Source organism: Physeter macrocephalus, chromosome 4 (assembly GCF_002837175.3).
Source record: "Physeter macrocephalus isolate SW-GA chromosome 4, ASM283717v5, whole genome shotgun sequence".
NCBI lineage: Eukaryota > Metazoa > Chordata > Mammalia > Artiodactyla > Physeteridae > Physeter > Physeter macrocephalus.
Genome location: NC_041217.1, coordinates 142834000 through 142965137, shown reverse-complemented (window position 1 = coordinate 142965137; position 131138 = coordinate 142834000). Strand labels below are relative to the sequence as shown.

General features: G+C 41.7%; 1 protein-coding gene across 5 annotated transcripts; it reads right to left on the bottom strand.

Annotated features, from left to right (window-relative positions):
• Positions 1-24375: 24375 nt before the first annotated feature.
• ELAVL4 (ELAV like RNA binding protein 4) lies at positions 24376-110919 on the bottom strand. 5 transcript variants are annotated; one of them, XM_007105393.2, is made up of 7 exons: positions 107990-108263; positions 73754-73994; positions 49429-49532; positions 33854-34007; positions 31696-31921; positions 30001-30039; positions 24376-26740 (listed from the first exon to the last, which is right to left on the bottom strand). In XM_007105393.2, exons 1-7 carry the CDS (start codon positions 107996-107998, stop codon positions 26413-26415), a joined length of 1101 nt encoding a protein of 366 aa, XP_007105455.1. In that variant the 5' UTR covers positions 107999-108263; the 3' UTR covers positions 24376-26412. The 5 variants fall into 5 exon arrangements, with proteins under 5 accessions (XP_007105455.1, XP_007105454.2, XP_028343913.1 ...); XM_007105392.2 differs by lacking the exon at positions 107990-108263 and adding an exon at positions 110803-110919 and having other exon boundaries at positions 26413-26740; XM_028488112.1 differs by lacking the exon at positions 107990-108263 and adding an exon at positions 29016-29018 and having other exon boundaries at positions 26413-26740; positions 73754-73997.
• Positions 110920-131138: the final 20219 nt, after the last annotated feature.

Here is a 131138-nt window from a genome sequence, read left to right as displayed (position 1 = left end):
TAGCAGTTGCCTTATGTATTGAGGTGCTCTTATGTTGGGTGCATATATATTTATAATTGTTATATCTTCTTCTTGGATTGATCACTTGATCATTTTGTAGTGTCCTTCCTTGTCTCTTGTAACATTCTTTATTTTAAAGTCTATTTTATCTGATATGAGTATTACTACTCCAGCTCTCTTTTGATTTCCCTTTGCATGGAATATCTTTTTCCATCCTCTCACTTTCAGTCTGTGTGTGTCGCTAGGTCTGAAGTGGGTCTCTTCTAGACAGCATATATATGGGTCTTGTTTTTGTATCCATTCAACAAGCTTGTGTCTTTTGGTTGGAGCATTTAATCCACTCACGTTTAAGGTAATTATCGATATGTATGTTCCTATTACCATTTTCTTAATTGTTTTGGGTTTGTTTATGTAGGTCCTTTTCTTCTCTTGTTTTTCCCACTTAGAGAAGTTCCTTTAGCATTTTTGTAGAGCTGGTTTGGTGGTGCTGTATTCTCTTAGCTTTTGCCTGTAATTCAGGCAATTTTGCCTGTAAAGCTTTTGCCTGACTGTAAAGCTTTTGATTTCTCCATCGAATCTGAATGAAATCCTTGCTGGGTAGAGTAATCTTGGTTGTAGGTTCTTCCCTTTCATCTCTTTACGTATATCATGCCACTCCCTTCTCGCTTGTAGAGTTCTGCTGAGAAATCAGCTGTTAACCTTATAGGAGTTCCCTTGTATGTTATTTGTTGTTTTTCCCTTGCTGGTTTCAGTAATTTTTCTCTGTCTTTAATTTTTGCCACTTTGATTACTATGTGTCTCAATGTGTTTCTCCTTGGTTTATCCTGTATGGGATTCTCTGCTCTTCCTGGACTTGGGTGGCTATTTCCTTTCCCATGTTAGGGAAGTTTTTGACTATAATCTCTTCAAATATTTTCTCGGGTCCTTTCTCTTTCTCTTCTCCTTCTGGGACCCCTATAATGTGAATGTTGTTGCATTTAATGTTGTCCCAGAGGTCTCTTAGGCTGTCTTCATTTCTTTTCATCCTTTTTTCTTTATTCTGTTCCTCAGCAGTGAATTCCACCATTCTGTCTTCCAGGTCACTTATCCATTCTTCTGCCTCAATTATTCTGCTATTGATTCCTTCTAGTGTATTTTTCATTTCAGTTATTGTATTGTTCATCTCTGTTTGTTTGTTCTTTAATTCTTCTAGATCTTTGTTAAACATTTCTTGCATCTTCTCGATCTTTGCCTCCATTCTTTTTCCAAGGTCCTGGATCATCTTCACTATCGTTATTCTGAATTCTTTTTCTGGAAGTTTGCCTATCTCCATTTCATGCAGTTGTTTTTCTGGGGTTTTATCTTGTTCCTTCATCTGGTACATAGCTCTCTGCCTTTTCATCTTATCTATCTTTCTGTGAATGTGCTTTTATTCCACAGGCTGCAGGATTGTAGTTCTTCTTGCTTCTCCTGTCTGCCCTCTTGTGCAAGCTTTCTGATGGGAAGGACCAGTAGTGGGTAGAGCTGGGTGTTGCTCTGGTGGGCAGAGCTCAATAAAACTTTAATTTGCTTTTATGCTTATGGGTGGGGCTGAGTTCCCTCCCTGTTGGTTGTTTGGCCTGATGTGACCCAGCACTGGTGCCTACCCGGCTCTTTGGTGGGACTAATGGGGGACTCTGGGAGGGCGCACACCAAGGAGTACTTCCCAGAACTTCTGCTGCCAGTGTCTTTGTACCCACAGTGAGCCACAGCCACCCCCTGCCTCTGCAGGAGACTCTCCAACACTAGCAGGTAGGTCTGGTTCAGTCTCCTATGGGGTCACTGCTCCTTCCCCCTGGGTCCGATGTGCAGACTACTTTGTGTGTGCCCTCCAAGAGTGGAGTCTCTGTTTCCCTCAGTCCTGTCGAAGTCCTGCAATCAAATCCCTCTAGACTTCAAAGTGTGATTCTCTAGGAATTCCTCCTCCTGTTGCTGGACCCTCAGGTTGGGCAGCCTGACGTGGGGCTCAGAACCTTCACACCAGTGGGTGGACTTCTGTAGTATAAGTGTTCTCCAGTTTGTGAGTCACCCACCCAGCAGTTACGGGATTTGATTTTATTGTGATTGCACCCCTCCTACTGTCTCATTGTGGCTTCTCCTTTGTCTTTGGATGTGGGGTATCTTTTTTGGTGAGTTCCAGTGTCTTCCTGTTGATGACTGCTCACCAGTTAGTTGTGATCCCGGTGTTCTTGCAAAAGAGAGTGAGCGCACGTCCTTCTACTCCGCCACCTTGAACCAATCCTCAACTTCCAACTTCTTGTATCATTATTTGGGGAAGGCAGAAGGGAGCTCAAAGCCTTTCTTTAAATAATAGACTCACCACCCACACAGCAAGATGCTTATCTGTAGACGAGGCATGAAGAAAGTCAGATTTTTTGCAGGATCAGCAGATCTCTGTCTGTACTTACAAATTTTGGCATCAACTTCAAGGGGTTCATGGACTTCAAGGCTCAGGCATGGACCTCAAGTTCAGAGCTTTTGGCATAGAGCTTTATTTTTTATTCATTTATTTTTTAAATTTATTTTTTATATTTGGTTGCGTTGGGTCTTCGTTGCTGCGCGCGGGCTTTCTGTAGCTGTAGTGAGCAGGGGCTGCTCTTCGTTTTGGTGCACAGGCTTCTCATTGTGGTGGCTTTTCTTGTTGTAGAACACAGGCTCTAGGCACATGGGCTTCAATACTTGTGGCATGTGGCTCAGTAGTTGTGCCTTGTGGGCTCTAGAGCGCAGGGTCAGTAGTTGTGGCCCATGGGCTTAGTTGCTCCATGGCATGTGAGATCTTTCCAGACCAGGGCTCGAACATGTGTCCCCTGAATTGGCAGGCGGATTCTTAACCACTGCACCACCAGGGAAGTCCCTGGTATAGAGCTTTAAAATGTACAAAGTCTTTATCATGCAGTAGCCTATCTTAACCTTCAAAACTATCCTTTGAAATGGGTATCATTGATATTATTTCTACTTTATAGGTGAGAAAATTGAGACTCAGGCAGGCAAAGTGACTTTTAGTCCAAAGATCTGGCCTCTTGTCCAAAGACTTTCCCTAAAGACTTCCCTACTCCACTGCCCTGATGGCCACATTGAAGGTTTGAATTAATCCTTCATGTACTTGTCAATGGAATAGGAGGCTGTGTGATCTTAGACTAGTTATCTAACCTCTCTGAAACTCAAAAGCTGTGTTTGCAAAATAAAGATAATGACACCTACTGAGTAGTGTCCTTGTAGGATTAAATGAGCCATTGGATGTGAAATTGCCTGGCAGGGTGCCTAGGATATTGCAGAGACTCCCTAAGGGTTAGCTTTTCTTCATCTCTGCTGGCATTCCTGGGAAATCAAATAGAGAAAAGCCTTCCTCTGCACCTCCTGACCTCCAAAGGACTTCAAAGACTTGGAGTCTTGGGCAAAACTGCTTAAAATATGCAAATACGTTTCCTTGTCTTTGAAATCTCTGGCTCCTCAATGCCACTTGTTGAACACTGAGTGGAGAGCAGAGAAGCAGACACCAGGGGTCTGTTCATTCACAAATTTTGTGTGACTTTGGGCAGGTGCCTTCAATTCAAGAAATACTGATGGAAGCACAAATGCTTCATCTGGGCTTTGCAGGCCCTTCATGAGCCTCTGCTTGACCCTCCAAAGGCTGCCCATTTCACTTAGAGTAAAAGCTCAAGTCTTACAGGGGCCTATGGAGCCTACATCAGTCAGGGTCCAGCTGGGAAAACAACCCACACCAGGTAATTTAGTAGAGATTATTTAATACAGGGAGTTAGTTACAAGGGCATTAGAAGAGCTAAAAGGGCAACAAAGGGAAGGTGAGGCAATCCTGAGATTTGCAATTGCAGGGGAATGCAACTTCCCCTAGGGATGCAGGAATAAAGGGAGCCCAAGGGCTGGAGCTGTCCCACTGGAGCCAGAACCAAGGTGGGCCTGTCTGGTGGGAGCTGGAGCCATGGGAAGCTGTGGCCCCTACTAGATATACCACTTGAAACAGAGAAGAGTGGGAGATATACTTGGCTTTTCTTCCATCTCTCTAACCTCCTGAGAGTGCCTCCCACTGGCCAAACCTAGCCAGAAGCCAGAGAGCAAGGGAGAAGTACAGAGAAGGATGAATATGAGAGGAAACCAGCCATTGATGGCACACATGCTCAGGATATGGTACACCCCTCTCCAGCCCCCTATTATCTCTTTGAACTCATTTCCAAAATCTTACAATTCACTCCCTGTGTTCTAGCCACATGGGCCTCCTCAGTGTTCTTTGGACACACCGGACCTTTACATTTGCTGTTCCTTCTGTCTGTATTTTGTCCACTAGATATCCACATGGCTCCCTTCCTTTTTCTATCACTTTCTAAGTGAGGGTTTTTCTGACTATTCTACTCAAGTTTCTACCCCCCTCCCCACTGGCCCTCCTATCTCCTTCCTGCTTTATTCTTCTCTCTAGTTTTTATGAACATTTAACAGTCTTTGCAATTTACGTTTGTATGTATATATTTTTAGTGTCCTTCTCTCCTTTCTAGAATGTAAGGTCCATGAGGGCAGAGATTTTTGTCTGCTTTGTTTACTGCTATATTTCCAGTGCCCAGAACAGAAAGGTGCCTGGAAAATACTCAATAAATATTTGTTAAGTAAACTAATGGATAACTCAAGATCCAAACTCCCCCTTTATTTTTATCCATTTGTTCCTTCAGTGAACTCTAGGATACGTGTGGGATACGGGTTGGAGTGGGGCATGTAAAGAGGCAGTCTGAACAATTAGGATGCCCTTCTGATTGCTGGGCCTTTGTTTCCCCATCCATAAGGCAAAGGGGCTGAGCAGGAGACCTCAAGAGACCCTTCCAGCCTCACCATTCTACAAATCTAAGAGTATTTCCCTGGCAGAAATACTTAGAAGATAAAATTAATCCTCTCCTTAATCAGCAGTTCCCATCTCTGCACGTGACTTGTCAGGGGAACTTTTCTCCGATGCTAACACGATGCGAGAACTTGTCACATCTTCCATCTCTGGGAACATCCTCACCTGAAATTGAAAGGTAAATATTTCAGTTGTGAGTCTCTCTGTCATGACTCAAATAATTTTAAAATTGCTTAGATGTCTTTGCCTAACAATGTTCAGATTGTTCTAATGCAGGGGAAAACGGTAGTTTTAGACACAGTAATATTGATAGCAGCTAGTAATTTCCATGTATTTCTCACGGTTATTGGCGCTGTGAGGATTACCAGGGAGAATTTTTTACTTATTAGAAAGACATTCTATGTCGAGGGCGTAGCATGGTGCCTGGCAATAGAAGATGCTCACTAGGTGATGACTTTTGCAATCATTATTTTCATTGAGTTGGGTTAGCAAATAACCATGCTTATTTCCAGGATGCTATTTAATGTCTGCAGGGATCTCATCTCCAAGGGATTTTATCCCCAGTAGACCCCTTTAGAAACCAGGACAGGCCCACTGCAAGAGTAGCAGAAACTTTGTAGGGCAGAAAAGAATTAAAGGATTGAAAAGTATTGAGAAGAGTTTACGACTAGGGTGTCAGTGGAAAGACAGCCCAGGGTTGGCGCAATCCTTCTCTCATTCATTCAGCAGGTAGTCTCTGGTGCCTTCATGAAAATCAAACTCTGTCCCTGCCCTCAAGCAGCTACCGATCTAGTCAGAGGGACAAGATAATGTGCTGTAAATACCAGTTAATGGGCCTCAATGCAGTGCTAGGAGAAGGTACAGGGCATTTCTTTGAGTCTTTAGAACATCAAAGAAAGATGTTTAACACTATACATTGAGGGAATTCCCTGGCAGTCCAGTGGTTAAGACTTGTTGCTTTCAATGCTGTGAGCCCAGTTTCGATCCCTGGTTGGGGAACTAGGATCCCACAAGCTGTGTGGTGTGGCCAGAAAAAAACCCCAAAACCAACTATACATTGAATCAAGCACAAGTTTTGTTTTGCCACTTTCACTCACCAGTGCCAGAAAAAAGGAAAAAGGAACTAATATAGTAAGCAATTATCACCATTTAAATAACTGTATTGTTTATTTATGTGGTCATTTTAATCATCTGTTTCCTTCTTGAAGCTAGATAATTTTATCTGTTTTGTTAACTGCTTTATCTCCAGCCTCTAGAATCATGTTGAGTGCATAGCAAATCTCCAATAAATATTTGTTGGCTGATGGACTAGACCAGCCCCACTGCACAGAAGAAATAAAACTGGCCCCTGGTCAGGAGAGAAGCTGGAAGAGCCCTAAGCTCCACATAATCAATTGGGTACATAGTGATGGGGGTGACAGTTGGGAGGGTGGGACAAGGTTGCAGAGATTGGAGGTGTAGCCAGATCCTGGAAGGCTTGAATGCCAGACCAAGCATCTTGACCTGTGTTCTGAGGCCCTAGAGAGAGACACTGAAGGATTTTTTGCTGGAGTGAGGTCTTCTCAGTCTCCTGTTCCAAGACCTCTTTCTTTGCTAGTTCCTTTTTTTTGTGTTGCTTCTTTTATTTGACTAGGCGAGTCTTACTTGGGAGTTCTCTAACAAAAGTCTTTCAGCGAGTGTAAGGGACCTAGTTATCTGTTCCTCCCTTTCCCAAATTCAAGCCCACATTCTTCCTGTAGTTAAACCCAAACTCCAGCTAAATTAGGCAAACATTTTTAAATGGCAACTCAAGAAGAATGTTTTAGTAATTGTGTGATGAAGATGTCAGATCTTTGTCATCTTATTGCAGCCTGAAGGACAGCTGGTAGGGAAGTTACTTTGAGAGATTTTAATAATGAGTCCAATTCTTGCTGTGTATAAGAATGATGACAGCTGGATGCCAGTTTCAGAGGATGGGTCAAGCTTTGGATTTGTGTATCTGTGCTACTTGTCATGTATCAGCATATTTTTTTTATATTAACAAAACAGTTTATATTGACAAATATTTCTTAACCATCTACCAGGTTCCAGACACTGCCCTAGATGCTGGCACCAGGGATTCAGTGTTCACAAGAAGCCATGTCCTTACCATCAAGGATCTTTTAGTCTAGCAGGGAAGATTTAACACATGGTCATAAGATCAGCATAACAAAAATAGCTTTCTTATCTACTATGTGTGATTGACATACATTTTCTCATTTAACTCTCACAGCAACTCATTAAGGTTAACACTTTTATCTCTGTTCTATTAGACAAGGAAACCAACCATTGCAAAGTCAGTAAGTGACCCAGTCAGGATTTGAACTTAGGTCTGACCCCAAACCCAGGCTCTTTCCACAGTGCCTGTGTCTTACCTTAGAGGAGAGTTTGTTTATGTATGTGGGATGGGGCTGGGAGAAGGGCAGCTATGCAGCATGTCAGGGATTCTTAGAAAAGATGAAGGAAGAGATGGAAACTGGCTAGGACAGGGAATGGGAAATTGAAAGGGATAGAAGTGTTGGTCTGCTATGGAGGTGGGCAAATCACCAAGTTCCAGGGGTCCTTCCATATGGCTAAGTTCTACCATGGCAAACTTCCTGACCCCTCTCACTAGTTACACCTCACATTTCTGATTCTCTGCTTCTGATCTACCACTTCTATTCCCTTTGATCCCTGGGAGAGGCCCCAGTGACAGTTCTGCTTCTGTCACCAGTGCCACATCTCCCACATACCTCATAGTGGGCAGGTTTAGCTGCAGGTTTCAGCTGTTCCTTCCAGTGATAGGAGAGAAAGTGCCACTTGCAAATGGAAATGCTTTTCCTACCCAGTGTTTGCAGGTGTAATTCTGCTGTTGGAATTGCCTGGCCCTTGTTGGCCCAGAGTTTCTTCTTAGGCACTCCCTCCTCCTCCATTCATTCAGCAAGCATTTACTGAGGCCAGTTTTGTGGCAGGCCTTTGCTGGGCTCTGTGGACACACAAGTGTATTAGACTTTGTTGCTCCCTCCAGGAGTTAACATTGCAGTGAGGAGAAAGAATGACTCTAAGGCATACGTGGTGGGTGCGGTGGAGGCCTCTTCCAGGGCCTAGAGTGAGGGAGGACCAGACCCTGAGCAGGTTCACTGCTGATGCGAGTGGAAATGTGGGTAGAGAGGGCCAGTGAGGAAGGCGCATCCCAGGCAGGGAAACCGTATGTACAAAGGCATAGAATTCCTGGGGTATCATAACACTTTGAGGACTTTGGGGTTCCAGAGTGAAAGGGGCCAAGACAGGAGATGAATCTGGAGAGATAAACAGGCGTGAGGTCATGGAGGGCCTCAAATACCAAGTGCGGTCATTGCTGGGGTCACCAAAATCTCTACGTGATTCCTCTTCTTCCAGAGCACAGAGCTTGCCTGCATTCCCAGTCTCTCCTGCAGTTAGAGTGGCTCCACAGAAACCTGCAACATGTGATCCTCTTTTTCTTCCCCTGTCTGCTGATTAGATGCAGAGGAGTCCAGGGCCACAAGATGGAAGGAGCTTGGGTCTACATATTTCCACTTAAAGGAAAGCTTCCTATCCATCGGGAACACCCATTAGGACTTTGTGTGAATGAGAAATAAACTTCCCTGTGTTAAGCTACTGGGTGGGTGAGGTTATCTGTTAACAAATAGCTAGCAGATACCTTTACTCAGTGATCCTCAAACTTCAGCATACACCCAAATCACTAGCAGAGCTTGTCAAACACAGATTAATGGGCCCCACCCCAAATTTCCAATCAAATAGATCCTGAGATGGGGCCTGAAAACTTGTATTTTTTATACAATTTATCAGGTGATGCTGATGCTGCTTGTATGGAGGCCACACTTTAAGAATCACTGCCTTAACTCTTATACCAGGTGTAAGGATTTCACCCCAATGAGAGAGGAATAACCTGAGGTCTCCTGAGCGTAAAGGCACAGCTGCATAGGAAGGGATCTTGGTTAGATGATGATGATAAGAAAACAATGACGATGATGACCAGGGTCAACATTCATTAGGCACTCACTGTGTGCTCGCACGTGTTCGAAGTCATGAAATCCTCCCGACAATATGATAAAGTAAGTATTCTTAAATTTCCACCTTTGAGGGGCAAAGGCTTCTGTTGCAAAAGTGCCTTAGCTGTCCCCTCCCTCAGGCTCTGTAAGAGGAGGAGGAAGCAAATATCCTGGGAGAAGTAATGAGATTTAGCAGAAAGAGTACATAAAATTTGGAGTCAGACTGGTCTAGAATCCCAACTTCTCCACGGACAACCTGTAGATCCTGGGAGAGTCACATGACTCCTCTGCATTTCGGATTCCTCACCTGTAAAGTGAGAAAAATTCCTCACCTCTATGTACTTCAAAGGGGTGTAAGAAGATGATAGAGAATGTATTAAATCTCCTGTCTCCTGGTTTGTACTGAGTAAAAGGCATCATTGTTATTAAGTCTGCTCTGAGTTCCCAGACCTCATGCCTGGGCTTGGCCTGGCATGTTAGTGTGTGCAAGTCTATTCCTTTTCCCTGAACTGCCTCAGTTTCCTTTGGACACCTGTGGGCAACTGTATGAAGATGGAGGGGAGGAGCTGTAGCTACATTTAGCCACCACGCTGTCCAACCGGTGTTGAGCTAGAACTCCAGCCTGGCTCTCTTAGGTCGCCAGTGCACATAGGTCTGGACAGCCTGATTCAGATGTCCTAATCCTTTTATAATTCTTCTTGGGGCTGTCCTGACTTCAAGGCAGTTTAATTAGGTTTATATTTAACTCACCCTGAGCGCAGCGATGGGGCCCAACGAGTCTTTGCAGAGGGAGAAGGTTGGGGGTGAGGGTTAATGGCCAAGCCAGAGCTTGGGGTAGGCAAAGCAAGCCCCAACTTTGTGGCCTTAACAGGACAGAACTTCAGGCTCCAGGTACTTTCCTGTCAGTAGGTCACTTCTCAACCTGCCTTCTCAAATGCCAGGAACATAGCTGGAATCTTGGCTGGAAATCCCCAGGCATTGCTAGAAAATGCCTTTTAACTTGCAGGACAAGTTAGAACAGTCCTTGCAGAACAGTCCTAGCAGAACAGTCCTTGCTCATTTAAACTATACTTAACCTCTTTAAATGCAATCCATTTCTAGCTTTCCCTTTTGCTTGGTCTCTGTCTTTAACAATCTGGTTAAAATGTCCTACAAGCTCTGGCAATGACACCTCTGAAGATCCCTGGCTAATCTCACTTGGACCTGAAAACAATGCTACAGAGTAAGCAGGTCAGAAATGGTTATCCTGAGGGAGAGATACTTGGTAGAGGTCGCATAGTGTAAGCCTGGCAGAACAGGGATCCAAATCCTCAGGTCTTAATATTACTCCATACTCTTTATTTAGAAAGTTGACAAGACATATGAAGTCAGTGACCTTAGAATAAAATCCACAGTCCTTACTCAGGTCTGCAGAAGCCTGTATGATCTGGCCAGCTCTCCAATGTCTTCTGGCACCTCTGTCCCTTCCCTTCCTGTTCTTCTGCCCCTCTGGCCATCTGTTATTTCCTAGAACCTATTCAGCTCTTACTACCTCCAGGACATCGCACTGATGTTCTTTGCCTGTCTCTTTCACAGTGACTCCTTCTCATCCTTCAGGTCTCATTTCAAAGTCCTTTGCTCAGGGAAAAGACTTTTACCCTGCCTAGGTAGAGACCCTCTGCTATTTCTTCCATAGTATTTTCCTTCCCAGCCCTTATCACAATCTGTAATTATTTATATTATTATTATTATTATTTTTTAGATGTTCGGGGTAGGAGTTTATTAATTTATTTATTTTTATTTTTGCTGTGTTGGGTCTTCGTTTCTGTGCAAGGGCTTTCTCTAGTTGTGGCAAGTGGGGGCCACTCTTCATCGTGGCGCGCGGGCCTCTCACCATCGCGGCCTCTCTTGTTGCAGAGCACAGGCTCCAGACGTGCAGGCTCAGTAGTTGTGGCTCATGGGCCCAGCTGCTCCGCAGCATGTGGGATCCTCCTAGACCAGGGCTCGAACCCATGTCCCCTGGATTAGCAGGCAGATTCTCAACCACTGCGCCACCAGGGAAGCCCTATTTTAATTATTGAATGAACAGATGGCTTAATGACTTGATACCCAAGTCATTCAATTCAATTAATTTAATTATTCACTTATTAGGCAAACATTTATTGAGCACCTACTAAGGGCTGCTCTTTCAGGAGTTGAGGTTACAATAGCGAACAAAGATACAAGTCTCTGCACGATGGGGAAAATGTCTAGGGAAGGGAAGGAAAACAAATGGAGTTAAGGGTCACTCCAAGGGTTTTGGCTTGAAAGACTAGAAGGATGGTGCTGCCATTTGCTAAAACGGGGAAGAGAGTAGGTTGAGTGGATGAGAAGGTAAAAGGAATGGTTTTTTTGGCTATGTTAATTTTAAGATGCCCTTTAGACAGTAAGGTGGAGATGTCAACTTGGCAATAGTATATATGTCTCCAGAGTCAAGGGGAGAGATATGGGCTGGAAATATATTTGGGAATCTTCTGAACATTAATTTATTAAAAGCCATGACCCTGGATGAGTGATTCTGAGAAGTGAATGTAGTTAGAGAAAAGATCCAAGAGCCTCCAATATTTAGAGTTCAAAGACATGAGGAAGAAATTGATTGATGGCCAGAAAGGTAGGAATAGGAAGCAGAGTCTTCACTTGAGAATGCAGATGAGGGAGAAGGTATTGGAGGTTTGAAAGAAAGAGGAGAAAGCAGGAAGACATCATCTAGGAGCGAGAGAGTGCGAATGAACTAGAGTACAGTGAAATGAGGGAGGGCCCAAAAAAAGAATGTTTGCAAGGATGGGATTATATGTTTGATCATGGATTTAAACTGAATAGGAAGGGAATTGGGGGAATGGGGGGTGGGAGGGGGACGGACGGTAAAAAGTGAATTGAAGGTCCCAGTGGGCTGAAGGGTTATTTTGAATCAGGGTACTAAAGGGAGTGGGATAGGAAGTAGGCATTGACAAGAGGATGCTTGAAATTGAAATTCAGGTCTTAAGGCCTAAGGTATGAGCAGGAAGGGAGTAAAGAGGGGGAAGGAGAAGCAGAGGTTGAGGAATTCAGAAGCTAGGATATGGAAAGGATCATCTATGTATATATTGAAATCATCAAGAATTATGACAGGTTAGTTTTGGAGAGTCTTAGTGTGGTTTTGGGGAATATTTATGGGAGATATGGTGTGTGCCTGGCACACAGTGGGTTCTCAATCAATGCAATTTGATTAATTCTTTGCTTAATATTTATTCAGGGCGCTGGGGCTTCTCCCTCAGGTGCTTCCAAGGGAGGGCCCCGTGGAGGGTTGTGACACTGCATTTCAGGTTGGGGTGGGGGTCGGGAGAGAAGGTTGGGGCACGATCCTGGCCTCAAGGGAATGTATGGGTCCCTGCTGCGAGGCTGCCCCATAATCTAGGGTGCAGGCCCTTCTGCGGGCTTCAGGCTGGACTCCCACCAGAGCCGCACGCCTTCAGCTCCGCGGCGGCAGCAGCAGATGGTGAGAAGTGGGTGGGCTGGGGGTATCTGCAGCTGATCCCACAGTCGCTGGATTAATGAGGCCTCGTGCCCGCCTTCTTTTCTGCAGCGTGCCAGCCGACAGTAGCTTCCTTTGCTGGGGTGGGTTTGTTTGTGGGAAATTTTTTGGCAGTGAAAGCTCAGCACCTGATTGAAAACTTCCTCTCCCCCTCATTTTTGCCCCCTCCCCCAGCTCCTAGACTTGTTCTAATGTATTCTGGGGCCTCCAGCCTGCCCCCGGGGCTCTTCCTGGTATCAGACTGGTGAAGCTAAGATCAGGTAGTCCTGCGTCTGCATCTACAAATGGGGAAACTGAGGCCTAGAGAATTTAAATATTCATTCTGTCACAGGAGGCTCAGGATTCTGCACATATTCTAGGCCCTTCGGGTGTCTAGCTGCATCTCCAGGTTAGCATAGACTCCACAAGTAAGAACTTGGATTGTTCATATTTGAAGTTCAGATGTATATAAGCATATCTGATGGATATTGAGGTTGTGGGGAAAGGAGGGATTGGAAGACAGATCACAAATGAGGACAAGGGGGCCCCGAGAGCAAACATCACTATAGGTGTGGAGGGAGGCTGGCACAGAGGACCAGGTTAGTAAAGTGGCTTGAACATAAGGAGCACTAGTTGTGGGCATAGTGTAAAGCTCTTCTTAGCCCACTTTGGTCTGGCCAAAAAACTATTTCAGTGAGACACTCGGGGTCCAGCAAAGTGGGATAAGAGAAATAAAAGGTGCACCCCTAATGATAAGCAAGAGTGAGAGAGCAGGTGAGAAAGAGAGATAGCTCTGTGTATCTGGAGCTGAGCAAAGATGCTGAGTTAGTGGGGTGGCAGGGATTGAGCCCACACGGAGCATGAGAGGTCAAAGATAGGTCAGTGCCACTGAATGGGTAGCCCAAGAGGAGCCCTGGCTGCACGGCAGACTGATGCAGGCAGCAATACAGCAATGACAATCTGAAGGTGAGCTGGGATGGAACTCATAGCACTGGAGACAGTAGGGGCAGTGGACATCTGGGGTGAACCTGAAGTCCAATATAGGCTTCTTCAAAGTGGTCAAACTGAGAGACACAGGCAACGGCCGAGTGGGACAGAGTAATAAGCAAACTTAAACCACTGAGACAAAGTTTTCTAATCTTTGTCACATAGTGGTATCTGTACAAAAATATTTATTTGTCCCAGTAGAGTAGAGGGACAGACTGTTTGGGGCCAGAGATGAATGGGTTGGGGGTTGTAAGAGCCCAGGGCTTGGGTTGTAAAAGCCCAATCCCCTGGCTGCTCAGAGGGTTGAGGAAATAAACTGAACACATCAATAAGAATGTGTTCACTGGTTGGTAAGCTCTGCAGTAAGGAATGTATTTTTCTCAAGTAAGACGAGGTCTTGGGGAGATAATCCAGGGTTGCTGTAGCAGCTTAGGGATACCACTGAGGACCTAGGCACTTCATGTGCTTCTAATCTGTTGTTCATAGTTTTTGACTATTGTCTTCATGGTTGCAACAAGACACTTGCAGCTCCAGACATCACATGAGCATTCCAAGTGGGAGGAAGGAAGAGGGGAAGGAGGGAAATGGCAAAGGGAAAACACTGTGTCATCTTTTAAAGAGCTTTCCTGAAAGCCTCACCAAGGACTTGTTACATCTCATTGGCCAGAGCTGTGTGATATGGCCACCTCTAACTGTAAGGAAAACTGAGAGGTGTTTTGCAGCTAAGCATTTTGTTGCCCCAATAAAATCAGAGTTCTGTTAGAAAGGAAGAAGAAATGTGGGTAGGCCTGTGACAAATGCTGCATGTATTCAGGGAACAGTACATAGTTTTGCATAGTTGGGCCACAAACTGTGAGGCAGGAAGAGGAGAAGGATGTGGCTAGTTGAGCCATCAGAGCCTAGGTGATGCAAGGCCTTGGAAGTCATTCTCAGGCTTCTGGACCATATCACCTTGGTGATGGGACTCCACTGATGGGGTGTAGGCAGGGAAGTGATTTGGTCAGATTAGTGTTTTTGGCAGATCATTCTGGCTGAGGGGATGAAAGGAGTGCAGATGTTGAGGAGGGGAGGTCTCCTATGAGGTTAGTACCAGAATCCATGTACATACATAGAAGGTCTCCAGTTAATCTCTGAATGAGATGATAAGACTTAAACTAAGATATCAGCCATGAGGAGGGGGAGGAGGGGAAGAATCTGAGAAATTTTCAGGGGTAAAAAATGACAGGGTTTGGTAAATGATTGTATAGTTAGGGGAAGGGGGTTGGAGTTTAGAAATACCCCTGGATTTCTCCCATTTATTGGGATGAGGAATACAAGAGGAAAAAGTCGGTCTGGAGTATATAGTTGACACTTGAACAACATGGTTTTGAACTGCATGGGTCCACTTACACACGAATTTTTTTCAATAGTGAATACCACAGTACTATACAATCCATGGTTGGTTGAATCCAGGATGCAGAGGGCTGACTATAAGATATATTCAGATTTTCAACTGCCAGGAGAGTTGGTGCCCCTAATCCCCAAGTTGTTCAAGGGTCAACTATATAATTTGTTCAAAATCTCACAGGACGTTGGTGGCAGAGCTAGGAACTGAGTCTAGCTCTCCTGGGCCAGTGTTCTTTCCATTATTCTATTCTCCAACCTCTATCCTCTGGAGCCAGGAAAAACAGTGCACTGATGTCATTGGATCCACTGATTCTTCTCCCCCTTCTCTACTCACCAAGCCATGAGAGCCCAGAGATGAAGTTAATATGATGGTGGCACCTTGCTCCTGGAGGGCCCAGTTTGGTGAGGATGTGCTAAGGGGGTGGGCAGATGGGGCCACCATAAACCCCAGCCCTGCTCTCACTGATGCTGGGGGTCAGGGAGGGCCTGAACTGAGCATTAGCTTCTCCCCACAACTATTCTTTCTCTAATCCCTGCTTCATGGTTGGCTTGTATGTTAATTTCCCATTGTTGCTATAGCAAATTACCGCAAACTTTGTGGCTTAAAACAACACAAATTTATTCTCTTATAGTTCTAGAAGTCTGAAGTCTAAGATCAAGGTGAGGGACTTCCCTGGTGGTCCAGTGGTTAAGAATCCACCTTCCAACACAGGGGACGTGGGTTCGATCCCTGGTCGGGGAACTAAGATCCCATGTGCCAAGGGACAACTAAGCCCGTGCTGCAACTACTGAGCCCATGTGCCCTGGAGCCCGAGCAACAACTAGAGAAGCCCATGCGCTGCAACAAAGAGCCTGCATGCCTCAACGAAAGATCCTGCATGCGGCAACTAAGACCCGGTGCGGCCAGAAATAAATAAATTTAAAAATAAATAAATATTAAAATAAAATAAGATCAGGGTGAGGACAGGGCTGTGTTCTTTATGGAGTCTTTATGGGAGAATCCATTTCCTTACCTTTTTCAGCTTTTGGAGGCCACTTGTGCTCCTTGGCTTGTGGGCCCTTCTTTACATCACCAGCACATTTTGCTTCCATCATCACATCTCCTACTACTGACTGATCCTCCTGCCTCCCTCTTATAAGGACTCTGTGATCACATTAAGCTCATCTAGATAATCCAGATATAATAATCCAGAATAATCTCTCCATCTCAACAGAATCACATTTGCCAAGTACTTTTGACCATGTAAGGTAACATACCCTTGAGGTCCAGGGATTGGGACGTGAACATCTTTGGAAGGGCCATTATTCAGCCTACCACAGCTGAGCTCCTTCATTCTTTTTGTGCTCAGCCTTGTGCCTGACAAATAGAGCACAATCCTTGCCCTCGATGAACTCATGGTTTAGGGGCAAAGGCAGAGAAGTCAATAGCAAATTACTGTGCAGGGTGAGAGAGGGAAGAACAGAAACTTTGGGAAGCCAGAGGAGTGGTACATAACCTGGTGTGGGCGGTCGGTGCGGGAGGAGGGAGCTCCAGAAGGGACAGTATCCATGCTGAATTTTGAGGAATGTGTAAGAATTAACTGGATGAATAATAATGATAATAATAATTATTATTATTTTACTATCATCATTATTATTATCATCAAATAATTGATATCAAATTATTATTTGATATTAAAATTATTATCAATTTATTATTATCATTATCATTAATAATGATAATAATAAAAGCAAACATTTATTAGTTACTGCTATCTGCCAGGTTATGTTTTAAGCACTTAGCACATATGAATGCATTTGATCCTCTCAATACCATGTAAGGTGGGTACTTTATCATCCCTGTTTTATAGATGAGTAAACTGAGGCTTTGAGAAGATGATCCATCGGCTGGAATTTAGGTCCTTCCCACTACTCATTTTTTTAAAAAAAAATTTATTTATTTATTTTGGCTGTCTTAGTTGTGTCATGTGGGATCTTCGCTGAGGTATCTTAGCTGCGGCATGCAAATGGGATCTAGTTCCGTGACCAGGGATCGAGCCTGGGCCCCCTCCATTGGGAACACGGAGTCTTACTCACTGGATCACCAGGGAAGTCCCCCTTCCCACTACTCTTAAGGTAAATATCAATGTCTTTCCACGGCTCATGAGGCCCTTGGTGATCAGGTCCCTTCTACCACTCCCATCCCAGCCCCATCCCCACCTCCAATGCTGAGTCACTGGGGACTCCTTTCAGCTGAGCCTCGTTCCTCTCCACCTCTGGGCCTTTGCCCAGGTTATTACCCTTTGCCTAGGATGGGACATACTCACCTTATCCTTCAGATCTCAGCTGAAATGCCACAGTATCAGGGCATTCCTGTCCTCAGCGGGGCAGGTGTCCTTGTTACTCACTGTCAGAGTAGCCTGCACTTAACCTTAACAGCACTTACCCCCTACTGTACACAAACATCTCTTTTGTCCCCTCATTGTATTCTCAGTGCTATATAGTAGGTGGTCAATGAATATTTGCTGAATCAATAAAAAATATAGGGGAAGATGAGTCTAGGAGTAAGCAGGAGCAAGACTGTCAGAGAGCACCCAGTCCAACACTTTCCTTAAATCTTTGGGAAATTGAGGCCCAGAGAGGTGCAGTGACTTGCCCAATGTCACACAGTAAGTCAGAGGAAGAGCTGAAGATACTGACCTCTGGTTCTGGGTTACTTCCATGGTTCCCAGTGTGATGCACCTGACCTTGCCCCAATGCCTGCCTGTCCAAGTATGATTCATCCTTCAAGATATAGCTGATTCCTAGACATCTCTAGGATGCCTTGCTTTTTACACCTCAATTTCATCGCACCCTGCCAAAGTTAGAATTGACTGCTCTTTTCTCTGTGCTCCCCAAACACCCTCTGGCTTTGATCTCGCCCTGCGATGCTCAGCTTACATTTTTTTTTGTGGGGGGGCTGCGTTGGGTCTTTGTTGCTGCACGCGGTCTCTCTCCAGCTGTGGCGAGCAGGGGCCACTCTTCATCGCTGTGTGCAGGATTCTCATTGAGGTGGACCCTCTTGTTGCAGAGCACAGGCTCCAGGCGCCCTGGCTTCAGGAGTTGTGTCTCGCGGGCTCTGGAGCGCAGGCTCAGTAGTTGTGGTTCATGGGCTTAGTTGCTCCGTGGCATGTGGGATCCTCCTGGACCAGGGCTCGAACCTGTGTCCCCTGCATTGGCAGGTGGATTCTTAACCACTGCACCACCAGGGAAGCCCTCAGCTTACATTTGAGCTCTTCCAAGGCAAGCACTGTGTCTGATTCCTCTGTACAGATGTGATGCGTGAAGCGTGCTGTGATACAGGAAAGCAGAGAGAGGTGGGATTGTCCAGGAATCCCTAACCCAGCCTGAGGGTCAGGGAAGGTTCTCGGGAGGCAGTGAATCATGAGCTGAACAAGCCGGATTAGCCACGTGGGTGGTACATGTGTGCTTGTGTGTGCTTTGAGTGAAATGGGGCCTGGTGGTGGAGGGCCGGGCATTCTAAGGAGAGGAATCTTAATATCTGTGAGTTGGGATAATGAGATATTCACATGGTGGGTGGGTTGGGGGGCAACCCAAAGCCCCTTTTCTCCGAAGGATTCAAATAAGGAGGTTGGACTGACTTCCAAGGACTTTCCATAGCTAACAAAGCAGGCAAGGCCAAGACCAATTGTGTGACAAGCTGGGGAGCGCTGCCCTTTACGGATAGTCTGATTGGATCATCTTGGGTGAGACAGAGCTTATGACTCTTGTGCCTACAGTCAAGAGGAGTAGGGCTTGGGGATAACAGTCTTTTCCCAGATATTTGCTTATGAATGGAAATGCCTCATTCTCTGCTCCAAAGCCTTCTGGCATCCTGCTTTTCTAAAGAAGTCCCCTGCCTCAGCCTGAGAATTCAACTCTTTTTCTCCTATTCTGCTGCCATCCGCCCACCACTGCCTACCTAATCTCCTCAGCACCTGCCTTCATCCCTTCACCAACCCCAGGAAGGCCTGTCTTAGCTCCACCTTGCCCAACCACTCCCCACTGTACTGCACAGGCTGCTCAAGCTGCCTGCCCTGCCCAAGCCATTCTTTACCAGCGGGCCATGTTGTATAGCACATGACCCCAGCCCTGGCTTCAGCTATTTGGACGAGGTTGGGCTGTGAGAAGGTGAATTAATGGTACCAGCAACTTGTAAACACCAACCAACCAGGGCTAATCCGGTCCCTCTCTCTGGAATTTGAACTGTTTATTCAGGGAGAAGTGGACGTCTGGTAAAGAGAAATCATTGAAGAGCCACAGGGAGTAAGGAAGTGAAATGGCTGAGTCACTGTAGCGGCCGGGCTCCAGAGGACGGACCAATTTGTTCTCTGTTTGCTGAGGAGCAATCAGAGCCTCTGCTGGTGTGAGGCTGGAGTTATTGTATTTCAAAAGCAGCTGAAGTGCCATGAGACCAATTGAGATTTCCAAGAGCTTATTCCCACATGCATCCCTACTATTTGGTCCCTCCTTTACTTGAGGGTTTCTCTGTTCTTTACATCCAGGGGCATCCACCAACCTGGCCAGTCGGCCCTGTCCAAGGTCTTTTCCTCTGGGAATCTTCTGGCTACAGTTTAATTCCTACTATTCTTCACTGAGTGCCAGAGACTTGATGTATTTTATCTCTAATCCTTCCTTCTCTGATCAGGAATCTCAGAGACATTAAACAATTTGCCAGGGAATTCAAACCCAGAATTTTCTTTCACCAGAACTCTCCTCTTACCTCCAGGCCATATTCTCTTCCCTTTCTGGGACCCAGAATACTCCTTTCACTCCCCACAGATTTTATAAAATTTGCTGTAATTCTCCTTTCAGCACAGAAACTATCTGGCATGGCTAAATAATGGTTTCATATGTCTTGTCTTTGTAACAGAATCCCAAACTTCCATTCCTGTTTCTTGTTTGTTTGTTTTCTGTCATAGCCTACTGCACAGTGTCATGTACGAAATAGGTGGAAGAAAAAAAAAAAGCTGAATATGTTTACTCATCGTGTGCCCCTAGCTCAGTGCCTGGCATGTGGCAGATGTTCAGGGTAAGGAGTCTAGTGTAGACAAGGCTTAGGTGGGTTTCTCCCTGCCCCCCACCACCCTGCCATACCTCACAGGTAGGTGGGTGTTCAGCTGATGGTGGTGGTCACATTAAAAGGCCGTCAGTGTGCTTTAGTGGAAAGACACTGGATTGGAGCCAGATGGCATGGGTGTAAATTCTAGTTCTGCACAACCTTGGGCAAGATACTTAACGTCTCTGAGTCTGTTTTGTCAGATGTAAAATGGGGATTATGTTATGTGCCTCCCAGGATTGTTTTGAGGATTTGGGGGCAACATAGGTAGTGAAGAAGCTCCCACCACAGTAATACTGGTTCACACAATGCTTTAATTTGTAGGGAGACTCATAGGGCCAGCTCCAAGGGCAGCTAAGGTGGCTTGTAAACATTCTTACCTTCTGATCCTATCCTTGACTCTTTTCTACCTCAATGACTTGGTGGTTTAAATAGATCTGTCAACAAATAATCTTGTTTTTTGGCACTGCTGAGCAAACAGTGTTTAAAAACTATTACTTTTAGTTTTTCTTTGTCAATTGCTTGTAAACCAATATTATTGGATCTGTTCTTCCATTAAAGATTTGGGGAGAAGGTTAGCCCCAGGCACAGGGCATTAATGTTATTTCCCTTGTTCATTACATAACAGGACTCATCTCCACCTTTAATTGAAATGAAGCTCTAATTATGACAGAATTGGATTGTAGCCAGGGTGGTGTAACCGGGGGCTTTGGGGCCAGATAGGCCTGGGTTTGAATTCTGTCTTCACCACCTACTCACTTGCACAAGATATCAAATCTCTCTGAATCTCTTTGGGCTCAGTGTTAACGGGTGATGTTACCCTTCACTGGGTTGGCAGAAAGACAAAATGCTAAATGTATAGTGTCTGGCATATTGGAAAGATAATAAATGCTAGTGCTCTTTCTAGAAACCATTTCTTAAACCTCGAGGACTTTGCTGGAAACTCTTTAAAATAATTACATGGCATCTTGGAGTGGCATGTGAGTCCACTTTGTATTTGAACTACTAGTAGATCAAGCTGGACTTGCATAGGGAAGCTTTTTGGTAATTAACCCGGGGTTGGGTGATTTTAAGCCAGTTTTCATTCTGCTGCAGAAACAAAAAAGGATGAGACTGGAGAAATGCTATTCCTTTAATTGAAGGAACACTTTTATGTTCTCAGGTCTATTTTAATCTTAAGTGCCGATTATGCATCATTCTCTCCTGTTAACAGACACTTCTGTAAGTGATCTGCACAGAGAGAAATATGATTCTAACATAAATACTGTACCATGAGAAATTATCTTATTACCTAATATGCCAAAAAGTTAATAAGATAAAGGAACAGTACGAGCCATTTTTGGACAATATTAAAACTTGATTTCAGCTCATGGAAATAAAATGTAATTTCCTTTTATTATTCTCTTTTTCAGGTAGAACAAAGGCAGTGAAGGGTGTAAGGATATTATACAGCTGTGTTCTGTGAACTCTTGTTAATTTAAGGCTGTGGAATGGATCCAGGAAGGATGGCCTCAAATTAAGATTTTAATGGCTCTTCCATTTAGAAATCACACTCTTGCTTTTAATGCTGTCTTGGTAGATCTGATTTTTGACATTGCAGGTGAATGTAGAAAACCCCATTTCCTATTCAACTGTACAAACGTTTGCCTCTGTGTGTTTGCATGTGTATGTCTGTTAGGGAACAAATGCATAGTGCCTACGGAACGTCAGGACAAAACAATTTCAGGAACTGGGAGTTTCCTGAATCATCTATGGTAAAGGGCAATTAAATGCCGAATTTTGACAAGGATAAAGTAGCCAGACCCAAATACTGACTGAGTAGGGGCCCCAAGAGACTTTGTGAGTGTCAAATGTACTTTTAAATGTTATTCTTTGGAGTTTAAATGTTTTATTCAATGAATAATGATTAATCTTGATGAAAGAAATTTAAACAGGACTCAAGTTGATAAAAACTGCTGGCTGCAACCATCATTTGGTCAGTGCTTGGTCTTTGGTAGTGGATGTAAGTAGTTTTGATGCTGGTGGTGATGATGTGGGGTGGTTATAGACACTAGCACATGTTTTTGGCCCTCTTCTCTTCCTATCACTTTGACAGAAATAACAGTAAGTAAATGCCTTCAGCCTTCTCTGGCATGCAATTCTTCATCCAAGCAAAACATAATGTACCTAGGACCTGAAAGAAATTTAATAATCTCTGCATTCTTGTGATTTGTTAGACCTTTCCTACAAACACCTATAGAAACTATACAGTGTTTGCCTGGAGATTTGAGGTAACAGGCTTACACTTGCAGCAAGACAGATTTTTTATTAGATGTTAGGCAGACAAGTTGTGCTGATGATGGGAAGTGTTGCCAAGAGAGCGTATGTAGAATGTCCTTCTTTGGATGTTTTAAAGATCTATTGAAACACCTACAGCTGATTGTGAAACTTTCAGGATAGATCTGTTGGAGGCTGGGGAATGAACTACATGAACTGGTAAGATTCCATCAACTTCCAATATTCCAAAATAAGTATCCATTTGTTTAAAGTGCACTAAAATGACCCCTTTAAGGAGCAGGGGCGGTGATGATTGGTAATCACTATCATAGGCTTGGCAGCAACATTTTTAGACCCTATGTACACATTTGCGAAACTCTGTTATTCCTGGGGGTAGTGATTAGTTTGAATGCCCATTTCTCTTCAGAAAAGGAACATAGCAGCTTGTCTTTAAGACAAAACTAAAAGGAGAATCTTTAAGTATGCGAAGTTCAGGCTGACTTAAGAGTTTTAATATTTAGCTTGGTTAATTAAATCCTATTCTTTGCCCTGAATTTAATTATCCCAAGCATTGAGGTAATTTAATATAATAATAAAAAAGGAGCTAATGAGAAATGGAAGAGACTCTGACTATTCCTTCATCTGGATCGGTGGGGGCATTTCTTCTTCAAGTGTCAGTTTGTGGATGGTGATGTGATGTTTTATGGGGTATTATGAATTTTCAATTAGTGAGAAGATGAAAAAGACAAGACAGTAGATCATCAATGAATGATCATATCAGGAAATCACTGTAAAGCTCATCTGTAAAGTCCAGGGCATATTTTAATATGACTTCATGATACCTTAGGCAGTCTTTTCCCCCTAGGCTGAGCTTAAATCACGTTCTTATACGCAGTATGAAAAAGTCCTTGTTTAAGGTTTCTATTCAAAGGTAAGAAAGTCAGATACTTGACACTTCTAAGCAAAAATGAGTTTAAATAAAGAGGTGACCTTTCTTTTCACTTCCAGTACAAAATAGTCTGTTTCCTTACTATTGCGCAAGCTTTGTCATCTCAATGCTGAGGTGCTGTGCAGTTGTATCAGACTTGGATTCAAATCCCAGCTGGAAATTGGCTAGCTGTTTCAAGTTCATCTCACTGAGCCTCAGTCTTGTCATCTGTGAAATGAGGATAGTGCTATCTCCTTCTTCCAGATGGCTGCAAGACCAAGAGAGAGAACGTAGAGGGCACCACACAGCCTGTCTGACGCATAATAGAAGTTCTGCAAATAGTGACTCCCTTTCTTCTGCACAAGTCACAAGTATGCTTATAAATGAATAACAGACACTAGTGGATCATAATGCCAAACACAATGCCAAATGTGTCGGCTCATTATCAACCAGGACAGGCTCCTCACACTTTAAAGTACCAGTGATTCACCTGGGGAGCTGGTTAAATATAGATTTGCATTCAGCCAGAGATTCTGCATTTTAACAAGCTCCCAGATGACACTTAAACTGCTGGTTGGAGACCATACCTTTAGTAGTGTGGAACTAGGGCAATGACTTTTGAATACTGAGTTGACTTTGAAAGACTGGGCTAAGTTGCAAAACAGAAATTTACTCTACCTTTTTTGTTTGTTTGTTTAATGGTAAAAATATTGGGGAAATCTGAAGATGCTACAGAAAAAAAAAGTGTGAGTGAACACATTTAAAAATCTGGGAAGCTCAAATCCATTCTACACACTTTCATTTATTGTCTGGACAAAGTACAAATAATTCAAACACAACAAGATTATGAAAAAAAAACATTTACAATACTTTCCCTCAGAAATCATCTAAACTAGCAAGATTAACATGAAGTCATTCATTATAACTAAAGTATACAACTGCCTGGTCCTAAGATTTTTTTTCCTTTTTTTTCCCCCCAAGAGTGAACACTTTATAGAGAAGAGATTTTGGCATGCCTTTCCCACTAATGCTTAGCAAATGCATCAAACTTTGCCAGCAAACTGAGTTCATTCATAGCAGGTGATGTAAAAAGGTTTCCCTGAATGTTGAACGAGTGTTCTCTGAACTGAAATCTGATGTTTTTTTCTCAAAACCGAAAAGAGGAAAAAAAACAGAAAAAAAATTTAAAGGAGGAGTCTATGATGCAGCCGTGGTTTTCATTACCTCTCTACCACTACGGCTACTACTACAAAGTTTGCCTCTTTAGTGTGAAAACAACAGTTCTGTCTACATGCATTTAGTGGGTTCAGCATGAGAAAAAACGCACAAAATAAGCACAAGTTATAAATAACCATAACGTTTTATTACCATTAAGACTAAACTGGTATTGAAAAGATTGTATATAACAAGACAAGAAAAGCAATAGCAAATTTAACTATCAACTAGATTATGCATAGCGAGTAACTGTTTCTATTACCCAGGGAAGAGCATGAACCCTTGTATTTTTTTGTTTTGTTTTTGTTTTAAATATATAACCGTACAAAGCACAAATATACTAAAATGATCAGTGCACTGGACGTGGGAGAATGCTCCCTCAGTCATTTTGTTCCCTTAGCTCTGTTTTGTTTTCCCCAATCTGAATTACATTAAAATAAAGACCCAGTTGTTTTTATTTTTCTACTGTGCAGTAAGAAAAAATATTCACAACAAACATGACAATATATCAAACAATAGTTCTACACAAGTTACCTTGATACCTCTTTAACTGTCACTTAAATATCATAAGAAAACATTTTAAGACATATACAAACAAAACTAGCCAAGTGTTACAACTTATAATAAATTAACCCAAAGAAAAAATAACTTTATATATATATATTTATATTGTATATACACATACACACACAACAGAATGACACAATAATATGCTTCTTCCCATAGTTTAAGTAAACAAATAAGTAGTCTAGCCAATCTAGCTATATTTGATCTCGGCCATAGGCATCATCACATCTGCGATTAAATAAATAAGTGTTTCAAGCAACATAAACAGTGTTTCAAATGTACCAACACAGCCCAATTCTATCAGCATGGGCTACAAAGTGAATTTGAAAATTCCTTAATGAATTTAAAGCAAATGTAGTTTTTGTTTTCCTCTCTTAAACACATTACATTTAACTATGATACTAAGATATGTAAATAATTTCGTAGCACCTACTGCTCAAACTAAGGAAGTTTTAGATCAAAAGGAAAAATTAATCTTTTTAATTTTTGTTCTGCTGACATCCCATACTGATGACTTAAAGAAAAACTGTCTTTCAACTCATCTCCTTGCTTTTGGGTTTTGACTGTGGGGAACTGTGGTACCCTGGGTAGAATGAACACTCCTTTCCCCTAGTAATTAACTTTTTTATTATTATTACATGCTATGAAAAGATATGAAGATCATCTGTTTATAGCCCATCCTTCAAAAAACAGTCTACGAATCCAGTTTAAAACACACATCTTGATCTCTAAAAAGTTACCAGTGCAGTATGAACGCGACAAAGTTGTCAATTTCCCCTAAATTAGCCAGTCAAAATATTTTTTTCTCAAATCCAGATTCTCTTGTAAAAATTCTTTATATTTTATAAAAATAGATTTTTCTTGAAACCCATTTTCAGCAAAGAGACCACCTCTTTGGCAACGTTAATGTTATTAAATTGTTAATGTCATCAGGTATCCCCCTCGCCCCCATCCCCTAACAGAAGACTGTTTTAGTTCACATGATATAAAAGAAAAAAGGAAAAATAAAAAAATTTGCAAAAGTTTCTTTAATTTTTGCAATTTTTATTATTCCTCTTTAATTTGTGTGGGTTTTTTTTTTAACCAATCTGATTGGATCAACATTTTGACAAAAAAGAAAACTCTTTTTTTTCTTTCTTTGAATCCCATTACTTTGTAAAAATTGTTTTATTTTTATTATTTTTTTTTGTTTTTTGTTTTTCTTCTTCAAATGAGCGAATGGTCATCTTAAAAAGATCCACCTTCAAGGAAGGTAGTAAAGTTAGCTGGCTGGGTAAAAATCCCTGCACGTCGCTATCTATGTATATTATAGTCAACAACGACAGCTATGAAAGAACATTCAATGCATCAAAGGTATTTTTTTGTGTTTTTTTTCTTTTTTTCTAAGCATTATAAAATCCTTTCCTGGTACACCTCAGGATAATCCAATGTTTTAATACTTAGGCAACACTGGCTTATAAAGTCCATGGTTGAATATAAGCCTTGAAAAGTTTGTTTCTCTCTCTTTTGTGTGTGTGCGTGTGTATGTGTGTGTGCGCGCGTGTGTTTTGTTCGTATATATTTATATATATATTTTAATAAGTAAGGATGGGAAATTCAGGACTTGTGGGCTTTGTTGGTTTTAAAGGAAACTTGCAACACTCGGTCTCCCAGGCGGTACCCGTTGAGGCTGGCAATGGCCATGGCTGCCTCATCATAGTTGGTCATGGTGACGAAGCCGAATCCCTTGCACTTGTTGGTGTTGAAGTCACGGATGACTTTGACGTTGTTCACTGCACCAAAGGGGCCGAAGAGCTGCCAGAGGACACTCTCGTCGGAATCAGGGGACAGGTTGTAGACAAAGATGCACCAGCCTGTTCCTGTGTGACCGGGGATGTTCATTCCCACAAGGCTCGTCATCCCGTCAATGGTGATTGGGGAGAACCTGGGGGGACAAGCAGAAGCGGGGACTGGTCCAGACATCAGTCTGACCGTGGATAACACACAGATGCACAGACACAGACACAGGGCAGAGGCCTGAGTGAGTGTTTGCAGGAGAGTCTTCAGGGTTTGAAAACCAAAATACAAAAACTAATGTCTGTGGCATTTCTTCTAATGGGAACAGTTAGACTGGCTAAGGCACGCATATGCCGAAAGAAAGGCCTAGGTCAACTACTAAAAACCACGAAGAACTCCCAGAGCAAGTCTCTGTCATACTATCAAGTATATGTTCATAGGGTATGCCACTCTGACCCTCACCCTCCCTCCCCACAATAGATGGTGAGCTCTTCAGAGAAGGGGGCCCCACTTCATTCATCGTTTTGCTCTACTTATTTATTCAGTGGAGCCCATATGGGAATCTCACAGACATGACACGTAGAAAACAATAACTGCTTATTGGTTGAATAGGTGAATAACACTGGTGGATGTCGATGCTCAGGACATTTCATTTATTTTTTAAGGCAGTTTAGGAGATGGCCCTAGAAGTGCTCAAGTCTACCATCTTTGCAGTCCCTTGACTTAACGGTTGTCAAAGATCTCTCAGTATTATCAGGCATGGAGATACATGAGATCTCTAGATATTATGGGGCATGGAGATACACCCATTGTTATTCATCCAATGGGTGGCTTATGTTTCAGTTAGCATTTATTTAAAAGAGTTCTGAAAAAAACCCTGAGCAATAATAATAAAGATGTATCACTCCTTGATTCTATGTTATCTGGAATTCATTTCTAAGCATCACAGGAGTGAGATTTCAAGTGGTTTGTGCACATATAGATCTTGAATCACTGTACATCAGAAAAGCAGAAAACTGTTATTTGTCCTATTACAAAACTACTTTTGTATTAGGCTTCAAAATCTTCTTAGTTTTCACGTAATCTTGAAAAGAAAAACAATCCTTTAGATTCTATTCACCGTCTGATAAAATATGTATGTGATTCATGATGGATGCATCAGATGAAACAATTAGGTTACCAGTGCCTACAGCAGAAAAAATATTTATTAACATTTTACTTTATACCAAACTCATACAGGTACTTTGACTCTATACACTGACTAGTATCTTGCTTTTCATTTGGTTAGTGTTTTTTGTTTTTTTTTTTTTTTGAAGTGGGGGATAGGAGGAGAGGAAGCAAAAACCGGGGAAGTGAATGGATAAAGTGTCATTTAGGAATGTTTTATTTATTTATTTATTTATTTATTGCGGTACGCGGGCCTCTCACTGTTGTGGCCTCTCCCGTTGTGGAGCACAGGCTCCGGACGCACAGGCTCAGCGGCCATGGCTCACGGGCCCAGCCGCTCCGCGGCATGTGGGATCTTCCTGGACCGGGGCACGAACCCGTGTCCCCTGCATCGGCAGGCGGACTCTCAACCACGGCGCCACCAGGGAAGCCAGGAATGTTTTAAAAATACACATATATTATTAGAGATTCAAAAGTCCTATGAAAGATTGTGTATCTATCTAACTAAAATTTAGATAATCAAATGGCCGCTGAAGATATGCTAAACATAACGACTCAACAGATATTATTTTTGGTATTGTTCACTACATCAGTCTTCCCTCTTACTTAAAAACAAATAACAGGACGAAACCAAAAACATCATGGTACAGATTCTTAGAAGGGCAAACCCATGTCTAATTGTTATTTGCATTATTTCTGAACATTGTCTTCTCATCCTTCTCTCCTCCAACTGAGTCAACTGACCTCTTTCGGTTTATAGGTAGAGAACGGCTAAATATTGTAAGGCCAAAGTCAGGGCCAGCAAAGAGGTTTCAAGTAGAGCCTCAACTCTAGATGGTAATGTTACCTGGAGCACTTTGGTAGGAAGGACTCTGGATCCAAATCTGGGTTTAACAGGAAAAGAGAATGCTCTTATCAACTTGTGAAGTTTCCTTTGGGTGGGGAACTGGAGGAGATGGCAGTGTGCATGCTGCATTGCAGTTGTCTTCCCTGACCTCATCTATGTATAAGCATCACTCTCTTCACAATATTTGGTGCAACCTCACAAAAGTTCAAGAGGAGCAAAGGTATGGGACAGAGCTGGGAAAAAGTGTAAAATGCGTGGGAACAGGCAAGCAATATGCTAGACACGTGGAGATAATTCACAGTTACCCTCCTGGGGGCTGGGATTGAGATTCAAGAGGCTGGCACCCTGACAGTGAAGTCTGCAGTCAAGTTACTTTCTCCACTGCGTGCCAGTTTCCAGAGCAGGGTACCTACTCTTTCACCACAGCAAGTGGTGAAAGGCCTGCCTCATACAGCGAGTGTGACTTGGGACTATTCAAGACCACATCTCTTTCCCTTGACTGCAGGAAGGGGAATTAAAGTGTGCAGCTCTACAGAGCAGGATGATAAAGATGCTATCTCCCTAGCAGCTCAGTGGGGCTTATCAAAAGTACACGTGGGAATCTCATGGACACAGTGACATAAAGCACCCAACCTCCCGAGATTCAGTTTTCAGACTAGGTCTGGAACACCCTCGTGACTACATTCAGAAAGTCCCCCAAACCTTAACACCACAAAAAGGTTTTAAATAAAAGAAACAGCAAGTTTAAAACATACATACATATATATAACCAAGGGAGGATTGCTAATAACTGCTAAAACCTGTAACAAAAGAAACCCCTGGTTGAGGTGCACACAGATACACTTCATTCTCAGGCTGGGCCCTGAAATGCACTTTGAGCTGGGGGCGGGAGTCATAAGGTCATCCGCGCACCTATTCATGCTTTGGCCAGGGCTGGTAGTCCGAAATCTAATTTTTCCACTGACAATCTTAAGATGATTAGCAAAATGTTCTAATTTTGATTTGCTGGAATCTGCCCTCTTAACTGAATCTTGGCATTGCTAATGTAAAACAGTTGCTTTGCAAGTTTTCAAAATCATCTGGCAAAGAGTCACAGCCTTCCCTCTTAGGGGAGCCGCTCAGAGGACCAGATTATCAAAGGCTTGGTAGCTGTGGCACCTGAACCATAGGAGAAGCCCACCTGCAAATAAAAGAAAAAGTGAAACACACAAACACACTTTGTGTGCCCTAAAAGAAACAAAACCAACTGAGGTCTGAAAGTAAAAGAGAATTTGACATGCTGGTGGAAGAAAAAGGAAGAATTAAAAAAAAAGTAAAGTTAGTGAATTAAAAAAAAATTCTAGCCCCAGTCTGTGCCAACACGGACATCTGGCAATCTGTGGAGTTTTAATTACCTCTTTACGCCATAGGCCATATTAAGCAAATTGTCCAGCCTGCAAAGAGAAGGAGGGTCTCTGGGTTAATGCCTCACAGATGGCAAGATCGCTCAATGGAACTATTAATAAGAATGCTCCATTTTCAAAGAAGAAAAGCTCAAAAACTTTCCCCAGTGCTTAGGAGTCTATCCGCTGGTAGTTTCCCCTTTTCCTGCCTCCAACTAAAGTAATTCATGTTCAGGTCAATGCTAGAGTTTAAAGCAAGTGTCTAATGAACCTTCCTTTCTTTCAAGGTCTCAATTAATCCCACTCCCCCCACCTCTCAGAACATTTGTAAGGATTTTATTTTACGTTGTGCTGTGAAAATTTTTAAAAAGGGGTGGCATCTTAAGTTGTTCACCTTTTACTGTAATGAAATTTATGAATAAACGTCTCTGCTCCAGATTAACAATATAAGCACACACTTCATGCATATCAGAATGGATCTTTTCTCTTAGCCTGGCTACTTTAACTAAATCTTCTTACCACACAATTTTTTTTTTTGATGGGGGGAGGAGGTTTGAGGGTTCAGATTTTTTAAAAATTAGCTAACTATTTACAACCTGAAAGCACCTCCCAGCAAACTGCCATTTTGTTATAATCTCCTTCACCTTCAGTATCTTACTTGGGGATAAGCTATTCACATCATGGGGCAGGAGTAACCATAGTTTCCACCATTAGAAGCCTGCTGGAAAGGTTTTTTACATAAATACTGCATGTACTCTCACACAAAATAAAAATTAGATGACTTGGACTCTTCATGGAATCATTAACCATTTCATGTTTAGGGGGCATGGGAGTACACTCCAGAGGCTGATTTTTTCTCCTCATTGTGGCTAGATGGAAGGGCCTACTATCTTCCCATGTGATGTTTGAAAAAGAGAAAGACCCTTTCATTACAGGGAAGTTGGGACATGGGTGGAATAAAATAATTATTTAGAATTATTATGGGTAGGTCAAGAATATTCTTATCTCTTGCATAACAGAGGTCAGACTGCCTACATGGTCGAGTTTGGACTGCCTACATGGAGAGAAATCTGCCTTTCAGAAATGTCCCAGGAGAAGGGGAAGGCCCCGTTGCACCTGGAGCTTCCTGGGGGTTGGGTACCCAGAGGAAACACTAATAAGGCTTGGACAAAGTCTTCCTCCTTGTCTTCCCGGAGTCTGCTGACAGTGTCAGAGTAAAGGTAACACAGAAGAGAGGATCCCCTCCACCCCCACCAACCCAACAGAGTTACCGGCAGAAGAAGGAGGAGGGCAGACCAAACCGTTCCCTCTGGCAAGGATGTGCCTCCTGGGCTACTCTTTTCTTTGACTGTATTAAAAGCCACGGCCTTCGCTTTAAGTCTAAACTGCTGAATGTGGTCACTTATCTGTGATTAACTCTTGTTGAAACTGAACCTTCTTATTTGGTTAAATGCAGAAATTTTGTTTCAATCAAAGAATCTGAAGATTAATCACGGTCACAGCAGTAGTTTGAAAGGGGGCTTAGAAAAGCATCTGGTCCGATCATCACATTTTACAGCGGTGGAAACTGAGATTTGGGGGCAATTTCCCACAGTGATTCCTAGAGGCAGAGGTTCTCACCCCGCCCCATGCTTCAGGGCCGTGGGCTTCCCTGGCTCTTGTCCAGCACTCGTGTAGCAGGGCTCTTTCCCCTGTGGGCACACCTACCTGAACCTCTGAGCCTGGTGGTGAAGTGGGCCGGGGTAGCGCCGGTTGGGGGACTGGTAGAGCTGGGAGAGCAGGGCCTGGCTGGACTTCTGGCTGGGGTTGTTGGCAAACTTCACAGTAATTGGTTCCGTAGCACCACTGGGCTTCTGGCCATTCAGCCCTTTGATTGCTTCTTCTGCCTCAATCCTCTTATCAAACCGGATAAATCCCACCCCTCTGGACACTCCTGGGGAAAGAGAAAGAGCCTTGATAAAGAGTGACCAAACCAAACTGGTAAACATCTCCAGGAAGAGATGCGCTGGGTCCCATGGATTTCCTTGGGGAGTCAGCCCACCCGCGGGGCCAGGGCTGAGCCTGGCTTCCGGAATCTTTCGCACCCATCAAAATGCACCTGCCTGCATTTCTGCCATCATGGCCCTCGACTGTGACTCCTACCCACAGAACACAGGCATCTTTCTCATCTGTCCCTTCCAGCCCCCCACCACCACCCTGCTCAGTCCTCAGGTCTCCTTTTAGTTGCTGTAACTGATCACCCACTGTCCAGTTTCTAGTCCTCCAAGGTGTCCACCACACCTGGCAACTAAATAATCTATTTGAAAAGCAAACTCTGACCATATTATACCGTTTAAAAACATCTTTTATACTTTTCCTGTACCTTTCCAATTTTTTTACCTTGTGCATGGTACCTATTCCTCATTGCTCCCCACTCCAAACACAGAAAAACAAATGAACAAACCCCACAAAAAACCCTTCCATAGCTCCATGCTGCGTACAGATGAATTCCAGACTTCTTGGCGTGGCATTTAATGCCCTTGATGATCTGGCCCCAACCCCCTGTTGAACCTCATGTCAGCCATGCTGAACTGCCAGATATTCCTTGAACAGGTTATGTTCTTCCTCAACTCCATGCCTTAGGGTATGTCCTATCCACCTATTCTAGGATACATCGTATCCACCTAGCATGCTCTGTCCCTCCTTCTTGCCAGATAACTGCAAGTCGTCCTCCAAAACTCTGTTCAAACATCACCTCCTTGATGGAAACTTCCTTCCCAACAGTGCCCACCAGGCACAGCACGCCTTCTCCTGAGCTCTCGTTGGGCAACGGACAGCCCTAGCAGGTACTCATCACGCTGGAGTCTTGTACGGGCAGGACTGTGCCACCTTCATCCCTGGTCGCTGGTGTCCCTCTGCGCAGCGTCTGGGGCAGAGCTGCCTTCAGTGAGGGTTTGTTGCAATAGTCAAATGATAAACACATGCTAAATGGCTCCCAGGGGGTGTTTTAAATTAGAGTAGGTGAAAACCCTCTGTCATCAAAAATGCAGCCTGGGGCTAACTGGGGGGAGGGATAAATTGGAAGATTGGGATTGACACATACACACTACCGCATGTAATACAGATAACTAATAAGGACCTACTGTATAGCACAGGGAACTCTACTCCATACTCTGTAATGGCCTAGATGGGAAGAGAATCTAAAAAAGGGTGGATACATGTATGTGTATAACAGATTCACTTTGCTGTACACCTGAAACTAACACAACATTGTAAATCAATTATACTCCAATTAAAAAAAAAAAAATGCAACCTGGGTGCCTTTCTTCCTGACAGGTGGTGGCGGCGGTTGCTTTTCTTTATGATGGCCAAAGTATCACAGCACCAGATCCTGGGTTATCCCTGCACTGCTGCTAACTAACTGGACAGAAGTCACATGCCCCACTTTGGACCTCTGTTTCCTCATGTGTGAAATGAGGCAGTTTGAGGCTGCCTCTAACTTTACAATGCTATCATTGGAGCCAGAGCTATACATGTAGGCTCTTTTCACATACAAAAGTAATGTTATTTGGTTGAGGGTTGAAAGAGACTTTGAAGGTCATTCAGCCCCACTCCCAGCCTGATGGCTGAATCCTCTTTACAACTCTGCCAAGTAGTTTAGCTGCTGCTGGAACAATTCCCACGATGGAGATCTCCTACTTCCCAAGATGGCCCATTTTAAATTTCGGCGGGTGATTGATAAAAGTCTTTCTCTTAGGTCAAAATTCTGTTTACTCATGACCCATGTCCTTTTCCCCAAGTAACCACTACCTCTCTGCTCCTGTGGGTCACCAGGCACTGGCTGGTGACGCTGAGACACAAAATAACGGCAAAAAAAATACTTAACCTGTGACTTGATCCACCAGGATTCGTGAGGTGATGATACGGCCATATTGTGAGAAAAGCTGTTCCAGTTCCTTCTGGGTCATGGTTTTGGGAAGGCCGCTAACGTAGAGGTTAGCATCCCTGATTGAGGCAGAGCTTGGACGGGCATATGAGACCTAGGAAAAGGCAAGAGGTGCTAAATCCATTACAGGCAACACCCTCTGAGTAGAGACTGAGTCGACAACTGACACGACAGCCCCGCGTCTATCATTCTTACTCAACAGTGTCAGTTCCAATCACTCTGTAGTTCAGATTTTTAGCTACTTTTGTAATAGTAATGAGAACCAGGAGAACAGCAATAGAGGAACAAAAGGAGAGTTGGTGATAACTTAAAACAAATGCACAGATAAGGGTCTCTAAGTGCAGAACAAAATAGCTACTGTATGGCAGCTGTTAAATGCAGAACTACCCACGCATGGAGTTCCGAAGATGTACCTCCTGGATGTGGGTGTATAGATGATTTACTGTATCCAACACATAATAATCTTTGAAAAAAAACAAAAAATAAACCCCATGAAATTCTGCTCTGCAGATTTCTTTCCTTGCCAACCCCACCCCACCCCCATCCCCTTCTTGAACACATAAAAGCGATCAGGTTCTCTGCAAGATTTTTTTATGTCCCATCCTTTGCGTTGTTCCAATCTGTTTCCACAAGGTCTGCTCTCGCTGAATGACAAAGTGCTGGTGAAATGGGGCTGAATGAACATCTGCTTGCGAAACTGGATATGTGACCTTGTCATAACATCTGCAAGTACCAGTTGCCTTCTAACTTTGAGACAGAGCAGATGAAACCACGATAAAAAAAAAATGAGGGCACGATGGAAAGGAGGGAGGGAGAGGGCAGTGGAGAGAGAAGTGAGCCTCACCAATGGTTATAATAAGTTCGACTTTGTAAATTTGTCCTCCCGGATCTCTCAACTGCTTTTTTTTTTTTCCCCAAAAAGCTAACACAGAAGTGTAAACAGATCTGAAATTCCATCTGCAAGAAGCCAAATCTGTAGCAGTACACATAAGCAAAGCAAACCCCAGCAGTCATTAATTTTAGACTTTCATTTACTTATTTATTTATTTTTTAAGAAAACAACATCAGACATTTGAAATATAATTTACAGCTAGTCTAACAAAAGCACTTTCCTGCTAAAGCTATTTCTGGGGCGGTTATGGCTCAGAATAGATGATGAAAACAGTCATTTCAGAGCACATCTGACAATGTTGGACAGGCAGGGACCTATATGCCTTATTAGCATTTTTTAGTTTTATTTAATTTGTATAACCAATTCACAGGACCTGCGAAGACTATAGGGGTGAGTGAGTGAGTATGTGTGTGTATGTGTGCTCTGCATACACAAAAGCATGTTTGCAAAAGGAATTATACATGTTAAACTGGACTTTTGGCATTAGGAACTAAACCTCCAGCAGGGAAGGAGACCTTGCATCTGAGAATGGGTCTAGCAGCGGATCACGCAAAGAGGCGTGAAGGATGAGCAGACCCCCTCACCCATGGCACTCTCTCCCTTTCCATGCAGAGATGCCAGGTCCCTTTCTGGGTTCCACACCTAAAAATAGATGTTGACTCAACAGATAAAATGATGTGAGTGACTAATCTGCCTTGCTGGCCTCCTCCTGCCAATGGAGCAAGGCAGCCAGTCTGGGCATTTACCTCTTCTAGAAACTCATGGGTGGCCTCTGTAGGCTCCTTCCCAGCACACGGATGACATGCACAGAGGCCATTTCATGGAGGGTCCCTGTGTGTGTATCTGGGGGTGGGGACTGAAGGACCAAGAATCCCATGTGACTGCCAGGACAGGGCATCCTCTACACAAGGTTCTCCTACTCCTGTCCTTTCAGGTTTTAACTTAGCAGAACTATTTTTTAGGCATGAGGAGGGAGCGGTAGGAAGAGGGAAATAAAAACATCACAGTGATATGTCTATGGTAATGAGGGTCACCCTTGTCTCACCCCCGCCAATTATTGACAAATTAATTATCTGAATGATCTTCATGCTCTCCCAAAACATACCTTCCCACCTCTACGCTTTTGTTCATAGGGAACATTTTTCCACCTACTTCCTCAGGTCCTAATCCTACTCTTTTTAAGGCCCAGATCAAATGCCACCTTCTCTAGACAGCTTTTCCTAATCTTACCTCCTCCTAAAAATCCCCCTCGAAGTGCTCTCCATGAACTGCACCCATGGTACTTAAGCCATCTGACCTTGATTTTCCATCTCTCTATCTAGTCTGCTGATCTCCTTGAGGTCATGGGTTGTGTATGTGTGTCTTATTCATCTCTGTGGTTCTAGCTCCCAACACAGAGCCTGATACTCGCAGGGTGCTTAACACCCACTGAAAGAGTGAATGAACACCCACGGATCATAATGAATGACTTGGGCATTAATGGCTCTTTGGGTTAATTGCAGCTTGGATTCCTCCACTTAAGGGGATTGCTGAGAGTTAAGCATTCTGTGTTTTCCTACTAAGTCAAAGCTGTGTTTTCCTACTAAGCTAAGAGCTAAGATACATGTTTCCCATTCTCCAGTATCTGGGGTTGGAAGGGCTAAATCTTGTCCGAGAACTAGATTTAGAGGCCTCTCTTAGCAAGCATTTCCTGAGGATCTACTATGAGCCAGGCATAGTGCTGTATGCTGGGGATACACAACAAGCAAGAACAGGCATGGTCTCTTGCCCTAAAGGACTTCCAAGTCCAACAGGGGCAACAGACAACACACAGCAGGTACTCAATAAATAAGTTGAACGGAAGAATGGTGCATATATGGACCAATTATCATAATGCCACAAGATGTGTGCCATTCCAGGGCTGTATATGTGGGGCTGGAACATAGAGAAGGGGAGACTAGTCTCCCTTTTAATTAAGGGTTAAAAGGGCCAGGAAGGAGACAGAGCTGAGGTGAGACTGGTGGTGAGGCAGGTCGTATCACAGGGTGTGGTGGGGTCAGGGAGCCATGGCCTGATGATAGCCCTCCTCTGTTGTGAGGACCAAAGAGATGATGAAGGTCAAGGGCTTAGCGCAGTGCCTGCCTGGCACCCAATAAATGCACAATGGGTAGTAATGACCTTGATCCCCTTATTTTTGGGCAGCTAGAGCTGGAGTACAGGGGAGAGCCGGCTGGGGACAGATCTGCTAGGGAAAAGGAGCTGGCACTGGAAAGTCAATGACAGAACCAAAACCATTTCCCCAAAAGAGGATTCTGACAGAGACAGAATCTCAGAGAGGGAGGATTACTGTGACAGACCCCAGTCACTGAGCAGTGACACATCCCTAGGGTGAACAGCACCTCAATCATTCACCAAGCCTAAATCCCGCTTAGTTCTTCTCCTCTATTTGGAAACTTAGGTCTATTGTTCTCTTAGTTCCCTGTCTAGGAAACCTGCAGAAGTGGGAGTGGGTGAAAAACAACAGGAAAAGGATCTTCCCACATTCAACATCCAAATGCTTGCCCCAGTATCGAAACTTTTCAAGTTTCTTCATACATTTATTAAACCCTAACTGAGTGACTACAGGTGTCGGGCCCTTTGTTAGGCTGAAACATTTCTAAAAAAAATCGCTGACTTTTAGCCCCTCCAGAGAGTCTGCCATTGCTGGCTTATTAACCCCACTAGAGCCCGAGGCTTCCAACGCTGGAAGAAGTGCCCTAAAGAACCCTGTGCCTCAGACCATCAGGATCCTGCTCACTTCTTTCATCCAGCACCTCTGAAAACAAGACTGGTATTTCTACGCCCGCACCAATCTTGCTCTGGAGCTCAGGAGCTGGAGTGGGGAGATGACCCCTCTCTCTCTGGGTAAGGGTGGCCCAAAGGCAGGTGACTGTACAAATGATCTTGATGGAAGATTTGCAGTCACTCCAAACTCCTTATCCCTCCCCATCCCTGCAGGCTCACAGTAACCCCTACTCTCTGCAAGACTGACAGTACAGCACAGAGCTTGTGAGACATGGGCTGGCTCCAGTACTCAATAGCTTTGTGACCTTGGGCAAGTAATTTGATCTCGATAAGTCTGTTTCTTTACTGGTAAAAAGGGGAACAATTCTCCTTTGATGGGTTATTGTAAAGAATTAAGACGACAGAATGTGTCTAGCACATACCTAGAATTTAGTATCAACTTGGTAAATATTATTATGTGATGACTCAGATAGGCTTTTGTGGGTCAGTCTGGGACTAGCCCCCATTGGGACACACCTTCCAATTTTACCACACAAGCAAACATCTGAAACACTACCAGTAAGCGCCTATAAAGCACTGTCCTCCTCCATCAGACTGGTGGGGGTCTGGATCATCCTTTACCACTTCGCAGCCATGAATTTCCTTTAGCACATTCCTACAGATTCCACTGCCTCACATCCACAAAGCACTTTCCACTTTCCAAAATGACTTTACAAGGCTGCTCTCTGCGGTAAGGCAGCCATTGTCATTCATCACAGATGGGGCAGCAGGACCAGGGCTGGGGCTGCGCCTTGCGACACAGCACTCACAGGTTCCTTCACCTGCTCACAGCCAGGGCTTGGCAGGGTGGGAGGAACAGCACGGCCTGGGGAAAAGCTTTCCTGAGTCATCGGGCAACACCTTGGTCCTTGTCTGACCCGCCATGGTACAGAAAAAGAGAGTAGTTGGAAAGCATGATAAAGACACGGTCTTGGGTGCTATGAGGAGGGTAAGATGAGAGGAAAGGGGCTTCTTTAGGAAAACACTGGTATTAGAAGATGAGAGTTCATTCATTCCTCCCTTTCTTGAACACTTACTGTGTGCCAGCCCCCGTGCTGGGAGAGTTTTTGCTTTAAGGGTTCCACTGTCTGGTGAGGGAAGTAATCAAACAAGCGGAGAGTGTAATAGAGAGGGCTGTTCCTGACGGGGGGAGACTCATTTCCCACGCCTGGCGTTTCCTCCCATGCAGAGGATATGCCCCCCGGAGTAACAGTCCAGGCCTCTTTGTACCCCTGCAGCCCCTCTTCTCTGGGGAAGTGGAGCAGTGGCTCTGAATAGGCTTCAACAAGGGAAACGAGCACGTGTGCCTCAGACTCTGCCTGCCTCCTCCCTTCTGGGAGCCAGATGCCAGCCGGAAGCCCACTTTCTACTCCAGGCTCTAAGTTCTATGGGAGCCGCCTATGCCCTCCTGTGGGGAGGCCTATGGGGTCCAGAGCACCTGTGACACAGTATGTCAATCTGTCAAAGTGTGGGGTTCCACGTTAGGAAGCCCATTGTGTCCACGGAATCCATTTGGGCCTTAATCATTAATAAAGAACTTAGGATTCCATAAGTTGTTCTCTTTTTGTCTTATCTCTCAATTGGTTTAAAACTTGGATGTACTAGACAGGGGTGTCATTTGTTGGGCCCTTTTGAATTACAAAGATCTCTACCATTAACCGGATGTTTTCATGAGCTAGGCATTCTGTTCACAAAACTGCTAACCTCCACAACCATAATTCATGGTAAGTGGAAATAAGGGTGACAGGTGACGCTGGTGATCTCAGCAGAAAGCATTATCCTTGAAATCTGTTTCACAGAAACTTGATGTTGGAAGCGACCTCAAAAGTTCAGGGCAGGATGTAAGACAGCTGGCCAACCACCTTACACACTTCCAAAGACAGGAATCTCACTACCTTACGAGGCATCCTACACCATCACTGGCCATCACTGATTATTGGAAAGTTCTTCCTTCTGCTGAGTTCAAACCTGTCTCCCCTGTAGCTTCCAACCTTCTCCTATTTCTATTCTGCCTCCACACACTAGGAGCATCCTTCCTGTCCTCAACACCCCCTATCTTGTGGGTCTCACTGATAGGTGATAGAGCATCAGGCAACTATATTTTGAGACAGGTCACTCCAAGGAGTTTCTCATTTATGTTACTTTAACTGAAATGGAGCATCTATTCTGGAGTGGAGACAGGGGTTAAGAGCAAGAGTTTTGGGGTTAAAGAGATGTAGATTTAAATCCTAATCACTTACTAGCTATAAATGGTAAGCCTTGAGGTAAGTCACTTACACTTTCTGAGCTTTATCACTTGAATAACCTAGTTTAGACGCTTTCTAATAGAGCTATTAGAGCGTTAAACAAGCTAATGCATATACGATTCTTACGCACTATGCCTGGCACACAGTAAATGCTCAATAAATAGTGGCTTGGATACAACTGTTGTGTACTTAGGCCTTATGCCAGACACTGGGGGTACAAAGATGAATACAACAGTCCCTGACATGTAGGACTATTAGTCTAGCAGAGGAGACACACTCCTTTCAGAAGATCAGGCTGCAGATTTTCCCCTGTCTGTTGTAACACCATATACTCTCTGAGTGAGCAGAAACTCCCTAGAGCAAACAGATCCCTGGGGACAGACATTCCAAAGAGACCAGGAGGATGGCAGCAGAGAACAGACTCTGGTGCTTCCAGGGCCTTCTAGGAGCACACCCTCCCTGGGACTTCTGATCCCACCACCAGGAGCTGGGAAAGAAGAAAGAAGCCAGCTGGCTCCTAGAAACAAGAGTTTTGATTGTGAGGATCAGCTTACCCCTGTGCCTGTGGCTGCAGCCCTGCCCACAGGAAGGACAGGTGTCTGCTTATGTGGCCCCACTCCTCATACTTCACCCACCCACCACCTGATATATGATCTATGATTGTTATGATATTCTTTTATCATGGGCAACCTGATGGTAATGTTTCTAATGAGTTCTGATTGTGCTCCTTCTTGCTGCTCAAAACCTTCAGTGTTCCTCCAGCACCTTGTGATGGAAGCTCAAATCCCTTACCTGAGATCCAAGGCCCTCTGGGATCTGGCCCAGCCTCTCATCTCCTGCTAACCCCTCTAAGCACCCTATGCCTCAATTCAAACAAAATGTCTCTGGTTCTTACTATCTGTTCATCCTCATGGCAAAATGAACTCCTGCCCATCCTTCCAGGCCCAGCCTGAATGCCACCTCCTCCATGAAGCCCAGGCACAAATGACTGCTCTCTCCTCGGACTCTACAGATGATACACATTTCAGTGGCGGCAGCTATCACACCCTGCCTCCCATCACAGCCATCTGTGCTAACACCTCATCTGCCCAAATAGTCTGAGCATTCTAGTGGTCTCTGCAGACCCTCTGTGGCATCTAGTCTCAAAGCCTTACGTAGGGCAGGAGCGCAATAACATTCTCTGAATTGAAACAACATGTGTAATATACTGTATGTAATGCATTTTAGCTCCTTTCCCAGGCACTGACTCTGATGTGGAGAAGGAGCTAGAGGGAACCACAGATTTGAAGCGTATCCAAGAATATCATGAGAGTACTTCTGGCACAGAGTAGGCTGGATAAATAATTCTTTTAAAAAATGGTGTGGTGATAGAATTCATGTGCCTTAAAACTTCTTTTAAAAAGTCCATCTAATTATCAAGGGGGATTATTGGTATGAGGACCTTGCTGTCTGTCTAGTGACCCCCAGAAGGGAGAGATGTGCTAAAGGTTTTATGGCCTGGTTAGTGGAAGAGCTGGTCTCAGACTCAGGGTTTAAGGCACCGAGTCTCTTCACTAAACTTCAACTCCTGAATCTTGGTATACTGGTAAGACTGCTGTGGCCACTTGGAAGCTCCACGGTACTTTCCACTATACAAAGTAAGACTTAGATTCGTTCTTTATGTATCTCTGAAACATGTAGATGGGAAAAAGTCTTTCCCTCTCCCCATGTAATTTTTACCTTAGGGGTAGCCCTATTCACTATCATCTTCATGCTGGGGAGCATTACTCAAGCAATCCACTATAAGCCAGAACTACCTATAAGTGAGATATTATTAGTTCCATGTTCCAGACGACAAACTCTGGCTCAGTGAGGTCAAGTACTTGTCCAAGGTCACACAGCTGAACTAAGACAAAGCTGGATATGACTAAGTCCTGGGATCTTTCCACTATGCCAGGCTATCGTGGACAGTGAAATAGAAGCCGTGTACTTGGCACAAACTGCTACTTTCCCTGGAAAGTTACCAAGCTGGAGAGATCACGCTATAATATTTTATTAGTTAGACTTAATGTTGGAAGGAACCATTCTGCAGATGAGGAAATAAGTCCAGAGAAATCAACTAAGTTGTCCAAGGTCATCCTAGTAGTTTCTAACGGAGCTGGACCGGACTCTCCATCTGAACTCAGAGCTCTTTTGAATGGACAGCAAGGGGGAAGGGGAGAGGGATGTGGCTCTATGACCTTTGACAGACCAGCTGATCTGCTCTGGGGCTTCATGGTAACCATGGAGAAGTGATCCTTTATTCCCCAAGGCCGCTGATGTTCTAGGCCAGCATTGTCCAACATAACTTTCTGGGATCAAGAAAACGTTCTAGATCTGTACTGTCCAACATGGTAGCCACCAGCTACAGGTGGCTATTGAGTACTTCAAACATGCCTAGTGTGACAGAGGAACTGAACTTTTCATTTAATTTTAATTATTTTAAACTTAGATGTAAATAGCCATATATGGCTAGTGGCTACTAGACAGAACAGCTCGAGGCCCGGGAACAACACAAAGTTATAGCATCTCAGAGCTAGAAGGAACCTTTAGAATCATTTAGTCAGACTCCAGTCTGGTATAGGAATCCCTCTAAGTCACCCCTAATGACTCCATTTGCATGTGTCTGACAATCAGGGACTCACTACCACCCAAGGCAAATGACAGACACATAGATTCTCTTTCCAGATTCTTGACATATAGGATTGAGCTTCAGAGTCACTTTTTTTTTTTTTCTCTAGAGAATGGAAAAGCAACCATTGTGGAGTGAATATGTGAGTGCAGCACCATTTGGCCATCTTCCTCATTTGCCTCTGGACAACCGTTAGAGCATCAGGTCTTTTCAAAACGTGGAGCTGAGAAATGGAGACAAGACACCAGAGATGGGTTGACCAGAGTGGACAAGAAAGGACCACTGTTTCCTGGGATCTGGAGTCCACAATTCTCCTAAGACACCTGGGGTGTGCCGAATTTTTTTTTAAGCAGCTCACATCACACTGTGGGATCTTTTACACTTGTAGACAGCTAAAGCCCCCAAGCCTCATTCCACACACTTCTGAAAACTTAAGTGTCCTCGTAACCTGCGCCTGCCCAATTTTCTTTTGTAACCCAGACACAGGACACTGTGGATGACCTTTAAAATACTGGGAACATAAAAGCCTCACTGGGCGGAGAGTAAGGGAACTGTATTTCCATCTCTCAAACTCCTACACCTGTATCTGAAATTAATCACTCAACGGAAGTTAACAGGGCACTAGGAAGCAAAGCAGCCAAACAGAATGTGTCACAGGAGAGAAAGTGCCTGGTACAACTGGGGTAGACGGGTCTCCCGTTTCCACTGGTGTTGCCATCCCCTCTCTTCACTCCTCGGGGATTCAGTGATCCAGTCGCCCCTGCTGACCTTGGCAGGGAAGCACTCCCACACCGGCTCTGACTACAGCCGTAATGGGGGAGGAGAGAAAATGCCTTTTTATTATTAACGAGACCGAGGGAGGTAGTCTATCATTTCTGGGTGGGGTGATATCTGCCAGCAGAAAATGATCTGCTAACTCTCCGGGAAGCATTAAGAGCAGTGATAGGAGAAATAATTGCTTATGCCAAGAGCAAAGAAAAGATGCCTCAGCGGAATGGAGGCCTTTAGCAAGGCAGGTGGATTGCGGGCGGGCGGGGGGAGGGGGTTAAGGCTCCCTGATGACCCCTGGCAAGAGAAAGAAGCAGGAGGGGCAAACTGGAAACTGCAAAACTCAAGTGTGGAAAGATCCCCTGGAGGCCCCGTTAGTGCTATTAGAAGAATAACGGGAAAATGGAGAAATGGCTAAGCAACATCAGAGCAAGAGGCTGAAATAAAGGAGCTGCTCTCCTTCCCGGAGAAGCGAGGTTTTTTTCCCCTTCTGAAAAGCCTTCACTCACACACCTTCCCCTCCTCTAGCTCTGCTCCCTCTGGAACCAGGCTGTTGCCTCGCGATAAAGCTTCTCTTTTACTCTCTCACCTCCTCTCCTGACTGAGTGCCAACCCTCCTGGGTTCAGTCAGAGTGGCAGGAGCAGCTTTTTTGTCCCCTCATCCCGACCTAATCCTGAAATCACTCACACCTCCGGTTTGTACAAGAGCTGTGCTCTGGGAATGCTTTCTTTAAATTCATATTTTTATAATTGGAGTAATAGCTTAATGCAATGATTAGGAAACGAAAAGCCACAACATCATTTGTAAATGTAACGCAATGAGAAAAGGAAGGAAAAATATAAAAACGTTAATAGCATGGAGCTGGGAATGGCTGACATTGCCTTCATTACATGATCATGAATTTTCCGAAGTATTTATAAATAAGCCCGTTTTGCTTTTAAAATGAGTCAAAAAGCTCCTAATAGAGCTGAGGCAAACCAAAGCCTAAGGCTGACAAAAACTTAACACAGCAGCCTGCAAGCCTCTGATTTCGTTCGTCAAACAACCTAAGTGACGCACCAGTGCCAGATGAACCTCCTTGGGGCTTTACTTTGACCAGACCCCTCTCCTGCTCAAACTGTGCACAGCTCCCTACTCCGGCTCCTCTACCCCAATCAAGCGGGAACGCCTGCAGCCCCGTGGCAGTCCCCATCTCACTGCCTTAGAGGCGCTCCTTCGCATGTTTGTGGCTCCCATGAGAGACGAGTTTCCAGAGGCAGAGCAGTGAACGCTTCTCTGATTCTGCTTCTCAAACTCAGGTTAAAACCCAAACAGGTGTCCCGCTACACTGAAAGGTTTAGGATTCTACATCCTCAAATTCCATTTTGGATCACTTTTTACTGAAGGCTCTCAGTGTAACTTGTATGTCAATCCAAACTTTTGGTAAACATATCCCTCTTTTGAAGCTACTACAGAACCATCTACTTTTCTTTGTTCCCAATTAATGCAACACAGAGCTGGACTACTGCAACTGCATTCAACAGAGTGCTTCTTAGAAAGAGGCTGGAATTCAGAAGTTGCTCTTGTAAATGCCCTGCAGAGGTTCAGGACTGGGACGGGCATCCACTGTGGGGTCCAGGAGTACTGGGAATCATCTTCCAGAATCCACAGCCATTTTGCTCAGTGCTTCTCAGCATCTAAAGTGATCTCTGTTGGAGACAAATGGGGGGTGGGGTGGGGGGCTGGAAGCTAAACAGCACTTCCAAGGCCCTAAACAGGGCAAATAAAACTCCACTGGGTTTATGGTCGAAATGCTGAGAAAAGACCCAAGCTTGGGTCTTTGGCAGGCTAGTCAGTGTAAGCCCATGGTCCATCCCCCACGCCTCTCTGACCCACATGGATGGAAGAATCTCCAGGGCACGGCCATCCCTAGGTCACCGAAGTCCTAGGACCTAGCTCAGGGCCTGGAAAGCAGGGGTCTGAGAAGATACGATCTGAAGTCTGTCTCCTGATTGATGGCAGAAGCCCCGAACCACAAGTCTGTTTACTGAAGAACCTGGAGGAGCCATGCAATTCATCTGTTTGCTTTTTATATATCTTCCCTCACCAGGGAGTATAACCCATGTGTGCACAGAACCAAATACACACCCACACACTCACAGAATGCATGTGCTGCTGAGCAAGCAGGCAGTGAGACATTCCAACACTGACGACCTATTGCCAGAGTTATTTTTAAAACATATTTTTCTTACTCCAAATCTCACTTACTAACTGTGTGATCCTGGATAAGTCTCTTAACCTCTTTGGGCCTCAGTTTCCTCAATTGTATAAAGGAGAGAATCACTATTTTAAGAATCAGAGCTGATGTGTGTAAAGCATCTAGCCCTAGGGAAGCTTCAAGGGTTAAATGTTATTAAGCATGCGTAGGGGTTAGAATACTGTTGGACACAGAGTAAATACTCAATATAAGGTATCATTACTATCATTATTATTATTATTTCCTTTCAAGCTCATGCTCACATATTAAGTAGCTCCTCTTCTGGAAGAATCTTTCACGGCACCTTTGGATGCTAACTCAGCTCAACTGCTGGTCACTTGTGTGCCTTCGGACAAGTCACTTCATCTCTGAGCCTAATCTCCAAGAGGCGTGGGAACCTGGCCACTTTCTCCCACTAAACAAGTTATAATCCAAAGAACAATTCCTCTGCAGTCATGTGTTTGCAAACATGTACTAGATGGTTCCAAGGAGATCTCTGTAATGCATGCTTCCAATGAGGATACTTGGTTTTTTTCCCCAGATAGGCAAATTATCTGCAGTCATCCACACTACTTAGAGGGGCTTATTTAAAGAAGCATTCTCTTTCTCTGCTTTGATGCTGTGTCTATGCTAAGACTGTATTCTCCTTGAGGACAGGGGCCTGGTCTTGCCCTCCACGTGCCCTCAGTATTCACACACAGTCACATTACATCCCTCTTAATAAGGGGGAAACTAACATTTGTTAACAGGGAACCATCATTTGTGGGCAACTTCTACTAGCAGCCTAGTAATGAATCATTCCCTTTCAAAATGCAAAACAGTGTTTGTGTATTTAAATTTGAGTTCAGAGGCTGCAAACTGCTTCTCCTCCGTAAGTCATCTCTTAAGTTTTGTTTGGCTTGCCTACATAATGCTCTAAAAATTTTTGAGTTGGTTTTTAACCTCTAAAAATTGGGAGATTTGGCATAAAATATCTAGCTTTTGGTTTCTACTGAATAAGTGGAAGATCTGACAATGATCTGGGTTTAAATAATCCGTAGTAGCCGAAGAACAGCTGCCCTTTTTAGCGTTCTCCAGCTCACCACAGTCTCCACTACCCCCTCAGGGCTTCCTAGAACTATCCCTGAATCTAGCTGTTCATCATTATTAACATTCAAAGCTTAGGAATTAACTCTTGGTTCGCCTGCATCTATGTTGTACATTACATTTGAAGTCGTGTGTTTTGCAGGAAGCAAAAGGAGGGACAGACTTGACCGAAGTTTGCAAACATGTACTACATGATTCTGAGGAGATCTCTATGATGCATGCTTCCAAAGAAGATACTTGTTTTTTCCAGATAGGCAAGTTATCTTATTCCTTCATGGGAATAAGAGCAAAGAGATAAATCTCACGTCACTTATCAAAGCAAACTGAAGTAGAAGAAGTAAATAGTGGCCTGAAAGGCAGAAGAGTAATTTTAAAAAATTAATAAATGATGAGACTATTAACAGCACACAAAAAGGGTTTGCTTTTTTCCTTTCCTTTAATACGATTTTTACCTGAAACACTGTGTCCCTTTAGGAAAGGGAAGAAAAGTTAATAAAGGAACCTATCACTCAAACTTAATTTTTAGTACGGCAAATAAATGCTTTAATGAAAGGGCTGAAATCCCCAGGTTTGCACATTAAATTTTCATTCATCGTAGAGAATGGAAATTATTGATTCAGCCGTGGCATGCATTTTGAATCCTACAGTGCCTCCGAAGCCCACGTTGCTGCTGGGTGCAAATGTGTTGGCAGCATTTTGATGCAGGGTGAGGACAGGGTGGGTGAGGGAGTGGGGAAAGGGATATAGAGATGGGAAGGAGGCTGACTGGTTCTTCACAGAAAGAAAATAATCAAGGTTCCTTGTTTCTAAGATCCACCGAGACAAAGCACTTCTTCTGATGGCATCATGGGCCAGGGGGGTTGCATTCTGAGATCAGAAAAGCCAGGTCCACTCAGCCTTTTGGGAATCTCCAATGGCTTCATGGAATACTTTATTTTAAAAAAGCAGAATGGATGGCTAAGAATTTGACGCTAAGCTCTTGGGGAGGTTTGGGTTTTAAGAAAACTGTAGAGGAAAGAAAAGCATCTTTCTCAGTTTAAGATTAGGGAAGAGCATTAAGGGAAGAGCAAATGTCTGACATTCTAATGCTGAACTGGATAACACAGAAAAATCAATCAAACCCACAAATACACCTCTCAACCTGGTGTGGCCTCATCAAAGAATCAGGGGACAAGAGCATCCCATCTCAAAGCATTGAAAATAGGTATGTTTTTCCTTTGAAAGAAATTAATGCTCCTGTCTCTCAGAGGACTACCCCATAATTAAACAACTCTCGATCACTTCTCCTTCAGAGAACTCACAGGGACTGATTCTAAGCTGAGACTGAGGCAACCTGTGTCAAGCCCATTCTGGGGTCTTTGTGAAGCCCAGACTGTACGAGATCAGGAAAGTGATCATCTTTAGAAAATAAGCTAAACTAAACTGCAAAAGCAGAGTGGCTTAAAAGAAAGGAAAGAAGGAAGCAAGGAAGGAAGGAAGGAAAGAAAGGAGGAGGGAGGGAGTGGAGGAAGAAAGAAAGAGAGAGAGAAAGAAAGAAAGAAAGGAAGAAAGAAGAAAGAAATAAAAGAGAGAGAGAGAGAAAGAGAAAGAAAGATAACCACATAATATATTCCCAAAAGAGAAGGTTTCTGTTTTGTTTTGTTTTTGTTTTGATTACCTCCCAGCTAAGATTTTCTTACACCAGTAGCCTCCTGTCAGACTGGATGTTGGAAAAGTAGCTCTGTTGAACCAAAAAGTTCTGGTTTTGTGTTTTCAAATGCTGAGAGCTGGTGCCATCTATAGATTTCCATTCTGGGAGAGGTTTCTCTTTTGTCCTACTTTGCGTCAGACCTGCTGTTGTGAGGATAAGAGCGCCCAGGAGACACCTCCCCATGGTTTAATAGGCTATGAAGGATGGGACTCATTAATCGGCTGGCAGCTGCCCCCAGACAGGATGCTGCCTGGAGGTGGGGGAAGAAGGGAGAGGGAGGCTGAGGAAGAGGCAGGCTCCATCCAGGAGACCACCGCTGGCTGTCAGGGGGCAGGGGCCGAAAGCAAACAGCACCACCTCCTCAAGGATCCTCACAAGGTGAAGTCTGAACAGAGAGAGTGACTATCCAGCCACAGAAATGTCCATTTGGAGGAGCAGGCTCTGGGGGACTGTTTTTCTTTTTTGACTTGAAACAACCACTCCTGAGATATTATCTACCAGTCTGATTATTTTTGGATTGCTAGAATGTTTACTTTTTCATTCCTCCCCAGATGTTATAGTACCTGTCCCTATTACACCAGTGCATTTCTTTTAAACTGATTTTTCCTTTCCAAGTCTTGTTTAGGAGGGTCCTCTTCACCTTTAGGTAAAACCAAGATGCTTGGCCTTGCACGTGAGGCCCCTGCCCACCACCTATCCTCATCTTTTCATCATCTCCCTGCTCAACCTTAGGCCATAGTGTGTTCTATATGTTGTTCCCCAGTCACAATGTTTATATACATTTTCACAGCTTTGCATGTGTTGTTCCCTCTGCCTGGAACAGCTTCTTCCCTTGGCTCTGCTCTGACCATCTTTGCAGGCTTGCGCTCACAGGCATTCTTGATGGAAGTAGTCATCTCTGGCATCTTACCTGCTCTCTGGATTGGAGGTCCCACAACTTGTGGTCCCCTCCCTCTACTCAACCCTCACCTCTTTCTTCTGTAATGATCTGTGTCCCTCACTTAGTACAGTGGATGGTAAGTGTCCTTTGAATAATAAATAAAGAACGCCACTGCCAGCTCCCTCATAGCCTGAATTTATTAGATCAAAGGAATGAAATTTAACCAGTGCCTCCCAAATAAGGAGCTAACACATAACCTCTTACCTTTATGGTTTTGGTCTGGAGTCTGAGTCCATTTAAAGTGTTGATGGCTTTCTCTGCATCCTTTGGATCAATATAGTTAACGAATCCATACCCTAAACTCTGTCCTGCGGAAACATTTTTTAAAAAAGAGAGAGAGAGAGAGCTCATTATCTTTATAGAGATAATACTTCCCATTGCAGTACGTCAGAGTCCTTTAGTACATGGTTCCTTTTATACCAGGGTTTACTCCCAGGTTGAGAAGTTTCTAGTTCTTCCATCTCTCACTCTGGTCAGGCTTTAAACTCACAGGAGCTGCCCCAGCTGGGAATGGGTCAGTGCCCCTGCACGTCCACACCATATACACACAAGTGTCCACTTAATTGGGAAGAGGCAGGGCAGGGTAGTGGAAAAAGAGCAGGTGTGGTTTGTTAGAAGAGATCTGAACTGGAGTCCTGGGGCTTTTCCTATCAGCTGTGTGACTCTGAAGAGAATTCACTTAATCTCCTGTTTTCCCCCCGACGTTTCTTCTCTGCAGATAACAGCACTTGCCACAGACAGGTTTGAGAGGGTTAACGAGATATTGAGCTTGGAATGCCTACCTAGAACATAGTAGCTGCTCAACAAAAGACAGCTCTGCTATGCTCAGTCCTGTAAAATTGGGACAAGTGCTGGATGCAGTAGCTGTGTCTGCTGCCTCAGTCATGCCAGCCATGCCTACACTCAGAGGACTGTAGCAAGATCTGAGCAGCAAAGACTGGAGACATTTATAGTGAAGGCATGGCCAGAATTTAAAGCAGTTGCAACAAATCATTCATTGCCCTCATCATTCTCCCAGCCTAAGAACAATAAAAAGCGGGGGGGTCTTCTACTGGAAAGAACTGGGGAGCTCCTAACACAAAGGAGAGAGTGCAAATACACTCTGCAAAGAGGATTTAACTACTTTAGGTGAAGATGGCATCAACTTGTCTGAAAAGAGAGGTAGCAAGTGACAGGGCTCCCCCCCTAAGTGAAATAAAAATAATGTGCTTGCGATCGTGCCACTGATTATAAATAGTCCATCAGCTCTGCCATGTGTCATCAGCCAAAAATATCATTAGGAAACTTTACATTTTCTGACATACTCTTTAAGAAATACAGAGCTTAGGGTGGCTGCAAAACCAGCTTGAACTTCCCAGGCAATGTTATTGATTTGTGGGCGGCAGCAGAGCCGAAGGGGAGGAAAATGACAGGACGTCACATGTCAGGAAAGACTGATTACATAAAGCTCTCTTTGGAGTACACTCAGACCAGGGCTGGGAGACAATACAGCAAAAAGTCTGCCATGTCCTGGTGACAGGAGCCCACTTCAGCAGCCAAAAAATCTTTCCAACAGCTTCTGTTTTGCTGGTAAATGTCTGTGTTTGTGTTGGTCGTAGGAGGGAACCTGGGAAAACAAGTTGGGTTCCGGATCAGAAAATGGGTGACTTTATTATCCTTTATAGGGTGGAAGTAAAGAGAATCATGAGGAAACTCAATTGCGTTTTTGTCCCCAAGATGGAAAACCCCAAATGACAATACATTAGGATATTCCTTCTGTTTTGGAATAACAGGGTTAGAACAGGAAAGACGGGGCAAACTTCACCAGATATGCCCTTCACCAGCCAGAATTAGTAACTGAAGAAGGGGGAGAAAATGTTGAGCACGCTGTAGCTACCGGGGCCCTTCTCTTTCTATTTCACTGTGTTATGTGTGGTGTGTGAGAGGTGTGTGTGTATGAGTGGCGAGTGCATGTGTGCACACGCACGCACACACGCGCACACACACAGGAGAGTAACAGTTAGAGAAAGAGGTGTGTGTGAATACAAGACCCTGCTACATGTTCTCAGAAAATTTTTTGCAAATCCAAAAATACATGAGACTAATTCATTGGTTTAAAAATATCATTCATCCTAAATTCAGCTTCACCTCATCAAGCCTAGCTAAATTCACCTAATTAAATCTATTTTCATCATGCAAATTTATCAGTCCTATTTACCTTGTATATAAGAGAAGCCTTAAAAATTGCTGTAAAATAGTCTTACAGTTATTTCTTTTAAACAGTCATGCACCAAATTGAGGGGCTTTAGAGGGCACTTTTAAAGTAATAATCTCAATGACAAACCTTATGTATGAGTTCTAGGAAACAGGTCAGAGTCAATCTATCCAACTAAATTTAATTTGTATAAAATTAAAATGAAACATGAAAAATACAGACAAAACACTCACCACTTAACTGCACTTAACCACTTAACAATGACTCATTGTACCGATGGAATACATGTGGAAGAATTTATCATGCCTACCAGTGGTGCATGTTCCCTGATATACTATCTTTCTTTCCAATTATTCATATAGTTATGGAAATCTTAAATATATATAGTGGCTATGATTTTTATATTCTATATTTTATCTTTATTTTAGAACTTTGCTTCAGGAGGAAGGAAAACACACTCAGATTCTAGGAAGGTTCTGAAGGTCAAGTGAAGGAAAGACTCCTGCCCAGCAAGATACGCCATATCTACCCACCTGCCTGTGTAGTCCCAAACCCACCATAACCTTAGTACCTGACTGCAATTAGCACAACCGTGTTATGCTCACCTGCTCTAGGTTTAGAGAGAGACTACATTTAATGTCAAGACTGAGGGTGCTTTGGGGAAAACTAAAAACTAGATGAACACCGTTTCAGAAAGGAAAGGGATAAAAGATCAGAGGTTTTCCTTGATATAAAATAATGAACTGCAAACTCTAAAACAGGACACTGCATTGAACAGGAGGAGGAGAGAGGTAGAAAGGCTTCCCTGTGAATTGAAAGATATGAGATAAACTGGCAGCACAATAAAACTACCTGTGGTTAGCCTAGTTCATGAACAGGCTTCTTTACGTGCTTCTTTGCCATCATAGAAGGAATACAGCTAAGTCTCATAAAAAATACTCAGTGGAGCTAAGCATATTCTTTTAAAACACTCTTGAGAGGATTAAATCCCTAGGTAGAAAATATAAAAACCCAAGCCTCATTTCTTTCAGAAACTGTTTTAGTAGTGAGGGAGAGTAAAATGAGGAAGAATTTTATGTTTTAATTTTGGTGGCCATATACTGGTGATGGGTTTTGGATTTGCATTTCTGTATTTAAATTGTACACAGAACATAGAAAAATACAAATGAAACATATTCACAAGGAATACCAACACTATTTCTACAAGGACCAAGAGAGCCACCATGCTGGGAAGGCCCAGGGGACCCAGTCTGGAGCCTAGAACCAAGTGTGTCTATCTGCATCCCAGAAATAGATAAGGTTTTTTTTTCTTTCTTCTTCTCAAATAGCTTCATTGCCTCCCTTTATCAGCAGCAGCAAGATTTGACCATGCAGGTATGGCAACAGTAATTTCAGAACAGAAAATTAAAACAAACTTTATTTTGCCCCCAGTTTATGAGCTTATTTTGATAGCAAGCCAAGCATACAAATTAAATCATTGAAGTTATGTTTACTGAATCATCAATAAAGAAAAAACAAAATCATTAAAGACAAGATAAAATATTATAAAATGAAGACTACCTCCAATATTTAGAAACTATAGTGAGTGCCTGCTCCTTGATGCCCAGGTGATCTACAACCCTTACCTGTGACCAGTCCTTAGCAGTCCTGACCAGCAGGCTTGGGTAAGAGGCCCAGTGACCATGAATGGGCAAGAAAGGCATTCTTGGCAGTTTGGGATAGAAACTTAAAATTAGAATGTAGTTTCCAAGGGAAAACTGTTATACATAATGGCTACATTTTTAAGGCGCTTCAGTGTATTTTGGATTAAACAGATTCTTGTTTTTAACAAGCTTTTCTTAAATCTGCACCTGAATATTTCTATTTTTTAAACTGCACACATGTGCATATACACACACAAAGACACGACGTGTCCTCGTACTACAATGTGGCAATATTTCTCTTCTGTTATAATAATTTCTATACCTAACTTCTCCCCTTAGAAAACAAACACCTCTCCCTACAAGAACTAGTTTATAAAGTCTGCGTACTTGAACATGGTAGGTACTCAACAAATATTTGATAAGGGAACAGATGGATACATACACTTGTACTGATTCTCCACTGCTGGAAGCACATGACTAGGATGTGTTTATGTTTGGAGGGAGAAGAGGAGGAGAGGGGCACCTGGGGAATTCATTTTGTATTTGTGAAAAAGGGAGAACAGGACAACAAGCTGACATCAGGGACTGGAAAACACAAACAAAAAATGTCCTGGGGGGTTCCCCTCCAGCACAGATCAGGTGAAAAATAAAAACCATCCTGGCTCACGTTTCCAAAGAAATCCTGAGTTTCCAAAGTGCCTTTCCACCCATTATGTCGCATTTGAGTCTCCCAACAACCCTGTGGGAGAGAGAGTCATCATTTATAGATGTGGAAACTGAAGCTCTGAGAGAACAGCGATTTGCTCTACTATCCGTGAATAGCTGAAACTGAGTCTAGATCAGGGGTTGACAAACTGTTTTATGTTTAGGGTGAGATAGTAAATAGTTTAGGATTGGTGGGTCCTCCAGTCTGTCATGATGACACTGCCATTGTAGCGTGAAGGCAGCCATGTACAATATGTAAACTAATGAGCGTGGCTGAGTGCCAATAAAACTTTATTCAGAAAAAAAGAGGCAATGGGCTCAATTTGGCCTTTGGGCCATAGTTTGCTCACCCCTCGGTATAGATCTTTTGACTCCAAATCTAGTCCCCTTTGCCATAACCACAGTTACTCCACTGGAACTAAAGTGTTGTTGACAACTATGCTGAGGCCCTGAAATATCTCTGAAGTTGTTTGGAACCACCTGAGCAAAAAGTAAATTACCTTCAATAGTTTGTGTTAAGCACTTCTATTGTATTCAAATGCTAGGAAATGTCACCATCATAGCTGATTATAACCCCTCATTTCCCAGTCATTCTGGATAGAAGTTGTTTTCCCTTGCCTTTGGGGTCCTGGGGGTTATGACAGCAGGACCCTAAATATGACATCCTTATGGCTGATGGCAGCAGCAGAGAAGCTGTCCCCTCACAGGGCTGACCAGAAGGAGCCTCAGCATTTCTGCACTGCCAACCTGCACACACTGCTCTTTCTTTCTTCAAAATCCATCATTCTCCAGAAACCGAACAGCTACTCCCCTCATCTGCAAAGCCCCCAAGGGGGCAGCCAGATGGGTACCTGCTGTTGATGAAACCTTCTGAGTTGAGTAAGGAATTTTTGTGGATGTTAGAACCCCTAGCTCAGGCTGAAATTCTGTTCTCAAAGCACATGATAAAATCCCCAGTCACCTCAAGATCACCTGCAGGGCAGTAATCCACATGCTGGGTTAACCTCAGCCAACTTCAAATCCTAGGACTCCCTCCCTGCCAGTCCTGAGATGACATTCTCTGTTGTCCACTGCCTTGAAATCTACTTCAACACACCCTAAAGAGGGTCAGAGAGCTCTGAGGCTGTTACTGCATGTACACATGTATGTGTGGCCCCAAACTGTACTTGCTGTATATCCTTGGTTAATTCATTTAAGCTTCACCAGCCTGCCTGTTCCCTTATCTGGAAAAACAGGGATAATCCCTTATCTTCACAATCAAAGGATCACCGTGAGGATTAACTATATTAACATGTGGATGAACAGAAGCTACAATTCATTCAGTGCCTACTTTGTGCCAGGCACTCTGCTAAGTGGCTTACTAATATTACCTAATTTAATCCTGTGCGGAAATGGGTACCATTAGGCCCATTGTAAAGATAAGGAAAGTGAGGCTAAGAAATGTTAAATAACCTGCCCCCGAGTCAACCAGGAAGTAGGCCTCCAGGCTAGGATTTGAATGAACTCAGGTCTGTGTGACTTCCCAGTTCATGCCTTTTCTCCACAGGGTTTGGTCTCTCTGCAAGGGCACAGCAGTGTCTGGTATCAGGCAAGAACTCAAGGGGATGCACACCCCTTGTGTTGGGAACTCTTCCCCTTCTTCACAGTGACTGGGATGCTTTGAGATTCTAGAGCATCCATGGCTCTGTTCCTTCCCAGCCCACCTCTGTGGGTGTTTACACTTGCTGGACAGTCTGAGTCTTGGATTTTCGCCTGCAAACTCAGTGTTAGTAGAGCCAACTAATCAGAGGATTTATTTTCTTTTGGTAGTTCACACAATTCCCTCAAATTAAGTATGGTTTAAAGTCTTGCTACTCTAAGTGTGATCCCCGTACCAGCATCACTGGCATCACTGGGGACTTGTAAGAAATGCATCTTCAGCTTATTGCTCTGTGACCGTGGCTAAGTTAACTGAACCACTCCACACCCTGATTTCTGAGAAAACTACACATCTAACTCATAGTCACAGGGAAGGGAAGCTCTGACAGGAAAGCTCTCAGGATTTCTTAATATATGCTATTTCTTTTCATCCGCAGATTTTGCATTCTTACTTTGCCCCTCTTTGCTAGAGTAATCTCATCTGCAAAATGGACTTAATATTACTTTTTTCATGGTGTTATTAGGAGTATTGAAAGTGATAATGCATGTAAAGTGTCTGGTATATAACAGAGGCTCAATAGATGCTGGTTTCTTTTCTTTCATCTCCCATGTCCCAGTAGATACTGCCTTACACCGTTGTGTCTGAGGATGCTATCTTCTGAATGAGGCCCAACCTCCTCAAAGGTAGAGAATGTTTCTGATGCTTTTCTTTCACATTGGAATACATAGCATGCAATAGGCATACTAATTTCACAAATAACTGACACCTACTATATTCTAGATACTATGAGCGTGCCTCCAATGACCAAGAAATTGTTCCTGCCTTCAGGTAACTTGTCTCACTCCCTCACCCCCCCCAATCAGAATATCAATTCACTGATGGCGGAAACCAAGTATTTTTTGTTCTCTGCTATGTTCCCAGAGGATGGTGGCAAGAGGTATGGAACCAGATCCCATGAGACACATCTGAAAGACCTGTGGGCTTTAACCTTGAAGGAGAGAAGATTCTAGGGGTGCTCAAAGCCCCTTCCAATACTTGAAAGGCTGCATGGGAAGTCAGGGGTAGGCTTGCTATGTGGTGTCCCAAGGGAGAGAATGAGAATCAGGCAATAGAAGAAAGTGAGGGAGTAGATTTTTGCCTTGATAAGAGGAAGAACTTTCTACTAATGATTTTATAAGGATACAGGCTGCCTTGTGAGATGGTAAGGGCCCCCTGACTAGAACTATGCAAACAGAGGCCAGATCTACATTTTATCAGGAGATGTTGCAGCAGTTAACAAGATCAATTCATAAGATGCCTTCTAATGCTAAGATACAAACGTTCTAAATTATATTTATTTGAGACCCCCATGCTCACAGTTTATCCTGATTTCTAACTGAGAAAATAAAAATAATAGAGAATATTTATTAAGCACCTACTGTGGGCTAAGCACTTTACATATATTATTATTTAAATCTTTACAACCTCTGAAGCAGGCATTTCCATCCCTGTTTTACAGAAGGGGAAACTGAGGCTTCAAAAGGAGAAATAGCATACCCAGGGTTATTTGGCTAGAGAATAGTAGCCAGACCCATCTGACTTCAGAGCCTGTTCACTTTCTGCTGTGCCCTGGTTTCTTGAATAGTTGCTGATTTGTGTGTTAAACACCTGCCCTGACACAGCACAGTGTGCCTGAGACTTTGAGAGAGCCTGGGTTTTCTAGTACTATCTCCAAGTCTTCATTCTTTCCATTTAATTTCAATATATACCCCAAAGTATCCCATTCCCATCTTCCACATTTGTTGTGTCTGTCAAACTGGATCTGGTAGGTCATAGAATGACAGTCTTGGAAAGGACTTAACTATCAATCATCTTTCAGTCTCTTCTACAGATTTGGCAACTGAGGACCAAGGAAGAAGCAAGCAGTTCATGGTCTAGTAAGAAAATAGGAACCAACCAATAGGAATCAACAACTATAGTAGAGTGTGGCTAAGTGTTGTGACAGTGAGAAGGAGAGAGGGTTTTCTGGAGGATGTAACTGAGCTGAGACTAATTTGAAAAGATTGATAGGAGATAGCCAGGCCATAGACAGAGAAGGGCATTCCAGGAGGAGCGGACAGCTTAAGCATCTATCCCTTGAGGAGAGAAGACTGCTATTCAGTTTATAGCTATCACTTCCAGGAGGCCAGTGCTGCTGATGTCAACCTGAACTGTCAATATTGATTCTAAGTTGAGTGCTCAGATGTATACATGAGATCTCCCCATACCTCTGGCACAGATTCAGGAATCATTTAGACATCTGAAATTTTGAGTGCCTCTGCTGTCTGCCAACAACAAACACTATTAAAAAAAAACAGGACCCAGCCTTCTTATTCTGAATTCCCAAAGTATTTAAAATTACATTGAATCAGTACTTGGTTATTTCCAGAGGCTACATTCTGGCTTCCTAAGCAGATGAAATTTCCCAGTTGAGAGCTCATCATGCGGCATCAAGATGATAACAAGCAAAGCACTTGGTCCATAGTGGGCATTCAATATAAACTTGTCGAACTAAATGTATTTCTCAGTGAACCCTAAGTTCCTTAGGGCAGGGACAGGGTCTTATTAATCTTGGTACAACTAATGTCTGGCACATAGTAGGCTTTCAGTAAATCTATGTTGAATGAAGGAGTAACAAAATAGTTATCAATTTTTGAGTGCTTACTATGTATACTGAGTGCTTTATTTCTTTTTTCCAGCTTTACTGAGGTATAATTGACAAAGAAGCTTGTAAGATCATACACACTACCATATTTAAAACAGATAACCAACAAGAACCTACTGTATAGCACAGGGAACTCAGCTCAATATTCTACAATAACCTAAATGGGAAAAGAATTTGAAAAAGAATGGATACTTGTATGCGAATAACTGAGTCACTTTGCTGTACACTCGTAACTGTGAATCAACTATACTCCAATATAAAATAAAAATTAAAAAAATAAAATAAAGTGTACATCATGATTTTTATATATATATATATATATATAAACACCTTGTGAAACGATTCCTCCCATCTGGTTAATTAACACATATTTTTTTTTTTTTTTGCAGTGAGAACATTTAAATTCTACCTGACTGCTTAATTTGTATCATCTCATCTGCTCCCTAAAACAATCTTACAAGTTAGGCATGGTCACTGCCATTTACCATTGAGAAGACATGTCCAGAGGCCTCAGATCCCGAGACACAAGTCCCTCTGACTCTAAAGCTCATAGAGGCTTTCAACAGAGTTTCTTGATTTCAGAGACGATATCAACCAAACTGTTCAAGTAGATGTAAAACAATACCTCTGTTACTGGGGTGAGGTACATGGAAATTCAGAGTATACATGATGATTTCCAGGAGTCCCGAAAGCAGGAAGGACCAGTTACAAAGCTACACTATTTCATAAAGAAAGCCAACCGACCAGTTCTCAAAGGATTGTTTTTAAAAAAACTTACTCTTTTGGTTTGTTCTGTAAAGTAAGTTGCTCCAAGTGACAGATCTTCAAACATACACTTCAATAATAAGCCTCAATAAATGAAAAAACTGAACTAATCTGAACCTTATTTTTCTTCTGCCTATTCAAGAAAGAAAGGCGATTCATAGGATAAAAAGCTAGTATCAAGTACTTAGACTTAGTTAAAAATAACCAAAAGGAAAAAATATTCTAGGTAATGTACCAGGGAAAATAGAAGTCTCAGTGACAACTAGCTTACCTTCAGCATTTATCACACAAAAAGAAATGTTCAGACTGATGACCCTGGGGCAATAAGAGATTCTTAATAGAAGCAACATTAAATTAAATTATGTTCAGAATACTCTTAGAGACAGGAAAGAATAGTCACATATTTAAATATTTTTAACAAGGGTCAAAACAAAAAGAGGAGGAATTTGGCAAACTCCCAGCTAGCCAGAGAAATGAACTAGAATTCTTAACTCTTGGTTGACTTACTCTCACATGAAACAGAGTTTTCCATGTCAGACAGACAAGACCTTCCCCCTAGAACGGATGTGAACCAACAGGTGATTCCAGAACTGCAGCTGATGTCAGAGAAGGGTTTAGCAACAAAGGAAGAAGAGGCAGAAAAAGTTATCAGGTTAATACTAATTATATACACTGTAATCAGCCTTTGGGCAAAATGAGATTGTCTATGGGTGAAATGTCTGTGGGTGAAAGGAATTGCTGTATTTAGGCACAAAGAAAATTACTTCCAAAACTCCCATCAGACACTATTCTTATAAAGGGCAGGTGGAGGCTCCTGATATCATATTGGGATTTAAATTAATTAAGATAAGTTATGTGAGAGAGCTTGGCACAAGGGAGATGTTTCAAAAATATTAACTGAATATAAATCTATTAAAATTGCCTTTATTCGAAGTAAAAGAAAATTCATGGCTCTCAGCGAAGGAGGTGAGATAAATAACTGGTCTGTGCAAAGCTAAGTCAGGATGTCAAATATGAGTTGCAGAAGAATTTTGTCTGAAAACCTTTGCCAGTGTCTTTTCTGAACTAAGGGCATGGGGTTCTCTGGCCTTGGACTTAACCACTAACAGCTGTGTGGAACTCCCCGACCCTACCATCAAGGAGTTCAATGATAGTGAAAGTACCATCAGGAAGCTCATGACTGTGGTCTGAAGGCTCAGTTTGGCTCCAACAAATGTTGAAAAGGAAAGAAATTCCCCAGATGCATGAAAAAGAAAAGAAATAAGAAGCAAAAGTATATTTTCCCTTTTGTTCACCATTCAGCATACAGTTAAGAAATAAGACAAAATAAAGAAATCAAAACCCAAGAACAAAAGAACTCACACAGAAATGGGTCTGTGGAGTAAGAATGGAGGAGGGAAGCCATATTCTTTTGTTATTTTTTTTTTTAAAGCTACGGGCTTCTGGGGGAATGGCTGCACCAAGCAGGTGTGACCAGCTTCATTACACTGAGTCAAATACCTGGGAGAGGTGAAAATGAAGGAGTGCCTGAGATCTGTGTGAGAATCACCAAACGTAAACACCTTCTAATGGCTCAGCTCTTTCAGGTGATGGAAAATGAAACATCACTCTGACGGTCAAGAGACCAAACGAACCCATAAATTAAATAATTCCAAGAACATACCCAGTACTCAATAATTTTCAACAAAAATGCCTAGTATGTGATGGGACTTTGCTGGTGCTAGAGAGATGGACCCATATGGCATCACCTTCTGTCCCTTTTGGGAGTCGGTAACACTTTCCTGGGACACCAAGGCCTCCACTTGCCCATCCACATGCAGTAGATGACCCCACCTCTTTCTTAACAAAAGAAAGGAGGTCATCAGGTAGTAACTGGCTCTAACTGTCTTCTTCCCTTCTACCTGGAAAACTTATCCCTAATGGAGCTCCATTTCTCCCTCCTGGCTAAGAATGTAGTCCACAAACTGCTGGAGAAGAAAAGCTTCTTTGGGTAATGTTACATATTATATACCATTCTTTTTACGATTTATAACACACATTAGCACAGACTCAGAGAAGTAGTGATAAAAAGAAACTCCTTTATAACTTGGTTTACTTCAGTTTCCCAAACTCATGCGGTCACATAACCTATTTTAAAAAACATATTACCTATTAAGTACCTTTGGGAAAGACTTTTAGATGGGATTCCCAAATGAACATTACTCTTTCAAAGAGGACTGAATACTGTCTCAAGATATAATTACCCTAAGGTGGGGGGATGTGGACCCCGACTCTGAGCTACAGTTCCTAAGATACCAGAGGCACCAGCAGAAAACAAGGAGACCAAGCCAGAGAATAGCTCTAAGGTCTCTTTTCACTGTGATAGTCCATGATTCTGTTTCTCAGAAGACATCACACAGACTTGCTTCTGGGATAATCTAGACACAGGACAGAAATGCACAGTGGGGAGTGGGTCAGACATCTGTGTATACATTCACATGTTAGTACACATTGTACAAGTCTGGTTCTAGCTCGCTATGTTTCAGTAGTCAGCATGCGATGAGCTCAAGGTGTTTCACTAGGAGAACCAAAGATCCAGAGGAAAAACAAAACAAAATTGTGGGTGGCTATGTGGACCCCAAGCAGGAACACACACTTATAGGTACGTACATACAGGCATACACATGAACACTATCTATATTTAACTAACTAGGCATACAACCCTGGGAGGCAGTACAGTACTGTAGGTAAAAATAGAGATTTTGAAGTCAAACAAACATGGGTTCAACTTTTCCCTGCCACTTAGAAGCTGTGTGACCTGGGACAAGTTACTTAACCTTTCTGAGTCTGTTTCCTCACCTGTTAACTAGAGCAAATAATACCTACACCTTGCAGAACTGCTGTGAGAATTATATATGTCAGGTGCTGTTCTGAGTGTTTTACATATACTGATGCTCACAATAATCCTATCAATATCCTTATCTTACAAATGAGAAAACCGAGGCACAAAGAGAGTAAACATTTTCCTGTTATACAGCTAGTAAGTGGTGAGGTTGGGATGCATACAGAGGCAGCTAGCTCTTAATCACTAAGCCCTCCTGCCTCACACAATCCTGGATTATAGTAGGTCCACGATATTCCCCTGGAAGACACAGATACACATACACAAATATATAAACACCCTACACCTCCTCTTCCTCTCTGGCTTTTCAAATCTGCTGTTTTTGTCATTAGTTTATTACACGATGCAGTTCAAGTGGGCAGCATGCAGACACCAGCTTCCCAAACACAAGGATCCTGTGTGGCTGCTCAAGGAACAGAAGAACAAATTCAACCCTGAGAAATGTTAGTTCATTCTGAACTATGACTCACAGCCGCTATTTTCACAAACAGCCTGCTAATTAAACTTTCTTATGAACTCTGCTAACCAATTTTTCCAATGCATGGAGAAAAATCATTCATTATAGACCGGAATCCAAAATCTAATATTAAAGTGCAAGTAGGATCTGTGGCATTGTAATTTGATCAGCTTGAGCATTAATAACAGTTACACACTGATGTCTGAGAGAGGTAATCAGCTTTTGTTGAGATGTACGTAGATATCTGAACAAAACATTTGGAAGGCAGACCAGAAAGCAAAGCTAGCTTATCACAGGGGTTTTAGTATTTACTTTACCCTCAGAAATCCCCTGCTTACAATATCCTATCTTCCAGGTGACCACAGTAATATCCTGAATTGGTATAGCACTTTAACGACTTAATGACACATTAGCAGCTCATCTGATGTCACAACACACAGTAAGGTGGAAAGAGCCAGGGTTATCCCCATTTTATGCACAACAACCTGAGGCATCGAATGGCTTGATCCACTGCAAGCCCCAGAGCTAGAGCTAGAACGAGAACTTGGTGGATCTTTCCATTTCTTCATGTTGCCACTCATAAAAGTGGCCTGATTTTTAAAACAATCTCAGAAACCATCCTGACATTTTCAAATATTGAACTAAAGGCTTTAATTTACAATCTTCCAGAACCACTAAAACTGCGTTAGTAAAGTGCATTATTACTGTAGCTATTTCTGAGGCTTACTGGGATACATCCTACACAGCCACGTTCACAACTCGGGATGAAACAGCAGAATGCAGGGAACCCTCTCTGTGAAGGACTCCTATCCCAATTGGCAGCAGCATGTGGTCAGAGAGACACAGGTACACAGACAGCTTGGCCACCTGCCAACTGTGTGACTTCAGGTCAGTCATTTCAAACTCCATGAGCCTTGGTTTCCTCATCTGAAGAATGGGGTCGCCATTACCTCTTGGGGGCAAGCAAGGTCAGGATTAAACGAGATAACAAACATAAAGTGACTGGCTTCTAGCAGTACTAAATAAATCTGAGTTCCCATTCCATCCTCCTGCCTTCTCCTACTGGGTCCTTGGAATTACATACTGAGGACTGAACCAGGACAGAAATCCACTTTCCCACTCTTCTCCACTCCTCTCCTTTTGTCTGTTTGTTGGCCCAGTGGTAGAACACTTAGAGAGAAGAGGGAAGGAGTTATGGGATAGAAGGGGCCTCTCACATTTACAGGTTGTTTTAGTTTACAAGTGTCTTTATCTGTCACCTGGTTTGAACTCACAAGTACTATCCAAAGAAGGTAGGGTAAGGATTTATCTTTTTACTGTATATTGAGAAAATGGAGGTCCAAGGGAATACAGTGACTTTTGCAAGGCCATGCCTACATCTATTAAGTGTGTGTGTGTGTGTGTGTGTGTGTGTGTGTGTGGAGGAGGGGGGTTGTGGTGTAGGACTTTGACTGACATCTGTCTCACTTCTGGTTAGTCCAATGCACTGCATCTGGTATTTGTGACCAGGAAGTTGGTGTGTGTGTGTTGGGGAGTGCAGAGCTCTCGGGTAGTGCTCATCTCTTTTGTACTTAAAGGGTGGCCTGTCTCATTGGGAAGGCTCCACTGACTGGTGAGGGGCTGGAAGAGAAAAGGCAGCTGAGAACTAGTTGCAGTTTCCAGGGTCAGGACCAGGAAGTGAGAGTGACATTCATTTCTTCCTCTTTATTGTCCAGCTCAGGGTCCCGGACAATGGGGAACCTGCCAGGATTCAGTGTAGGAACCCTCACCAGGGAGATGGAAGCAGAGGACTGACGTTCCTGTGTGCCCAACCTTGGGAGTGAGGGGGAGGGGGAAGACTGCGGAGACTCAGAAGCCACCAATACCTCAGTCCAGGGCAGCAGGCAAAGAATCTCGCTTCAGGACGCCTCCTTTGGCACACTGTCTACACCCTGTGTTAATGAAAACAGGGACTCCACTCAGGCAGCTTCTCTGTGTGGCTGCCTGCTCTGGCCGTAAAAAACAAGTCGATCAATCCAACATGGATTTAATTTGCAAAAAGGAAAACTCTATGCCTGTGATTTCAGGCTTCATATCCTATCCTGTAGTAGAGCTGGCAATGGGCTCCACGATCGGAGGCTCTAGTGCGTGTGGTGGGAAGGGGAGAAGGGCTGAGCTCCTGGTTACCATTTGAGAAGGGGATCAAGGTTGTCACCATCCATATTTCCTTGACATAAAGAAAACACAGACTAGGGGGCCAGGTGGTCTGTTACTTCTCAGACAAGTCACCTAGTGACATATAATTTACAAATTTTCTCTCTGGTCTCCTTTTACCATTCTACACCCATTTCCCTTCTACCTTGTTTTTTTAGAAAATCTATGGCTATTTTAATTTTAGCTCTTTTCCATCTCATAAGCCAATTCAAATCCTTTTTGGATCAAATGGCATATAAATAAATAAGGAGGCAGGGTAGGAAACACGCCAAGAAAATAAAAGAGGAAGAAAAAGAAAGGAAAATAAGAAGCCAATGTTTCTTCTTTGGGGTGCACTGGCCTTATCTGTAAAGTAAGTATAGACATTGCCTATATTGGCTACTTTAATAGGGTCAGAGGAGGTACTGAATATAAAAATCTTTGAAAATAAACATGAAAGTCAAATATCAGGGATTATTAAGTATATATTTTATGCTCATACTACCAATAAAATGATTTAATCTGATTTAAGACGTTTGTGTTGAGAAATTCTATCAGCAGCCATAGGAGTTAGGGTAATTACCCTAATTAGCTGCATCCACTTAGTGTAAATGGTCCTTGTTCCACCAGACATCCAACTACAAAACAAGGGCCAAGGAGAAAACCAAACTTATAAATCAGCAAGAAATTGAAGTAGGTGGAAAGAGAGTCACTCAGAGAACATGGCCCTGACCTCAGCAAGAAAAACAATGATTCTCAAATCACAGACACCATGGGAAGTCTGCAAGTTGTCCACCTCCTGTGTTAGGTCAGGTTATTTATTAGCAAAGTAGAAGGAACACACTTTGGAGTCTGACAGACGTGGGTTCAAATCATAGCTCCAGAACTTATTAGCTATGGCCTTGGAGAAATTACTTAAACTCTCTGAACTTATTTCATAAACACAAAGGGGGTACTAACTTTACCCCACAGAGCAGTCCTGACTATTCTATTCATTATCCCTTGAAGATATCTCTGAAACTTGGCTCAGCTGTGTACTGGTCTATGTACACAGACTACGATGTACTCTCTACCAAGTTCAAGGCTTGCTCCTATTTGACACTTGCTCTGAGAACCCCAGCCCACAGTGATCTTTTTATCCTTTGAACACCCATAGCTGATGTTTTCTTCATCTTCATTCAGCAGAGGCAGGTAAGGTAATAGAAATACCATAGGTTTTGCGCTCTCCAGCTAACTGACTCTAAGCCTTGGCTTTCTTATCTGTAAAATGGGGACAATACCACTGACCGTGCATAACTGGTACAAAGCTTCAATGAGATAACACATACGGCATGCCTAGCACTGTAGCTGACACACAGTAGGCAAACCTCCAACTTCATTGTTCTGTTATGAATCCTTTTGTGCTATCTTTCCAATGAAATTAACAGCTAGGGTCAGGAAAGGTGAGTTTGGGCTTTGGTGAAGAACAAAACAACCCCCCCCCGCCCCCCCGCCACAAAACAGCAAGGTGGCACCACCTTTATGCATCATAAGCAGGCTCCCAGCCCCTTCCAGACCTGCAGGCTTCTGTAGGGTCCTGTGATTTGTCCTGGCCTCCCCCACTCATTAGCCCTGCTAGCAGCAACATGTGGGCACAAACTATGTCTTACCCTCTTTAGCTTCCTCACAGAAACTGACACAGAATTTAAGAGAAGAGAAGGAAAGGAAATAACATTTATTTGGCCTGAGGGAGCAGGCACTAAATAAATATAACTGGCCGATTGAAAATGTTTTACAAATGTAAAAGCCTTATACAAATATATGGCCTCCATCTGAATTTTATCTTCTTTCCAAACTAGAAATATCTTCTCCCATCAAAGCTCAATTTGGGGCTGTAGAAAAAACAAAAAGTCAACTTAAAAAGATCTTTAGTTCTGACAAGGAATGAAAGACAGATAACAGAGTTCATCAGTTAAGAGCAGTAAGGGAAATGTGGAATGGGGGCAGGGTGGAGGCAGAGAGAAAAAAGAAATCACCACTACCACAGCTCACAGAAGACAAGAAAAAAATGAATTTCCCATTAACACATTTCAGCAAGCACTTTCCTCCTACCCTGAAGCTGACGAATTACATTTTTAGATAATGTGTGGAAATTTCAGTTTGACATTACCTTCCTGCTTTAGTTCCTAGTCTCAATCAACCAGGTCATTTTACAGAGAAGGGGGAAGTGAGTGAGTGTGTGTGTGTGGCGGGTGTGTTTATGTGTTGGGGGAAGGAGGGGTGTTTAGTGAACAAGGAATTGGTCTTATGAACCAAACAGTCATCTAAAGTACAGAAATAGAAAATCCTTAAAATACCCAGTCCTGATTCACATCCTAGGTAAAAATCCTCTGAGACATCTCTCTTGGGATGTGAGAATATTTTCCTATGGGTTATCTGAGTTCAGAAGCAGGGCAGAACCCTCTGATTTGGAAGGGAAGATGAAGGGAAAGATAGCCGGGGGCAAAAGGAAACCATACCTGGTCTATAATCCTGCCTATTGCCGTCCTGGGGAAAGAAATGTGTCGAAAGAAAAAGATTGTGCCTGCACAAACTCTAAACCTCACAGCTCCACTCAATTGCCAACCTGTCCTAATTAGAAAGGATGGGAGGTCTCTGATTGCCCTTGATGGGTGTGTAAGAGGCACAATGATTATATGGCTTACTGTCTGCACTTAACATTCTGACGTTCTCTAAGTTCCCCTTAATAAAGCAGACCCCTATTCACCTGTTCTGTAACTGCATTAGTTTCCCAAATCTTCTCCATACCTAAAAATTTTCCATTCACCTCCAATAATAATCAACCCCCTCCCCAAGTCAACAACTCAAAATTCTTTTATTCTTCTTTGTGGAATATGTATAAAATGACTGCAGGGAGGTGATAAATAAAATAACAGATGCAAATCTGCCTGATTTTCCTCTGAATTCAAGAGGCACATTGTACTGTACCAAGTACATTTTCAAAATCAGCACAAAATATGCTGATAAATGCTACTATTTCCTCTACTCTACCCATCGTTAACGAATATCCCTCTGATATGCATGTAGAAAAGTTCATTTAGCTAATCGATATCTTGGGATTTTCTTGGATATGCATAATTGAGGCCGGGTTTTAAGTATGCTTAAACTTAAGGCAGCATCCATTTCAATACGGTGCTTGCAAGATAAAGAAAAGGAGAACACAGTGAGGGATATTTTGTGAAGAGAAAATCTGCAGGTAAAAACCACTCCAAGTCTATGCTTCCTTGTTCAGGTAAGCAGCAACCTGCTTAATTTAAAAACACTGGCATTAGTGAGAGAGTGGCATGGACATATATACACTAGCAAATGTAAAATAGATAGCTAGTGGGAAGCAGCTTCATAGCACAGGGAGATCAGCTCGGTGCTTTGTGACCACCTAGAGAGGTGGGATAGGGAGGGTGGGAGGGAGACGCAAGAGGGAGGAGATATGGGGATATATGTATACATATTGCTGATTCACTTTGTTATACAGCAGAAACTAACACACCATTATAAAGCAATTATACTCCAATAAAGATGTTAAAAAAAGGAAAAAAAAAAGAAAAACACTGGCATTTATTTAATTCAATGCATAGCATGCTATTTTCCAAAACAAAAGATTTTGAATTCTAATTATATTTTCCCTGTACTAAAAGTTTTCATTCCCTAGGCAATATAAGCTGAATTGGTTTGTAAAGGGGAGACGTCAGTTTAGTATTTTCAGGGAAACTGCCAGAGATAAACTATAATGGGATAACTCACAATTAGTCAGACAGCCAAGAGTTCAAGTCCCAGCTCCCCTACTTGGGAGCTAAGTCACCTTGGGCAAATGACTCAATTGCTCCTAAGTCCAAGTTTCTTTGACTGTAAAATGACCGCCTTGTGGATTACGTGAAACTCCATTTATTGATCTCAGCACAATGCTTAGCACATAGTAAGTACTCAATAAACATTGGCTATGATTATGAATCTCCAAGAAGTCCCAATTTACTATTTAAATGAGCAACTATATTTAAAGCTTTTAATATAGTGCCCAGAACACACAGAAGGCACACAAAAACATACAAAAGCTGCTGCTATTATTTTTATTCATCTTTGCTGGGTGCTGTCAGAAATTATACTAATAAAACTTACCCTAGGGCTGAATTCACATTTCAGGAGTGAATTCAAAGCACTTTCATATTTTAGGATTTTTTTCAGTGCCTTTTATTGTTTATAAAGTTATCTTAGAAGCAAAACAATTAAGTTCTCATAGTGTCCCTATTAGTCGTTCCTTGTAAGTATATGAGGTAACATGAGGTAACCCACAACCCTCACTCTCCTCTCCCTCTTTAACCCAAGAGACTGTATTCCATGTAATGCCTCTTGGCCTTGATGCTCTAACAGACACAGCCCCCTGCCCAACCCCCCCACTGCTGTCGTCCACACTCCACATCTTACCTCCTGAGAGGGACATACAGGAATATTAGCACTTTCACAAATCCGAGAAAGAAGAGAAGTTAACCCAATGTCACTGAATCAAAACTGAGATGGTTCCTTTAATTAGAGATGTGATTCCACATACAAAGCCTGTGGCAAAGAATTCACCCTGATGTCTCCAGTAGCGAAGCATCTTTTTTGCCTTATTCTGCTCTTTCCACTAAATGATAATATTAATTAAGCCAAAGATGTGTTATAAAGGAAGAAATGAAGAGATGGATTAGAGGTGGGGTTTAGGAAATGTTGTCTTTGTCCATTGGGGTGCAACTCTAACTGTCTTGATGTTTTTGTATGCTTAGCTTCACTTGGCAATGCTGCTTCAATATAAGACTACTGCTTCCAAAGAGGCACGTCCCAGCTCTACTTCCTTTGTCCAAAGCACAGAGGAATAAAAAAGGCTTTTGTTCTTAGACTGGAATTTTAGCTCCATTCCTTTGCTTTTCTTCCCTCTACCTAAATCCTAACCCCATCTTTCAACCACCGCCGCCCCACTCTGGCCAATAGCTCCAGCTAACACAGACTTCACCCTTTCTTAGCCATCCACAGCCCACATAATCTATTCCATATAGCGGTCACTCCATATATTCAGTTTTATAATCTATAGTGTTCAGTTTGGATCACCCTGTCCTCAAAACCCCCACTTCAGAGCTCTCACTTGCCTGTAATGGATAGAAAACTCCTCTTAAAAACTGCATTGTATGGGCACATGGAGAGTGACATGAAGTAAAAGTATAATTCTTTTTTTTATCTCTATAATGCAAATAATCACACAATCTAGACCAGCAGATCAAAACTATTTGTTGTTGTACACTGATTTATTTCTGCCGATTTTTCTTTGTTAGTTTCCCTCATGCTTTCTCTATTCCTTTTGGAGAGAAGTGATAACAAGAGGGACAATTATAAAAATGCAATTTAGCATTCCAGCTGTTCTGGCTTTAAGACATACCCTGAGCCACCTAACTCTATTCTGGTTCAGCCATATGTTTCCTCCCCTAAAATACTGATCATCTAGGAACCTGGATTCAGAAATGCAATCTCAAAGCTTGAAAAGCAAAAAGGCAGCAAAATAAAAAAAATTTTTAAAAAAAGAAACTAATTCAATTATCTGCAGTCCACGGGAATAATAGAATTTTTACCAGGGGTTTGGTGTTCTTTGCCTGAGTTCCTCAGTTGCATAAATCCTTGTGGGCCACATGCCACTTTCCTTCCTCTCTAGCAGCAGAGGCTGCAGGTGGATGAAAGAGAAAAATAAAGGACATAGCTTCCAGAGCCTCCTTGTGTTCATAGCTGCACACAAAAGCGACTTGGGACACACGTTTTCTCTCCCTGGTACCTAGATTATCCTGATAAGCAGCCTTTCCCAATTGGAAAAAGAAAATCTAGTATCTCTGAGAAGATATTAACAGAGATGTCCAAAAGCACTGTGAGGGAATCTTAAACCTGGCACTTTCAGTAAATTTGGGTGTCCACTGAAGATGGAGTTATATCCCCAGAGGATGATAAATATTGTTATCTTTGCCTCCCGTTATATACAGGAATATTGTTTTAAGCCATGGTGCATTAGGTGCATTAGGTGCAGAGTGCGGCCAGCAACTGCTACTCAGAGGAACCCAGTGTTTCATTGGGTTATGGGGTGAGGGTTAGCAGGGATCTTCAGGTACCACAGGCAGGGGCACCCTGCACATGCTTCCACATAAGATCACGCTTTTGGAAATTGGGGGTGAATCCCGGTTCTACCACCTGCTAATAGCTGTGCTGTCTGGGGAAGTTACTTAACCTCACTAAGCTTCCGTGTTTTCATCTAAGAAAATGGAGGCTGTTTTTAATGTTAAGTGAAATAAGGTATTTTCAGTGCCTAGCAAGTACCTGGCATAGAGTAAGTACTTGATAAATAATAACAAGTATGTCCTCAGTACCACAACACTTAAGTCTATGCCCAAATTCAAATGGAGAATTTGTTGACAACCCATAGCCAGGAGTGAAGCCAGCCTACTGGCAACACCATTAACAGTTTCTCTTTCCCTCCCTCCCTTCCTTCCTTCCTTTCTTCCTTCCTTCCTCCCTCCCTCCCTTCCTTCTTTCCTTCCTTCTTTCTCTCTCCCCACCCCCCCCACCTCACCCCCTCTCTTTCTCTCTCAATTTTAGAAGCCAGAACCTTCTAAGGGAATCTATTACATTCTCTTAGGGAGTGGTTTAGGCTGGAAAATCTTAATCTTGAATTCTTATCTCTTTGCCACTTCCCACCCCCCAAATCCTCCCACTGGATATTTAGAACTCCTTGTAAACTTCACAGGATCAAGATGCATTGAGATCTGTAGGAGGTGTTGGAGGAAAAGGGGGACTGGGGATGTTAAAAATCAGGGCAACAAAAATACCTATGATGTCATTTACCCTGACTTCTGAACCACTAGCAGCAGCCTTTTAACTTGGCTGGTGTGAAACCTCACCTCTCCCAGCCTGCGTTATCACTTAACCCCAAATGTAGGCCTCAGAGCGCCTTCCATCAGAGTGATCCCCACTCCTTCCCCACCTCCCTACAGCCCCATCTCTCCCTCCTTCTCTGACTTAGGCCTCAGAGCGCCTTCCATCAAAGCGATCCCCACTCCTTCCCCACCTCCCTACAGCCCCATCTCTCCCTCCTTCTCTGACTTTCAGCGTAGCCAATTAAACCTGAACAACGGGTGGATGGAGGAAATATGCTGCATCTATGGAATGGTACAGCAGGGACCAGTTTCACTGTTAATTTAAAATGCTAGAATTAATTAGGTAGTGTAAATGAAGAATTTAATAAGCACTCTTTACAACCACAAGTTCTACTTTTATTAAACACTGCTACCAAATGAGGGCAAATATCTCTGGTCTCCCTATATTTCCCTGCCTCATTCCCATAAGTTCTCTGCAAATAAAATTTTTTTCTCCTCTGAATTTAAAAAAATGCATAATTATAAATTTATGCCTGCATTGTATTTCTGCTTTCAACCCGTAAGCTTCTTCTTTAAGCTCAGATGCTACTGTATGTCTCTGCTTGTGCTGGAGAGGGTGCTAAACAAACCAAAGTTGACAATTTTGGTTTTGTATACCAAATTAAAGGCTGTCTTCGAAGCTGTCACTCTTATTCAAATACACTCAGTGAACTACCAAATTAGCATTCTTTCAGTAAAGGAATCTGCTTGTTTAAACATGTGTCTTTAGAAAACAAGGAACAACACCACGAATCAGTACTTCTCAAAAATCTTACTATAGTTCTAAAGGAACTCTTTTGAAAAGGTGATTAATAATATTCACTAATATAGCTGGCAGAGTCCCTATTTAGAAGGTAAGGCTATACCAAAAATACATTTTCTATACAGGAGTGGGAGGAAGAATCATATGGTTAACTGGTTTTAATTTGGTTTGAATTATCATCCTATTATATAAAGATTCTTCAGGAATCTAAACATTGGCTTTCTGAAAGCATAGGCAGTTCTGTCAAAGGATGGATGATCCAGGGCTCTGGGATAAGAACACCAAAGCTCTGGCCCATTTGGAGACCTTGATAAAATTTCTCTGTTCTAGCCATTCTCCTTGAAACATACTAACTGTACCTGTAATAATAACACCCTCCCCCATTACTGAGAGACTGCTATGCAGTAGGTATTGTGCTAGGCAGTATATATCCAGTCTCTCATTTAATCCTCACAATAAGCCCTTTGAGATAAGTATTCTTTTCCAATTTTACAGAAGAGGAAATTATGTTTAGAGGGTTATGTGAATTACATTTTTGACAGTTATTTTAGTTTTATGATTTTGCAAAATACTTAATATAAATGGGGGACAAATTAACAAGTGAATTAGAAGAACTGGAGAATATATATAGCTACATGCACATAAACACACTGGATTCTCTGATTTAAAAATCAAGTTAATGTATCTCTGTATTTTAGAGTTTCCTTTTTCTTATATAGGCCAGCTGCTCTTCAATTAAACTGTCCAGAGAGAGGGAAACAAAAGTCAACACCCAAAAATGACAAATACTCAAAGCTGAGTGTGAATGATATTCGGAAGGGCGCATCAGAGAGCAGTAGCTTCACTGCCGTCACTATGTAGTCCAGTATTTTTCTAAGAAAACATTCCCACTTCCAGAAGGATTACAAGAAAACTACCCTCATCCCCAGCCCCAAAGGATAATAGCGTCAGTATCTGGCAAACATTAAGTCCTCAATAAATGGCTGTCAGTTAGAAAAAATTCAGAACCTAAAACTTTCAAGTATTGAAGTATAGGGTATTGTTTCACTTTCAAGTAAAAAGTCTCTGACTTCTCAGAGAGTATCTTCACAACAAACAAATAAATAAGATAAAACACCTTCATCAAGCATCCCCCTCCTACTACAGGGTAGTTTTATTCCAGAATGATCTGCTATCCTTGGGGCCTATTTCTCCCAGGGACAATGGGCAGTTGTGACCACAATGGCCCCCTTTAAAAGATAGTCTTAGATACATGGAAGAACACTGGACACACGCAAACCAAATGTTTGAGAGGAAAGGGATAAATAGATAAAAACTAGTATAGGGAGGGCAGAGGGCAGAACTGAGAACTAAAGAACAAAGGGTAGGGGTGGCTGATTAAGAATAAAAGAGGACACAGCCAAAGGATTATTTCACATAAACTAAAGCTGAGGAAGCTCCAAAATCTTTATCTGCTTCCCAGTCCTACCAATTTGCAACATGGTTTCATGTAGTATACATACGCATATGAGTTTATGACTGTGTACCCACGCTGACCTTGAAAGCAGGATACACGCTGCAGACACTCAAAAGGCATCACCACACATATGCATTTCTGCTAAGATCTGCACATCTCATGGAACAACGCAGCTGTGAATCCCAAGCCTAGAATATCGAAGAAGAGCATACCTGTAATTTTGTCTCTCACGAGTTTGCAGGATTCTATTTCACCAATGCTCCCAAAGAGACTCCTGAATTCCTCTTGGGTCATATTCTGGGGTAAATAGTTGACTATGAGGTTGGTTTTGCTGTCATCTGTGGCTGCCCCTGTCTGCATGGGAGAAGGACAGTTTCTATTGTTGCTGGAGGGTCCATTGCTTGTATTGGATGTCGGGCCATTTGACACCTGAGGCTCCATGGTGCTAATTATCTAAATAAAAATAAAAATAGTAAGCCTTTTGATATCTCAAAGACACGAAGTCTCTTTCAAGATTTTATTTTATTTTTTGTAAAGAAAGAGAACAAGATAAAGCAGGATGGAGCAAAAGAGATGGGGTTGTGCACAAAGCCAATTTAGAAACATGTTTTTAACCAAAATGTTAAACTCCCCTTGCTATTTTTAGGCCAGCCTGTAGATTTTGAGCACAGACTAGAATGCAGTGGGAACTCTCCCATTATTTTGTTAATGAAAAGCTAATTCCTGTTTTCATTACACAATCACTCTCAGAAATGTATACTTAAGCCACACCAAATTATAATTAAAATGTAAAGTAATAATCATGATTAAAATTATAGTTCCATTAAAGCTGAAAAAGCTAAATATAGAGGGCTATGCTCACAAGTTCAAATACAGTACCTGTTTATTAACTGTCTCATAAAGTAAAATGACATTAAATTAAGTGGGGTTGTTCCATATGGGAAGGGTTTAGATTTTCACTGATACTTAATACTGATCAAACTTCAGATTTCATAAAGGCATGCTGCGGAGCTACAAAGTTATCTAATAATTTTTCTCCCCAGTGCCTCTGTTACTATTTCTCCTGGACCTCAAATAAAATTAAAAACATGAAGGAAAAGTTCTCTCTAGGTCTCCACTTTAAGTCTAGCACAGCCCCAGGCTGTCCTCTCACACATTACTTTAAAAGGACTTTCACTGTATCTAAACAGTTAATAAAACAAATATTTCCACGAATGTGTGAACTGTTTGAGGCAGCATGCATGGAAATAAAAGAGATAAGTCTCAGTCTCTACCCACAAGGGGCTTACAGTCCACAGAGGACACAGAAGGCAAATGGCTACAGGAGGACAATGGGCCTGTAACAGAGGAGCAATGAAACCTGCTTAAAGGATAGGGGCATTCAGGAAAGTCCCAAGAAGATATTGATAGGATAAGGTTTCACATGAAAAATGGGTTTAAGCTCAGGGAGCCAGGTCCTAAAGATGCCTTGTATAGAATGACAAACATGGAGAATCACAAAACTACAGAGCCAGAAGGCACTTCAGGGAATACAATTCAGTTCAAAACTCTCATGTTTGAGATGAATTCCAGAGACATCCAGCGACTTCTCTGTCATCACAGGAAAGTGGGGCAGAGTCTGGGCCTGCACCCAGTTTTCCTGGCCCCAAATGCAGCACATCAGTCCCACTTTTCCATTCTATCCTAGCACCATCCCTTATTCACCCTTCATGGTGTGGTTTCTGTCTTACGTGAAATTGACCATCAACTACTTGAAAATGGAATCATGCTCTGCCATTCCCTAGTTGTGTGACCTTGGGTAAGGGATTTAAATTCGGGGAGCCTTAGTTTTCCTCATTTGAAAGAGGAGAACAATGCCACCTGCCTTGCAAGATGGTAAGAAGGAACTGGTGACAGGATGTATGTAAAGTGCCTGAATAGTGGTGGGAACATAACCACAATCATTGATATTTATCCAAGTCATTCAGCCAATCACCTGATGTGACTTCTCTCACTGACTCCCCACAAGAAAGCAGTGAGCCACATTCTAATATCCTCTTCATTTTATAGACAAGGAAACCAAAGCTTAGCAGATACCTGATTACTAGTAGCTTCCATTACTACCATTTGGCTGCTCAGAGAATTTTGGGGAGATAAGCATGTTTATATAATATACATGTAGCAAAATGTACAAATCTTAAGGGTACAACTCAAGGAATGTTTACAAAGTAAACACAACTCACACCTAAGTAACCACCTTTCAGATCACAATACAGAACATGACCAGCATTCCAGAAGCCTTTCTTGCGTCCCCACCCCTGTTATTCATACCACCCCCAAAGGTAACCACTACTCTTGACTTCTAATCCATAGATTTGTTTTATCTGTTTTTGAATTTTACATACATGGAATCACACAATACATACTCTTTTATGTCTTTTCACACATTATGTCTGGGTGTCATCCATGTTGTGAGATGTAGTGGTAGGCTGTTCTTCTCCACTTGCTGTAGAGAATTCCATTGTATGAAAATATCATGTTTTATTTATCTCTTCTACTTTGATGAACATTTGGGTTGTTTCTAGTTTTTAACTATTGTAGATAATGCTGCTATGAGCATTATATACATACATGTCTTTTGGTGTATACACACACACACACATTTCTGTTGGGAATATTCCTGGAAGTCTATTTTTTGGGTCATAGGGTGTATTCTGTACATACTGTCAATAGTTTTTCCAAGTAGATGTACCAACTGACACTCCCACCAGCAGCGTATGAAAGTTCTAGTTGCTACTCATCCTCATCAACCTTCAGAGACCGTTTTTTGCTTTTGTTTTGTTCTGTTTTTTGCTTATTTACTCATCTGAACCATAGTGGTAGTAAAAAGGGAATGAGTTTTTAGCCAAGGGAACAGCTGACTTAAAATTCTAGTTCTATTACTTATTAGCTCTGTGATCTCAGGCAGGTTACTTCAATACTCTTAAGCCTCAGTTTCCTCTTTGTAAACTGGAATAAAGCCTACTGTGCAAGGTTATTTATATATATAAGTTGCCTAGAACATAAAGTGGCTAGAAGCATCATAAGTATTTTTCCTCATCATGCCCTACATAGGTGAGCATTACTGTAATCCTTCCTTCTTCTGATAATCACAAGTGGGATATGAAACCAAAAGAAAAATAAACGAAGTCTCAACAGGAGTCATGGAAATAAGGCAGATTGAGGAAGGTGGGAAGCTTCTAAGATTCTTTGCCATCATGTAGGTAACATAAGGGGCTCCACTTAAATCATTACAACTTTCTTGGCTTCAGGTCAACTGTGGGATTGTGTTAGGCTGGTCCAAACAGCAAGGAGAAAGCAAAGGGTTCCTGAGAGGAATCGTAAATCAAGCTCTCCTCAGTACTGATAGAAAATGCACCCAGTAAATCCTATTCAGCTGCTCTGTCCTTGAGGCAAGGGCCCAGGAAAGAATGGGGGCGATGTGCCCAGGGGAGGGGTCACGCTAATGGAGATGTTGTTACGGAGCATCACTGAAATTCCTGGCTGTGAGGCAGGTTTCTGCTCTGCCAAGCCGTCGGCCTCCTGGGTCTGTGCAGTGCCTCCGTTTGCTGTGTCGTCTCACTGCTTCACTGAGTCAGGTGTCCAGGCAACAAACACAAGGAGCACTGCCAACTCAGTAAGGAACTTAAAAAACAGAATTTATCCAATTCAGGAGGCTCGGGTGGCAGAACCACAGAGCTGCCCAACTACTACATTTTGATTTAATGGCAAAAAGCCAGTCCCACAATCTAAGGAACACCTTCGCTGCTCCACTTTCTTAGGTTACCCTTCTTACGGCTCGGCTCTTGCACAAACACCTAGAAAATATTCTGCAGCGAGGCAGCTTTGTGGGTGTTAATGATGGCGTAAGAAGAATGTAAGTCATACCTAAGGGACCAAGACTACTGAAGGTTACCTCACAGCCGTGTTTGGTGTTTGTTCACTGGATGCTCGACTCACAGACACACGTGGCGAAAGCCAGCACTTGTCCCTGTGAACATCTCATGGGTCTCCCTGCTCCAGAAAGGCCTAGGAAGTATCAAGTCTGCAGCAAAGAAATTTCAGTTCCCCAATCAGCTTTCTGTATCTCCCTACATCCTATGTGGATTTCCTAATTTATGTTGACTCCTGGAGCTGAGCCCCATCTGGACATCGGACAACCCAAACTGGGCCCAAACCTCTGAAAAGGAATCATGAGATACAATGTACATCTGTACATCGGACAACCCAAACTGGGCCCAAACCCCTGAAAGGGAACCATGAGATACAATGTTCGGTACTGAGGTACTTTAACCAAACAAACCTATAAATTAGGTCAAGTCATTTCTTGTCTCATGGAGATGGAGCTCTCTTTGCTCTGCACACACACTACATATTTATCCTTTTGTGGACTCAGAAGAAACTGAGGAAAATACACATATGCACACACACAGAGTTTTCTCAATAAAAACGTACAGCTTCAAAGCTGAGAAACATTTGCAAATGTGTTAATATACATCATGTAATAAGACCCCTTGCTGGTCTTAATGACGCATCCCAGGATGCAAGACAGGCTTAAAAAAAGAATCAGAAATGTAAAATGTCAGAATCAAATCTGATACACAAGTGAACCAAGAGCATTGTAAAACATTACTTGGAAAATAAGAAAGTTACCAAGATGTAAATATACTGAATGCAAGAATATGAAACTGTGGCACTTTAAGTTTACATGATAGATCTTAAAGAGAGGACACTTATAATCTCTACTTGGGAAACAGACCAGAGGTAAACATGTGTATTAGTGGGAAGCATATCCTTCAATAAATTCAGAGGCCGGCTCGGCAAAATCAGAAATCTTGCTTCCCTACTCTAAGGCCTTTGATAGTCTAACAGCACAACTGTCATTGCAAATAAATATATCAGTTACTCAAGTGTGCATATGGACTTTAATGAAGGATTCTGTGTGGGTCTCACAGCCAACTTCGTAGCTGACCAGGTTCCAAACCCCTGACTTGCCTTCCTTCCCTCCTCTGAATGGCAATTAAGAACAGAATTACAGTCAGCATCCAGGCTAGAGCATTGAGGAGGTTCAGTTGACTTCAAACTCTAATGGTTGTACAAAGCACTGCATTAAATCTTTTATGTTCCCGTGATATATTTTAAGAAACATTATACAGGCAGAAAATTTCAGGGGTAAACTATTAGAGCAGTGCACAATAATGTAGGCACTCAAATCCTGTCATTGTAAATGTTGATGGTTTGAATGACTAATTACTCACACTCAAGGCATTAACCTCACCCCTCCCACTCCCCCCCTTTTTTTTCTTTGCAAAATATACAACAAAAGCGAGAGGGAAGGCCTCAGGCATGCAGCTGCTGGATCATCACTCAGGGTCGTTTATCTCTGCGGAGGCAGTGGGGGTAAGAAGCAGAGGCTGGGCCAGGCTTCTTTCTTTCTCAGGATATTCTTGAAAATAAGAGCCAACCCTCTCTGCCCTTCAAGGCATCTCTGTCACCACAATTCTGGGTCTTTCCCAGTGGTCCTAAATTAACTGTTCAATCACATCCTTTGTTATTGTCCGCCCAAGGTATCTGTTACACTACTTCCTGGACATGCCCGGTTATATGCATTATAAAAGGGTTCATTTCCACAATGGCTAGGTCTGGGAATGTTAGATGAATGGAGATGGAGCCCTGGAGTGGCAGGCACTGTGCTAGGTCCCGGGGATAAACAGACAACAAAGACAAGGAGCTGGCCCTCACTGAGTTCACAGTGTGGATGCATGACAGATATCAGAGAACATTAGGGACCACCAAACCCAACCCTGTAACTTTAATGAGGAAACTGAGGACCAGAAAGGGGAAGTGACTTGCACACGTCACAGTGCTAGTTAGAGACAGAGCTAGGACTTAAGCCTAGGCCTACAGGCTACTTCACTTGAGTATTCTTTTGGCAATGCAGACATGGCCCCTTAGATGAGAGTTTACTTCTACTTTTTTTTTCGGGGAGGGTGTGAAGGTGGCCATATCAAAGAAATGCACTTGAATATAGGTGTGGAGACATGTCTACCTCCTTACTTTTCTGAGTAGAGTACTTTAAACAGTTCACAAAGAATGGCGGCCTGACCTCTGAGCTCCATGGTACAGAGACCACATCTGTTTTGTTTATAATAGTATCTCCTGCATGTAGGACAGGGCCCGAGAATGGTAGGTTCTGCATAAAGAACTACTGAATGAATGTAATGCAGATTCTAAGAGGCATTCATTCAAGCAGGAGGGCTGAAGCTTTGGCTGACATGGACCCTGTAGAGAAGCTGGTGAATGCCTTTGCTCTTTCTCCTCAGCAAAATATACATGCACATAACATTTTAGGTACACTAAAGCCAATCCTTTGCCTCAGACTGAAATCTCCCAATTGATTCTAAGAGTAGCAATATAATCAAAGGTTAAAAACTTGCCTTCCTTCCCCAATCACTCTTTTCATGTAATTTCTTGCCTTCAGAATTCATTCATTCATTAAAACAAATATTTATTGCTGAAGGGTCCACATGTCAGAGGAGAGAGCAAGCACGTCCTGTGGCCAGAAAGTCCTTTAAGTACATTAGGCGAGACCCATTCTAAAATTCTAGAAAGTACTTAAGGCCTCCTTTAATATTTCTTCCATCGGCTCATGAATCTCTTAAAGCTCCCTCCGTCCCCCACTCTTCACAAGGCTTTCATGTGCTCAGGCTTGGGGGGAGTCAGGTAAGAGTTATAGGGCTGGTCCTGATCCTCACAGCTGAGGAGATCATTACTCCAGACGCCAGGGAGGCACAGCAGGGGTCCTACCACAGCCCTCACACCAATCCTGTCAGCCACACCACCATGGCTTTGCTCCAGTATTTTCCACAGAAATGGCACTCTGACAATACATTGTATGGTCTTGCATTTACGTACCTTAACCTAGTTTACACTTTCAGTATTTACTTCACGAGGCAAATAAAAGGTTACAACTTTATATTAGAGGAACCTGTGTCGATGTAGAACTCACTACTGACATTCATCATCTAAGAGCCCAGGGCAGGGCCCCTGTACTCCCATCACACCACTCTCAGCTGTCCTCAACTTCTGATTTTCTTGGGGGGTGGGGCGGTGACCTCGATACTCCATCATCAGTCAAAAGGATCAAGAGAAAAGAACCTAAGAAGGTCACAGGAATATGATGTTTCTTTTTCAAATACTCTCCCTTCTACTTTCAGCACCCTCTAAATGTCAGCATTCCCAGAAACTAGAAAGATGCTAAAGGAATGTACTAATTGCAAACTTGCTTCAGGTGTGTACATCTGCGATCCACATATGTATTTTATTAAATATTTTAATGAGTATTTAAAGGTGTTTCCTTTTACCATGCTGGAAAGACTTTTGAAAATTTATGTATAAAGGCTAAGCCTTATGTAATAGAACAAGTGCTCCCAAGAGCATGAAAAATAATGTTTACCAAGGGCAGTCACTGAATCGAACCATTAAAGAAATAGATTTAAATTATTCATGAGAACAAAAATAAAAGTCCTAATTCTCTTTGTAGGCATTTCCCACTTGACCCTTATAAAATTCTGACATGCACTATGTTAGACTCTGGTAGAACAGCCCAGACTACTGCATCTCACCCACTTTTCAAAAGCCTGAAAAACAAATCCCCAAAGTTAGAAAATTACACAGCAGGCTCTGTGTTCCTGAAGACAGATATTATTTTTAGGAATAATTCCTCACTTCTCTTCTTGCTCCTTGAAAGATACTAAAAATGTCCTTACACGCCCCCCCCCATTTGATATTTCTTCAAAGTTTTGTCCATCAGCTCATAAACTCCATGCTGTCTCCTCCTTTCAAGAGGTTTTAATTTGCTCAAGTCCCTTCAGATTAATTTTTTTTTTAACGTAACATTTTCCTGGTTATGATTCAACTGGGAAGGAGATACGTCATAAATGGGGCCCACGAGGAGGGGCTGAGATCTATGATCTGATCACTCTAGGAAAAGGGAACTTGGGAATATACACCCACCCCCAACCAAATTATAGGTGATGACTCACAAAGACCCCTGGACCAGGGGAATCTGGCTGAACACTGCACTCAAGTCCCCCAAAACCATTTGTACCAAGTTTCTATAGATTCGGCTAGACGGGAACTAGAAAACTCTAGAAAAAAAAAATTAATTCCAACTGAGGAAAACATGCTGACAGTTTAATAATGCCTTTGGGCAGATGCACAAATAACCTGAAAGACCTATTTACTCTAGGAAGTTATGTGGTAATAAATTCTCAGCATATCTTTAAAACAAGTGTTTTCAATTCAAGACAAGTTTATTGAATGCTATTATAGACCAAGGCATTGTTTGAGGAATTGGGGAAACAAAAATAATTTGATCCCTGCCCTTAGAGGGTTCAAGGTGAGAGGATGGGAAAGGAGGGGAGGTAAACAAATAATTAAAATCAATCATATACACCCCTTTCTTTTTTTTTCTGTTTTTTTTTTTTTTTTTTTTGCAGTACGCGGGCCTCTCACTGTTGTGGCCTCTCCCGTTGCGGAGCACAGGCTCCGGACACGCAGACTCAGCGGCCATGGCTCACGGGCCCAGCCGCTCCGCGCCATGCGGGATCTTCCCGGACCGGGCACGAACCCGTGTCCCCTGCATCGGCAGGCGGACTCTCAACCACTGCGCCACCAGGGAAGTCCTACACCCTTTTCTTTTAAGCAATTCCCTTCAGACTTTGTCTAACAATGCCCCACCCCCTCACCAAAAGCACGTAAATGAAATTACACATAGACTAGTCATACGCCATTCTGATACTGAACTGACAATCCTGCTTCTGGTCTAAATGCTTATGTCCTAAACAAGTGACTATTTGTAACAATGAGGTAAGCTTGAGGCATTACTCCTTTGAAACAGCATCTTCTTCAATGGAGATGAACACCAGGCATGGCAAAAGTATTCTCAGTTCTGACAGTCAGGGCTTTTTAAAAAAATCAGCCGCTGCTGGAGAGAATAAGAGGCATTAATACTTAAAATAGCAGGGCCAGCATTTAAATGAAAAGCATAATCAAAATTTAATGTCTTTTAGGCATTATTCTCAAATTCACAGAAATCCAAGTTTTTAATCTTCTTCCCCAGACACATCACATACATTTCTCCTCCTAAATAAATACTGGCCTCCTTTATATCTTACAGTGTTTCTTTAGGGCTTCAGTTTGGGCCTAAAATGATTTCCTGGTGTGCCCATCTGGGGCAGTCCTGGTACAACCCCTGAGTATTTGGTTTTTAACAGACTTTTACAGAAAACTCTCCAGAGCTGAGGGATGGCTTGATCATCCAGTTCATTCTAAAGACAGGGAAACCTTCAAACGACACCCACCCCCACGACCCCATTCAGTCTTCTTTTCCGAAATGGCCAATAAGTAAATACAATCCCAAACTTTCAATAGGATTTCTTCATTAAAGGCATATTTGAAAAAGACAAATGTTTTCATTTTAATATAAATGCAATTTCGTGGGCAAGCGCTCAGGCTTCCTGCAAAAATATCAGCTCTAATAAAAAAATCAAATGGAAAACAATTCCTTTCCCATTCTACTCCCTAAGCCCCCAAACTCTGAATGTTTAATGTAGACAAAATAACCAAAATGCCTAATATGCAGCTATGGGTTCCTGTTGGGATGGAAACCAGTTGTGATGGAATATATGTTATCTTCATCTTCCATACAAAGAACATTAATGAGTCACTTGTAAAACTGTCCACAGACTAAATTGGACTTATCTTCTGATTAAATGCATAAACAGTAGCCAGTGGCACAATTCATGTAAACATAAGTACTGTATATTTATAAAATGCCTGGCTAGTGGCTCAGAGTATGCGCAAACTCACCAAGATTCAGCTGTAAAAAGCCACGTTTTCCTGTATCTATATCATGATTTAAAGCATTGGGCCCCTTCTCTGAATTTAAGTTTTGTGCACACTCAGATTGAATTCTTCAGATATCTACTTAAAATATTTTTTATTTTGAAAATTAACCTTGTTTTCTTAACACAGCTGGGGTAGAGACGAGGAGGAGAGCAGAGGGGAGTAGAGGGAGTTAGTATCTAGAAAAATCTGCACAGAGCAACCTTCTCTTTGTTAAGAGGAATTGTATAATGCCAACAGCCCTTCTAATTCGAAGGAGAGAGATTATCTGGGGACATTCTGAAGCCAAAGTTACTGAGAGAAACAAAAATTATCTCAGCACCTCAGTGCATGTATAAGCGGCCGATGTATAAATTAGACCCATGGACGATTCACACAGCCTCATATTATATCTGTATGTTCACTAGTGAAAAGATCTTGAACATCAATCTGATAGGGTAGTTTTAAATTTGAAAATTCCTGTATCACACTTGAAATTTTATTTATAATTTCCTCCTTCACTGACTTCGTTTTCTGTTTTTGTTTTTGTATAAGAAAGAAACATTAGAAAAAGGGACACTCTCTGGGAAAGCAAGTGGGTGCAAGTAAAATTGGACTCTAGGAAACCAGCGTTGGTGAGAAAGCAGACCTGGGCTGGGAGAAGTGTGGATGTGAATTATTTGTGGACAAAATGTTTACAGAGAACATAGATAGAAATTCAAAGTTTGCAAGTGTCAAGCTTTAAAGGGAAGTGAAATAGTCTCTCTCTCATCATTATTGGTGGAAATATAAATTGGCACAACCTTTCTGAACTTCATGTTCATATTCTTGGACTGATGATCCATTCTGAAGCTCAGAAAAGAATCCAGAATTCTCTAGACCAAAAGTATGCGCAACAAGGTATATTAAGAAAAGTGTACCCAGAAGTGTGAAAAAAATAGAAACAACCTGAGGGCCCAACAGAGGGGGTGACTAAGTAAGTTATCATCTATTTTATGACACGGTATTCCACAACTGTTAAAATTATGTTTATAATGGTTTTTATAACATGAGAAAATGTTTGTAATCAATGTAGAAAAAAGGTGAAATAAAAAATTGACTATGTCAATTATATAAACATGCACAGAGTAGGAGGGAAAAATTAAAATGTTAATAATAAATAGTAGGATTATAGGTGATTGTTATACTTGTCTCCATCTCTGTCTTCCAAGTTTTTTGGTTTTTTGTTTTACAATGAAAATATAGCACTTTTATAATCTGAAAGGAAGCTATTTTTTAAAAATAAAGAAAATGTCAAATCCTTCAAACCAGTTCGGAGACACAGTATTAAAAATGATTCCATCTCTCTAGAGACTGTCATACAGAGTCAAGTAAGTCAGAAAGCGAAAAACAAATATCGTATATTAACGCATAGATGTGGAACCTAGAAAAATGGTACAGATGAACTGGTTTGCAGGGCAGAAATAGAGACACAGATGTAGAGAACAAACGTATGGACACCAAGTGGGGGAAAGTGGAAGGGTGGGGGTGGTGGTGTGATGAATTGGGCGATTGGGATTGACATGCATACACTGATGTGTATAAAATGGATGACTAATAAGAATCTGCTGTATAAAAAAATAAATAAAATTCAAAAAACAAAACAAAAACAAAAACAAACAAACAAAAAATGATTCCATCTCCTTCCCAGAGCTGTCCTGCAGGATCTCTCCTTGGCCACACTCTGCTTGTTTCTACATAGGAGCCCAAATGAATAAAAATCGCATTTCTTGAAACAGTCTCTGATTTGGTCTCCCCTTCACCTACATCACTGCACATTAGTGAGGTTACAATCTAAGTCTGCCTTATCGCCTGGCAGCAACCTTCATGAGGACAGCAAGGAGAGTGGATGATTTATAAGAAAACTGTTCCCTGGATCAGGGAGTGAAAAGTACTGATCTGTTCTAAAAGCTCCTGCTGACAAACTCTGATATTATGAACATTCTGCACTTGGACAAAAGCTCCCACTTTTCTTAATTACATGGTTTGAGCAGGAGCCTGCTTTCAGGATCTGCCCAATCACACAACAGCCATTTATTTTCCCAACTGCAGCTGCCAAAATTTCCCTGATCTCTGTTCTGTGCTCCATCTTCAAGGACATCTTGTGAATGTATGACACTGTCAAGCAGCATTCCACGCCATGCTTTTTGAGCTTCTCTCTCTCTCTTTCCTGCATACGGAGATCCTCCTAATACATATTTATAAAAATCTCATGAACAAGAAGCAAAGTGGAGAGGCAAAAAAAAAAAAATCACAAATACCAAGTATCAGAATATTTCTATCTGCTTTGAGGCAAATATTTATTATGGCAATGAACCACTAATATTCTCTATTATCTGTGTGATGGGTTTACTTTTATTTTATGGATGCTGCATCCTGTAATTGTTTGGGTCCCCTCTTTGTAATACTGCTAGGAAAATGAGTGCCAAATCTGCAGCCCTCTATGTGTAAGGAAAGAGCATAGGACCTCACTGCAAACTTGATTTTTTTTTTTTAAGCACAAACCTCACCCCTGAGTTTATCTTATTTTAAAAATTCTCTTAGTTTTCCTTCATCTCAATCTCCTCATTGTTCTATTTTTTAAAATCTCCTACTGTATGCATTATGATTTGCTTCATAACAACAGAAAATTTTGGATTAGAAGAGAGGATAAATAAGTTAATATTTCTGTCTTCACAATCTTTTGTCTTTATCAAAACTTGCTTTTGAAATCTCACTAATTCATACTAATTGGGCAAGAGTCAAACTAGCATTTTAAAAATTGAGAAATAATAAGCCTTTTAAAAACACATGGTAAAGTTCAAAATTATTACCTTTACAATAAAATTCAAACTGCATAATATATAATTCTCAGATAAGACCCTTTTAGGACTAATTTAATATGTCCCTAATAATTTAGATATGACACATCCAAATTATGATACACTAAGGTTACTGAAAAGAGTTGAGTAGGGTAACCATCTCCTTTGAAATCACAGACACAAAGTAAATTTGCTTGCAAACTCTTCCAACTCTTGATATATTCTTTTTATCCCAGAAATTTACCTTTTAAAAGAGTGAAAGACTAACAGATATTCAGAATCAGCTGTTGTCAAATCAGTGCAACCTAAACTTCTTTAGTTACAGGCATTTTTTTTTTTTTTTTTGCGGTACGTGGGCCTCTCACTGTTGTGGCCTCTGCCGTTGCGGAGCACAGGCTCCGGACGCGCAAGCTCAGCGGCCATGGCTCACGGGCCTATCCGCTCCGCGGCATGTGGGATCTTCCCGGACCGGGGCACTCTCAACCCCTGCGCCACCAGGGAAGCCCCATATTTTAAAGCAAGTTATAAGTCACAATTTACTAATGATAATATAGTGCTTCATTTGACTAGCCCCTCCCACAACTGGTTATCTTTTAAAAGAAGAAAAACAGTATAAAGAAACAAAAGCCAAGCTAACTTCCTTAACATTAATGAGTTCCTTCGATGAGCCAAAAGCCATTATGTTAAATGCCAGGGATATAAAGGAAATAAAAGAGGTTCCTGCCTGCAAGGAAGTTAATAAATAAGTAAATAAGTAATTATTATATAATGTCATAAATATGGTAATGGAGAAGCACACACAAAGTGCCTAGCAAAGTCCCTGCCTGGAATATAGCAAAGGCTCAATAAACGGAGATCCTGTTTGGTTTACACAGGAAAATGTCTAGGCAAGCAATTACCATGAAGTTCTTCCAATATGGCCAACAGTTAGCACACAATAAATGGTAATAAGTATCTCCACGTACATTACTTCACTTAATTCTCCCACAACTTTGCAAAGTAGGTAATTGTCACTCCTCTCATTTACAGCTGAGGAAACTGAGGCTTAAAGAAGTGAAGTCACTTTACACATGACGGAGAAATGAGGCTTCAGGCAGTGTCCACTGTCACTCAGCCAGAACCGCAACTTGAACTCAAGTCTGAAACCAAATTCTGTGCTCTTCCCTAAACCTCCACGTCTGAGGAAAGAATTCCTATCAGCATAAAATGCAACCCAGTAGTCTCAGAGAAAGTAAATGATCTAATCCGATTAAAAACATTCTAGGCTATGTGTCTGCTATTAGTCAGTAAATACTGCCAAATAAATTGTTGTTACTGGAAAGATCTAAATTCAAAATTCTACATGGTATAATGGAAAGAGCATGAGGTTTGGAGTCTATCTGATCTGGGTTTGAAAACCAGCTCCAGCCTTGACCTTGGCTTAGCCACTTAAGACTCTCTGAGGTGCAATTCAAATTTACTCATCTGAAAAATGCGAACAATTTTCTGTCTGCCTTGCAGGGTTACTGTGAAGATTGAAAATAACAAATTTAAGGCATTTGGCTCAGAGCGCAGCACACAGTAAGCACTTAATACATGTTCATTCTCCTGGTCCAAAACATAACATACTGAAAATATGTGCCCATTAAAATGTGTTGCAGGTGGCAAAGTTGACTAATCTGAGAGCTGGTAAGATTTATCCCTGGAATTTAATTTCTGAAATAGAAAAGAACACTTAAAAACGTTACTACTCATCACTATGTCAATGGCTATTTCCATTTTCAAAATGCTTCACAAACATTAACTAATAAGTTCTCACAATAATACCAGTCAGGAAAATATAGAGCAAAGGAGGAGAGATTAAGTGAACTTTAAAAAAAAGAATAATGAAAGCACCATTTTTAACACTCACAGACACAATTTCTGGTACACTTTGCTCTTTTAAAAAACTCTCTACTGTGAATGGGTTAAAGTTAGATACTTCAAATGCAATAAGCAGTCATTAGGGTTTCTGATTTCTCAAAATGAAAACCCTCTTGTTTTCACAGGATAGTTCAGGAAATCGACACACTGTTCTGTATACTGAATATGGAGGGCATTCCTGGCTTTCCACATGGACCTGCTCAGGGTGAGAGAGTGAGGGTATTATGGTCCACTTGGATGGCTCCTCCCTCCTGTGGAACCCCCCCAAGGGGCAGCTACATGGACCAAATGCCCTTCAGGAGGATTTTCCAGGCCACCGTCGGAAAGGGGTGGTGGCAAGTGCAGAGATAACACAGCAAGTGTCATCTCCCTGCAGAAACGAGACGAACCCTTACAAAGCCACTGGAAAGAATTCATTAAGTCACATGCTAGACGCAAGGGAGTTTGTAAGCACATTCACACCCAACACCCCTTTTAATCTTCATGAAGATCCTCAGAGATGGATGGGATATGTCCTCCTTCCACGCACCACTTGCATTTTATAGGTGAGCAAACTAAGAGTTAAGGAGAAAACGGAGGGTAGAATGACTAGCCCCTGCTCACAATGTTCAGAGCTGCGGTCGGAACTGGGGTCCTCCTGTTACTGACTCCCATCTTCCTCCCTTACCCACCAGCACCTCCACAAGCCCTTAGAAAGCTCACTCTACGGCCAGCAATGACAAACCAGAGCACACTGTGTTCTCTCTCATGCCACACTCTGCAAAACACTCTTGCTGGCCCGGAAGGCCCTCCGCTCTCCTCAACAGGCCTCACACACCCTTCTTCGGCACCCCATCACGGCTCCCACCTCTCTCCCTTGTACACACTTCTGACACGGACATTTAGCACATAGCATCGGGACTCTCCATCTTCCTATCTCTCTCTATCACTGGACTGTGGGCTCCTTGAGGACAGGGACTGTGTTCAATTCATTTGTAACCCCAAGGACCAGCTCCAGGTTTTGTTGGTAGAATAAACGAGTGAATGGATGGCTCTCTGCTCTCCATAGGGAAATCTGCTTTCCTTGCTCTGTTCCCCACCATTCAGCTCTTATCATAAACCTCTCTCTTTCTCTCCTCTTCAAAATCAATTTAAAAGTAGGAGCACTTTCGTCTTCTAAAGCTATATGTTCTTATCATTATTGTTTCCCTCACCTTCTTTCAAAGTGTCTCAAAAGACTTATATTTTTAAGGCCAGGGATCTTCCATTTTATGTGTAAGGCCATCTTTACAGCCTCTGTTTCTTCACCTCCAGGTTCCTTTGACCTCTGATTTCCTCTGTTTCAGGCCTAAACTCATATTTCATTTTCACTTTGGGTTTGAATCTGGCTAAAGTCTGGCGATTAAGAGCCCAGAGAACATTTCCACCTGTGACAGTTTCTACATGTCACACAAGCCAAAGCCAAAGCCAAGGGGGCTTCTTAATATTTTGCTGCAACAACTATCAGAGCCTGGCATGCTGGCCACGTTATCTTTTTTAAACAAATGAGAGACTACATTATCATGTAATTACTTCTACATCCATCCAATTCAAATCAATTCAAATACTTACCTATTGCATAGCATAATGGTTAAGAACACAGGCACCAGAGCCTGAATGCCTAGGTTCAAATTCCTGTTGTGCTGTGTGACCTTGGGCATGTTACTTAACAGTCCTATGTCTCAGTTTTCTCAATATTGGTAGAGTTCATAGGAATGTGGCAAAGATTAAATATTTTATTATTATTAGATAATTGAGTTCCAGGGCATTTGATACCTGCCCTCTAGGAATTCAGGTCTTGAGCGATCAGCAGATAGATCTGTAAACAAAGTTCCAAAATGCAATAAGGCAAGTGCCCTACTCTGAATGCTTCCTGCTGTATGTCCCTTCCGTGTTATGTCCCCTCCATGTCTTTGCACGTGTGCTCTCTCTCCCCCCAACTAAAATGCTTCTCCCACCACCATCTAAATAACCCTGCCATTTTGCAAAATTCAGTTGAAGCCAGCCTCCCTGACCCACACAATCTCGGGAACCTCCTCTTTGTCCTCTGTGGTGGTACTCACCACCCTGCATTCAGTCACAGTCTACCTGCCTGTCTCTCCACGGACTAGGAGCTTCTTGAGAGCAGGGCCTGAATTTTGGTTGACTTCCTGCTCCCAGCATGCAGTACAGAGAAAGAATTCAACCAAAGCCCACTGAATGAATCAGTAATCAGGGGCAGGGGTAGGGTGTTAGGAGAGTTTAGAGGGAGACAGCACAAGGACGTCAGAAGAGACTTCCTTTTCCCCAACTCACCAGACTGCAGTGTGCTGAGAAAACCGTAAGAGGAACGTGTAGTTCTATATTTTTAAATCTTTTTCTTAAGCCTTTTCTTCACTCTTCCTGCTCTGTTTATTTTAGATGAGTGCAGGCATCAAAATCAAAACAAATGTGAACTAATGGCCAAGGGGGTCAAATAAATTCTCTGAGAATCACGATACAAACATGCCCCTAACCACAAGAGGAGGAAAATATTTAGGGCTTCATCCAGTGCTCTGCACAAAAGGTGTGCTGTCAAATGAGCAGACAAGGATTTTTCTACTGTTAAAAGTGTTTAACGGAGAGTTTGCTTTAAGTAATTTTAAATCTATACGTTGCTAACGAAAACAAAGGCGCTTTGGGATAAGAATAAGCTGTATCTCTCTCTTTTTTAATCTTAAGATTTTAATCTAATTTTATGCAATAGTATACATGATGGAGAGAGCAAATAAAAATATATAGAGGGTTCTATCTATATTGTAGAACTAATATTCTTCAGTTGCTCACACTGGTGCATCAAGTAGATTTATTTATAATTCCCGTCAGAATAGGATCCTTTGCCTGAACATGTTTGACCTACGACAACACACCTTTATAAGTACTCAAACTTAAAACTAGAAAGTAGCAGACTCAAGAACTGAACTCAGGATTTCAGATCCCAAAGCCCTTTTATCAAGTGCCTTTCTTCACAGAGCCTCAGGCCTCTAAGGGCCTGTGACTCCAGGAGGATGGAGCCAACACAGCCTTGTGACAGAGACTGGCTGTTTCAGTCTCTACCATACTGATTTGGAGCAAATCAAATCTTATTTTCCTCTGGTGTCCACAATCCTTTCTGAGATGATATAGCCTCGGTTTTGAGGTTAACTGCTCTTGTTTTTGAAGGCTATACAATGGGAAGGAGCTCACATATTTTAGTCTAAATCTCCCCCTGTGAGCCCCGCAATAAACAACTGATATATAAAATGCACACCCTGAGGGGAATGAACTTAATAAAAAAAACTCTTCTTTATTAAAAGCCTACTACATAGCCAGGCCCTGAACCAGGCTCTTTACATATGCTAACAATTAATCCTCTGAACAAGCCACTTAAGTAGGTACTATTAACCCCATTTTATAGACAATTAAACTGAGGCTCAGACAAGTTAGTGACTTTACAAGACCCCACTACAAGTAAGTAGGGAAGGAAAAAACGCTTGATTTCTCTGACTCCCAAGCTCATTCTCTTGACCACTATAATACTCTCACGAACATGAAGAATCCTATGAGAGTGTCAATGACTACTGAACTTTTTAGGTCCAGGCTCCTGCAAAGAGCTATCAGGAGATCTTACAAAATTATTTGACAGAACATCCCAGCTGACCCTGTCCTTAGCTGAATGATCGGCCAAAACTTCCTTCTGATCATCTCAGGACATTTATTCCATTTCACAGCCTCAACTGTAGGGAAAGAGAGTGGAGTCTCTCACCTATAGACTGGAGACCCCTGGCCTATTTATGAGTTCTCTATGTTGGGTTTTCCTGAGGCCCAGACACCTCAACCTAATCATTTAACTTCCTGCCACCCCAGGGATGACCACCCCACACTGAGTGCAGGTAAGGCGAGCCTGTCATCCCAAGAATCGGCAGCTGGACATGTAAAGCCCAGCCTTTCAGAGCAGGGCATGGACTGCTCCACCTCACCAAGCAGAGGCATGACATCGGCTAAACTGTTGTGGCCTCCCTGTGTGTCCACAAACACATACTCATTAGTGCCAGTCTCCATTATCTGTATTTATTTATTTATTTTACCGGGGCACGAACCCGTGTCCCCTGCATCGGCAGGCGGACTCTCAACCACTGCGCCACCAGGGAAGCCCCATTATCTGTATTTTTAAAATAGCATTCCAGTGCTCACTTCAGCAGCATATATACTAAAATAGCATTTCATTATGTGAACTAAGATATCACAAAATATATATTATCTAGTAATATCCACTTATTTATTTACTCTGTTGTCTGTCTTCCCTCTCTAAAACGAAAGCTCCATGATGGCATGTCTTAGTCACCACTGTATCTCCAGCAGCTAGAACAGTATCTGGCCTATAGGAGGCACTAAACAAATATTTGAAGAATGGGACAAAAATTAATATTGTATGATAATAATAATGATGATGATCATTAGCACTTTATATGCCAAACACTGTTTTTAGTCCTTAATATACATTGGTCCATCAATCCTCACAAGAACCCTAGTTTAAAGATGAAGAAATGGAGGCACAGGGAGGGTACGTGATTTGCCCAAGGTCACAGCTGGTAAAGCCAGGATTTGAACCCTGGTAATCTTGATCAAAAGTCCCACTAGGCTAAATGCTTCTTATTAATATTAATAACCACTAGGCCTCTTTTTATGTCTTTTTTAGTCCCCACCTTTTAAGAGGTGAGTAATAGATACAGGGAGACAGAACATGGGCTTTGGAATCAAACAGAGTAGGCTTGGAATTCCAAGTCTGACATTTCCTAGCCATGTGACCTCGTGTAAGTTATGTAAGCTATATGGTGCTCTTTCTTCAAAATGGGAATAAAAATACCTGCTTCCTAGAGTTGTTGTGAGGTTTAATGAGATAACCTAAGTAAAGTTCTTTTGCAAAGTCTGACACATACACAATAAAGGGCTGCTATTATTGTGATATATCATTGTTAACTGTGTGGTACAGAGAGCAAGTGACATAAAGGAGTCTAGAGGAAAGAAGAATTACTGAGGAATCACAGGTGAGTCATGGTGCTCAGGACAAGTTTCACGTAAACAGACATACTCAAGACCTTCAACTTAAAAGTCACAGAACTGTGGTTGGTAAGCAACAGGAGTGTCAAAACCAGTCTTCTTGATAAGGGGGCTTTGGGTCCAACACATCTCTCATAGGCTAGAGGTTAACAGAGCACCTGGTAAGAACCCATTTATGGACAATCTAACAGACATCCAACTATATCACTCAGTTAACAATTAATTACTGAGCACCTACTGAGCCAGGCAGAGGGAAGAACCCAGTCCTGACTGTTGAGGTGGTGGTAAAACAGACAAATCAACAGTTGATTATACCATGTGGAAGACCAATGATGGAAGGATGCCACAGTACTAACAGAGGAGCTCTAACCCTGCATCACTCAGACAATCTTTCCTGGGTGAGAAGCCACCTCCGATTGGTCTCATGAAGTCGGGTAAAGAAAAGCAGAAGGGCGTCTGAGACCCAGGATCGTTTGGGCATAAGTACAGAAGAGCATGGTGCAGTTCCACAGTGGAGAATGAATGGAAGGCAGAGAGCTGCAGGATGGGAGGCTGGAAAGGAGGGCAGGGGCCAGGCCATGGAGGGTCTTCTGGGCCTGGTGAAGGTGGCAGGGCTTGGTCCTGAGCCATTACTCTAAAGTAGCCATCTCTGTGATCGCATCTCAACTCTGTGCCGGTAGCAACACACTGGTTCCCCGTGAAATGCGAACAAAACAGCACTGAGAAACAGAAAGAATACATTATTTTTTTAGGCTCCCTGCCGAATTTTCTTTGGGGCCCTATTTTCTTCCTGAATAGGTCACAGGCATTTTTAGCACTAGTGTAGTTTATCACCACCTCAGGATACTGTTCCCCCTTTGTGCACTAAAGTCATTTTAAACTCAACTCTGTTCAGCAAATGTTACTCTCCCTTCCCCAGCACAGTACCCGAACAACTTGGTAAATATTTGCTGAATTGGGCTGGATTCATTGAGTGACAACTATATAAGGTAACATTGTACCACTGGGCAAGGTTGGGTCCCAGGGGGAGGAGGGGATAAGAAGATGACTGTCACAGCACCCTCAATAAACTTGAAGTTCTAATGATGCAAATGAGGCATGCATGACCACAACATGCATGCAAAAGCAGACTGCAGGGTGTTGCGTTCTTTCAGTGGTGGCCTATTCATGTGGTGGGAGTCTGAATCCCTCTCTCACAGCACTTTCACCAGATACTCAGTTCTTTGAGGGCAGTGGGCTATGTCTCCTTTACTAAGTCCTCAGAGACCACCAAATGGTAAGTGTTTAGTAAATATTTATCAAATGGATCTATTTAATCCTCACAACAATGCTGAGAGGGATAAATATTTTGCAGATGTGGAAACTGAGGCTCAAAGAGGTAATGTGACTTGCTTGAGGTTATAAGGTTAGTAAGTGGTATAGTAAAATTAACAACAATTATTATTGTTATTTTTAATTCTAAGGAAGCCTACCCTTCATTTATCATTCTCCAAATGTCTCTGTCACAGGATTCTCTTTTTATACTAAAATGGAAAAAGTTCTCTCTGCCTGAATGAAACTTGAAGTTTATAATTTGAGTTCTTGAACTCCAGTTGGCTTTCCTTGCTGCCATTCTAGGAATTCCAAAAGGCACTGAATGGCTCTAGGACAGATAGATCTGCCACTTTGCAGGTAAAGACACTCTTTAGCACAAAGCTTCCCCAGTATTGCCCCATTCTCTCCCCAGTCACCAGGTAAGAATTAATCCAATTTCAATTCAGTTTAATAAATATTTACTGAATACCTACTATGTTCCAGGCACTTTTCCCAGTATTTCTAAAAATAAAATACTTAGTATGAGAGTCTTTGTGCCTGTCCTCTTATGATTAAATCACATTTTACTTACTTTTATGCACAGAAAAATCTCAAGGGCAGGTAGTAAACCCTCAAGGGTAAAGACCAATTGACCCACCTATCTTTGTAGAGGAGTACAGTGCTAATACATAGCAGGCATCTGAATACATCTTCATGGAACTTTAAAATTTTGCTCTGGAAGTAGACCTGGGTTCAAATCGAATCCTTGCCCAATCAATTATTGGCTATATAACTTTAATTTACTTTCCAAAACCTCAGTTAGCTCATCCATAAAACAGGAAAATTAACATTTACCTTTTAAGGTTGTTCTAAGGATTAAAAGGGATGCTGTCTGACAGTGCCTGACTCATAGTAAGAGCTCAACAAATGAAAGCTTATTTCGTTATTTCTAGTCTCACATCTAGGTCACCTCCACTACTCATTACTGTCATTATTATCACTACTTTGCAGGTTCAGCTAAAATAGCTCGACCAAGGAATGAGATTTGCTAGTTAATAAATACTGTAATTAATAGAGAGCCCCAACATATATCATGCAGACGTTAACTTTCAAAGATTTAGGATACAATGTTCCACATTAAATCTAAAATAATCAGAAGTCATCCTTTTTTTTAATAATTTGGAAAATACTAGAGAATTTGCACTGCATAGCTCTGAAAAAAGTTGACTGTTTTTTTTCCCTTTGGAGAATTCAGAGATCATTATCATCTAGAACAGTGTTTTTCAAACTTTACTAACCATGATCCAACAAAGTAAAAAAAAAGTAAGTAATATAGTGAACACAGCAACTTCATATCACAACTCAGAACATAGGTAACTGAAACAAAAGTTTCATGAAATAATACCCTTACTAACTACCAGCCACTAAAATTTTCATTTCTATTTAATTTGTTGTTTTAATTTTTAAAAATTCTGGTCAAGACTCAGTAAAACAATTTTAGGCAAACCAGAACTTAGTAATTTAACTAATATTGTTATCCTGTCTGTTCAAGTGTATTAAGGATATAGCTTAACTAATCCTCCCATCAAGCTATGAAGTTGTATTAATTCTATTTTACATATTAAGAAACTGAAACACAAAAAGGTCAGGTGACTTGGACTAAATAGACTCCCACAAATTGATGACAGATCCAAGATTCACAAGTTTTCTAACTCTGCAATTCAGACTCTTTAAAAAGATTATGATAATTCAATAAACATTTATTGTACCTATCACGTGCCCAACATTGAAATAAGAGAGCATTTGACGTGATCTCCACCCTCCAGGGCTCCCAGACTACCAGAGGAGACAAGCATGTCTCGGCACATGCACTTGGAAGTCTGAAGCGGGTACTTTTCTATTCTGGAGGAAATCAGTTTATTCCAAAACCACCACCATCCTCTCTCTGGCCACACATCCCACAAAATGAGCACTGGCACCTGTTGATGAGAGAATGCAGCAAACTCCTCTAATGGCACATTTCTTTACGATCTGAAATAAAGTCGATATTTTCCCTCCTGCTGCTCTTTGGCATTGTAACCCTAAAAGCAATCCTCAGCATGACTGTACCAATGAGCATTATCATCATAACATCACACCATGACCAGAAGAGTGCTTTAACGCCGATTCCCTCTGAATAACAAATATCTAATTTAGAAGCGTCTTTCTGGTGACTTCAACCTCTGAGAAATCATGATTCAATAAAGACAGGTCTTGACCCTGCTAAACCATCAGGAAACTCTAGTTTTCTGATCTAAGACATTGCATAGCTACCAATTAAAGTCAAAACCAAGTCAAAACACCCGAACCACCTTAAACCATAGCTTTTACCCGTCTCTCTAGCTTCACCTTTACACATCCTATGCTGCACTCATACCAGACTACTTATTCCTTAAGTAATTTCCCACCTCTGTGCTTTTACTCATACTCTTCCCTCCACACGGAATCCCCTTTGTCCTAATTCTTCTGCCTATCCATCTTTCCTGGCTCCACTCCAATGGCATTTCCTCCAACAACAGTGAATGTCTCCCTCTTCTGCACATTGTACCTCCTCTGCTGAGACAATTTTCACATTCTGTCATGTCCTTACCCACTATATTAGAGTATGTTTAAAATACTGTGACATTCCAGGAGGCACCTAGAGTGTGGTTTATATGCAATAGACACACAATTGTGTTTGCTGATTCCACACTGAAAAACTTGATCTGAAAAAGGAATTGCTCCCCCTGGCTCCCCGAGAAGTAAACTTTGGCCAAGCTGGATGTGTTCCCAAACACTCTGCATCTAGGACTGCTGATATTGCTAACTATGTAACCTAAGGCAGGCGGCCGAGCTTTATTTTCTATAAAAAGGGGTTAACAGTCCCTGCCCCAACTACATTAAAGAGATTAAACTGCCATCATAGGGTCAAAATTATGCAATGTTAAGTGAATATGAGAAATGATCTCCATAGTCACAGATCCATTACAGCAAAACTGTGCTGGGAACAGCTGACGTTCTAGAAATGCAAACTTGCTCCTCTATTCTTGAACAACTGATAGTTCAGGAAGAGTACTGTTAAGATTATACCAACTGCAAGTCCGTGTCTCCAAAGTTCACCTGTTCAAGAGTTCTTATTAAAGCTCTTCTAAGCTAGAAGTCTTTTTTTATCTTCGTGCAGATAACCTTAAGCCAGAGGTGTAAAGCAAGAAGGAATTGAGATTCAAATATGGGCTTAAATATGGGTCATTTTTAAATAATGCAAACCCTTATCTGGCAAGGAGATCCTAAGAATATCCACCTGCCCCTTCCCTGTCCATTCACCTGCTCAAATCACTCACCCAAAAATCTCATTTTGGTCTTTCATTAATAGGTATGAGATTTTCCTAGGACAAAATATGTGAAAACGTCTTCTACCTTCTCAAATTTAGGCGCCTTTCTTCCACTGATATATTTCTGCCCAAATAAACACAGTCTAAAAATCAACTGAATTCTTCCAGAGAGCTTGCATACCACATACAAGGCTGCTTACAAAATCCTTTGATGAACCTTGCTGAAGCCTTGAAATAGATACATGTGGAAAGAGAAAAAGTTCAACTATCTGTCTGTTTCACAGTAAAGGGTCTTTTTCATAAAAACATAGGACCTGCAAAATGGCACCTGGGGGATCAGATCAATTTATAATCCCTTCCCCTAGTTTTAAGTATTAAATTGAAGGAAAGAAAATTGCTCCCTTCACATCCTTCCTAAGATCGTATGAAATGGAATTCAAAATCCATGATACTAAAACAGTAGTCTAAGGTTATATTTTCAGTTTAATTCTTGAATCCTCGGAAGGGACTACTTGTGTTATTTCTTCATCCTCTCTGGTGACAGCAACAGGTCCCAATTTAAAACAGTTTGTGAATTTATTATGTGCCTATTTATTTCCCCCTTCAGAGCCTTGGGAAAAGGTATAAACTAAATTAGGCTTGGCCTGACACCAGTCCTGACACCACCCATACCCCTTCCCACGTGTGTGTGATCAACAACTATGTCAAGGCCTTTGGGGTGATTTTCCTCCTTTCTCTTTTCTTCCTTCAAATGGGAGGCTAATAAATTGAGGGCCAGCATTCCGCTCCCATCTCCCACATCTCTCAATGAATCCGATCACTTCTAGAGCTGTTTACACTGCCCAAGTCATCCATCATCTTGCCTCACCAAGCAGGAGAAGAAAAACTGATGGCAAGTTAGAAAAACCTCATAAGCCGGTTTCTACCTCAACCTCTTCCCCACTCCTTGAGAAACAGAACTTCAGAATTCAGCCTACTGGGGAAAAGAGGGATAGAGGAAAAAAAGCTGATGTGGTGAAAGGGAAAAATAGGTCCAAAGTAAGTTGGTTTCAGTGCCAAAGTCAAATAACTCACTCACTAACCCTATCTATCTATCTATCTTAGACAACAAAGATGAGAACATATCAATTAACCTTAACTTCCTTTTATTTTCTTTCTGGGTGAGTTATGAAGTTCCTAAAAGACTCTATCAAGAAATGGGAAAACAGCATCAATTAAAATTAATTTTATGTTCTTTTTTTTAATGACTAAATCCCAAGTTAATTCGAACTCCAAAGGAGATCATGGATGTACCTTGCAAAAACCTAGGAGAATATAGGAAATTTAATAAAGTCACACAATTCCAGGAAAAAACTGAGGGCTTGTCTATGTTTAAAAACCACTGTGTGTCAAACACAACCCCATCCCCATGAGTTCTGGGGAGAGGATGGAGACTGTGAGGGTAGCATGCAATGTCACTTCTCCCCAGGACATCTGGCACGGATAGAATGACTACAGACTGAAAGAGTGAATGTCCTCTAGGCACCTTTAATTTTCAATTCCTGTGTGTGACTGGTGCCTTCAAATACTGTTTCTCATCTGATCTTCACAGAACCCCTGTGAGTCAGGCATTATCATTCCCATCTTAAAGATGAGGTAACTGAGGCTCAGAAAGCTCAAGTACCTCATCGAGATCACCCTATTACTATTCGGAAAAGTCAGGATTCTAACCCAAGTTCACCTGACTCGTCCTTTGCACGTCCTGGTTTCTTACGACAAAGAGCAATCTTTCCAGAGGCTTGCCTGTACAGGCGCCCTGTGAAGGTCCTCCGAGCCCAAGGCAGACTTGTGGTTCCCTGGCCTCTGCTAACAAGAACATGGGAATAGTGGTACCTAGTTAGAAACAAATCTAATTTTTCTACACGTGCACCAGTTGATGTAATATGTTTTTAGCCCCATCTGTACACTGGCCTTTTGGTTTATAATCACAATAACCAGGTTGGTTTCGGGTCTGGAATCTTTTCTACCACAGAGACGATTAAAATATAATCAAACTAGAAAGTTATCCTCCCCCAAAGCTACCTAAAACAGAGCAACTCCAAAATAAAACCAATTTACATATTTTAGCCCAAATTAAAAAGTAAAAGCTAAGGGTTCCCTTTTAATATCCTGAATAATAAATGAATATTTATGTAAAGCTTCCTTTGGGGAACGGTTACTATGAGGACAACTTTCCCAATATTATTCATAAATATCACTTTTGTTTTAGTGTTAAGTAAGAATCTGGACTTGTGGGAATTGTACTGTCTGTACCCAGTGCATCAACAGAGATAATTAATATTGAAGACATGTACAATATCCAGAATTTTAGACGTGTGGTTGGCTGTATTACAAAAAGTAACATAAGAAAGGATGAGTCAAATCTGGTCAAAATCACAAATTACAGGGACTTAGTCGTTTACTCCATTTTAAGTGAGCACTTTCCTAATGAAAGTTTCATTAGTAAAGATTGCAAGTTCTCAGGCTTTCCACTACAGACTTTTAAATAGCACTTAGAGGTAAAGTTTATCATTAAAGCTGTATTTACTACTGTTGTATCTTCAAAGGGGGCACTAGAAAAAAAAGTTCAACTCAGTTATTTTTCATGTACAAATTAGAAAGCAAAACTCTAAAGGGTTTAGACTGGCAGCTTAGGAAAACACAGGTTACTTGAGAAGCCATTACTGATACTTCCCAGGGCACACCGGGGGTCATGGCTGTCTATCTATACCACACACGTACACACACTGCACACAGTATCTAGGTATGTATGACAAAGTAACTCTCCACTAGCAAATGTCAAGTTTGCACAGGGGTTATATCAACTATACTTCTATACAACTAAAAAAAGTTTGCACAGGGGTATGCCAAGGAGGTCACTATCTTCTCAGATTGTCCCTGGAGAGTAACATGAGAAAAGTTATTCTAAGAGTCATCTCTGTCAGAAGCAAGGCATTCTTATTTATGTAAAATTAACAGGTTATCTAGCCAAGCTCCATGGGCAGCTGACGGTGGATAGACAAGTTCTTTCCAACTGTCCAAACTTAACCTTTTCGTAAGAGTGAACATCTGGATACATGGAACCTTATAGACAAAAATGCCCAGAATAGCTTTTATTTCTATCATTTAGAGTCATGCATAGACTCTTATAAATACAAAAGGAAAAACACTTATGTACTTGAATGCTTCAACAGATCTTTTCCCATAATTTGACATAAACCTCATTGAATGACGTCCAACCTTAAAATCCCTCACCCAATTTTATCCCTAAATCACAGAGATTTAGCCTCTAATATATCTTTTGATTAGTGTCAGAAGAAATGGTCACTTTGAGTTCCATGTTTCAAAGAAATGCACATAGTAAGTCTTCAACAAATATTTCTTCATCCAACAACAAATGATAGCCAGCCTCCACTACGAACACAGTTGGCAAAATTACGTCAAGGGCTAGTTGTTCCAAGAAAGTAGACAATAGAAGGTTTAACTGACTCAGAATGAGCAGGAGTAGATTCCATGCCACAAAGTGCAAAACAGAGGAAACCTCCACGCTGTGGTGTGTTTTTCAGAATTCGCCATCTTGACTGGAATTGTTTCTCTGCTTCCTCATATCCTGAAAAAAGAACTAAACCTCTTATAGAAAAAATACTTATGAATTACTACATTTTTATAGCTTCAAAATGAATAATTAATAAATGAACTTTGATTTTAAATGTTATTTTCAAACCCAGAGTCCAAGGAAAGTTATTTTCAGGAGAGACCTATGACTTGTAATTTTTGTCCATTAAAAAAAAAAATCACATGTGCTATTTTTGTGTTTTACTTTTGTGGTTAAAAATAAGGCTTTCCAAAAACAACAAAAAACAAAAATTCAAGTACAACAATTACACTGACCTTATCTCTTCAACATTTCACTGCTTTTCCAACCAAAATTTATTTAAGAATTCCTTTATGGCATTCAGCATTTCTTGATCCTCGTACAGGGGGACCCACATTGGGGGGAAAATATTTCTGGTGTTTGATACAATGAGGATGTGAATAATGTTCTTCCCCAAAGCAAAAATGGTCAGTACTAAAATGGTCTGGCAAAAGGTGAAAATCTCAGAAGTGGGGAGAGGGCACGGGGAGAGACAGAGATAAAGATACCGGAAGGGGAGAGAGAAAGAGAAAGAGAGAGAGAGAGAGAGAGAAAGAGAGAAAGAGAGAAAGAGAGAGAGAGAGAGAGAGAGAAAGAGCCAGCAGCCTATTAGGAGCACTGACACTGCATAAGTTATTTCTTAATGAATGTACAAGGAACAGCATAAATATTACCACTAAGCAGAGTGGATGTGAACATCCAAAACAAGCTAGCTGGCTGATTGCTTTCTCATTTTTGTTCTTTTGTAACAATTTCATTTCCAAAGTGCTTGATTTCTATGGCTGATGCTCCAAAGCTATTGTGAGCACACTGCCTGAATGCTTAATGAACTAAACAACAAAATGGCTCATCTTTGGTGCCCCCAGCTAGCATCCCAAACAACTGTATATAATTAAAGGTGTGAACAAGCAAGCAAAGAAGTAATGAACCTGCAAAGTCAAGGTTCTGAGAAATTATTGGGCAACCTACACTGCACCAGTTCAGATTTATCACTCATTATCTCTTATACCGGCAAGGTGCAGGTCCACATGTTGGTATCCCTTTCCACTCTTGTCCTCCAGCTTTCTTTCTTCTTTCCACTTCTAGATGGCTAACTTATGACAATTACTGCTTGTGACAACTCCCATCCACCCACAGATCACCTTTCTTTGTACGCTTAAAAAGCTGCTGACCTATAAAAGCCCTCTACCCTTAAAACACACTGAGATTTAAAAAATACAAGGATGTTCCTAAAACACACACACACACACACACACACACACACACACACACACACACACATACACACACACACACAGAGTCACAAAATGAAGTACGAGAAGCTAACACAGCCATGCTACCTCCTCCTTGTTTTTACCAATGGTTAAAGATTAGGTACAAATGCTCCCAAAGAAAACACAATTCTCCTTTCACATATACATATATTTTAATTTGAACCCAACCCCTTGATTGAAAGGGTAGCTTCTAGTTCACAAATATTCTTATGGATTTACACATTTATGGTTTCTCAAGTGGCAACTAAAGAAAGGTGTTTGGTCTAATGGTCTGTGGGGTCTAGATATATCTTTTTCATGAATTTTTGTATTTTTCTAATAAAAGAACTTGGAATTTGTGAGGAGGAGAAGCCACTTCTTATGGGAAAACAGCCCAGTTTGGTTTTCTTTCCATTTTTAGATGCGCATATACTTGCAAGTATGTATACACATTTGGTAATACCAAAAGAGGAAAACCTAAGACAGGTGCAGGATTCCAGAAACACAAATGCTTACACTGATACACACACACACACACACACACACACACACACACACACACACAGTCCCTCTCTCTCACATACACATATCTATCAAATGGATAGGAGATGGATAGTGGGCAATAAAAGGTTGACTTCACTTTCAAAAGGGGAATTGGCCAGCTCTGTACAACACAGCCCATCGACTGGAAAATAGTAAGATAAAAGCTTGAGACTGTTTATGTCCCCTCATACCCCCCAAATTCCCAATGACATTGGGAAAAAATACTGCATTGCAGCATTTGCCAGTGCATACTCATGTGTCTAGCATCCGCTGGCCAGCTCACCAACAAATGTACATATTAAGTGTCCAGGCATATAAATTAAGGCCTGGTGGCCACAGATCATTGAAACCGATGAAGAAATTTGTCAAGGCCAAAGGACTTCTGTCTATGTACAATGACCTCTATCAAGACCACCATTCCTCACTTGCGGTACACACTGATAATTTGTTTCAGCCTTTTTTTAATTAAAATAAGGCATTAAGAAAACAAGGGCTAACTGAAGCAGCATATCAACATATCTCCTCATGGAAGGAGTAGTTTTTGGTCTACATATAGGAAGAGAATCCACGCACAATAAGGAAATAAGAGCAAAGGGAAGAAATCAAACCAAAGAAAAGAACTTGCCCTGAGGAAACCCTTTTCATTGTCAGTGGTAACTCTTATTTGAGTAAAACACCTTGATTCACTTACAAATTCTTTTAGAGATATTAAACACACACACACAAAGCACCATTCATGCAATGATTTCCAGATTTAAAATTTCAAATAGATTATCCGCAATAGAAATGCTAAGTTTAAAATAAGTGAAGTCTAACATGTCTCAAACCCTATTTCAAGACAGAGTTTTAATACTAAAGTGTGTAGCTCATTTTCTTTCTCTTTCTTTAAAAAAAATTCTATTGTTATTACCTCACAACAATCTGGACTTCCTCTTATAACAAAATCCTTGAATATTCAAAGGACCAAGGAAGGGCTATAGGAAGAGAAAAAAGTTTTAAGGCTTTGGAAAACTATCAAACAGAAGCAAGCTCGTCTATACCTGGCCAGGAGGATGACTTGAATGAATGGCAGTTAGGAATGAATGGAACCGAGATCACAAATGAACGGTTAAGTTGCTTGTTAGTTTTTTAAAATGGGATATTAAAATTGTCCTATAAATCAATGATTTTCAAAGAAAATTTTTCAGCTATTTCCCCACCTATGTTCATTCAAAATTTTAAATATTAAATGATTTAACTATTATATTTCAATGAGATACAAGAATATTCTGATCATTAAAACTGTGATGTAGTCAGGTGTTTTTTGCAGAAATATTTCCAATCAGATTTTCATTTCTTAATAAATGCACACTCAGCCTTGTGCTTCCGTAAAGACACACCTCCACATGCAGGTAGTAGGTATTAATACTTTTAAGACAAAGAAGCAAGAAAGGTCAGCCGTAGAATCACGTGTCTTTTTTACAACCCAAGCCAAGGTGACCGTTCCTACAGAAATTATTTTCCCCTTAACTAAAATATGCAGAAAAATTATCAGAAAAACATAAATTTGAGATAATCCGAAAACTATTCTATTTTTAATAACAACATATGTTTACACACTCAAGATATGAGAGTAAGAGGTTCAAGTGTATGACAAAAAAATATAAGTTTATTTTTTTTATACCTCAACAGTCAAAACAAATTTTAAAAATCCCCCAATAAGAAGATAAAACAAAAAGAAGCATCTGCAAGGAAGAAAGAATGGGAGGGGTGCAGAGATTTGCAGTGGAGAGAGTAAAAATTAAGAGTACTTTCAATAAAGCCAATTATATTTCCTAACTTTTAGCATATTTCAGTGTCTTTTAATCTCTCATTCTGGGGCTTAAAATTATCACGTACTTAATTTGTCTCTCCAGAAGAAACCGTAATAGATCATCGTTTCAGTTGTTTCTATGCTACCTTCTATTCACCTAAGTAATATACCTTTCGGTCCTTCTGGTACCCACCATCATGAGAAAAAGAGACTACTAGTAAAGCACACTTTGAGAGAGAAAAAGCAAGAGATGCCTGTCACCCAGTGCACGCATGGGTCCCAGACGTTCAGAGACGCTGGAAAAAAAATCAGCTTTTCACTCAGTTTATGCCAAGACCAGGACCAAATGCTGAATGGAAGGCAGTGGTTGCAAGGGTGCAGCCTTATGGATCTTGTGGCTGGAGGCATGGAGAGGGAGGCGAAGCAGAAGACTAGAATAGAGCTTTTCATTTATTATTTTAAAAAGTAATTTCTACTCGGGGTATAAAATGAGAGATACAATGAACTCGCCGGAACTGTAGTATCAATATCTGATTTAGGAAAAACATCAATAGCACCTAGCACAAGATCATTGCTTAGGGTAAATGTATTCTACCTACATTTCTCCTATGGATATTTGCTGGAAATTTCTAAGAAATCATTTGCAGAACGTATCAGCTGTGGGAGTTCACTATTATGCTTCCGTCAACTTCATTCAATATAATTTACATTTTTTTCAAATGGCCTCACAGGATTCCTTGCGATTTTTCGCAGCACAATTTCACAGCAGGGAAAAGGGGGAAAGAGAGAGAGGGAGAGAGAGAAAAAAAAGCAAGATTCCCTACCTCCCTTCCCCCTCTCCTTCTCTCTGTTTTTTAAACCAAAAAAAAAAAAAAAAAAAAAAACACAACAGGGGAGACAGAACAGATGCTTAAAAATAGATTTCTAAAAATCACTGTAAACCAGAGTTAGAAATGTAATTAACACCTATTTATAAAGAATAATTAAAGTTGGGCAGGCCACAAAGAACAGCAAAGATAATCAAGGTCCTGTCCCCCCCAACCCCCCGCCTTTTTTACACTGTTTGCAGTGTGTTCTCATGATAGCCACCTGCTCCCTACCCGGCTTTTCCTCTGTTCGTTTCCCCGGCAACCTTTCATTGGGTTTTCCTCCCAGCTATCGCTTTCAGTTGGGCTGCTAGGTCTAATCTTATTTGTTTTACACCCATCAAAACAAGCAGCCAGACAAAGGCAATCCGCTAAGAATGGGAAAAAGACCACAGCTTTGTTATAACATCTATGCAGAGCGAAAAGTCCTCCCCAGGCTTTTCTAGCAAAAAAATAAGTGAGATGGATATGAATTTACAGCCTCCCCCCAAACCAAGCTTTGAAACCCTTTGAAAGCTATTGCTAGTGAAATTCAAAGTCAAAGTGGGCACTCGTGGCATCTGATCGTGCCATTTTGTGCCGTATCTTCAGGGTCAACATCAGGCAACAGGAGCGGCACTCAAGGAGTTTCCCTGCTTCTTTTTTTTTCAGAAAAAGATGATGCTAAAAATAGATATACTACTTTGGCAGAAAGGTTTTCTACTTCCCCTTCTACATCCAAAAGTCCTGTTCCACAATTGCATCTGCTGGTACTGAATCTCACCTCCTCCACCCCTCATTCCCAGCCTTCCCCATCACTCCGAGTAGGAGACTGAAAAAAGAAATGTGCCTTTAACTTTAACAGTCGTGCAATTCTGTTGAAAGCTCACAGAGGCGGTGGACACGCCAGCCAACAGCGATGGTGACACTGTGATTGTCAAAAAAGATACCAACCTTGCTTGGCTAAAATGTGTGTTCGATAAAAGAGGCAGTGTGTGTGCCTTGTGTGCGTGCAGTGCCATTATACTTGGAGATGGATTCTGGTTTTCAGAAAAGAGAGACACTAATAAACACACACATACACACACAAACGATCTGCACAGTGATTTACGATGCACAGTCCACCATCCTTATGCGCGCGCACGAACACACACACACACACAGACACACGCACACACACACACACGGCTGGAATCTCCAAGCTGTCTTCCTCTTTTCACTTACCATCTTCAAGCCATTCCACTCCATCTGTGATCAGAAGAAGATGGACCCTCACACAGTGTGTCAAAAGCGGAAAGGAACGTTATGTAAAAGCTGACATTCCTTCTTACAGAGCTGCTGCCCAGAGAAGGAAGCAACAACTCAACACGCCAGGCACCGCTACACATACAAGCCGCCTCCTCTTTTTTATGAGGTCATGACAGGAAACTCTTTGAAATACAAGATGCAGCATTTACTGAAGCCCAAATAAATCACTCTCTTTGCCGTTTTGAATGCGCAGCCCCCCGAAACACAACTGCCCATGTCAACGTTCAGTATTCAGGAGCTGCCTCTCAAGGTTTAAATTTCCAGTACGGAAATGGAGAGATTCCTAAGCCCGCGGCAGCCACCTCGAGCCCCACAAAACCGAGGAGGCACATAGACAAACCCCCTCTCCCTTACAAAAAGAAAATCCTTCTTTTGCCATTATGGTCTCAGGTAATATAACCTATTAAAACAAACCAGCAATTATTTCAGCCCACCTCCCCTTCCCCACCCCCACCTTTATGTTGAAGGGAAAATTGACAATGACCTGTTAAAAATGACAATCTATTTCCCAACTGCTTTTCAATAAAAGGACCTACCCGCACTCTCTACACAAAAGAGATAGTAAATGTAGGAACCAAACAGCAGCAGAGAACTGAAGTCTTGTGCAAGCATAAGACTGGTCAAGGTGGATATGCTTTTCTCCCCTCCAGCGGCACAAACAACAGATTATAAATCTAGTCATACCTACCATAACCATTCTTATTGGCAAATATTGGGTCTCGCAGAGCTTCGACTCTTCTGTTAAAATTTGCAAAGATTTCAGAATATATTTTTAAAATGACTACTATTGTTATATATTTTTAAAGATCCACAAAACACAGTGTGGATGACTGTAAAGTAAATCAATTATTTTGCGGGGGTGGGGGGAGAGAAAGAAAAAAAAAAGAAAGAAAAGGAGCAGTGAGCTGAAACCCCTGATTCTAGGATGTAGATAAGAACAACTGAACAGAGCCTTGCTGAAATTGGCTCGAAGCTTCCCCTTTTTACATCCATTTATGGGACCATCTGTCAGCTGAAGCCAGGATCTGATTGGCTGGTGAAACGAAGGGAGGCGTTGCAACATCAGGTGCTATTTAAATTAGCTACTGCCAGATTGACGATGTTAATGATTTGGTGACCTCTACAACAACAGAGACCAGATTTCTGAACTGCTTCTTGTGTCTGGTAATTAAGGCCAGGCTGAAGCAACACAGCCATACTTGTATATTTACCTTTTCCTTCCTCCCAGCTCAAAAGTACTGTAACAACTGCAGGTCACTAGCGGCTTGCAAACCTTAACAGTGGGAGTGTTCTCCCTTTCCCCTGTCCTGAGGGCTGTATCACCCCACCCCTCTGACTGAGCGCTTTTCCCTTATAGAATGTTTTCAACCACCTTATCTTTTTCGACAGTTGCTTTCTAGCAAAATGCATATTTAATGACCTGCCTCTGGGCTTAAAGATATAACAAAAGCACTTTAATGTGCTAATATATCTACATTTTAACTTTATTATTCCCCAATATTGCTGATTTTTAGTGAGTAACGCTCCTGCAGCTAATATGGCCAGCGTTTCAAAAGAAAGCAAGTTTGAGATCAGGCTTGCTCTGTTAACTAGGTTCATACAAGTTTGCTTCAGAAAACTACTTCCTAATAAACAAAAAAGAAAAAAAGCTGCGGGGGAGAAGGGGGGCAGCTGTCAGCCTCTACCTTTCTGCCTTCTGCCTGAGCTTTTCAAAACAGAGAATGATGAATGATTTATTTAAATGAATTTATTTCTCAACTTGGATAGGAGCATGATCTGAATTTTTAAAAATCCACTAAAATACATTCTCTCTTTGCTTTCTCTACTGCTTCAGAGAAAGGTAAAACACACTTTTGACAACAGCCTCATTTCATAACCAGTACAGGGTGCTCATCTTGCTTAACTGAACACGTGATTTTGCTTCTCTCCTTCAAAGGGTGTCTTTTTTCTTTGGCCTCTTAAAAGACTTGCAAAGAGACATTTAGCAAGTGTGTGGTGATGTATACAGTTTGTCTGCCCATTTTATACATTTCATAACCTCTATGCTACCAAGCCTTCAGTAGCATAGTTTTTTGTTCTAGTTTGGGTTTTAAAGTGGCTTATCTGAGGAGCTTATGTTTTACTTTTACCCCAAAGGCTAATTTATCACGATTTATTTAATTCATAATTTAGTCAATTTGTTCCTCAATAAATACACAGAGGTAACAAATATTACTAAAGACATAATTTAACATAATTTTTCATCTTTGGCTGGAGTTGACAGCGGGATGGGATTGGGCCAAGTGGAAATATAGGCCGAAAATCATGCTATGCCCTAGGCTTCAAAGTCCAAGAATAAATGGGTCTGTGAAAAATTATTATAAAAGAAAACAACCTTTACGTTAGGAAATTAAAGCTATTTTCTCCAAGCTACTATTTCATGAACACACATACAAATACACATATATATACACACTTTAAAAATACAGCTACACCATAAAACAGTATCTGTTGGGTATACAACATGAGCTATTAGACTTGAATATAAATAAATTCAGCTATTAGAAATGAAAGTACGTGAAATAGAAAAGTAGAAATGTTAAAACTATTATCCCATCAAGTGGAACAATACTGAATTAAGTAAACTTTTAAAATAATTTCTTGAACAAATGTATAAAGAGTCCTACAAGTCACAATAGTACTACAGTATCCCTTGAACTGTGTATGAGGACAAATTCACAGGTTAAGTGCTCTAAAGAGCTCAACATACGTACACAGGGCAGGCACAGGTGCCCCAAATCAACAACAGAAACTCTGAGTACGATCTCACCAATATCAAAATACTGTGAAAAGTAAACATGAACACAATGCTGACTAACACACAAATAAAAACAGCTCACTGGGAACAAAAATATTTACTGTGTATTTCTCTGGAGGTTATAAAAGTCGGAATTTCTTAAAACCCCTTTCTTCCATCCATACTAATCTCAGCACACTTAGTGAGCCATAAATTAACATTAGGGATATCAAAAGATATTCTGGCCAGTTTTCCAAAATAGTAACTGTATATTACAGTATAAACAATTAGCTGGTTTTGCTAGGCTAAAAATCCATGCAGTTTGTATATTGATCACTTTTCCAAAAACCTCCACTCTAAAGCCTTTCAACGGAATCCTCAAACAAATGCACAAATGTCCTCAGAGGCCTTTTCTCTAAAGACAAAGGCAGAATCCTATTGTTGGGAAAAGTCAACCTTATTATTGCGTTTCCAGTAGTACCATTCATCTTTCAGAGTGAGGGGCTGACCGCTACATCAGTGGTGTGACATTTGTAAAGCAACAGATTCTTAACATATTATCTCAAGAATCAGGCAGGCGAGTCTCCCAGTCACGCATGATATTTTTTTTCCGCCACAATCCTCCACCACCACAGAAAGAAACTTGTCTCACTCAAGCAGCTAAGGCAACCTAAAAATGATATCCCAGAGCTGTGGGGCTGCCAGTGCCGCTGTATCCTTCTTACCATAAATGAGCAGTTTCTTGACTCATTAATAACAATTTCCCTTAAAAGAAGTAATCTCATATCAGTCAGCCCCTCGCCACCATGCACACATCCCAAAGGTTGCAGATATCTCAGCATCAGTCGCCGGCAGCCAGCTTTCCCACACAGAGTCCAGATGGACTGTACCAGAAGCCAATTCAGCGTTAATAACTACCTACTCCGCGCAGTGGAGAAGCCTTACGTGGCACAATGGGCTAGGAAACAGCAGCCGGCTGAAACTGCAAATAAAAAAAGACAACCAAATTCTCCAAAAGCACCGAAAGGAAGGAACACAAATGGAAGCGTGATTTCTATTTCCTTGACTTCAATGAGAAGAAAAAGAAAGAAAGAAAGAAAGAAGGAAAGAAAGAAAAAAAGAAAGAAAGAAAGAAAGAAAGAGAATCCTTCATAAACACAGGAAAAAAATGAAGGGGGAGGGAAACAGATGCTGCCCAGAAAAAAGTGACAAAATATTACCTCATTATTTAACAAAGCAGCATTAAGCGTCCTGCTGATTTCAAACATCTTGCCACAGATTTTGTTTTAAGAGAAACAGATAGAATCCTTTGCAAATCACTCCGTCTGCAAAGGGTTCTTCAATTTTCTTGCGTGCCACGGAACAGTCAATATATTATTTCCCTAGAGTTCGCACATTAAAACCTCTAGTCAGTGAGCTGAATTTTCCCCTTATCTCACACACAGTAGATGCCTGTTATATGTACTGCTCTCTTTGCAAGAGCAGCCTGCCCCAAACATGGCTGGTGTTTCAACTACTCTTTAAAGTAACAGTTCACTGTATAACCACCAGGTGGGTAGAGTGCACAGATTCAAATGAACCATCTTAAAAGACTTTTTTTTTTTTCCCCTTGGAACAGCTTTTGGGTGTAAGGTGTGACATGAGAAATTCTAGCATCCTAACAGGCATCTGTCTTGTATCTCTCTCTGTATCTTGTCAAAATAAATAAATAAAATTCCCTCTCCTGACTTACAGTGAGGAAACAAAACAAAACGCCATCACCAATTCTAATAAGAACTGTGAAGAATGAAACACAAACAAGCTTTGTTTCATTCAGCAAAGGATGAAAAAGGAAAATCCAATCAACGCAGAGCAAGGGGGAAAACCAAAAACTTCATGGAGATATTTTCTTTTAGCAAAAGGAGAGAAATATTGACGAGTGTGATAAACACCCAATTCAAAAGTAGGAATATGAATGAAGCACACACAAGATGGAGGCAAGAGTTTAAGGGTGTAACTTTTCTTCATAGTAATATTTGATATGATCTTTCATGATATGAAATAACCAAAAGCTTAAAAGTAAAGACACTGAAAAAAACAAACAAAAAAGCCTTGAGCACCTCTTTTTAAAACACAATTATAAACAACCACAACAGCAAACTAATGATATATACTTCCCCAGTGCTGTTCTTTTTCCCTAAGATCTACCTCAAAGTGGAACACTTCTGTTGTGTACAATTTTGTCTGTATAGTTAACTTGGCGTCTCCTTTGTACAATTCTATTCCAATTAATCTGCTCCTCTGCCAGGAATAAATAGAATGTCTCAAGTTGAAAGCCCCAAGTGATGAAGGGATGATGTTAAAAGGATAAAGAACCACCTGGACAAAAATAAACCTCATCACTTATATCATTATATGACCTGTTTTTAAGGAGGCTTTTACTACTCACAGAGTATGCATGCACCATTCTATGTTCCCTCATATCTAAAAGAGAAACCAACATACACAGATACCTGGGATTTTGTTTTCTTGGCTGGACAAAATTAAAACCCTGAAACTTCCACATCCTCTTGCAAACACGGATGTCGATACTAGTATTTTTCCAGCCCATCCGGCAACATTTAGCCATATACAACAGTGACTGTCTCCTTCATCTTTAAGTCAAGTCTGCATCACTTAATACCATTTAACCTCCTCAAATATATTAAGTTTCAAGTGACAATTTTTAACTGGGGAGTGAGAAGGAGGAGTTGCTCTCATCAAATTCCGGTTGTATGAAATAAGCTAATTTGTACACTCACCATATGTCTTAAACACAAATTTTAAAATGTCACTTTCTTCAAACATTAAAATGTAATCAGCCTAGTAAATAAAATATTCTCGAGTTTTCTTGCCTTGGTGATAATTTAAAGAGTGTTTATCTCAAGGTAACCTCTCTATTATGGTTACCAAGGAAGGCTTTTGATTTGTAAAGGGAAAAAAGGAGATATTGGGGACTGGGGGAGTGAGAAGAGAAACCACAACTGTAAGTAGCTGCACAAAGGAAAATAAGATGAAGCGGGTTTTTAAGGACCCATAGTCTTGTTACCCTAAGGCAAATCCAGCCAATCAATACCACCCATTGACGGTCTACCATCTGCCATGCTACCCAGCGATGTGGCTAAACAGACCTGTTCCATATGACCGTAGCCGGCTCATTTTCAGTCGATTAGAGCAGTTCCAGAGCATTCACATGCAATAGCACAAAACTCCAAGTCAGACTGAGCCTCTCTCTTCACACCAGTCCCTCCGAGCACAGCTGCAGACCTTTTCCTCCTGTTCCGGGTGTCTGGATTACCTCTTCTTGCCCCTCAATTGAATTATCAAAATGGGGTGGGAAGGTAAAGTGAGCAGACACTCACATATCCACACACACACACACACACACACACACAGATAATTGCTGGTCCTTCTTCACTGTCATGCAGAAATCGGGAATTCCATGTGCTCTGCCCTAATGTGATTATTGCACACCATTTAAATAGCGTCATCAGTGACTATGACCTGACATTTTCCTGTGGTTCAATTTCTTTTTATCCTCTCTCTCTTCCCTTGAAAAATAAACCTGAGCTGCTGGCATTTCTTCTTTTAGGGAAAATATAGTCAGTATGCCCAGACAACGGTATACTATATTTAAGAGCTTCTGATAAAATTTAAAGCCTAATTTTCCTTTGATGAATTGTGGTGTTGGTTTTGTCTTTTTTTTTTTCCTGCAGAAACATTAAATCAAATTTTGTAAGAAAATGCAAACATACCACAGAGGAAAGAACGATGTGCCAGACTGACATGGCGTCTTGTCAGTAGGATCAGGAATTCACTGTTGATGTGCTATTAGAGGTATATGACCTGACTGTGTCACCCCTTTCTCTTTCCTAAGTAGTTTAGTCTACTATGAATTGTGGGAAAGGGCTAGAAGAGTGCTAGTGTGTGGAGAAATATGACAAATGGATGTATAGTCAACTTATATGACCAAGAGTTCACCTAGGCAGGTAAACTAACTTAAGGGTAGATCTACACTTGACCTGACTGTTTTCTTTCCATACTCCTAAGCCTATGCTAGAACAGCAGCTGAAAGCAGAGGCTTCTTTCCAGAATCAATGCATGATTTTTCAAATGTGCCTTTGCTCGCACGCTTAAAGCACTAGGGTGTCTTTCTGGGAAAGAAAATTTAAAGGACAGGAAAACTGCCTTACTTACAAAATTCTAAAAAACGGTAAGTACACATTTATCAAAGAAATCTAATTTAAGGGAGTCCCTGTCTGGACTTTTCACTGATATATTCTTCATCATAGCTTAAGAAAACTCAGCAGGGTCAATGTGCAAACACACAGAGATTTCTGAAGATCTCTATATTAAGGGATTTGAGGCCTTTTCATTTCAGTTCAGATGAGCTTTACTAAAAATAAAATAAATAAAATAAAAAAAAAAACAAACAAAAAAGCTCCTTAGTATAGATATAAATCTTCACAAATTAAAAGCCACTGAATAAATGAAATATGGAGTAGCTACTCATACCACTAAAGGATGCAGTGTTTAACGAGATTAATACAGTATTGAAAATAATTCAATGTAGGGCCTTTTAAAACTCTGGACTCATTTATAATTCTGTAACTACAAATAAACAGATGTACTGTAAAAGGCAAGGAAGGTAATTTGTGGAAGAAGGAGGAAGAGGAGGAGTAGAAGGAAGAAGGAAAGGTAAAGGTAAAGGGGAGGAGAGGAGAGGAGAGGGAGGAGAAGAAGAAAAAAATAGTAGGACTTATAGTGTGAATAAAAGCTGCTCTTTTACTAGGAGTCTACTGTACATCAAACACTGTACTAGGCATTTGACATGCACAATCTCACTCAAGTGACAATTGTTATAACTAAGAATTCTTCTAGAAAGGTGTTTGACTCATCTAAAAGTAAGATCTCCCCTCCTCATACCACAGAAGAATATGCTTAGTAAATATGTGTTGAATAAATGAGAAAGATGGGCACAGACTAGAAGAGAAAGCAGAGGGAAGATGGAAGGTGTGTTTGACTTTTCTCAAAACAAACAAAATGAGAGAGAAACAAAGAATTAAAGCTACAAAGCACAAAATCTTAGAAGGCAGGATTAAGTCCCCAGCCCTATCCCCCACTTCCTCTTCCAAAACTGGCAAACTCCTTACATAGAGTATCTGCTCAGCAAACACTGATTCATTTAACTTCTTTGTCCTCCGCCCTTTATAACACAGAGCATGGCTCCAGACAGCACTCCAGTCATGGGGAATGAATGAAGATCAATAGTTGCCCTCAGCACCTCAAATACTATCCCAAGGCCTATTTGTTTTGATTCAACTAGGGGTTGCTGAACACCTTCTCAGGGGGAAATGATATGCTAGGCTCCTTAATCTTCAGCTTCCCCATCTGTAAAATGAGCACAGTAATACTTCTCTTAAGGTTTGTTGCCAGAATTAAGTAGATATAGGCCTGGTGGAGGCAGCACTCTAAATGGTAGCTATTATTATTAACGTGGAAAATAGGGAAAAACTGTATGAATTAGTACCTGGCTACAATTCATAAGTCAATTATGAGTAAATCTTGTTGAAGAAAATACAATTCAAAGCCTCTCTAAACGATTAGAGCATAAGAAGACAATAATAACTAAGAAAGGCTAAAAGGTCTGTTCCTGTTCTAATGAAAAATGTTTGCTGCAGATAAACATTTACTTAGTCCTGCGTGCAAAGTTCAGCGCTAAAATCTTAACATGAAGAATAAAAAGAAATAAAAGTCACAGTGCTCAGCAAGGAGCTTACAATCTGGCTAGGAAAGGAGCTTCATTTTTATGTGTAAATCCTAATAGTATAAGGAAGAACGTAAAGAGAATAGTATCAAAATGAAATACTGACAGGCAGTCAATGCTGAGGATACCACGTGAGTGATGGGGAAGGCTTCATGAGAGAAGCTGGAACTGAAGCTAGGCTTAAAGAATGATAGGATTTGTTTTGGACAGTGGAGCGCATTTCATACAGGAACAAAGGTCGGGGAGGAGGGCAGGAAGGGGATACTGGCAGCCAGCTCCTTCTAGCTAGACCCCCTCTGAGGTCTCCTCTGAATCTATCCCAACCTATTCCATTTTAAAAGTTGTAAATAGAGGAATATTATGATATGATGACTGTGGGAAAGAGGACCTCTTATACAGTAAGTACTTTTATGAAAAGAACAAGAATTAGCATTTATTGAGCATCCACTATGTGTCAAACATTGCTTTAGATGCTTTGCCTATAAATCTCATTTAATCTCACAACTCTGAGTTTCCCAATAAGAAAACTAAAGATTAGAGAATTTAAGTGATTTGCTCAAGATCACACAGCTAGTAAGAGGCAAATTTAGGTTTCAAACGTATATATGTTTAACCTCAGTCTACATTCTTTTCGCTATAAATTCTACCTTATATAGAAACGTGTAGATCTAAAAAACTTAAATCTTATTCTCTGTTAGTCTGTAATCAGAAACTAACATTCAGAGTAATGCTGTTGCCATCTGCTGACATTTAAAACAATAACAATAATTTTAAAAAAAGAAAAAAGAAAAAAAATCCACCTAATTTACACCTGTAATTTTAGTATTTTGCCACCAGGTGATGATAGAATCCTGGTCCTGTGAAAATTACAAGGGTCACGCTTTTGTCTGCTATTATTTTTTGTGTGTGCTATTCCCTCTTCCATCTCTGAAAGTACAGGTAAGAGTGCCTGATCTTCAGATGGAATCATCTACTAAAACCCCAAGACATTAAACTTTCCAAATATTTTCCAAATTTTATTTATCAAAAATTCAACTGTGAGCATAATTCTGAACTTCAACAATTTTCAAACAATTCTATTACAGATTGTACTCAATGAATTATAGTTCTTTGTTACTCTCACACTGTACTGTGAGCTTGCAGGGTAGACATTGTATGTTATTTGCCTTATGTCCCCAGCATGTAGAATATCAGTACCTTGAACATAATGGGCACACAATAAAAGAACATAAATAATTGATTCCAAATATTTTAGAACTTTTGAAACAAATGCTTAGGGCACAATGATTTGGTACTTCATTAATTAATACATAATTTTCTTTTTCAAGTCACCCTTACTGTTTGCTGGGTTATTGTAAAAAGCCCTTTTCTGAGGTTGGTCATCAGCAGAAGCATTTCTCTCAGTGATCAGGCGCTTCCTTCTGCCTTAGTCAGGCACAGTCTACATTCATTATAAGCCTTGCCCTGCTCAGTAGCCTAGTTTACCTTTTCAACCCTCTTATGCCTAGGAAGGTCGCTTCCTTTCTCTACAAAAGGTGAAGGAAAAAAATGTGAAAAACAAGAGAGGCATGCTATATAACTGTCAGAAAAAGGCAACTCTCCACTTGACCCTTTTTAGTCCTTTCCCTCTATGACTCTGAAGCTGGGGGAATGATTTAACTACTTTTAGGCAGAGGAGTAAAGTTACACATTAGTGCTGAGTAGCTCATTTCCCTTAGCAACGCCTTAGCAACAGCAGCTTCAAGTTCAAAATACCACCTTGAAAAGGATCACATCTTTAACGAGGATGAGTATTTTTTTTTAATGTAAGATTTTTGAACAGAAGTTGTAACATTATAACCCCCAAAGGCTTGTAGGCTACAAATACCTATTTCATGCTATGATATTATGTAGTAACCATAAAGATGCTGGGCTCCTGTGAAATTTCAGTGCCTGGAAAAGCCCTGGTCCTACTCTGATATTATTCACAAATACATAACTTTTATTTTATCAAGGCACCATTAATCCTAGGTAATTACAGAAATTATACTTAAGTTCTTTTAAAAGGGTTATTGTTATTGACCTCACTATTCAGTTTGCTCCCTTACTGAGAAGAGTGAATGACTAAAATCACAGTTTTAAAACCCACATCAGGATTTTACAAACTATGTTACATGTAACTTATGGTTCTGTGGACAGTTTCAAGAAAAATATAAAAAAGAATTCCAATTTTACCCCAAACTGGTACTTACTGATTTTGTTATTCAATACTTACCTTGTCTACTTTATTATCCATAAAATGATCATGGGATAATCAAATAATCATCACATTTGATTTTTTTTACACTGTCAATAAAATGAGAATGCTTGCAGAAGGTTTTGTTAGCCTTCAAAAACCCTAGGAATGTAAACTGTGTGGGTCATATATGTTATGTATATTATTAAAACTTCCACCTTATTCAAGAATTTTGAAACTCTTGTCATCTTAAAGATTTCACAACTCAGATAATATACAAGCTACTGCTTGAAATTTGTTCTTTATTGTCTATCAGCATATGGGTACCCTGGGGTACAGGGAAACAAACCCCACAACGGCGTGGAACAGTAATTTCAATGGAATTCTTCACTGTTAAAATTTATTATCAAGTAAGACCACACAAACTATGTGTGCCAATTACAAGACACAGATAGGTAAAGGACAGATTTTTCCCCTATATCTTTTACTTGGTATCAGTATATAGCCAAACTGTGCCATCTACCTAACATGAAATTTTACACGTGTCCATGTATAAGGGTATTACTGAAGAACATTCCTAGAATAATGGCTCTTATACACAGAAGGTGTTCAATGTGTGTTCTTGAAAGTAAGATCCATTTTAAATCACAAGGGAACAGAGAGGAGCCAGGAGATCTCAAAGTCAGTTCCATCTCTACCGCTAACAATTCTATGACTTTGGGCAAATCACTTCTCTTTGGGCCAGAATCTTCTTGAGTAAAGAAGAAATGAAACTGGATGCCAGCTCTAATATGTCAGGGTCTATATATAAATAGTTTTCAATTAGCAAACAAAATTTTTGGTAAGGCTAACTCAGATTTTCAACTGACATTCCAGTATAAGAATGCTGGCTAAAGGGAAATCAAGCTTTTGAAGGAGATTTTAAAATCTGCCACAAATTAATAGCCAGATTATATATATAATGTTCCTCCAATGTATATGGAGGAACATTATATATATGTATAATGTTCCTCCAATGTCCACCCTGGTCACTAGAGCTGTTTTAATAAAATACAGAACTGGAAATGGTAGGTTAAAACCATAAAACCAACAGTTTTGACTAGGACCTTGATTAAGTCCAAAGATGCTCTCAAGTGTCATCATACTTAAGATGTGGACAACAATAATGCCTAGGGTTGTGAAGATTAAATGAGATAATGCATGTAAGGCATGTATTACAGGGTATATGGCATACGGTTAAGTACTCAAAAATATTAATTGTTTTATATTAGGTTGAACACATGAAATTGTTTTTACAGGTCAAAAGTAGTCAAATACTGTCAATTTCATATGATTCAATCTATGTTCTGTTACTTTTTACCTGAAAAACCTTCATGATCCTCACTGCTTAAATCAAATACAACTATGCAGTATGGCGTTCAAGCCTCCTTATAATCCGACCTTCGCTTAAGCTTCCTGACTTCTCTGGAATATTCCCTTTTATATACACTGCTCTAACATGCCACTCTATTCTCCTACATGGCCCTTCTACCCCATGCCTTTGTTCCTGTAGTTTCATTCCATTTGGAATGACTTCTCTCCCTGGAAAATATACCCATCCTTCAAGGCTTCAACCTCACTAGGAAAAATTAGCTGCTTCATTATCTGAGCTTTTATCGCAGCTTGTTCTTCCTGCCTCCACAGAATTCATGCCAGAGTATTACCACAGTTGTTTACAGGTCTGTCTCCCAGAGTGTTTTCAAGGTACTCCAGGGCAAGGATTGTCTGTCTTTGTTTCCCTCCAGGTGAGCACAGTGGCTGTCTCATAGTTGGCACTCAGTAAATATTTGTTCAAGTAAAATGAATACATTCACGTGGCAGGTTAAGATATGGCCTCTCTTAGAAATAAATGATAAATAGATGAATCCCAAAGATGACTCCAAAAAGAAAAATCTTTTGGAATCCACCCTTCCACAGAATCATTTTTTCTGATGTAAGAAATTTCTGCTAAAGGACAGTCTTTTTCCCTCTAAAAAATGTTCAAGTGACTAAAATCAGAAACTCTAAAGTGGAAGTCACTCTTTAGAACAAACCCACAAGCTGAAGCCATGAGCTTTCAACAGAGACATTGTTTTATTGCTAGAGGGGGGAATGCTCTGGCTGCAACCTTCTTTAGTGAATATAATGTGAGGGTCTGCACACTGAATTCGTGCTTCTATAGCTGGAGAGGTCTTCAGTCACAGAGAACTCCAATAAGGCCTGGATGATGTGGAAGGTATGGAAAAGAGGAGGGTGTTGCTGATGTTGCAGCTTGGAGCGTGAATTCATCACCTGCCCACATTCCCACGCTCCATGAAACCACGACTCTGGAAGAACTCTAGGAAATGCGAGTGCTTAAGAGAATTAATACTGTATTCTAAATATGATCTAACTAATGTTACTAGCTACATAGACAGTAACATTAGTTAATATTTAATATGTGTATGTACGTATGTGTAAAGTTAAATCATTATATAATTGCATATAGATAGATATATAATTAGTTTAAAAGGAGAGAAACAGCTCTGCACTATAGGAATATCATGCTATTTATAGCCAGTTTGTAACTCCAGAGGATGTACTTTCAAACTTTTTTTCCAGCAAGTGATTTTTCGAAGTAAAATCTTAGACAAACCTCTAACGTATAAACAAATAAAATAGTGCTGGTCTCCTGGTGGGGGGAAGAGTGGGCCCCACTAAACATTTACCCCACCCTCACATACTTCCAGGGGCACTCTGAGGAACTCAGCAACCAGTGAGGAAACCAATCTAGTCTAGTCTGAATGATACTGCAGTGGGTAAACAGTGAATTGAGAGTCAGAAGACTTGGGCTCCAGCACCAATGCTACCACCCTTAGGCCCAAGCCTCCTCGTCTATTATATCTAATTTAAAGCCTTTGGTAATTGCTATCCAAGATTCCAAATGGAATGTCTCAGCTTCTGAGGCTTCCCAACCACACAGGTTAATAGTGCTTACTCCTCTCATACTATCTACCTACGTTAAAGCTTCACAATTAATCCACTTCCCAATTATTCTTCACTTACAGAGACACAAACTTTAACAATTAATAGTGGGACAACACAGGTTTCACAAGAACCCAGTGAGGGCTTGGAAAATAAACCTGGTGTCTTTTTCTTTTTTTTTTTTTAACATCTTTATTGGAGTATAATTGCTTTACAATGGTGTGTTAGTTTCTGCTTTACAAGAAAGTGAATCAGTTATACATACACATATGTTCCCATATCTCTTCCCTCTTGCGTCTCCCTCCCTCCCACACTCCCTATCCCATCCCTCTAGGTGGTCACAAAGCACCAGCTGATCTCCCTGTGCTATGGGGCTGCTTCCCACTAGCTATCTATTTTACATTTGGTAGTGTATATTTGTCCATGCCACTCTCTCACTTTGTCACAGAAACCTGGTGTCTTGATCTTATCATTTAAGCTATACCTCTTTTAGTTGAGAAAAGCTGTCTGTAAGTTACTCAAGAGTCCTGCCAACTGCTTAGTTGTGTAGATTATAGCTCCTTAACTTTTCTTATACCCACTGCTACTGTCTTGGTTCAAGTCTCTGCATCTCTTTCCTGGATTATTATCCACATAGTCTTACCTCCAATTTTGACTGAACCCATTTACCAACCACGGTGACCTTTCTAAAATTTCAATCTAACCACATTGCTTCCTTGATTAATATCAATGTCCATCTCCTCTTCTACTGTGCCCATCCCCTTCTCTACTGAGATTTTCAATGAGTGGTCTATGAAGGGGTACCCAGCAGACCTCTAACAGACTCCACAAATTTATAGGACATTGTTTCATGACACAAATACAGGTAAGTTCATAGTCTTCTTTTGCATATCTGTTTCTCTTACTAGGCTTGAGCTCCTTAAGGGTGGGGTCATATCTGATTCATAATCAAATGGTTGAATAAATTTAAAAATGTAACCTTCCTTAAGCAAAGCTTCCAAATAGCTGTTTTTCTCATTTTAAAGCTGTAGAAAGCCATAGGTAGCTCCGTGTCATTTGCAAAGTGCTTTCACATAATAACTACTGTCTACTGAGCATAAATGCTCAATAAATAATGTGTCAGGTACCAGTCTTAGCTCTTTACATGTATTAACTCACTTAATATCACAATAATCCTATAAGGTAGGTACTATTATTGTTATCCCTGCATTGACAGATGAGGACAGCTAAGGCAGAGAGAGGTTAAGTACACATACATTAACTCATTATAATCATTCAACAAACATTTTCAGAGTATTTATTTTGATATTCACACAACCAACCATGAGAAAGACAGGGTATATACAATCATCACTTTGAAATAGGGGCCAAGGAGAAACCATGTCTTGGTCATCCTTGGAGATTCCTGGAGTATCCAGAATAGAATCACATTCAGTGAATATCTGTTGAATAAGTGTTGAATTAGTGCTCCTGAAATCTGGTAGTGGGGTATTCTACATCAACCACTTTCCTTGACTGATGCTTGGGAGAAGGGACCCCACCTTCTCTTGGTGAAACCCAGACACTTTTGAGAGTGCAAGGCTCTATTAATAATTATATATAGACAACAGGCATAAACCAGTACTGTCCAAGGTAAATCAGGTTACATGGTCACATTACTATAACCAACTTAACCTGATACCTATTTATGATGTTGACAAAGTTCCTGGTGAATATGTGCTGGTATGGTCAACCTTGCTAAGATACTTAGCACAGCAATATGTGAGGAGCATTTGGTCAAAAACTGAAAAAAAGACAGGCCATTATCCAGAAAGCTATACAAGAACACTCTCTGGAACTACATTCAAGGAAACAACATTTAGGTAAATAAAAACGTATTCTTGTGTATGTGTCTTTGTACAAACTATTCTCTCTGCCTGGATCATAACATCCCCTGCTTCTTCTGCTTGGTGAACACATACTCACCCCACAAAATCAAGTTCAAGTGTTAATTTCCATAAATTCATGCCGCATATATTTATTGACCACCTGCTACGTGCCAGACACTAGGGATTCAACACTAAACAAGGCACACAAATCCCCTGCCTTGAGAGTTTACATCGGACTGGGAGCAGACCGCAAAGATTCCCAATCTTCCCCAGACAGAATTAACAGTTCCCTATTTGACATCTCACAGAACTTGTTCCTCAGACTATGCCATTCCCCATGGAATTGCAATTACTGCCTTCCATGTCTACCTTCCACTCAAGACTGTGAGCTCTTTTAGGGCAAGAACCAGTCTTCATCTATGTCCCCGTGACTGGCACAGTGTGGGGTTACCTGATTTAACTGAAGGCCACATGCCTCCCCTCTCATGATGTTACACCCTGCGAACATTCCCTAGAGTTCACTGCTTGATTTCTGAATATTTAAAAATCACTAAGCAGTTCCTTGGCACCCACAATGTACTGTTCTTGGTGCTGGGATACGGGATGCAGCAAGAATGTGACATGGTTCAGGATCTTTGAACATTTACAATCAGACTAAGGAGTCCAGGTTTACTGATGAGAATAAGAACAGAATAAGACAAGAGAGTACATAATCAAGGACTAGATCATGTGGGTCAGATCCAAAACATTCCCTAAGTTCAGAGAATTGAGATGTCACTATGGGCCCAGGGACAAGGGTGAACACAAGCACTACAGAATATCACCCTTCATTTTTAGCCCAGCAATGCTGCCAGGTGCTCCCTGGGGTTCACCACTCTCCAAAACCATCCCCAAATATGCCAGAATATCCTTACACAGGCCTTATCCTCTCAAGCTTTTATGCTTTTGCACAAGCTGGTGCCCTGGGTTGGGATGCTGCAATACCCCTAATGTGTCTGACAGTCATTAAGATTCAGCTCAAATGTCACTCCCCTTGTGACACCATCCCTGACCTTCCCAGGAAGAACTAACCATGCTTTCACTGTGTGTCCAATCCTGCTCCTTCTCCCACATACATACCCATCATACCCTGGGGTCTTCACATATAATTGTATCCATCACATTTATCTACGTGTCCATCTCCCCTACTAAGCTGTGAACTTGTTGAAGGCAAAGACCCTCATTCATCTTTGTATCTCAGGCACAATGCCTGGTACAGAGTTTGTGGATGGACAGATGGATGAATGAGTCAACATACAGACGGAGTCAGTTATAAAGGGCTGGAGCACACCGCCCTCCCCAAGAAAAAGCATCAGCTGATATAACCTCATGTGGTCTAGTGAAAGATTTTGGAAGTGTAGATAATTGGGTACTAATCTTGAATTCATATCTCACAGACCTTAAGCAAGTCACTTAATCTCTCTGGACCTTAAGTGGTCTTATCTATTAAATGGGGATAAATCATGAAATCCCTACCTCACACAATAATGACTGGGAGTTTTAAATGAGATTATAGAAGTGAAAGTGCTTAGAAAAAAATGTTATGTCAATTTAACATGACTTTGAAGGAAAAAGCATCAACCACAGTAATGTTATCTAGAGATATTTTTAACGAAGGCCAATACTTTTTTTCCTTCCAAACTAACACATGGCTGTGCTTTTTCTAGGCTGTTAAGAGAACAAATAGGTGACAAACCTCTGTGTTGGCAGACTCTGGGGTGAGTTTCTTTTTCTCTTGCTGGATAGGAAAAAGAGGATTTATCCTTTTTATGGGTCGGGGGTTTCAGGTCTCAAGGTCTAAACATTTCTGATGGCCTTGAACTAATTTCGGCCACCATCGACAGAATGGGAGTGGAAAAATCCCCACCACATCTGCCTTGTCAGGTGGTAGAGGAAAGAACCTTCTAAATAGCCTCATTATTGGTCCCAGCTGAATTCTGCTCCTGTTCCATGATGCCAGCAAAAGCATTTTAGTAAGATGCTGCCAGCATCAAAAACAGATCCACTTACGGCTTCCTGTAAGCGTATCTGCAATGGCAGAAGGTGGCGGGCAGCCAGGTGTGAGCGTGCGTGCTAAAAATCTCCAATACGTCAAGCTGGAAGAACAATCTATGAAATGAAATTCAACGTTCTATTTCTACTCCAAGAACTCAGTTTAAGGCACCAGAAATTCAACTGGGTAATTCAGCTCCAATTCTCTGCTGCTTTACTGAATCAGAGAATCTCAGAAAGAGAAATGTCCTCTCATTCTTCTAGCTTGAATGCTCCCCACCACACCCCAACAGGACATTCCAAACAAAGGGTCACTGGGCTGTTTATATAGCTTAAACGAGAGGATCTTATTCACTTTTTTTTCCAATAATTTGCCCAATGTTCTGGCCATGGGGCAGGGACTATCATATGTCCACCAAATCCTGTCTCCTTTTCTGCCTGGCCACCCAGCTGGGCTACAGTGGGGCTGAGTAACTTGAGTTCTGGAATGTGGGTAGAAATGATCACTTCTACACCTGGTCCCTAAACAACTTCTGTATGATGTTTTATCTTCTCATTCTTTCCTGCCTATTCAGTAGATGCAGAAGGTACAAGGGAGAACCCTGAGCCCCTAAAGGAAAGCAGAGCCACTAAATGGGAGGGGCTGGGTCCCTGAATGACAGCAGCACAGCCTCCTGCAAACCCATGTTGAACTCTGGTATGAGTAAGAAGTAACCTTGTTAAGTCTCTGAGATTTGAGGGTTGTTTGCTACAATAATTCACCTATTCAGACTGTCCCTTCCATTTTTCAAATGGCAGAACCACACTAAGTGTCTCAGAAGTTATTGTATCGCCACCTCCCTTAGAAGCCTGAGTGGCACATTTTGTATATAACATTTTAGTATAGCTCCATGTACTACTATCTCCTGAAAAGTTAAAAGGAGTAGTGCAGGAAGGCAGGGGAAGGGGATATGGGAAGGAAGGAGGGGTGGGGAAGGCTACATTTTTTTCAAGGACCAGTGTCCTTATGCATGTGAGTTTCATTTATCCCTTATAACAGTGGTCCCCAACCTTTTTGGCACCAGGGACTGGTTTCGTGGAAGACAATTTTTCCATGAACCAGGGTTGGGGGGTTGGTTCAGGGGGTGATGGGAGCGATGGAGGTGGCAGATGAAGCTTAGCTGGCTTGTCCACCGCTCACCTCCTGCTGTACGGCCCGGTTCCTAACAGGCCGCGGACCGGTACCGGTCCATGGCCTGGGGGTTGGGGACCCCTGCCTTATAACATCCTAATGAGACAGACAGAACTATCACCATTTTAAACAGGAGGAAAAGGAGACTCAGGCAGGTTGATGTATAGAACCTCTGACTGAGCCTGCTTGGCCTCTGCCATTTTCCACTGATCTCAGCACCATAATCTTCCAACTGCCTCCTGTGGACAGACCTTCTCACAATCTCCACCTGCCTCTCTAATGCCCAAACACCAACCTCAGAATCCCTGTTGCCATGCTTTCCATGCTGGGACCCCAAATGACAGGTTTGTACATAACTCTTAAAACAAACAACCGAGTCCCTTGGATACTGGGATTCCCCACTTGGCTGTTCTTCCACAGGTGGCCTTAGCCAGCAGGTGCGTTCTCCGGCACCTGGCTTCATCCTTCCCAGCCAGGGTAGCATCCACTGAAAACACACACCCACCCCTCCAGTTCATTCTAACTACAGAAAGGGTGAGAAACATGTTTTTAAGAAGCCAACACTTGAGACAATGTGGAAATTAAATCCAAGTTAAAAAACCATATATCAAAAGTTTGTGGTTTTTAAATCACAATTAGAAACTATGAAGGTTATCTTGGAATCTAAAAGGAAAACCTTCCAAGGTAAAAATGCCTTATCTCTTTAACTTAATTTGGCCAGTTTTTAAGAATCTGCATTAGGTACCCTCCTCTCTGCTCCTATGGCCTCCCGTTTCCTTTCCTCCATTACAGCACTTTTCATGCTGTAATGATGGGTTTATAGGTCTTTCTTTCCCGCTACGTTGAGAGCTCTGCAAGGCCAGGGACCATGTCTAATTCTCCTCTTTATCCCAGTGCCCAGAAGAGTGCCAGATAATCCTTGAGGAGCTAGTTGGTTTTCAGGGTGGCTTTGCTATGGAATCCTCAAGCCCGCTTTGGGTCAGCATCATCAGCTGTTAAATAGGGCTATGGCTGCACCCTGCCTGCTTCACAGAGTAACTGTCAACGCTGCGTAGGAACAAAATACAGTCATTTGAATGGATCCGAAGTGTCACTGCTGCTCGCCAAGGTTTAACTGATTATTCTACTGTCTATCATTTCAAACAGGGTCTGTAGGAAGATGTGAGAGGTGCTCGCTGGCTATGTGGGTGGGTGCTCTTTCTTGTTTCCTGGTTTCTAGTACCCTGAGTAATCCAAGGAGCCTGTCCGTCCTCAGAGGTGGAGGACATTTGGTGATTAACATTATGAAAGTAGCATTACCACTCTGCTAAGACCTGCAGACCAGGAGCTGGCTTTCTTTTATTTCAAGAACTTTATGAGGTATAAGGTCATACATTTTTTGATCTCATACTTTGTCCGAGGTTGCATTGTTAAATATTTGTTTCCAATTTTGACATTAGCTGGAACCATTTGTGTGAGGGCACCAGATCTGCGGTGGGGAAGATTGAGGCTCAGAATTTCGTTAGAGATGTTTGCGTTAGAGTTGGTCTACAGAGAGAAGCGATGACCTCCTGAAAGGATTCTATGATTCAGATATTTTATACAAATGTTAACGAATAACTCAGCATGGCAGGAAAGACAAAACTAGCACAGTAATGCTGTTCAGGTATTATGTGCTTTTGCCTTTAATTAAGTGATTTCAGGGGCCCAGAAGTGAGTTCCCAGCGTAGCAAAGACCTCTGGCTGCAGTGACATCACAATGCTAATGCATCCTTTACTCCTGGTTTAGTGGAGGATAGGCTACCTTCTACCCACCCGTCTCATTTGTGAGGATATTTCCAGTCAACAAAAAGCTATTTCTTACAAATAAAGCAAGTGCTCTGAAGCACTCACAACTCAAACCCACAAAAGGTACCCAGAGCATCAAAGGAACCATCAGAACAATTTTTCTAAAACATGGATCATGGGACTTCCCTGGAGGTCCAGTGGTTGAGACTCTGTGCTTCCATTGCAGAGGGTGCGGGTTCCATCCCTGGTCAGGGAACTAAGATCCTGTATGCCACGCGGTGTGGTCAAAAAAATAAATAAAACTCAATCAATCAATCACAGATCATCTTCAATGATCTTGTAATTTGCATGGCTACTGGCTGTAGGAACCAGGATTTAGTAAGACAGTAATGTAGTATATTAGTCAGCTTGGATTATCATAACAAAATACCATAGACTGTGTGACTTAAACAACAGAAATTTATTTTCTCACAGTTCGGAGGTTGGAAGCCTGAGATCAGGGTGCCATGGGTTCTGGTGAGGGTGATTTTCCTGGCTTGCAGATGTGATCACCTTCACGTTGGCTGTGGACTCACATGGCAGAGAGAGAGAGAAAAATCTCTCTCTTCCTCTTTTTATAAGGCCACCAATCCGACTGGATTAGGACCCTACCCTTATGACCTCATTTAACCTCAATTACCTCCTAAAACCCCCATCTCTAAATAGAGTCACAGGACTTGAGGACACAGGGACAGGGAAGGGTAAGCTGGGATGAAGTGAGAGAGTAGCATTGACATATATACACTACCAAATGTCAAATAGATAGCTAGTGGGAAGCAGCTACATAGCACAGGGAGATCAGCTCAGTGCTTTGTGACCACCTAGAGGGGTGGTCTAGGGAGGGTGGGAGGGAGATGCAAGAGGGAGGGGATATGGGGATATATGTACACATATAACTGATTCACTTTGTTATACAGCAGAAAATAACACAACATTGTAAAGCAATTATACTCCAGTAAAGATGTGAAAGAAAATAAATAAATAAATAAATAAATAGAGTCACATTGGGTGTTAGAGCTTCAACATATGAATTTTGGAGGGACACAATTCAGTCCATAGCAACTTTCATGTAGAAAATTCAGCGTCTATTTCAGGTGGTTACAACTTACATCACATCACTAAAGTGAAATTAACAAAAATAAAAATATATTTGTCCTCAATGGGTTATTTTAGCAAAGAATTTTAAAAAATAGAATCTAGGAGATGTATTCTGTTTGTTGTTCATAGACAAAGTTGTAAAATATACTTCTTTGGAGATTGTGAGAAAAGAAGCAATAGAAGTATTGGAGTGGAAGGCATGAACACCAAGCATCTTTACTCCCTAACTATCTGTGTCTAGTTAGTTACATCTTGGCTAAGTCCCTAGCCCTCTCTGTGCCTCTGTTTCCTCATTATACCAAGCTGGTTTAAATAAGAAAACACATTCATTTAAAATAAACCATGTTTCAGAGCTCCATTTCTGGGTGGCTGTTTTGGAGATTCAAATCAGTATAGTGATCAGGAAAAGAATCTCCTGCCCCCAAGGGGGGTCTACATAAGGAAAATAATGGATGATAAAATAAATATCCTTGAAGCTTCAAGATGGCGGAAGAGTAAAACGCGGAGATCACCTTCCTCCCCACAGATACATAAGAAATACATCTACAGGTGGAACTGCTCCTATAGAACACCTACTGAACGCTGGCAGAAGACCTCAGACCTCCCAAAAGGCAAGAAACTCCCCACGTACCTGGGTAGGGCAAAAGAAAAAAGAAAAAACAGAGACAAAGAATAGGGACGGGACCTGCACCAGTGGGAGGGAGCTGTGAAGGAGGAAAGGTTTCCACAGACTAGAAGCCCCTTCACGGGCGGAGACTGCGGGTGGCGGAGGCGGGAGCTACGGGGCCGTGGAGGAGAGCACAGCAACAGGGGTGCGGAGGGCAAAGCGGAGAGATTCCCGCACAGAGGATCGGTGCCAACCAGCACTCACCAGCCCGAGACGCTTGTCTGCTCACCCGCAGGGACGGGGGGCGGCTGGGAGCTGAGGCTCCAGCTTCGGTCGGATCCCAGGGAAAGGACGGGGGTTGGCTGCATGAACACAGCCTGAATGGGGCTAGTGCGCCACAGTTAGCTGGGAGGGAGTCCGGGAAAAAGTCTGGAGCTGCCGAAGAGGCAAGAGACTTTTTCTTCCCTCTTTGTTTCCTGGTGCGCAAGGAGAGGGGATTAAGAGCGCCGCTTAAAGGAGCTCTAGAGACGGGCGTGAGCCGCGGCTATCAGCGCGGACCCCAGAGACGGGCATGAGACGCTAAGGCTGCTGCTGCCGCCACCAAGAAGCCTGTGTGCGAGCACAGGTCACTATCCACACTGCCCCTCCCGGGAGCCTGTGCAGCCCGCACTGCCAGGGTCCCGTGATCCAGGGACAACTTCCCCGGGAGAACTCACAGCGCGCCTTAGGCTGGTGCAACGTCATGCTGGCCTCTGCCGCCGCAGGCTCATCCTGCATCTGTACCCCTCCCTCTCCCCGCCCTGAGTGAGCCACAGCCCCCGAATCAGCTGCTGCTTTAACCCCGTCCTGCCTGAGTGAAGAACAGACGCCCTCAGGCGACCTACATGCAGAGGCGGGGCCAAATCCAAAGCTGAACTCCGGGAGCTGTGCGAACAAAGAAAAGAAAGGGAAATCTCCCCCAGCAGCCTCAGGAGCAGCGGATTAAATCTCCACAATCAACTTGATGTACCCTGCATCTGTGGAATACCTGAATAGACAACGAATCATGCCAAATTGAGGAGGTGGACTTTGGGAGCAAAGATATATTATTTTTCCCCTTTTTCTCTTTTTATGAGTGTGTATGTGTACACTTCTGTGTGTGATTTTGTCTGTATAGCTTTGCTTTCACCATTTTTACTAGAGGTCTGTCCGTCCGTTGTTTTTTTTTAAGTTTTAAAATCTTTTTCTTAATAAGTATTTATTTTAGTAACTTTATTTTATCTTACTTTATTTTATTTTATCCTCTTTCTTTCTTTCTTTCCACTTTGTCTCCCTTTTATTCTGAGCCGTGTGGATGAAAGGCTCTTGGTGCTTCAGCCAGGAGTCAGTGCTGTGCCTCTGAGGTGGGAGAGCCAACTTCAGGACACTGGTCAACAAGAGACCTCCCAGCTCCACGTAATATCAAACGGCGAAAATCTCCCAGAGATCTCCATCTCAACGCCAAGACCAGCTTCACTCA

Bases quoted from the DNA above. Each gene is read 5' to 3' on its own strand.
- ELAVL4 (XM_007105392.2), bottom strand. From the start codon at position 110,919: ATGCTGAGATATCTGCAACCTTTGGGATGTGTGCATGGTGGCGAGGGG. The intron at 34,008-49,428 runs GTAAGAGGTTAT...GCCTTTTCCTAG, and splicing joins TCCAGACCAAAACCATAAAG to GTCTCATATGCCCGTCCAAG. The intron at 26,741-30,000 runs GTAATTAAAACT...TTGTCCCCCCAG, and splicing joins ATGGCCTATGGCGTAAAGAG to GTTCTCCCCAATCACCATTG.